Below are 144,179 nucleotides of genomic sequence, written 5' to 3'. Positions count from 1 at the left end.
CACCAATAAAACAACATATGAAAAAGTATTTTTCCAGCAATTTTCTACATCTTCTGTCAGCATACTTCTTTCTCAAGTGGAGCAAAACAGGGAGATAAGGTCTTACAATGATAAAGGTATCTATTATCTCTTGAATCTCTATACCTTCACTGCTTCTATACTGTCATTTAATTATCAACTGGTCTTCTAATCAAAATGCACCAACTTTTAATTTTGTCTGTATTACAACTTTCCAATATTTCCAAGTTTTTTCTAGAATGCACACCATTCAACTAACTTTATGCTAGATGCCTCCATACCACCATGCTGTCAGAGAAAAAGAGTTAGGAAAATAAATTAAAAACAGAGAGAGCTATAAGATAACATCTCTCAGCAACTCCTGTTACTTTACAAGAAGAGATTAATCAAAGCTGCACAATCAAAACAGAAACCTTAGAAAATAGCCCTGACACAGGCAGCAATGAGAGACCAGATTTTTTCATAATAATATATTATATGGGCAGGAGGGAAACTTCATCTGCCAGATTAGCCAAAGACATATGATCTGCCTAAGTATTAGATACTTCCTAAGAAAACACCAGCAGCCCACAATACTTTCTGAGGGGTGACAGACAATGTGACAGCAATTCCAGCTGTGGGTTGGTGTAGACTCCATTAAGTTGACAGAAATACTTCAAGTGTTTAGCTGGCTGGTCTAAGAGAAGGGTTAGTCATATTCTGGTTTACATATTTTTATTTTGTTCCTCCTTTTTGGTAAGGCTAGTACAGATGTGGGGACTGAGCTAGAATGTGTGCCTGACTGTGTGACATGAACAAAATTGGTACCTAAATACTCATTGCAAAGCCTTTTTCCTTTGTGGATTCTGGTACCATTAAAAACAGCTTTATGTTCACAAACCACCCAAGCTTGCAAGCAGTTGGAAAACCCAATTTATAACTTATAAAGAAGAGAGGATTTCATCCAAGAATCATTTCAAACAGTAAATGTGGAAACACAAAGTATATTTTATGAAAACCACTTTTCAGGGCAGTAACACATTTTAGTGTCAACTGAGTGCATGCTTTATATTGAAGAAAAAAACAGCTTAGTGTACCATCTGTTACTTTTAATAGCAAATGAACAACATGAGTTGTAGTTAATACTGGTGATGTAAAATATAAGAGGGATGTTACAAAACTGCTCAATGACAGATATAAACATGTTTTGAAATATGAATGAGCTCAAGCAAATCAATATGCAACTTTTACCAGCCAGCTGTTCTCAGAAGATAAGGCAACACCAGAGTTTAAACAAACCCTGTGCTGGGCGAGTGCAAGCTCATTTCACTGGCCCACAAGATGATGGGAGAGGCATTTCCTATCTAAAGCACACATAGGGTGACAGATTAATTCCATTAAAAAAACTCCAATCTTAGGGGAAATAATTATGTCTTGTACAGAACTGTCACATTCTCACAACCTGACAGGTGGTATGAATATGTCATCATGAATATATATATATATCTTTAGAAGACACTCTTGTGACAAATTAAAGATTTTTTTACAGAGGAGTCCAGAAAAATCCAAATAGCACTTCTTCATTTTTTTTTGTTTGATGTATGATGCTGCAATGAGATTAGTTATAACATAGGTCTTGGTCCTGTAAATACTTATGTAGTGGGACATGGCACATGGATAACAGCCCAGCCAATCTATATTACAGGTCCCTTTGACAAGCTCAATATTGAATTACAAAGGAGTGGATCTGTATTACTGTGGTGGGTTGACCCTGGCTGGATGCCAAGTGGCCACCAAACATGCTCTATCACTTCCCCTCCTCAGCTGGACAGGGGAGAGAAAATATAATGAAAAGCTCATGGGTCAAGATAAGGACAGGGAGAGATCACTCAGCAATTACCATCATGGGTGCAACAGACTTAACTTAAGGAAATTAGCTTAATTTATTACCAATCAAATCAGAGTAGGATAATGAGAAATAAAACCAAATCTTAAAAAGACCTTCCCCCCACCCCTCCTTTCTCCCTGGGCTCAAATTCACTCCCAATTTTCTCTACCTCCTCCCCCGAGCGGCACAGGGGCATGGAGAATGGGGGTTGCGGTCAGTTCATCACACCTTGTCTCTGCCGCTCCTTCCTCCTCAAGGGGACAGCTCCTCACACTCTTCCCCTGCTCCAGCACGGGGTCCCTCCCATGGGAGACAGCTTTCCATGAACTTCTCCAACGTGGGTCCTTCCCACGGGCTACAGTTCTTCATTAACTGCTCCAGTGTGTGTCTCTTCCATGGGGTGCAGCCCTTCAGGAGCAGACTGCTCCAGCGTGGGTCCCCCACGGGGTCACAAGTCCTGCCAGCAAACCTGCTCCAGCGTGGGCTCCTCTCTCCAGGGGTCTGCAGGTCCAGCCAGGAGCCTGATCCAGTGTGGGCTTCCCACAGGGTCACAGCCTCCTTTGGGCACATCCACCTGCTCTGGCATGGGGTCCTCCACGGGCTGCAGGTGGGTGGATATTTGGTCTACTGTTAACCTCCATGGGCTGCAGGGGCACAGCTGCTTCACCATGGTCTTCACCAGGGGCTGCAGGGGAATCTCTGCTCCGGTGCCTGGAGCACCTCCTCCCCCTCCTTCTTCACTGACCTTGGTGTCTGCAGGGTTGTTTCTCTGACATATTCTCACTCCTCCCTCTGGCTGCAATTGCACAGGTTTTTTTCCCCCCCTTCTTAAATATGTTGTCCTGAAGGCACTACCACCATCACTGATTGGCTTGACCTTGGCAAGCAGTGGGTCCATCTTGGAGCCAGCTAGCATTGGCTCTATCGGACATGGGGGAAGCTTCTAGCAGCTTCTCACAGAAGCCATCCCTGTAGCCCCCCAGCTACCAAAACCTTGTCATGCAAACCCAATACAATTACTTCTCCCTCATTTTAAAATTTAACATTATATACCCTCTGTATAATATGCATTTACAAATATTTGGATGATCAAGACTATGATTTAGGAAGTTTATTTAGCCTATTGTCATTAATAATTATCTTGTTTCCCATCTGCTAGATGATGTTTCATTGCTTTTATTTTCTGTGAAATGTTCTTTCTCATCTTGAATGGTTTAAGAAAACAGACAAAAGTGTTTCTTGACAGAGAACAAGCTGCTGAAATCTTTTTTATATTGTCTATTAATGTTTGGCCTTTTGGGTGAGGAATATTTGCTAGTTTTGTTGATCCATCTAGAACACAAGCTCATTGCTTTTTCTCTTCACTAATTTGAAATAATAAAACATAGAAAAGAACACTTATTAAGGCCAGTTATTTTTCAGACTCTTCAGATTTTGCTGAAAACATGCAAGTTATGAATCATCACAGGCTTACTTCTCAGCACCTACACTGAACATTGGTCAATAATAGGTGTAAACCACCTGTTCAAGTCAATTTAGATCACAATTACTACCAAAATTGTCAGAAACAAATTATGAGATCATCTCACAGAATTTTAGTCATCCAGAATGTGTGTAGTCTAACCTGGTCCCTCTGATTCCCTTTATAATATTTGCCTTGGTTTGTCTGGTTTTAGTTCTTTAAATTTGTTTGAAAGTGTGGGTGTAAATTAATAAATCAGATCAATGGTCATACTAATAAATTTTCATGTGGCACTTGAATTTATTCATCTGGGAGTAGGGTGGTAAGAGGTTTATGAGAGTGTAGGTGCACATAAAATTATCTAATTTCATCTACCTTACACATCCCCTTCATTTGACCAGCTGAATCTAAACTATAAAATTACATATATGAAGAGTTACATCTCAAGAGAATTGTTCTTGAAACTTCAGTTTTGTTTGTCTCATGTGCTAAGTGTGCTTTGTCCTGCTTTGCCTTATTTTCGTAGAGCTCTGAACTCCCTAAGTATTGCTCAAATTGGTATTTCCTTGAAGAATTTGAGGGAGCCCTTGGCAGTTCTGCCACTAATGAAATTGTTTCTTTTCAGATGGCAAGGGCTAACTTAAAATTCACAGTTACCAGTTACCAGTACCAGTATACACAAGCTTTTCTTGGTCTTCTTTCCAGGTCACAGTGCTGTACCCAGACATGTATCTCACTAAAGCAGTAACTATGACAAAGACAACAGAGAAATTCTGTAACTAGGCTAGCTTAAATATGTATGCACACACAAACGTACTAAATTCTGCTTCGAAGTGACTCCTTAAAAGAAGTGAAATCATCCTTCAGCTTTCAAAGAGGCTTTGGATTTAGTGAACAATACTGTAAAGTAAAATGATTTTTTTTTTCATTATATAAGACAGTAGCAGTTGCTTTTGATGCAAAACAAGGTCAGAAGTAAATGGTACTTGAATGAATAAATGGATTAGCCTGTGGTCTGCCTGTTGGTTAATTTACACACCAGCCATACCCTTTTATACTTCATATGGAGACATGGTTCTCTCTTAATTGTAGAAAAAATGTTACATTTTTCCACTGGTTAGCAGAAATTGCCAAAATTTAAACCAGATTGACTAATGAATAGGAAAAAATGATACTAAAAAAACAAGTTTGGGTAGGCTGACATAATAAAAATGAAATTAATAGATTCAGCTGATAACACTGCTCTTCTAGCTTGATTTGAAATAGCAAAATACTTCTAGTATTAATGAAAGTTGTAATTAAAGCTAAGATAACAGCCATTGTCTTCCATTAATTTGTGATTCATAAAATCATAGAATGGTTTGGGTTGGAAGAGACCTTAAAGATCATCTAGTTCCAACCCCACCTGCCATGGGCAGGGACACCTTCCACTAGACCAGGTTGCTCAAAGCCCCATTCAATCTGGCCTTGAACACTTCCAGGAAGGGGGTATCCACAACTTCTCTGGGCAACCTGTTCCAGTGCCTCATCACCTTCCTAGTGAAGAATTTATTCCTTATATCTAATCTAAATCCACCCCCTTTCAGTTTAAAGCCATTTCCCCTTGTCCTATCACTACATGCCCTTGTAAAAAGTCCCTCTCCGGCTTTCTTGTAGGCCCCCATCAGGTACTGGAAGGCTGCTATAAGGTCTCCCAGGAGCCTTCTCTTCTCCAGGCTGAACAACCCCAACTGTCTCAGCCTGTCTTCATAGGAGAGGCACTCCAACCTTCTGATCATCTTCGTGGCCCTCCTCTGGATTTGGTCCAACAGGTCCATGTGCTCCCTATGTTGGGGGCCCCAGAGCTGAATGCTGTTAATTTGTTAATTCTATGAATCACAAATTAATAGAAGAGAATGGCTGTTATCTCAGCTTTAATTACAACCTTTATTAATGACAGACAAAATAAAAGCTAAGGCTCATACATTCCTCATTATGGTCTACAAAAGACTACTTTTGATACCTTTATGTAGATTAATGTATCATACAGAAAAAATATTATAGAATATTAGTGTAGACTGTGATGAAAAGAACTAATACATACCAAACATTTTTGAGATATCAAATGTTTTTGAAATAATGTGATCTCCAGGTGGGGTCTCACAAGAGCAGAGTAGAGGGGGAGAATCACCTCCCTCAACCTGCTGGTCATGCTTCCTTTGATGCAGCCCAGGATATGCTTGGCCTTCCAGGCTGCAAGCGTACATTGCTGGGTCTTGTTGAGTTTCTCATCAACCAACACCCCCAAGTAGTACTTCTCCTCAAGGCTGCCCTCAAGCCATTCTCCATCCAGCCTGTATTTGTGCTTGGGATTGCCCTGACCTATGTGCAGGACCTTACACTTGGCCTTGTTGAACTTCATGAGGTTCACACGTTACGGTTCCTTTGGATGGCATCCCTTCCCTCCAGGGTGTCGACCACACCACAGAGCTTGATGTCATTGGCAAACTTGCTGAGGGTGCACTCAATCCCACTGTCTATGTAGCCAACAAAGATGTTAAACAACAACAGTCCCAATACTGACCCCTGAGGAGCGCCACTCGTCACTGGTCTCCACTTGGACATGGAGCCGTTGACCACAACTCTTTGAGTGTGACCATCCAGCCAATTCCTTATCCACTGAGTGGTCCATCCATTGAATCCATATCTCTCTTATTTAGAGACAAGGATGTCATGCGGGACAGTGTCAAATGCTTTGCACAAGTCCAGGTAGATGATACCAGTTACTCTTCCTTATCCACCAATGCTGGAACCCCATCATAGAAGGCCACCAAATTTGTCAGGCATGATTTACCCTTAGTGAAGCCATGTTGGTTGTCACCAGTCACCTCCTTATCTTCCATGTGCCTTAGCATAGTTTCCAGGAGGATCTGCTCCATGATCTCGCCAGGCACAGAGGTGAGGCTGACTGCCCTGTAGTTCCCTAGGTCTTCATTTTGCACCTTTTAAAAAACAAGGGTTATGTTTCCCCTTTTCCAGTCAGTGGGAACTTCACCAGACTGCTATGACTTCTCAAATATGATGGATAGTGGCTTAGCAACTTCATCTGCCAATTCCGTCAGGACCCACGGATGCATCTCATCAGGTCCCATGGACTTGTGCACCTTCAGGCTCCTTAGGTGGTCTCAAAGCTGATCTTCTCCTACAGTGGGTGGTTCTTCATTCTCCCAGTCCCTGCCTTTGCCTTCTGCAACTTGGGCAGTGTGACTTGAGCACTTGCCGGTGAAGACTGAGGCAAAAAAGTCGCTGACTACCTCAGCCTTCTCCATATCCCAGGTAACCAGGTCTCCCATTTCCTTCTGGAGAGGGCCCACATTTTTTGTAGTCTTCCTTTTATCACTGATGTACCTATAGAAGCTTTTATTGTTGCTCTGGCCAGATTTAATTCTATCAGGGCTTCCACAGGAACACCACACAGTGGCTTGCTCACTCCCCTCTGGTGGGATGGGGAAGAGAATTGGAAGAGTAAAAGTGAGAAAACTCGTGGGTTGAGATAAAGACAGTGTAATAGGTAAAGCAAAAGCTGCATGTACAAGCAAAGCAAAACAAGGAATTTATTCACTACTTCCCATCAGCAGGCAGGTGTTTAGGCAGCTCCAGGAAAACAGGGCAACATCATCTGTAATGCTTACTTGGGAAGATAAAATGCTATCACTCCAAACATGTCCCCCAGCTTCCTTCTTCTTCCCCCAGGTTTATATGCTGAGCATGAGATCATATGGCATGGAATATCCCTTTGGTCAGTTGGGGTCAGCTGTCTCAGCAGTGTCCCATCCCAGCTTCTTGTGTACCCCCAGCCTACTCACTGGTGGGGTGGTGCCAGAAGCAGAAAAGGCCTTGACTCTGTGTAAGCACTGCTCAGCAGTAAGTAAAACATCTCTGTATTACCAACACTGTTTTCAGCACAAATCCAAAACCTAACCCCATACTAGCTACTGTGAAGAAAATTAACTCTATCCCAGCCAAAACCAGCACATGTGTTGTCCCTCCAACAGATATTGGAGTGGTTGAAGTCCCCCATGAGGACCAGGGCTTATGAACATGAGGCTGCCCTCCTATCGAGGGCCTCACCTGCTTGGTCTTCCTGGTTGGGTGGCCTGTAGCAGACCTCCACTGTAATGAATGTCACCTGTCCCTGCCTGCCCTTTAATGCTGACCCATAAGCTCTCAATAGGCTCCTCATCCATCCCCAGGTGGAGCTCTATGCACTCCAGCTGGTTGTTGACATAGAAGGCAACACCCCCTCTTCATCTCCCCTGCCTGTCCTTCCTAAAGAGCCTGTATCCTTCCATTCAAAAATTCCAGTCATAGGAGCCATCACACCACGTCTCTGTAATGGCAATAAGATCACAGCCCTACAGGCATGTGTACATCTCTAACTCCTTTTATTTATTCCCCATGCTACGTGCATTTGCATAGAGGTATTTAAGTTGGGCCCCCAATGAAGATTACTTACTGGTTAGAGTGGCTGGAATACCTTTGTGCTGCTCTTCAGGTGCTCTCCTGTGGACCTGTGATCCTTCTCCAGGCTCTGGGCATCTATTGCTGGCACTGACAGCAAACTGGAAGGAGTGGGATGGATTGAGGTTCCCCTCCTCTGGCAAATTTAGTTTAAAGCCCTCTTCACCAGCTTGGCAAGCTTATGACTGAAGATGCTCTTCCCCTTCTCTGACAGAGGGACCCCATCAGCCCCTAGTAGACCAGGTTTTCTTTTAACCTTTAAAGACAAAATTATTTTTTATGTTGCTTGGCTTAAGCTAATTATTATTAAGCTAATAATTCCATGGAAGTTTTGTTAAGATTTAGTGTGTTGCTGTTCCTGACCGGTTAACTCTCAAAACTCTCCAAAATTTATAAATATTAAACTAATGGCTCAGGTAGTGTGGAATGCACTAATCATCTGGGAAAAAAAACCAAAAAAACCCCCAACAAAACCCACAAAAACCCCAAACAAAAGCAAGCAAGCAAAAACCCCTAAAATGGCAGTTTTCTGACTTGTCTATGCAACTCAGGCTTAAATAGTTCAAAACTTAGTTTTGGTAAAGATTTTTCAGAAGTTTGGGTTTTTTCCAGATATGCTTTATAGCTTTCAAAATTCAAAGCATACATGCCTAACTGGGGTGTTGTTTCAGGACTCTGTTGAATTCATATAACTTCTCTTTGGTCTGATGTGGCCATTAATAATAATCCAGAAGAAACCAAGAGGTGTTATACAGCTGAAAAATATAGAGACAAATGTTCCTCTATGAATTTTCAGATCATATCTCCATTGGAGAACAGGAAGCAAGTCTAATGTGTGGAAAGGATTGTTTCATTCTGCTTCTCTTTCAGCAGAACAACCTCAGTGAATGCTCTTTGCTGCAAGTTCCCAAGAGATGAGCTGCTCCACTCCTCTGAATGCCTCCTAAGCCCAGCCCTGCCAAGGGTACATGCAGATGAAAGGTATACACTGAGTTTGCATTGCTGGTCAGAGATACTTTCCTGATGTGGGACCTGGATCTGGGGTCTACAGTTCCCTTCCTTTTCTCTGTTTGCTCACCATAACATATTTAGTAACCACCAGAATGTCTTCTCCTTTCCCTAGGCAAGGGACTTTGCAACAGCAGTCATGCCAGAAACTGGACGTAACCTTTACAGATTATGACATTATTTATTCGAGTCAGGATCGATTTAAAATATTTTCTACTACAGCATTGCTACAGAAGTATATCTCCCTAAAGGAAGCCATCACAATACTGGTTTGAAAATTAGCTTTTTATTAGAACCAAACAAGTCAAACAGACATGTTGGGTAAACAATGTTTTTATGTAGATTCTAAGGTCTATTCACTTCTCAGACAACGGGGTGGGGGAGGGGATCATGCTTGCTTTTATATCCTTCTAGCAATATAGAGCATATGACTGTCCAGTTTGGCTGGCAGACACGAATGGAGTTTTGCCCTTGATGGTTCCTGTTTATACAGATGGCTTTAAAAATGCTACTGGAAAAGAAAACAGCCTGCACTGTAGGAAGCACCTTACATAGGAGACAAGACTTAACAAGGAAAAGTGTTTTCATCCTTCTCTCCTGCTCAGCTAGAAAACTTGAGCACAATTTGACTGTGGGTCTTGAAACTAAATTTAAACTTATTTTTGTCTGTTATATTTAGCCATGTCAAGATTTTCAACATGATACTCTGAAGATCCCATTTAGAAGCTTCATTAGTGATCTGGATATTTGACTTGCCTATATTAGTCATATTCAGGTGAATCACCTTCCAAATACTTCTTCACACTTGCCTTTGGATGGAGTCAATCACTCTCCAGAGTGATGCCTTCCCGGTGACTGCAAGGGGAACTGAGGAAAACAAGCAGTAGATAAACTATAGATAGGGCCAGCATTTCAATCCAGAACCATATTGAAGTCAGAGAAAAAGTTCCCATCACTGTCAGCTGTTACCAGGCCTTCATTCTTTGTCATGTGAACTGCCAGCTGTAGGATTACTGCCACCAGTTATAAAATAATAATGTGCCTCAGCAAATTATGTATTTCTTTCAAAGGTGTGGGTGGTAGAAATTCTAGCAGCTGGTTTTCCTGATCCAGAATAAGATTCATGCTCATTCACTCATAAAAACAATCCTGTCCCAACTGTCTGCATTCATATCTGGCTAATTCACACCCCAACCCCCAAAAGAAACAGAAGAATACAGAAGACCTGTCACTAACTTTTACCTTGGTCTACACTGAATGTAAATACCAGAGGTGAAATCTGGCCTGTTGGGCTCAGTGAGGTGTTTAACATTGACTTCAGCAGGACTGAAGTTTTGTTCCTTTTTTTTGTGGGCTAAAACCCTTAACTACAAAAAGTACATATAACAATACATTATATGTAAACAATTAACTGCCCATCTTACAATTCCTTTAACATGTACATGCTCACCTCATCTGACAGTTCACAAAAACTGTCTATAATACATGTCTTTCCATTAGGTTCAAGACAATAATAGTTTGACACTGCAGTTTGCTGACATTGCAGTTGTTAAGCAGCAACAATATGTAAGCCTGCTATAGTAATATAGGTAGATACATTGGTCTATCACTGAAACAGAAATTAAAAAGAAAGAGCTTGCAGAAATTAATAGTACATGCCATTAGCTGGGATAATGGAACTATAAGGAGTTGGTGTTTTTCTCATCTTTATGAATTCCAATGATAAAATTAAATACTTTACAGAATCTTATGGTAAATTTGCAAACAAATGAAACTGCTGTATATGAAAAAATATTAAGGATTGCCTTTGAATGAATATGATGGAGATAGAGTCACCTAATCACTTAATAGAAACCCTATCACCTTCATTAAATTATAGAAATGAAAAAAACAATTGTCTCTGAAAGTTTGATCCTAGAATAGTCAAATTCAGAAACATGAGCTTTGAAACAATATCAAAGAAAAGTTGCATGTCAGTGATCAGCAGTATAGAAGTTTGGGGATAATGTAGTTGTTGGCTAAATTTTTAAATATCTGTATTTTTATTTTACACATATTCTGCAAAAAAATTTCTGCCAACACAGGATTCACAAGCAACACAGCAAATTTGTTACCTTTGAAGCAAAGTACAGTTTTGTACAATCTATTCTATGAAGTTAATCTGCACTGACTAGAACTTATTTCTGAGCCAAAGTTCAGTCAAATTTAGATGAAATGTAATAATGACTCTGCATTGGCAGTGCTATTATGAAAGTTTTGCATTAAAAAAATGGATTTTTTTTTCTTTGTTCTAAGTAGAATGAAGATTTTTAGGCACAGTACCTGTAGTACTTGGAAGCAATTTACTTCATTACAGAAGACTGTATTGGCCCTGGGAAGATTATAACGAGAGATATAAGAGGTTGTCATGTTAAATATGGAAGTATGTTTATTAGGCGGGTGGCGGAGCCCTGTTCTGAAGAATGAAGGAAAAGGTAACTAGTCATCACACTAGAGCCACAGATATTTACCCCAATCCAAAATGTTCATTTTCTAGACAGGCAGCAGGCTAGTAGATACTTCAGTGAAGCTACTGTATAGAATTAGAGTGTACAATTGTGTCCCTACTGACAGCATATTGGGAAGCTATTAGGTACATCTAAGAGCCATTTAAATGCAAATAGGATGTGAGTTTGTCAGTGACTAAAAACAGTCTTCCAGGCAATGGCCTTTCTAATTAGAAACCATCTGGTGTCATGAAAGCATACAATAATTTCAATATTTCCACAGGCCAAAAGGATGCATTTTATCTCCTACAACAATAGAAACACCTATGTTTATATATTAGAGCTCTGACAATTAATATGCAAAATCAGATCCATCTTGCTATTTTTCCTCTGGATTACTCCTGGAAAATAAATAGATGAGAAGCCTGGAAGAGAGAGTGCCATAAACTACAAAAACAAAATTTAAGAAAGACTTACACAAACAGATGAGTACCTGAAGAAATGAAGGAGCCTTGTTGAAACCTTTACCTCCTTTTCACCTGGTAAGATTATGAAAGATGTACAGCAAAAGATAAGTTTGATAGATCACCTGTCAGATCTCCTTATAAAATTATGTTCTGTATGTGGTATGTAGAAGATGATTCAAAATAATTTATCTAAAACCTCTCTCTTCTTTGGCCCTTAGAAGCTCAGGGTTTAGGATTTTAAAGTTGCAGAGACTGATATGAAAATATTCTAGTCTGTCAGTCTAAATCTAAACTACCTTTAATCATTTTTGTTTCCAAGCTAATATACCCTGGAGAATATATGGACAGGTTATTCTCTATTAAAAAAAAAAAAACAACCAACCAACCAAAACACAGTTTCAGTGCTAGTTTGGGAGATTAAGAAATAGTTAAATATTGACAGCAGATAATTTGAAATTTAAATTAATAGTTACAGTAATTGTCTTTTTTAACATCATATTTACATGACATTTACAATTTTCAACTTCATTTCGCAGTTTGTAACAGTTGGCAACAATACAGAACTTCAGCTCCAGAATTTATTAGTCATAACAATTTATAAAGGGTATGGAAAAAAGTAATATTAAGATATTTCATTTTAGGAGTTTCAATAGTTAGAGGAGTAATAGGAGAGGCCCGCTGTAGTCACACAAAGGATGCTGTTTTTATGCACAGTGAAACTGTTGAAACATCCAGGTCCATGTGTCTACCAAAATAAAGAAGTACTGGTTGATCCACAGTAGTTCTGATCAGCTTGCATGGGAAAGATTTAGCAGACCCAACAATGCAGGTTGTCAGGCTGATAAACATCTTCTGCAGATCATCTCAGTGCCTGTACCATCACACAGCTGTGTTTCTGGGACTATATACTATAGAAACTGAAGCTATTCCTGCACCTTATTCTTACACATGCCAAAATCATATCCCTATTTGCTTTTCATACAATTCATGGAAGATCTTTCAAAAACTTCTCTCAAAAATAAAATACACCAAAAGTACTGAAACTGAGTCATCAAAACAGTGAATAGCAAAACTGTGTGTGAAGACAGAGTCTGAGTGTCTGTGTGTCTGTCTGTGACTGTGTGTAGCATATTTCCACAGCTCAGTTAAGGAACAGTATTTTTTCCTTGCATAGGTGACTATTGCAACTGAGACTTTCTTTCAAGCTCTCAAGACTCAGGATTCCCTACATATTAGTACTTTGGGATATACCAACTCTGAACAATGAAACTAATTTCTGATGACATAAATTTATTTTAGACTATCAACTGTGAATCAAAATGGTTACTCTGCTTTCTGCGTGTAAACTCAGGTTAAGATGCCTTGATATGGTTTCTCTTCTAACATGCATTGCTTCTATACAAAATCAACATTATCACTCTCCAGTACTCATAAAAGATGTATCTCCACATTAGTGAATTGTTTTATAGTCTTATTTTAATCATTATATGTAGTATAAAGAAATCAATACTGTTTGCCAACAACAAAGCTTCATTCAATATTCCTATGTGTAATAGCTAAGTAATTTTCATATCAGTGCACATTTGTTCTCTTTTTGTATATGAAAGGATGAATTATTTTTCTGTATGCTTTTGAATTATTGTCCTAAATGAACCTTAATCAATGAGAAAACAAACCTATAGACATTCAATTCCCCATAATTTTTGTTTAATTTTCTTTGCCAGCTTGCCTATCAGAATGGTTTTCTAATGTTCAGCCATTTCACCTCTATTCTCAGCTAATGCACACACACTAATTTGATATGAGAAACTAGCAATAAGATATTCTTGATGTATTTGATACAGTGGTAGTTTCATAGGTAGCTATGTAGCTAACATCACTTAAACGATTCTTAAAAATAAGACTGTGGCAACTCTTAGGTGGTCTGTAGATAACACAAAGTTCTAGAGATAACATGTAAGGTTTCTGCAGAACACTTTGTCTGAGCTGGGACAATAGACGAAAAGAAAAAAAAAAAAAGTGGTTTGTTTTAGGTAGACACCAGAAAAGGAAGTTTATTGACATCTCTGTAATTTGGTCACTTTGAATTATCACACTCTGTAAAACATATGCAGATTCTTTTCAAGCTGAAGATGTAAATCATGATCCATAATACTAAATAGAGTCCTCCTTTTATAACATTACTCATTCACACAGCTGATGCTCTAAATCCCCATTCATACTTGCACACGTATTTTCCTTGCATAACTTTTCTTGCCAGAGCTGTTGAAAGGTTTATAGGCTGTGCCCTTCATAGTTTGCTAGCTCACCTTTACTGAATTAAAATCTAATAACATAGAAGACAGAAATAATTTACACAGTATAAAAGAAAAAAAATCCAAAACTTTTTGGCAGTGTTGTTACAGTATTTTTTCAAGAATATAAAGAGGTATACTACCAACATTCTCTTGCAAATTAGGAAGAGATTCATTATAGCAGGCGATACATTAACAGTTTTAATTAGTGTTCTTGCATGAAGTCTAAGAACTAGCAATAAGAAAATGATAAACTGAAGTGAAGAGGCTATATCAAATAAAAGAACGAGTGTAACATTTATTAGGAAACTACAATATAAGAGCAGCCTTCAAAAACCAGTAGCCCGAAGTCAATCTCGAGACCATCTTTACAATTTACATATACAGTTGACCTATACAACACTGTCAACTGCACAAATGGGGTCAAATAGGGTCACATCAATCAAGGGAGATATGAACTATCACAAGAGTCACTTAGTAAGAAATGTAACTTTTTATAAGAAAACAAATTATCAAGTGAAATAACGATCCCAATTACAATACATATTGACTATAAAGTTTCCTGTACAATTTGTGCTGACAAGATTAATGCATTCAACTTGTAACAGGAAAAGAAATTTGGATTAGAGATAAAAGCAAGAATTCTTGAGAAGTTCCACTATATCATTCTATTTCCAAAACAGATTTTTCAAGCAGCTCCATTCCCATTTAAGTCCCATTGCAGTCAGCCAGGGGACTCTACCTTCATGGAATTATTGTAGAGGATGGAACTACCTCAGAAGCACCAACAACCCACCCCATACTATTTGTTCAGTAGAAATGATTAGTTTTGTCAAAGATTATGCTAATAATCTACTACACTCTCTACAAAGAACTCTCTTCAGAAGTGCCAGATTAAACAAAAATTTCAGAGACATATTATTTCTTTTTATGCATCTCATTATGCCTAGGAAAGCAAGATAGAACTCTCTGTTAAAAAATGACAAATTTTGGCTGAATTTTCTGCAAAGTACAAGAAAGTAATTCCTTCAGGCTGTTGGCCAGAAATGGAAGATATGAGCACCCTCACACTGAAGGAGGAAAAGGAGAAGAAGATATCAGGAGTTTCTGGACTTGAGATGTCTCTGAACATCTGTCAGAAATCTTTCAGGCTCTCTCTTCTTCCCTTTGCAAAACACTTGTTTTAGAGGTGTGGAAATAGCAATTGGCAGTGTCCAAGTCCTCTCACTGTTACAATAAAGATTGCTGGAAATCCAAAGGCTTTCTCAGCTGCTTCACTCTTGAACCTCTAGCCTTGATTACAAGTTTTTTCTTGGTCCTGATCACCAGGTTTAAAGGTTCTTATTTTGTATCAACTGAGGAGGGAGGCAGAAGCAAATCATGTGCTCAAATGTATACACACATTTTTGTTTTGTTGTCATATTTATTCCTTTCATGATCAGTGGAGAGACAGAGGTAGTTTTGGGGCACAGTTCATCGTATCAACTTTAAACAACTGCATGAGTATGATAACATTCTGCTACAAAAATGTTATCTGTAAAGGAAACCTTGATCAACTAGTTCATCCATAGACACAGTCCTGCAGACGTCTAAGTCAGACATCACGTCACTAATCAAGACTATGAAGCCATTGCTCAGTCTATGCTCTCAGGCATTCTGGCTTTCAGCCATTTACATGACTTCAAACAGAAATTTTTCCTCAGGAAGTACATGGGTTCAAGAGGTAGGGGAGGATTTAAATTTTTTCTACTTGCTCTTCAATTTAGGAAAATTCTTTAAACTTATTCAGGAAAAACAACAACAACAACCACCACAAAACAGGAACTTTGTAACCCCCTGCTATTTGTTCTTTTTAAAGAAACCTTTTAATTTCCTTCAATTTTCTGGCATATTTAGATCCCTTTTATAGAAACAGAAATTTTGAAAATGTTCACTCCTCAGAAAAACTGATGATTTTATGTTGGTACTATCAGTTTTTATTGCAGTCATTGTGACAAAAAGTAAAGTCTCTATGGTATCACTGTTTTTTATTTCTGAATGTCAAGGATTCTCATACTAGAATTCTGGGAGTTTTAAACTTAAATTCTCCCCTTTCCCTTGGGAACTATGAGATTCTCAGAAATTTTTCTGCATTGTTTCTCATAATTTACCCATTTATTATATGAACATAAATCCCTGCTTTCTAGATCAAGTATTCTGATAAATTCTGATCATTCTGAGCAATGCTTAGACTTTAAGGGTTTTCTTTACTTTTAAGATACACTGGGTGCTCCCCATGAGCAGTGACCCATACATATAACCATAGTCATGAGCGAAGAATGAGTTTACTATTGTCTTCAGCATCTTCTAAGATCTCGGGAAAGGATGCCACTTGCTTACAGCAGACTTTCTCTGGGAGTCTATCCATTTTAGGAAGTAAAGGCCTGATCCAAACCCCGCTGAAGTCAATGGAAAAAGACTTCCATTGACTACAATGGGCTCTGGATCATGCCCTAAGTCCAATCTCTTCATTAAGGCAGGATTAATAATAAGATGTCTTTCCAGTAGCCTGGAGTACCTAAGGTCCCAGCAATTTCAGCTGAACAATTTCACTTTAGATTGCCGTCCACTGGAATTTGAAAGGTGAAGCCAAAGTCTTTTTCAGTGACAAGAAAATCTTAACTGGGGGAATTTTCAGCTCCTAGTTATATTCAATCCCCCCAGTTCAGTCAAAATCCTTACTCATCTTAATGAGAAAACAGCAAGAACAAGTGAAGTCAAAGAAATATATGTTGTTCAGTGCATGCTTCAGAAACAGTGTAGGCTCTAATTTGATCAATGAACAGATGCATGTTGATGCTTTAGGAAAGATCAGCATAGAGCCTGACTACACAGGACAAATTAAAAGATTGTAGCACAGTTAACTATATAAGGTTTTGGTTGTATTTCTTTTTAAACAGACAAGGCAAGATACAAGCTTTCACAAAGTGTTTTCTCGGTTTGCACAACAAAGAACACAGTTTATAAATAACGAAAAGTGGCAGAAAGGTATTAACATTACAAATAGTAGTAACAGCCTTAAGTTCTTGGAACTTGCAGATGTGAATTGTGAATGTTACAGAGAGTAAATGGATAGAATTACTATAGTGTTATTAAATTGCATATTAAAATATATCTGTATTATGATTAGTTTCATATAAAATAAAAATCTGAAACAAACATAGTTCATGCTTTTACTGTTTAAAATTTATATTTCTGATAACCACTAGACAGATCAGCTATTCCAAAAGATCTCTAGAGTTATCCATTGCTCACATTTCATTAAATTGCCATTAGCAGTACTTATTTTACCTTGGTTATTCATACTGACCAGAATGGTTCAAAAGTTGAAGCATTTTCTTTTTGTAACCAATTACTAATATGCTCCACTAAAAATTATCATCCAAGCTGCCATGCACTTTATAAAAAAGATCTTTCTAAAGTTATATTCTAGTGCTTTAAAAAAAAGCAAAATCAATGTAAATTTACCAAAATTTCAATAGGACTTACTATTAACAGAGCAGCACATTCACTGCTCTATAAATGCTTGCAGACATCACCGTCCTCCTACTAAGCCTGTGAAATAGATCAATCCAAGCTAAGTTTTGAGCTGAAGAATTGTTTTTGCCTTCACTTTTACTTCAGATGTTTTACCAGAGCCATTTCTGCAATACTGTTTGACCAATCGGATTTAGCTTTAAGCAACTCAAAAAGCTGCTGGTAACATTTATACTAATTAATTTTACAGATAAAGGAAGCAGATCTTAAATCTCGACATCAAAATATGCCAGTTTTCCAGACAAATAAATGTATTTTTCATATGCATAAGTACCAACTTGCTCATCCAAGGACTCTCCCAAAATATGGAAAAACCTCAGGTTTGGATCCATGGTATGAATCATCTCAGACTCATGTATTTCTCTCCAAAACACCTGAATATTATAATAAAATGGTGTGGTCTAGATCTCTTTCTTTTTCTTGTTGAATTAAAAAAAAAAAAAGTTATTGTTTTGCTGTAAAATAAACTTATGTCATTTAACAAATCTTGCCAGTTTCTGGCAAAAGAAAATTTGCCTTGCTCTACAGCATAACTTTAATCAGGGAACACCTGATTTGAGATAAATGTCTGTGACATTTATTTCTTTTTCTTCTTCATCTAGCAAGTTCTGGCCAGATACACTATTTCAGCTTACAATCTAGTATTTAATAACACAAAAGCTAACCCAATTGCAAGCCTGTTGAACAAATGAAGTACAAGGCCTGTTTTCAGTTTGACTCAATACCTTTTTCCAACCCTTCATTCTTGTTTAAATTGATATCTAGTCAGTACTGTTTCATTCAAACAGAAGTCTCTTAAACTTGATGGAGAAAACGAAAGCCTCCCACCACCTGGATCAAGTGAAAAAAGAAGAAAATTCATGTAATTTATATAATTTTGGGTGGAGCCAATACAGACAAAATAAAGTTTCACAACAATTTGTTTAAATAAAAGGCATTAATTTGCTTTGATGTGGTTTTCAATTTATCCAAGGATGTCCATTTATCACTTTCCAGATGAAAGATATGGATATAATCAGCAATATCAATAGACATCAAAGCTCTTTAAGCAACTGCTTGCTCGAGGCATATATAGCTTGGCTACTAGAATTAGCCTGGATCATTGGATTATAAATAACACCTTGTTCTATGGTTCCCATCTCATTTAACTGAACATCTTGCTCTATGGGTCCCAATTCATTTAACTGAACAAATGTTAAATTCCTTCTCCTAGAGTCTTACAGTGACACTGGCCAAAATTCAAACCCTGGAAGCTGTCCAGGATGTACAGTGTATAGAAAACATTCCCCATTGATTTTCAGACAGAAGGAAAAAGTTTTAGTCAAGATAATATGCTTTGCTGGAGAGGATTTCACATCACAATGCCGTTTTGAGAAAAATTCTTTCTTGCCCTTACTACACCTACAGCGAGGAACTTAGGGCATGCAGGAGGATGTTCAAACACCCTCGTCAGAGGGAAAAGGTAATGCGACGATGACATCCAATACATTGTTTAAGCTAGTTTTAAAGTCAACACTTAGACAAAGGTATTTGTACATTAAATAGATTGTTTTCAGCAGTTCTAAGTCTTTCAATATACACCTGAGAAAGAAATTTCAGATCAGTCTGTAATGTTCCCTAGAGACCTAGCAAAATCGATGAACAAGGCCATAATGAATTCACAAGACAGTTTTGTCATTAGAAAACCTTGTAAGCAGCCAACAGTTTAATTCTTACAAGGAGCGGGAATCGCTATCATGCATCTAACATCCTAGACTGTGTAATTTAGGATTTTAGAATAAAAAAAGTTAGTAGACTTAATTACATTGCACACTGTTAGAAATAACTTCTTACTGACTTGTGGCAAGTCAGTAGATTGGGTGAGATTTTACTATCTCCTCTTCTATCCCCCTACAGTTATTAAATCCAAGTAAAAATTTAGTTTTTCATTAATTTCTTATGCCCTACAAAGCTCTTCAACTATCATCTTGCATATACCAATATGCTGTGTGTACCTGCACAGGAGAGAAATAACAGTATCTTTTTGGCCTTGCACATAAGGCCTAAGTCAGTAACTGTAGTGCAAAATCTTTGCTTAAGCCAAAGATATGATTTTCAAATACTTACCTGACTGGAGTGCAATATACATTTGTTCCAGTATTAACCAGGCTGTACTACTGGTACATACACTGCAACCCAACAAGTAAATGGTCACTAGAACAAATCTGAATGAAAATCAAACCAAATAATTCCCTTTCTCTTCTTCTCTCCAACACTCAAGTAAATATCTTCCTTCTTTATAGAAGAACATAGTAGCATTCAAGTGTGTTTTTAGAGGTGTCACTTTGCACACATATCTTCTTTCATGCTCTTATCTGAATCTGTAGTCCCTGGCATTGCATCCTTTCCACCTGTATTGTCAGGCATAGCAACCAATGCCACACACTGCATCAAAAGGCATTACTTTTAGTTGTCACTGATGTAAAATAATAAACACTGATCTGACAGGCTTAAAAAGAAGAATGAATAGATATGAATGTAATGAAGCTTCAGAAATGAAACCAACTATCAGTAATATTAATCTTGTTTTCACAATGGACATTCTGTGAAATAGAAAGGATTTTCTCTGGAGAGCCTTGATGGGAACCAGGATTCTTATTAATCAAATGCATTCTTTTTTTTTTAATTAAAAGAGTAGAGAAAGGATGCTTGCTTTCATAACCCTTATTTGTGATCTCATTTCCCAATACATGCTCAGGCAAGCATATTTGGTAGATTAATCTTCAACTAGAAAAAAATCATGTTCATATTTTTTTTCTCTTTAGAAACCATCAAAACTGAAGCATATCCTGAAGAGTTTTAAAATAAAACAGCCCTCCTTTATTTACACACAAAGGAACTCTTAATTAAAACTTAATGAAGGACAGAAAAAAAAGCAGTAACACAATATCAAGGTACAGGTAGACAAGAAAGAAGGACTCACCCTGAGTTACTTAATATTTTAATCAGTTGTCATGAAGAAATAAGAAACTGAGTGTTATGATTTTGATTCTAACCTTATTAAAGTCAGTGGCAAAAAGTCCAGGCAGTTCAATGGGGCCATGGTGAAGTTCTAATTGAATTAGGAACTGACTTCAGATAAAATATGTTACGTTCTTCCCTTCATGTTTCCATTTTAGCAGAAAGAAGTAAGAAAGATTTATAGAAATATGTCACAGGCAGGTAATTGTGTTTGTTTTGACCTGGATCAAAAGAAATAAACAGTCATGAGGAAAGTAGCTTTGACTATGAATTCATTGAAATAACAATGCTGGACACTGAGCTTTCCCGTAGGAACTGACTGCCTACTGAAGTGTGTAAAACCTGTCCTGCACTAAAACCTGAGGTGTCTAAACACCTTGCTGATAAGCTAGCTCTATTTAAACACAATAAATATTGAACCTTTCTCTGAAAAAAAAAAAAAAAGCAGAATTACTTGAGGGGAAAAAGGCACATCCCTTTGTGCTTGCAGTCCCCTCTGCCAGTCAGCACTTGCTGTAAGTTCACATAAAGTGTAAGTTCACATAAGGAGGAGCTGCCCAAAGAAACTTTCACTCCCTTTTACTGGATGCAAAATGACTTATCGGTTGTTACTGGTGAAAAAGCAGTAATAATAGATCAGGAAAAGACCTCTATTTCCCTTGCCAACAACACCATGTCAGGGTCTCATTCCTCCGGCTGTTACTGGTTGCTGCCACCTCTTTGACCTTGGTCATCTGGCAGAGTGACTGAGCTGAGAGGAAGGGAGACTCAGCTTTCTAAGGCATACGTTGGGGAGCAGCCCTTCTTCTGCAGGGATCTTCTGCCAGCCCTCAGAAGCAGGAGCTTCCAAATTCTACTGGAATAGCAGAACTGAAACATGGGAAGACGGACTATCAGAGCCTCCCTTCAACTGGAAGGTTTCAGATTGTGTTACCTAAAGCTTTGAATACAAGTAACTTAACTGAAGTAATTCTGAAACTAATCACCTGCAAGTGCAACACTCTAGCTGTTCTTGCATAGTTCTCTGTTAAATTACTCTTGTGAGAACTATTTATTTTCTGTTTAAAGACAACCATTCATTAGAACATTAGAACAAAAGGGAAACTGAAGGGAGAGGAGTAAGGAAGAGTCCAACCCTTTGGCCCAGTGGTCTTTCATATGGGAGACTAAGCTTGAAACCTCCCAGATCAGTTTCAGGAGAGACCAATTCTATTTCATGATATCTAATGCAGATGAACAGTCACCTAGTAATAAATTAGAAGAATGTCAGACGGCTTGAATCTGCCTCTCATATTCTTTTTGATGGCAGCAAAATAGTACTTTTATAGAAGAGGGACTTTATTTACAGTGCTTTGGTTTCTGAAGTACAATAGGGTTAAGGAGTCCAACAAACCTCTAGGTTTTTCAGACAAGGCTGTTTCCTCCCCTACTCTCCCTGCAGTGGCACAGGCTCGGAGAAATGCCAAATACCCATTGTTCCCTTTGGCTCCTGGTGTACTTATTCCAGTAAGGGTCCAACCCATCCAAGATCTTGAAGCAAGTTTCATCTTTGAGACATTATGTACTTTTGACTAGCAGCTTTTAACATTCATTAAGAGTAGTTGAAAGACATAACACCAAATTAAAAACCCACAAATAAAGTAAGCGTGGAGTTTCTTTAGTCATGATCTGGTAGAACAGATGTTTTTTAAGCATCATGACATTTTAACTGCGTCTTTTTTCCCCCCAGAATAAAACACTACCAGCATATTAAGAAAGCAAACTAATAAATCTTTTTAATTTATGTTCATCATCATAGCAACTGAAATACATTTTGTAATGCTAAGCATGAAATATTCTGAAAATGGATGAAAGCCTTCCTTTGTATTTCTCTGTCCAACTTCTTTGTGCAATATCAGTTCAAATATATTTGCAGCATTAGCTTGGCCACATTTGCAGTTTTTAGCAATCTGATGACTGCTTATTGCTGTCTGGGGACATATAAGCTCTTGTGTTCATAATGGAGTATCCACGTACCTGGGAGACACGCATACTAAGTGAGGGAAAGCATGACATATTAGAAAATTGATTGCAATGTCAGCATATGCACCACATTTTTACAAATTAGTCTGTGTTAAACTCCATTATGTGCAAGACTGGGGGGAGGGGAGAGATCCATGACTTTTGTTCAAACTTGAGCTTCCTGCAAATTTTTAATATAGAATGTATTTCCTGTTGAAAACAGCAAAGCCAAAATGCTGTCATAGTCTCATATAATGTTTATTGGATTTAAGAATTTTATGAAACTTCAATAACAAGCTTGGGGGACACTTGCATAAGCATCAGCATTACATGTTATGATCAAAAGCCTGTATCAGCCCAGAATTCTCCCCAAACAATACATCACCCAAGCAGTAGATGTAGAGATAAGCATTACTATCATCACGAAAGAAAAGAATCTGGATTGTGCTTTTGTTCTCCCTTTCTCCTTCACAATGCTTGTTATCATTTTAGACATCAGCATACAAAAAAAGGACAAATTCAAGCTCCTCAGAAATAGCTCTGCACTGCCTTTTCACTAAAAGGTGCTTTTCCAGGGTTCTGTGGATTGGGTCCTCGAATGTGGCCTTATATTACATCATTGCATTTTTCCCCATTTTTCAAACAATGCACTATGATTACAGTACTGGCTAGATGCCATAGCTATGCAATGTTTTGCTAGGTTCAACAGGAGTTCCATAGCACAGTTCCTGTTTCTAAATGATCTATAAAATATGTAGAGCAGAGGAAGGTGTTGGAACTGTTTGGCTAACAGTTTTCAAAACTATTTAGGAATATAGATTTCATAATTCATAGAACTAGATGAAGCAAACATAACTAAAATGTCAGCAGACAATGCCTGATCCATGTCTAAAAACAAACCCCATAAACTCATTAGAAGATTTGAAAATTGTCCAAAAGGAACAGAGGTGGCTCCACTCCATGATATGCTGTACATTAATTTTATGCACAAGGGTTCAATGATTTATTTACTTACCACAGCTGGGGTTTTGGATGTCTTTTTTTTCTTAGCAGCCTCCTTTGCTGTCCACTTTCTCTTGTATCTACTTTGAAACTGAAGATAATAAGGACTGTTTTCACATGGCAAAAATACAACTATGGCATAAACCTAACTAGTTGGAAATTTAAGTTTTGTTTCTCCCCTAACAGTAGAAGGATCCATGTGGCTATAGTACACAGATTGTTCTTCACATTGAGAAAATATATTAGCAATCTTCAGATGCAAAATTTTCTTCTTTCTTTTGACCCAGCTGGTACTCATCACTGACAGAAGTTAGCTCCAAACTGGATAACAGTTCCTGAGGGGCTTGGAGAGCTTTAAAAGGTTACTAAATGTCGGGGGGGTGGGGTGTGGGGTGACACGACAGGGTAGGATGGACACATGACACAGGATACAAAAATTTAGATCTTCAGAGCTTCATGCTCAACCTAAATGGCATTTGAGCCATGGTGTTCAACAAGAAATACTTCAGATAGGTGTTTAACAATGAATCAAGAATGCTAAAGAAAATCCAGAGTGATAGAATGTATTTTAAATTAAATTAGCTACCCTGTTATTTCTACTTTGAATGCTAAAATACAGAGAAAGCTACAGACAGTATAGACACATAGTTAAGGCTTAACTAGACCAAGTTCTTCATCACCCACTAACTTCTGTTATTACTATCATAGCTGGAGGTGGGATTTGCAGTGCTAACAGATATGACAACAGGTCTGTCACAAAGACCATCACCTCTGAATAATCAGCCCATTTAGTGTCATCAGCAACAGAAGGTGGTAAACCCACACTCACAGACTGGATGACAAGATCCTCATTCAGGAACTAGACAAGAATTTCAGTAAGAAAAAAAGTTTCCCAGTGACTTCATTAGATATTACCCCCTTGGTGTGTAGCAGCTTGAAACCATATGCCTTAAAATAAGGAATCCAAAGGGCGACGTTAAGTTTTGAAGTATTTCAGGGTAGTATTTACTAGGTTCAGAATCACACCATATTTCTAAACATTTTCACTACTATGATCTAATTCTGTTCCTTCTCAAAGATTGCATTTTATACCTCTTATTTAAATGTTTTTTTCACCATGATGCACAGATTCTACAGAAAGGAGCCTGTGCAAAGTCTGTTTAACTAATTCTGAGATAGAAAAACCACCCGTTTTCTCAAACCATTAAAAAAGTTCCTAAATGTTCCCTTTCTTTTCTCCATATACTCCAAACAGATGTGTGTTTAAAACTTTATGCTATATAAAGTTTATGTCCCTGTTGAGATTTCTGTCTTTTGATCAAAGCCAGCTGAATAATAAAATCTTAGAGAACTAAAATCATGCAGAGCTTCTAGAGTACTTTCCTATTTTTATTTTTATGCATCTAGGATCTAATCATTTTCCAGCAGCATATTAAGCAATTCAGCTAAACTCTAATGACATCTGATAGCCTTTTTTTAAAAAAGCTGTATATTATATGTTATCGCAGCAAATATTTTTTCCTTTTGAGTCCCCATCAAGATAAGCTACTGAATTGCAAAAAAGATGTTCATCGAATAGACATATACAGAGTACAAAGTTTGCATTATAAAGAGAAAGGAGGAGTAAAACTATGAATTCTAGCTCAATTTAAGGAGAAGAATCACAGATCTGAAAACCCTAGCATATATAATAATAATGTCACATTATCTTTGTTCCCTTCTGTTATGAACTGAAACTTTTCCATATTAATATCACTCTATTTTTCAATCACCAATGTGATGGCAATATTAACAAATGGAGAAGCCATATTCATATTACTTCTAATAATTTAAGGTTTAAGTTCTTACGAGCTAACTGACGCTCAAAATTTTCCTAGATTGGTGTAGACATTCCACCAACACACTAAAAGTTAACAAGATCCTTTATGTCACTAAAGTTACTCTCAAATGACAGCAGAAGTCTCTAGACCTGGATCTTTGCCATGCAACTTAGGTAACAGTTGAAGAAATTCCTCCTGCAGGCAAAGCTGTAATGTCCTCTTTCATTACTAAAGAACTGCCAGATATGCTCAGAATATAAAACACAACCACCCCATGTGTGTTTTCTACACCAAAACAGTCAGTAGAATATGGGAGTGAAAAAGTTGGAAAGGAAAATTTTCTTCCATTTGGCAAGGAACACTCAAAATGGAGAGACTTGGCTCTGAAAAAAAAAGAAGACAGAAATTCTTTCTGGCCAGCAAAATCAGTTGTATTTAAAATGTCTGTCCCAAAATAAAGGATATCAGCTCCTTGTTACAGATTTTTAAATGTTAGATTTATAATTTTAAACTGGTATACAAATAGAAATTTTTTTGTATTCCTCAGCTGAACTCCATTTTATGATAATATGAAATTTGTTGCAGAAATGGGGGTTAGGATTGGGTTTGTATAGTAACCAAGTGTTCAGCTGTTGGTCTTGTAACTGTTAAAAATATTATTGTTCCATTGATCATTTGGAAAATACGCTTAATTTAGATATTTGGCATTCTCTTTCATTGTTTTACTTCCTTTTCTAACTCACATGGGTCAGTTAAGTATAGAGCATTCAGTTTGCTTTGAATCACTGATTTGTCAAAGGGAAAGAGCAGCTCACCTATATTTTTACTGACTTTGAAAAGTCTAGCACTAAGCAAGAAATGAGGAATGAAGCTCTCCTTCCCCAATGTAAATTGCATTCTGTGCTTCACTAAAGACAGTGAAAGCTATTTGCTTTCAACAAACTGATTTTTCCTAAATAAAATTTTCACTGAACTCAGAAAAAAAGCAGGATCTTAGAGGACTGATGTGAACAGAGCATGAATCAGGCCCTGCAGTTTTATCAGCAAAACCTCAGGTGGAAGGTGTCTTCATTTACTGATGCAGTTGATGCAGCTGAATGGTTCATTTAACCAGATACATGTATCTAGGATCTGTGCAAAAAAAAAAAAACTTTTTTTTTTTTTTTTTTTTTACAATAGCTGCAGCAAGTGCCATGGATGCCTGTCACATCCAACAAAATTAAATGCCAAGTAATCACTTTCCAATGAAGCCACCATTTTAGAAATAATTGAGTCCGTTTACTATGTCTCTCACTGGAGCTGAGGATGACAGACTGAAGAATGGCAAACTTAAAAGGTCTAAGTGATTAGATATTGCAGAGCTGTCCACTGCATGTGGCAGCACAAGACTGCCCCTATAGGCCCAGTAAGTCCTTGTCTGCCTACATTCATGCAAGCAGCTGGTAAGTCCTTCCAGAGCCCTGAACAGAATCAGTACTCACAGTTGTGGTATCCTGCTCCCTGGAATAAAGAAGGATTGCACTTCAGTCTTCCCTTGTCTGAGAATGAAGAGAAGAAATGCTGCTGCACAGTGTTGGTCAGGTCTGTTAGCTTGGTAATGAAATCTGAACAATCTTGTTCTTTCCAGTTTTTATCATGGGCTGCTTAGACTCTCTCTACTCATAGTTACACTATGTTGCTTGAAGGGGATGGCAGTTTCCCTTTTTTCCCATAGTGACCTTGTTGGGACATTGTGGATCAGCACGACTCCTTTTCCTGGGAAAAAAAAATGGAGGGAAGCAGCAACTCCTGCTTCTTCTGGTGGCTGATGTTCTTACCTTGCTGATGATAGCTCTGCCACACCACTGGCAGGTGTTTGCCAGGCTATGCAGCTCAAATGTGTTTTAATAGGCGTGTGAAAGAGGCTAGGACAGGGATTTATGTTGTGTGGAGGGACATACTAAAACAAATACAGCACAGGAGAAAACATAAAAGCGCTTGAAACAAAACTTGGTTTGACAGTGGTGCAGGTATCACTGGGAGAAGAAAAGGAGTGGAGGTGAGCTTCTTTTTGCAGGACATTGAGGTATGACTATCACAGGAGCAGGCATGCCAACTCAGAGGTAGACAGCCCAGACAACACTGATGCACGGTCATTAAAATACAAATCCAGTATCCCTAATAAGGCCATACTCCAGTCCATTCCAATGCATCTTCATAGCTTTTGTTGTGCTGCATAAATGAAAAGTAATTAAGATATGCTGCGATCACATGTTTTCATTTTGCTGTTTATAGGCAAAGTAAGGTTAAGATGGCTCTGAAGTGATAGATGGGAAAGAGCCGGTGGATGCAAGGGTAGCACAAGGTCAGTGAGCTGATAGTATTTCAGCATTTTCAGTGAATTTGGAGGAGAGAAAGGAACAGAACTAAACTCACTGTGGACACAAATGGAAGGCAGCAGTGATAAAGATGTAAAATTGTCATCAAAGAGTAGAGAGGCATGATACTAAGGTAATGATGAGGTAGAGCAGTGGAATCATGAGTCCAGGACTTCACATCAAATGTTGAGTCAGGAACAAGGCTATAAGAGACTTCCAGATCAGATACAGACTTCTGTGTTAAAAAGAGTTTTGAAAGGTACAGTTTTCATCCTTTGTATCAGTTAGCTCTTCAGCTGTGCTCCTTCAGCTGAAATATCTTTGTGGTAGCAGGGAGATTGCATATAAAATAGAAGACAAGAAAACACAAGAGGCCAACTGCTTGTTTGCAGGACAGTGTTCTGTAAAGCACAGGTATTACATCTGTCTTTTGTTGTTTGACATGGACAGTAGGTTTTTATTTTGTGGCTAAGGAATTTATCTGTCCAAAATGTGTCTGTAAATTTGTGAATGGGTATGAGCAACAATCCTTCATACTATGCTTCTAATTAGTGTACCTTTCCCTGTTTCTTTTCTTTGTCTGCCTTCTTTTTTTAGTGCTAGCAATTTCTTTTGAGCAGGCAACCTTTCTACTTTCTCTTATTCCCTTCCATTGGTTATGTTGTTGCTAGGTTCAAGAGAATATCTCCAGCATAAAAATGGAAAAAATTAGAAATATAAGGTACTAATATTTATCAGAGCCTTTTTTTTTTTTTCTTCAAGGTGTTTTTAGAATTGGGAAGATAGAAAAGGTTTACACTGGGATAGTTTACAAAATGGACTTCCTGAGATTTTTAAATGATGCTGCAGAGAGGACTTCACAAACTGAAAAGGCCGTATTTCATGGAGCAGAGAAAAATGGTTGGGAGTGGTTGTTCACACTACCATCTAGAAAGAAAAGTATATACATAACACTACATGCATGGGAAAAAGAAAAAAAGGCAAAACTATGAACAATATGGCAATGGACTGTGATAATAAAAACTCATTTTTTAAAAATATATAAGAAATAAGCATACTGTCAATGTGTCTGTACATCACACACATTGTACCAGTCAAACCAAAATGGTCTAGTAACTACCATTCTTAGTTCTAGCTTAAGGCAAGCATGACGTAAAATGCATGAAGCTAACGCTACCAGCTCAGCTAATCCACAGTAATTTACTGAGTTGTTATATAAAATACATGTAGCTGTGTTAATTTAGCAAGCCAAACCTTCTTTCCATAAAATGGAAAAGGTGTAATAGAATAGGTTAAATTTCACTTACAGTATGTGGCTAAATACCAGTTTTGAGTATTCTCTTTACAGCTAATTGAACTTACATGAACTTGAAGTTGATTGAACTAGCTTGTCTGTTTGAACTATCTTGCTTGAACTGCTTTCCGTTTTTAAAAAGGTGGCTTCGTAATAATAAAAAATACTCATAGGAAAGGCAAACTGTTCACTTTCAGCCACAACCCCTTTTATTTTAATATTTTGAGTTTTATAGACCATGTTAAGGATAACCTACTATTGCGTGATACCAAAAAAAAGTTATCTTTACTGTTTGCAGTATACTGGACTAGGCTATTATTCACACTGACTATATATGGAATATGATTACAGAAAATTTATTATTTCAACTATAATATTTTAATTGGGTTTGAATTTATTGTTATTTTTTAATAGATAATTTTATAATTTGACCCCGTTCCCCCAGTATACACATATTTTGTCACTTACAGTGGTGTTTTTGTTTAAGAGTATACCTAGGTATTAAACAACATGTTTCTAAAGGAGTTTCCAAAATCAAGTAAGCATTACCATTCTCACTTTGTTTGACCTGCTCTATTTACACAGATTTTTATGTTTCTTACTCATTTTCCCTGATGCAGTTATGTTTTTTTTTAAGAAAGGAAGGATGTGTATGCAACATATTTATTAATACCCATGTCTTCTCCAGTTAAGTTCTCTCAGTCAACATTTCACTGGAAAAATCATAAAATGGATTGCATTGGGTGCTTGTCTAGGAAGGACTAGACCAACTCTATGTTTCAGTGGGATTTAGGCACTTAAATATATAGCAACTTTAAAATCCAAGGCTTGAATATTTTTCTAGGTGACCAATATAATTAATTCAAAGCTAAATTCACATATTTAGATCTCTCCTTATATATTTATTTATACACTATCTCCATTAACAAATATTTATAAATTTACATAAATATGTGTGCATGTATATGCATTTCTTTCAGCAAGTCTTTCATTCTTCCTTGAATTTATAATGGATGCATAGATGCATTCATTTTAAGCATGGATGTGGCAAATAACATAATATACGTTACGAAGAAATGATCATGAGATAGGACTTGGAAAAATTAAGAAAAAACACAGTGATAAAGTATATGAACTTGGAAAGAGAGAGATCTGGAAATGAACTATTAGTGCATGCTAAAAATCCATGCAGCCGAGAGATGACTCAATGACTCAATGACTGCAGAGGACGGAGGACTGTTTTTTGCAGCTAATACGTGATAAAAAACATGTTAGTCAAGCTAAAATCAAATTGCATAAAATAAATTGCAAATATAGTGTATAAAAAAGGAGGCAAATACCTAACCCCCTCTTTGTCTCCTGTCATTCCTAAATCATGTTTGTAGAATTTTTTTTTGTAGAAATCAGATTTCATGTATTTTTAATTATGTATATTATGTACTATATATTTAAATAGTTGATATAGATCACCCTTATTTTTTATGTCAGTCTTTCAGGTTTTCTCTTTTCCCATCTATTTATACTTTGGGAAAATCCATGGAATTCTTCCCACTTCTTCAATAAGACTAACAAAATTTTTATACAGGAAAACCTAACAACCATGAATGATACAATATGTTTATGAAGGAACTGGGATTTGTTTTGAAACAGAATTTGGAAGATAACACTTTGAAAAGATAATGAAACTATGATTTCATGCATAGTTATTCAGTTCTTTAATGAAGGGGGTTTCAACTTTAAATAATTGTGGCTTTTCAACCTACAATAATTCCTTAATAACTTAACCTCTCAGGTTTGATCTCAGTGTTGGTTACTAATGTTTATAGCTTCAATTATTAATATTATTTTATCTTGCATAATGAAGTGGTTTATATATGTATCTCTAAAATTGGAGCCCAGCCATAATATTTGTATAAGTGATAAAAATCTGCTACTCTGCTACACTGAAGAAAACTTCCTAATAATTGCCATGGAAATAAATTAGTTAAGAGTACAGAATTGAACACAAAGGTTATCACAAACCTTTAAACCAAAATTAAGTGATCAACTTTATGTATTATTAATTCATTTAAATCTTAAAAAATTAATGTATTTTGCTTTTCAATAAGTGAGGGATGAGAGACAGCTGATTCTCTGATGTATCTGGGTTTCAGGTTCCTAGAAGTTATATTTTGAGCTTAATTTTCTGAATTACACAAAATTTGTAAATTTTTTAAAAGAAAACATTGCCATTAAACTCAAGGTAAGAAATTATTATACATTGTTTTATGTATCTTTATATAAAAAGTTACAAGTAGCAAGCATATGACACAGAAATGGAACAGTAACAGCAATAATTGTGAATGCATGCTTTTTACAATGTATCTAATAAAGGGATTTTTGCCAACTCAAATATTCAGTAATATACATGCAGATTATTTTCTCAATGTCAAATTCAGTCATATTGCTAGATGCTTGTCCAACAAACATTTCTATTGAAGTGATTATGAATGGCTAAATACCTGATTTCAGTAAATTGTTCCTGAAATTGGGAATTAAACTTGCAACAAAAAGAGAGAAAAACAAAAAGAGAAATGACCGATAAGCATAATAAACAAAGTCTTATTGCCTTCTAGTAATTTTACTCAACACTGTTTGCTGAATTTTGTCATGATATGAGAATAGCTGGTCAGAGAGTCCATAAAACCTCTAGCTGGTGTTTCCAAGGACGATAGTTTCACATTTCATTGTAGCATGTTCAAAATCACCCAGGAGCGCACTATTCTCAAGCAGTCTATATAATGAAAATAATGTACATATAACAAAAGTTCAATGTAATTCTTCTTCCACATATCACACAACATACAAGTAAATAACAGACATAAGTAAATAACAGACATAAAACATACCAACTGAAATAAAACTAAGATTTTTTTTTTTTTTTTTTTAAAAAGGACAGTCTCAGTTAGGAACTAATTTCTTCTTCAAGTTTGCAGCAAATCTCCAAATGTATTTAAAAACTAAGGAGCACTTGGTGGCCAGCAACCAAATTACAAAAGAAACATATTATTGTGCAATGGGAATATCTTGCTAAGGAAGTAAGATACATCTGTACTTCTTGAGTTTGGATAAAGACAATGAAATGAAATTAGAAACATGTCCACTCTCTTTCAGACAGCTGCAATAATTCATTATAGATTTTCCATTGAGAGTTTTCATGACTGAATGAATAGTTGTCTGAAAGCAAAACAAAGTTAAAATATGTTCTCTCTCTGAGGAAAAATACAGAAAAATATTTACCTACACTATCTAGAAGCAATAAAACCATTAATGGATTCTTTCCCACTAAAGTCGGTGTGTATATATACACACATATAAACATGTATATACACATATCTGTGTTTTTATATATATACACACATATACATATATAAATTGACAGACTAGCAGCTATCTATAACTTCATTATAAACATCTGAGATTATGTTTATTGAGATTAAGTGTTGATAAATTATACAAAATGAAAAGCCTAGGAAAACACTCAAAAAAGGAAGTTTAATTTGCAAACATTCACATTAGTGCTACAGAATCTCTAAATTTATCAGTACTACCACATACACTTCCCCTGACATTTCACAAGGTTGAATGAATAAAATGAACTGAAAACAGATAGTTCCACATCTTCCTGTCTCGGGTTAGATTGCCAAGTTTTACATAACTATTTCACATGCTGGGACTCTAAATTTTATTTTCATAAATAAAAAAATAAATGAAATACCGGAGCCATGCAAAGCATCTGTCTTTATAATGTATTTGGAATGAAGATTATATTTAGCTAGGGGATGATTATAGTGCTGACAAGAATAGGGAATTAATAGACTTTGCTTAGTTTACAATGTTAAAGTAGTCATCTGTCTTTCAGTTTTCTCAGTATTCAAACCTGGCTCTCTCCATACAAGGTGATACATAACTTGAGAACTAACATGCACTTTAGCAATATAACAAATAAAATGGAAAGCAACAGGTGGTTCAATTGTTGTATAGTTATGTTTACTTACCTCAAGTTTGTCTCCTAGACCCTAGTTGTGTTGTACTCAGACTCATGTTTGCTTAGAGACCCAATGAGGCAGAACCTGGAATGTTATGGCTATTTCATTCAAAATAATAATGTTTGCATAGAAAAAAAAGAAATATATGCATATAGATACTTAATAAACAGTACATCTTGATAATCTGATCAATATTCATCAAGTAATTTACATTGGCATGCAATTAGATTAAAATAATCAATCAACTTATTTTTTTTAAGAGACAGAAATGCCTTAATGTGCAAAGAAAATATGGAGGGCATGTAAACAGTCAGAAGTGCATAAATAATGCATGCAAGAGAAAACACAAATATATATAAAAAGTTTCTGTGTTCTTTTTCAAACAAATCTTTCATAAATGTTTCTGCTTTTCTTTTTCTTTTACTTGTAAACTTTTAATCATTCATATTTACAGTCATTGAAAGTGCAATATACAGTAGGAAGAGCTCTTATTAAAAATATCATGCTTGACTTTACTTTTTATTGATTAGAAAGATTCCTTTTAACTACATTCTTATATGTAGATATATAAATATTCTGTATTCACTATGCCGTCTCATGTTCTAATCAAGATATATATGTGTTAATATGACAAGCCAAGATACTGTGATTAATAATGGAACAGATACAGTAAAGTGTTGCAAATATTGTCATTCATTATATAAAAGATAAAGTTTCATGAGAAAAGGGGTTTTCTTACCCCAGGATTGTGTTTCTCATTATTGCGCCATGCATCAAAATGGACACATGTGTTTTTTATTTATTGATATGTTGATTTAGAGATGTTAGACGAACAGTGGATGATACTCAAGGCCACCTCAGTTACAAGGAAACCACATGTATGTGGCCCTTTCAAAAACTGAATTCACACAAAATCTTCTTTGGTTTTTAAAAATTGTACCTGTTCTCTGTTGACTTGTGTGTGTATGCATGTGGGTATGTGTAAAATAGTAAAAGAAAAAGAAAGATATAAAGTAGAAAGGTAGAACTGAGATACAGGATCCTTCAGGAAACAGGAGCAGAGATGAGAGAAAGACAGGAAGAGAGAGGTAATAAAATGGTATGTGCTATCAGGAAACAGAAATTTAAACAATAAATAAAGAAGAAAGAAAATATGTCTCTACTGAATAAAGAGTGAATATGTTTGGGCAATCAAGTCCTTACACAATAGTCTTCATCAAAAATCTATTGATACTGACCGCTGAACAGCTTTATCATGTCTGGACAGCCTGTGACTTGTGGTTGGTACCTCTTCAATTTCGTCTATCTCACACGCATCTGCAGCATCTTGTGAGTAGCTATGCTTCATGACAAGGATATTTCTCCTGTTCATGGGCTGAATGAGTGGTTTTACAGGCTGGGGTTGTATTTCTGTCAAGACAGAAGCATCTCTTGTGCTGAGGTTACTACGGCTGCCCTTAATGCTAGACACCTGTGATCCACAGTGATGGTCATGAATGCATTTTGAAGATGATCTCCGCAGTTTATGATAATTTTCAAAGTCATCTGCAACATCAGCAAGGTCAGCTGTAGGCCCTGTCCCTCTGAGGGTGCATAACTCATAATGAGGAGGCTCAAACACCTCCTGGAACACTGTTTGATCAAAGTCTGTTTTCCTTTGGACGAATTTTTTACGCGGCTGCTTGATCTGTACTATAACAGAGATAACAATGAGGATGACCACAATGCAAGAAGTCACCCCAATTATAGTCCCACTGGTATTGGTAAGTTGGTCCAGTAGGTTAGCTTTTCTTTTTTCTGTGTGACAGGAGAAAAAAAAAAGCACAGCGTTAATCGCAGTTTAAGAATAAAAACAACCATGATGGGTTCACAGATTACTGACTGCAAAGCCGAGCCTAGTCTATGTCTGAGTTCACTTAATCAATCTCACTGACAAGAAAACCAGAAGAAATCAGGTATTTGTGAAAGCCAAATGAACAACACAGGGGTGCTCTGTGTGCCTACTCACTTGGAAAGTGATTTATTTGGAGTGTATTACAAGCTTAATTAAATGAAAGAATTATTTACATTTTTTAATGAAAAGCAACCACTATAACAAGCAGATGGCTTTAGTGTCACCTCTGAACCCCATTTGCCTGCTAAAGCCCCCAAGACTGTTACAGATGTTGTCTTCATTATTTTCTGTCTCTTCCAGTAAATATATGCAACTAGGACATTAGGACCAACGAAAGAGCAAGACTTTACAAGATTTAACAAGAAATTCTTCTTTGCATTGTGAACTTTGGTGAAGTCTTAATATTTATGAGCTGACTGGGACTGTTGACAGTATTCAATGAAAAAGCTAAATCAGGAGAAAATAGAAAAGTTATTCAAACTGAGGTTTCAGAAAGAAAAAAAAAAAAGTGTGCAAGCTATCTTTTTTGGTCCTGACCTATTAATTACCACAACTTTTCTAAACACCCATAAAAATCCAAAAGCTGATCCTACCTACTATCTTTTAGTCAGGGACCTCTAGGAAGTTAGCCAGCAAATTCTGCATTGTGAATGAAAAAAGAAGTGCAGTAAAATAATAAAAAGAAAAACAGTTTCACCCTACTGTTGTGTATATTTCTCTGTGATTTGCTTTCAGATGGCTGCAGACACATGAGATGGTGACTGAGCCTTGTAGAAATCCAAGCTGAAAGCGTTCGCATCAGTCTCACAGACATAGAAAGACTTGACAACTATGATTAAGTTTCAACACCCAGTTTAGTGTAATTTTTCCTGGCAACGTAAAACATACCAAAGGACTTAATAAAAAGCCTTTGAAATGAAAGTTATTGGCACCCAAACAATAACATCCATCTCTTCATAGTCTCCTAGATACAAAAAATGAACTTTTCAGCGCTCCCCATTGCCTACTCTTGTAGATTCACCTGGGATTTCTCTAACTGACTGACATAAACTCTGGGGAAGTAGCAGAGTTAGAAAAAGCAACACAGCAGCAAACCATCTTTTTGCTCAAATCAGCAAACCTCCTTTTTCTAGTCAGAAAAACAGGAGAGGATAAACGCACAAGAACCAATAAAAAGACATTTGGCAAATGAAAGATGAAAATCATTCTGGAAATTAAAGAGTGCGGAAAGTCTTCTGTTTTCCTCTGTGCTGAATAAGTAGAGAACAGATAATTATTTCCCAATCATATGTTTAGTTTCTTTGAAGAATATTATGCCATGCCACAGTTTTCCTGTGTTCTTCTGAAGTATGTTTTCATTTGTGTTTTACCCTATTGCACTGCTTGTCAGGATTTTACAGGCTTCAGCAGACTTATGGACTGACTGCTAATCCACCTCATTCTGAATTTTTTCTTGATTGGTTCCTAAATTTGGCATATTCCGTGTTTCCAGGAACAAATCTGCAGTAGCAGGGAGGGGTGGGAGGGAAGCAAACTGTCTCCCTAGCCTGCACTGTAAGTTAGTTAAGCTCTTTTCCCTGAAGACAACACAGATGCTGATTTTTTTTTCCAGAAACACAGAGTAATATTTAGAAACATTGTCAGCACCTGGTTAGGAACATTAGTCCCTACCTATAAAAGAGACATTATGCCTGATTTCCTGTGCTTGTTCCTTGGCCTTCAATTTCACTTGACTATAGGTAGATTTGGTTGCTTTCTTACAATGTTAATTCTTCTTCACCTTGGCTTTTTAGCCCACCTGGACTATTATGGGCACAGCATGCAGCTGAAAGACACCTCCTATCCATATATTACTCCCCTACAAAGGTAATTATGACAAAAGAACCAAAATACGACTTTTAGTTATATTTTAGATTGTGTGGGAAACAGAGACCAAGTGATCAGAAAGCCTGCCAGAAGGACATAACAAGCCAAAAAGACATAACCAACACAAATCAACACCAAGCAAAACAAAGGCAAACACTGAAAGTAAAATCCATCGGTATTTTTACCTCTTTTCATTTTCTCTATTGCTTGATGTATGATCTCCCTGAATTGCTCTTCCTGAGCTTTGACCCATCTGGCACATACTTAACAAGAAACTAAGGATAGTATGCTGTATCCGATGCAGTCTAAATGACTTGATATTTCCGATTCTACACATTACCTTTGCAGTGGTTTTCATCCCAAGGATACACACAATTCTGGAGTCCATTGCAGACCAATGTATTATTAATACACATATTACTGTGGCAAAAGAATGTGTTGGCTTCACAAGGGGCTAAAAAAAAAAAAGAAAGAAAAAGCTGATATTAAGTAGTAAATCATTCAGCTCTCTGCAACAAACACATCTAGAAGTGATCATGTAATCTGTAATAGGAAAAAGCTATACAACAGAGGGTCCTTGAGCATATTTAATATTCAACATGCAGTTTTGAGATCACTCAAGTCACACACTGTTTATTATTCTGTGGCAAGAGATTTTCAGTTCTAAGACAGATGGACTTTCCCATAGTCTGACTCTGATGGCTGTGGTGGGTTGGCCCCCCATATATTGGGGGGGGTGGGGGGGTGGGGAGTGTCATTGATGAGTTATCAACAGTTTTAGCCACAGATCCAAAACACAGCACCCTATGGACTACTATGAAAAAAGTTAACTCTACCCCAGCCAGATCCAGTATTGGGAAATAATTTGTTTTAAAGTTTGTTCCTGAAACTCCAGTTTTATAAGAAAACTTGTGTGACTCAAAGGAGATATGTACTTTAGTGTCCATATCAACAGTGCCTGAATACTCATACACAGAGAAAATAAAATTATATTTAAAACCTTTTGGTCATAAGAAAAGCTACAGTAAAAAAGTACCCCTTTGGTCACAAGTGTGAAGATTAAAAAAAGCAACAGTCTTCAGTGTCCCTAAAGCCCATGGTCTAGGAGAATCATGCAGATTAAAGCTGCAGGATGAAGGCTTTACTGAATGTCATATACTATTACTGTGAAGAAGCAACCTGGAAGCCATCAGAAGGAATTGAACAGGCTGCTAAACTGTGTTACTTACTCAAGTGTTGGGAGTTCCTTAAGTATTGGGGTTGTAAAGATACTACTCAAAAATTACATAACATAGTAAAGATAAATTACTCCTCATATTTCTTTTATTAAAACCAAACCAGAACATCTTCCTCCATTTAGAAAAAGAGCTACAAACCTTATCAGTGTTAAATCGGTAAAAATAAACTATTTATGTATTTTTTTAGGTCAAACAACCCAAAAGCATTATTATAATTGTTTTTAAAGGAAAGTTAAAAGATAACCTAAGACCCTTAACAAATCAGAAAGGAGTTATGATGCTCATATTATTAATACTTAGAATTTGATGCTTCATGGCAAATTTTCTCCTCTGCAATTTAAAAGCAGTTCCTATCACAACATATATGCATAGCACAGAGACTGACTCAGAGCAGATGACTGCTTCAGTGGTTTGCTAACTAAGGACAGTACAAAGGATTTATACTGTAGAACTTAATGACTCCATATATCATGTCAAGAAGTCCACTTTTCAATAAGTGCTGAAGTTCAGATATCCATAACTGACTATAATGGCTTCTTCAGAGCAGTTATGGTCTGTTAAACAAATAGTAAATACTGTGAAAACTTGTACACACCCCTAAATATACAACAACCCGCTCAGATATAACAGCATATGTATATTGTACCTCTTAGCCAATGCAGAATACTGATCAGCCAGACTGGTTCTGACCACTGTTCAATTTTTGGAAAAATCTGGTATACCATCTCCTAAGCTGCAGTGACCTTGGTCAGGTGTTAAGATTGTTGCAGGAAGGATTTTACTTTAAACTGGGCAGAAAAAGCAGAACAGCACACGTACTTATTAGCAAGGGAGGGTGCTTTGGGACAGTCCTTATCTATCTGTTGCTGTCATTTGGGGACAGTGAGGGCTGAGCCTGGAGGATACTGTGGCACATCATGATGCAATACATCATATAGGGAACCCACCAGAGGCACTATCCTCCTTTCACACTCTAACTGCAATCCCTGCTTCTGGGCAAGGCAAGGATCTTTTGGGACTCGTCTTTCCAACACACAGAAAGAGTCTCACTGCCTGCTCTGAGCAAAAAAGTGAAACAGAGAGGGAGAGAATTTATGAAAGGGAAACCTAAGAAGACCTAAGTAGCCACCCATTCAAAAATACATGGTAATAATGTACAAATGTAATAATGGACAAATGTACAAATAGAGAAAGCACAAGGAGTGACAGAGGAACAAGAAAAAAAAAAAAAAAGAAATGCAGGATTAGGAAAGTTGATGCTAATAAAGCTATAAAGAAAGAAAGAAACCCACCAAAACACCAAAAACATGCAGAGTGGCATGAAAGGCTTTAGAAGTAAAGTGGTGAGGACAGAGTGCTGTGTCTGAGCAGGCAGAATCTCCTAGATGTCTATGACTTGCTCTCGCCACTTTAAAACCAGTCTGATTTAATCCTAAATGCAACAGCAAAGAAACGTTTAATAGTGGAAAAACAACACCCAAAAGAATAGAGAACAATTTAAGGGCAGGAAGGACAGTTGTGTGAGGCAGAAATAAAGGAATTTAGAAGTATAGTGGTGGTAAGCAGAAAAGGAGAACTAGAGGAAGGTAACAAAGGAAGTGAAAGGAAGAGAAAGAAAGAGAGAACTGTATCGCAGAAACAGATGACACTCAAGGCATTCTGCACTGAAAAGAATTACAAGATATTTTATATCAAATGAAAAATATTAAGAAATGTTTCAGAAATAAGACAGAAAAAATAAGACCAGTACAAAAGATATTTTTTGCAGATTTAAGAGGAAGGGATAATTATGTGACGTGATGGCAAGGAGATCTGGAAATGAAAGTCAAGAGAAAGGAAGAAAAAAGAAAGAAAATTTCAGTTTCTCTAAATTGTGCTGATGAACTATGGAGGAAAGAGATGTTATGTGAATAAATGTCAAAACTAGATGAATAGCAAAGCAGAGCAATTTCAAAGTACAACTTTTATGTAAGTACAACTTAGCATGAGAGAAACCCAAATGTAAGACTCCCAAACCTAATGAGAAACAGCACCGTATTGTTTGTGTTTATAAAACTGGTATAGTCAAGTCCTCTCTGCAGTCCCTTGAACCTGGAATGATTAAGCTGGACAAGAAATCAATATATTTTTCCCACTCTAATGAAGCCCTTTTGTTGGAATGAATGAAAACATCAAGAGAAGCTGAAAACTTGTCAGTCCCATCGTACATTGGAGGAATTAGGGGGTTTTGCCCTTGAAGAGGCACAGCAAAGGGGTCTTAGGGTGTTGCATCAAGGACATACTAGTAACAGCAAAAAGATAAATGAACTGGTAGTAAATGGGATTCTTTTACAGCAAGATGGATCTGGTCCTAATGCTTTCCTGAAGCCGTTACAGAACCCAGGATGGGAGTGGAATTGAGCAGATAAGGTATGTGGCAGCAACACTTGATAGCTTAATCTAAATCTTGAACATCATCTATGGCAATGCCTCAATACGTAAATGTTCAAACCTGAGGAAAGGTTGTGGATGTTTTCACAAAAGGAACCTACTGCCGTCATTAGTTTCAACTAGATAAAGCAGCACAAACCTCTCCACCCAGAGGAAGCCCTACTCTATCAGTCTACTCCATGATTATATAAATGATATTTTTATATGTCTTTTATATGAGAGAGCAGCAGGGATGCAGAGTTCTGCCTTGGGTTGGGCAAGGAGACAAGTGAGAGTTTTTGAGTCAGGATTAGTGGGCAGCCTAGTGTCAGCCCACAGCTACCAATTTTGTGGTTGGTGTCTGTCTGTTACAGACTACCTGATCAGGGACAAGAAGTAGGTGAAACCTTCTTCAGACAGCTGGAAGAAGCCTCACATTCGCAGGCCCTGGTCCTTATGGGGGATTTTAATCACCTGATATCTGTGGAGGGCAACAAAGCAGGGCACAAGCAATCCAGGAGGTTTCCAGAGTGCATTGATGATAGCTTCCTGATATGGGTAATCAAGGAGGTAATGAGGGGAGCTCTGCTGGGCCCCCATCTTTGAGAAAGGTGAGAAGAGTCCTGAGAGCTACAGGTCAGTCAGCCTCATTTCAATCCCTAGGAAGGTGACAGAGCAAATAATCCTGAAAACCATTTCCAGACATATGAAAGACAAGAAGTGTTGTCTGCATGGACTTAGAGAAAACATGACAGCCTTCTATGATTGGATGACTGGCTTGGTGAGTGAGGAAATAGCAGTAGATGTTGTGTTTCTCTACTTAAGAAAAGCTTTCCACACTGTTTCCCATAACATCCTTATAGAAAAACTGATGAATACAGGGTAGATAAATAGTGAGTTGGACTGAAACTCTCTGGACTGCCAAGGTCAAAAAGTTGTGATCGGTAGCATGAAGTCCAGCTGGAGGCCAGTCACTAGTGATGTACCCCAGGGGTCAGTACTGAGGACAATACTCTTCAACCTTTTTATTATTATCCTGGATGATGGGACAGAGTGTATGCTCAGCAAGTTCACAGGCAATGCAAAACTGGGAGAACTGGTTGATAGACCAAGGGGTTGGGTGGCTGTGCAGATGGGCCTCAATAGGCTGGAGAAGCAGGAACTTCAAGCAGATCAACAAAAGGAAACGCAAAGTCCTGTGCCTGGGGAGGAATAACTTCATGCACCAGTACATGCTGGGGACTGACCATCTAGAAAGCAAGTTTGCAAAAAAGGTGCTGGTGTGCAATAAGCTGACCATGAGCCAGCAATGTGCCCTTGTGGCAAAGAAGACCACCAGTATCCTGGGCTGCATTAGAAAAAACATTGTCAGCACGTTGTTCACCACAATGAACAATTCATAATGATTATAACACAAGCGAGCAAATTAGAACTATACATATAATTCAACCTGATGTATTTTTAAAACTTTAAGTCTTTGATAAACTGTTGGATTTTTACAGCATGAAAATACTATAATTTAAATTAAATCACCAATTAAAGAAAAAAAAATTAAAGGTTCTTTTTCCAGTGTGGATTTGAACCAATAATTATTTTTATGTAAAATTATAGTTTAGACAAAATAATATATACAAAACAAAAAAACTTCAAACACTTTCATTCTACATTATTTTTAATGATAATTCTTTTTAGAAATTTGTGTGGTATGTGTAGGGATACCTTGTATCTAACATACAAACAGATTTTATAGTTATTGAATTAATTATAATGTAACATCTGCTTTGCAACAAGTATTTATAGTGAACACAAGATGGTGCACTTATCCTAGAAGATATATAAGCAAGTGAGTTAAGAGGAGTAGACATGATATCCCAGAGTCTTTTTCAGGTTTAGGAAACCTATACTTTAAAAAATCCTATAGTAATAACTCTGTTTCTGTTATCTGGCTTGTAAATATATTTTGTTCCTAGTACAAGTTAGGAGATTGTTATAATGATCATATTTCCAGATGGTTACCATCACAGTACTCAAAAAAGCCTGAGTGTAGTATTTGAAGATTACTGTTTTCAACATTTATAAAAATTGAGCCAATGGAGTTGTCTATATTTTCTTACTATTGGAAGGTTTGGGGAATGCCCATAGAGCCAATAATCTATACTTTTTCATCTATTAATGCAAAATGATAATAATTTCTTTTAATCCTGAATAACCCCAAGGCAGAGAAACATAAAGAGTATTAATAGTTCTTCCATATGCCATGTTTACAAAGTAACATGAAATAAAAGCAGTCATATTTTATATTAAAAACTGCTGCTTTCACTGAGACAATAAAATAAAAATCACAAGTAACACATGCACATTTATACTATAAAATAACAATATTTATAAAGCACTATAGAAGTTAAATATCTCTGTGTTATTAATAATTATTTATACTATTGTGATGTTTTTACATTAATAATAAAATACATTATCTGTGTGTGTTGAGCATCATTTTGTTGGGCATTACAGGATACTTTGGGTATAAAATGCAAACATGGCCTGGTCAAAATATTTTTATAAGAGGAAGTAAAAAACTGACTTGTTACAGACCTGGTGTGAAGCCTGGCTGTTCCACTTCAGTGCAGTGCTTTCCCCAGTGTATTTACACTGTTTCTCAGCACCATGCAGAGTTAGTGCAACCCCTTTGCTTCTTGGGCATGACCTAGCTCTGAGCAAGCTAGCTTCGGTGTCTACGTCATACTTCACTGAACCTTGTGGATTTACCCTTTGAGCCTGTTTCAAGACAGGGGTTTTAGTCCGGGACTCCCTAATCTTAGATGAATGCCCTACCCTACTTGTTATTTTTAGGCTTCTCTCTCTCCCCCCCTTCCCTTCTTGTCACAACATTTTTGAGAGGGCTTGCTTTCTCCTGAGGGTGAATAGGAAAATTCTGAAATATTAACAACGGTTAAGTAACACTGAATTCCTCAGACATTTCACACCTACTCCTCACATACTCAAGATAATCACGAATGAGTGCTCAGCAGTAAGGAGGCAATCCCAAGGTTTTCTCTTTGCTATGATAGTGTAGAAGCAGGGAGCAAAACCAGCAAAGCTGCAATCTATTTACACTCCTAAGTCCTTGCAAAGGGAAACCATCTCTTCACATGTGTTGCACTTATGTCTGTTGTTCCCTTTCTCAGTAGTTACTTTTGCATTACCACAGTAAACACAGTCATTAATACTGCATACCTGCAGTGCCTTTTCCCCATTAGAGAATTGTCCACGCTGGGGTGATCATCTTCAGGGATTCTGGCTGTAAACAAGGACTTGAGTGCTGTTACTCGATAAAGCTGTGCACTGCTTTTCTAAACATGGCCCTAGATTTCTATCCAAATACAGGTTTTAATAAAAAGAAAGTAAAAATTATAGAACTTGTGCTCCTTTAGGAAAGCTGCACATGACAGAGCTTTAAAAACAGGCTTAGAGCTCAAAGGGGCAACAAAATAGGAGAAGGAATGATATTTTTCTGGTCTGGGGTTTGTGGTGCAGGGTTACGGATGGAGAAGGGAGCATTGCTTCCAAATAGCAGTCAGAGTTGAGAGAACAAACATGTTGCCTGCTGTGCATACAAAGGGATTTTCTCTTATCCCATATGCCCTGTTTCTACGAATCTGCTTTTGGGTTAAAGCGTATGTATGTCTGCTCAGAAGCAGCTCTTTGAAGAAGCTGTAGGTGTAGCACGTCTGTCATTAATCAGGCTGGAGATTACTCTCACAGTCATGGAAAATGAAATGAACAGTTAATCAGTGGGTAAAAAACCAAAGACTCATTTTTCAAGTCTTCTTACCAGATGAACAGACACCTTTTGATGATACCAGCTTTCTTGTTTTCCTTTTTCTGATTCTTAAATTAATTTATTGGATATTTGAAATCTATTGCAGACAGCGACTACCATACACAAAAATATGATTCAATATATATGCTTAGAAGATATATTAGAGATTAAAAAGGTAAGGACATAAGCAGACAAAACCCATAATGACGGTTGGAACAGCTAATAATGTTGATCACGAAATTCCAGATCATCACTCTAAATTATCAACTATTAAGAATTAATTGGTTATTAAGTGTTACCTAGACCCCTACTATTATTTTGATGATGTGAGAATCATTACTGATTTTCTGGCATAGGAAATTTAACAACTTCTTGCATTGTATGCTTTTCCTTCAGACATATTTATAGCACTGCTACTCTGCAGAGCATCACTGCTAGAGGTTTGGAAACCTGTAAGACCACTTTTTAGATGCCAGCAAAAAAAGATATATATATTTCAAATGCAATTGGAGCACACTAATCAAACTATATGAAAATAATCATATAAGAAATCTCTTAAAGATTTCTCTGTTCTACACAAATGTCAAGTACCCAGCAAATGGCTCTATAACAAGAATTAATACTGAACAGACTTACACAGAAAGAAAACATTCCTCAGCGCCAGTAACCTGTTTCCACAAAAAACACTTCCAGTTCACGCAGCCTTGTCTAAGGGAAGACTCACAATCTCAACAACTTATCCCCATACTAAGGAGAGGAACTTGGGGAGCTACAGATCACAACACCTCCTGGTCATTCCCACAGCAACAGTAAATACAGAAATTTTACTTTGTCACTCTTTCCCATGCACATAACCGCCACATAAATGTCCTCTTCTATTTTGTTTCTTTCTCAGCTCTAGATGAACCAAATAGCTTTTTTCCTCTTTCTTTGTCCCTGAGTAGAGACACAGGTGTCTGTTCCCTGATGCACATCTCCCTGAATGAGGTCTGACATTCCTTCTCTTCCATGCAGATGATCTAATTATTCCCCCGCGCTGCTGAAAGACGTTGCAGTTTACATGCTATGAGCTGTGTCTCACAGTGCGCACACCGGACATCTGCTCTAGCTGACTCCTAACAACCAGCACCAGCCTGCAGCACAGGGCAGCACTTACGGACAGCTGACATGGCACAGAAAGTACAATCTGCATCACCCTTAAATCTTTAAAGTCAATTTCCAGCATTAAAAACACAGATGCAGTTTCTTCTACTATTTATGAGCAGGCTGTGTATACATATTTCAAAGCATAATTTAGTCCTTAATAAATTTTCAGCTTTTAGCATGCAATGACTGTTCAGAATAAATTTACAGAAAACATATCATGTTAATATTTTCAACTGCCCAGTATAAGCTATCATCTGTTTACAAGAACAGAGTAGCTCATAAGATGTAGTATGCCAGGTAAACATATTAGGAATACAATAACAGAAAAAAAAACACATTTTGCTTTGTTTTCCTTTAAAATACGAAAGCCTTGCAAACACACACTTATTCAAACCTTCATTTCAAGTTAGTCGTTATAGAGCTTCACTCTCCATTTCTTTATATGCTGTGAACCTCCAGTGTCTATGCAGTTGTTTCTAAGGTAACAGATCAGGATGCCTTGTGAAAAAAATGAATCAGATCTTGAATATTCAAGACATCTCCAGTTGCAGAAATGAGAAAAGGGCAGTATCATCTCAGCTGAGGGTTCTCAATATCTTTTAGACCCTGGCCTGATTTACAGACAAGAAAAATATAATCCACCCTAAGGCTGCTGTGTGAGAGTACAGTGGCGTATGCAGTTTCAGACATGTAGACTGTCAGAAATTTTTAATCAGAGCCATAATTAAGGAATTACGGAGGCTGTTCTCAACAGAGTCTCATTGCCTCATTGCAGGGAACACACACAGAATACAGATGAAGAATGTTTTTGGTAGGATTGTGCCTTCATTCCAACCACTGACAGCCGCACAGAAATCTTCTTGTCAGATATGTGATGCACAGACCAAAAGATACATTAAAAATGAACATGAATCAGCATGTGAAAATAAATGCCTATGCTCCTTCCTCAAAGGACCAAATATGCATTATTTCCATCAAAGAAAACAAATCAATATCTTTCACAGGTGATTACCTGAGTCAATCATTTTCAGTGAATGGGATTATTGGGTTTTGTTGTGGGGTTTTTGTGGTTTGTTTGCTTGTTTTTTTAAACTGGGTAGAACTACTTCTTGTTTCTTTTAAAGGCTGTTTTGCTTATTATCTGAGTCCAGAAAGCATAGAAACATGAATGCAGGCAAGGCGCATAGAGAGAATATTAATCAAATTATCATGAAAGACTTCTAGAAAACTTCTGTTACTGTAAAAAGTTAACTAAATACTTTCCTTAATATCTGACATATATGTTTATTGATATATGCATTCTGGAATACGCACAAACACACCCACCATCTGTGATAAAATAATCATAAGGTATTTTTCAAACATCCATCGTAATGAGATCTAAAAAATCAAATTCATAGAAAAGAATCAGGCTTGATTAAAACCTTCAGAGCTGTACTATTTTCCACATTGTGTAAGGGAAAACAGGCATAGCAGCCCGGTAGCTTGGGGATCAGAGAAAAGTCACAGTCATACAACTGGACAGGATGTGCCTACTCGTACCTGTCTTCCTGTCTCTGAACCCTGTGCTCTACCTACTGCATTACAAATTATTGCACACTATAAATGCTTGGAATAAAAATTGTTCTGAATATTTACATAGCTTGTTTGGGAACATTCTTCAGTGACTACTGTGCATGAAGAAAACAGTAACAGTTTTTGGGACTTGTATCATTTAACAAACTGAAAGGCGGACACAGTGATTAGGGTCTTACGTTCTTGGAAAGATGTGAAGAGCATCTGGAATCGGCTGCTTCGACTGCCTTCATCTGCCCACATGCGGATTACACCAAGACCTGTCCGCAGCATTACATCATTAGCAACAGTACTGCAAAACTTCGCTTTCAAATCCTCCACAGAACTGCTTCCATCATAGACAGCTACAAAATTCCTTTTGCATTCATTGGAATTCTGCATCTCATAGTCCAAGAATCGCAAATAGATCTATGAAACAAACAACAAAGGCAACATGTACAGACATTTGTGAATGGCTAAACAAACATAAAGCACTCTTGCTCTACCTTGTGGGAGAAAGACTACATAATACCACCATCAAAATAATTTTTCTGGAGCTGGTGATCCATAGACCACTTCCCTGGAAGGGCATTAATATGGAAACTGAGCACTGTTTATACTTCCTAGTATTTTGTTTTGCTTCAAAGTAGAATCTAGCAGAAGACCTAGATATTTTCATTCTTTGCAGTACGGTCCTAATTTCCAAATATATACCTGTCTTTGAGAAGTATGTACAACAGTCCTTCAAGCTGAAGGACAGACAAGCTAGAAATTTCTTCTTTTGCTGGCTGGCACAATATTGCTCTATTACTTGCCTGACATGGAAAATAATAAGGCAAATAATTGCTGCTCCCTCCCCAGAGTCAATATGTGTCATCTTTGTGATATGTCTCAGCTACACTGATTCACGAAGTGAGAATCTGGGAGCCAGACAGAACTCAATCATTAATCGTTTATGTTTCCTCAAGCAGTTTGGCCACCATCTCAGCTTTTCTAAACAAATCCTTATGGTATATATCTTCATAATTTAACAGGGTTGAAATCAAGTGTATTTCATGGAAACTGCTAGAAACCTAGAAAGTTTTTTAGGAAATGTCTCTTGCATACAAGCTAAGTTCTCTCATAAATGTAATAGATGTATTGCTCTTTGCAAAGAACTCTTTAAATCTACCCAAAAAGAAGCAGGGTGAGAAGAAAATGCTATTATTTAATATTGTACTCTATATGGACTTTAATAGGAAAAACCATTCATTTTAAAAGCAATTGATAATACAAGTAGCATCAAATATTTCAGTTACAGAGAAGGCAAGTAATATTTTCAATAGACAAATGATACATAATCAAACTGCCAAGCATACCCAGAAGACTTCTGGAGAATGATACAGAAAGGTGAAGTAGGGCAGAAATAGCATAAAAAGCCAGCAAACATATCCAATATCCAGCTATATGCCTCTTCACTTGAAAAAATAACCAAAAAGAAACTCCACTGTATTAGATATCAGATACACTTCTTTACAGTCTTATTAACTTCAGGTATTTTTTTACATGCACAGAACAATTGCTCAAAAAGCTTCTCTGGATTTGCATAAAGTACACAAACATAGCATATCCTACTTGCAACAGGACTCACCACTTCACCTCATTAACATACTAAAGCTTTTATGGTTTGAGAATTACATGCTACTAAGCAGTCTGCCACTGTTTAATAATAGCTCAGATTTTTAAATGACCCTTTTGAGGTAGTGTATTATGGTACATTTTCATTCCTTGTTATGCTTTGCAACTGGTCTCTCTGAAAAGAATATTTGTAAAACAATTTTTACTAGCATATGAAATTCGGTATACTAAGTTTCATTTTTCTTGCCTCACCTCTTTCTAGTTTGTTATTTCTTACAGTAATCCTAACCAATTCAATTGCAGTTAAGTGAATTCTACTTTCACCATGTATCCTGTTTTTTAAATACTATGTATCAAGGAAGCTGCTTGTATTGATCTCTACAAAATGGAACAGTTAACAGCAAAACACAAAGTAATATTCAGATGGCAATATATCAAGAAATACATATTTTAGTGTTTTTCATTTCATGTACTGATTGCTCCACCCCTGCAGTGGAAGGAAAAATTACTAGACTTCAGTCAGCTGGCATTGCTGAAATTTTCTTGCAGTATCCACCACTTTTTACAAATGTGTTGTCCTGAAAAGTCTTGACATTTCCTCTCCTACTGGGGGGCATGCAGTTTCCATTCCTGTTAAAACAGGTTGCCTACTTCCTTGGTGAAGTTATACATGCATTTCTGAAGTTCCTCTGCACTGGCTACATCCCTTTACAAGTCTCTCTTTTGTCCTCTACTCTCTTCCTCCCTTCCCCAGGTGCTCAGGCACCTGACCCTTCACTCCTTCTCGTGCTCCAAATCCTTGTTCTTGGTGTTATCCAGCTACTTAAAGCATTTCTGTCTTGCTGATACCTGACTACTTTAGTCCCTCAGGTAAACCTCAGCTTCAGTGTGGCTTCTGTTCTTTTCTATTTACATAGCATCAGCCACTTCCATGACCACCAGGCAGATGGCTGACCTTCACTGCCAGCTACTTCCTAGAAACTCCTACACCTCTGATAGAAAATGTGAGTTAACGTGTTGAAATTAACTGGAACCAAGCAAAAATGAGCAGCAAAAGGACAGTGAGAGAACTGCAGACAAGAATTTTGGACCAGTCTGTGAACGCAGCCATGCAGAACTGGGGTGGGCAATGTCAGATGGAGTCTTACTCCTCACTCTCATGGTTTGATAAGACCCTCTTGTATTAGCGGCTCCTGGGGTCCAGCTGGCACAGGCACACTATTGTCCTGCCAGACAAAGATTATGCATGAGGGAGGGAGGTATGGGAAGAGGCAGAGCCATTACACCCACAACCAGCAACTGGGAGTAGCTGGGAGACACCAGAGAGCTGATTCTGTGCTCTAGAGAGACCAGTAGCTCCTGCTCCAACAAGAGCGTAACAGGCACTGTGAAACCCTGGCACCCAGCCTCTCCTGTGAAGCTGCTGAGATAGCCCACAGTCCATCTCTGCATAACGTTTCACTTAGAACGGGAAGTTAATTGTGCACCTTGCTTTTCTTTCCTCCGCTAACAGAAGCAGCCTGCTTCAGATGGGAGCGTCAGTGCTTACCAGCTTTGTCATAGGTAATGCAACAAAAACCTTCTGCAGGTGATTATATGCAATATTGTATACACAGGACTGTTTTCCAGAAAACAAAGCATGTCAGATAAACGTCTCATAGGAAAGCACAGAAAGCTTCCAACATATTATTGTCATGAATCATTACTTTTATGACATATATACCTATCATATGTATACCATTTATATGTTACAATATACCATATATAGACATGATAGACCATACAGATATAATGCAATGTACATATATCACATTTATATCTTATTCCACTCTTCAGAAAAGCTTTTACCTACTCCAGAAAAAAAAATATTTTACTCTGACTGCAGAACAATCATAAAACTATACTTTATCTAATGGGGGAAAGACCTCTTATACTTGCTCACTTGTTCTTTATTTCTACCCTGCTGTCTTATATATATACATTTATATGTACATAGGTATGTGTGTATGCATATCTATAAGCACACATATATCTTGTATACAGTATCCTATTTCAGTACTGAGATGTAATTTATATCAGTTTTCATTCTTACAAGAAATGTGTGCTAATTTTCACTTGGTTATAAAATAACAGCTCTCAGAGCAATTTCCAGCATTCATCAATTATTCCTGATCTGTTTAAATACATTGTCCATGTAACAGTACAGCCAAAGTCTTATTTCTATGGGCTTATCGTTTGACATTCTCTAGTTTCTGGTGGCAAACTAGCCTTATAAAATGGTAAAATATTTCTTAGAGTAGCAGTTATAAATGTTGAGAAGAAATGAAGAGAAAAATAACTTAGCATTTAACTTTAAGTCTTTCAGTGAAGAAGCCAACACTTTCAGTTCCTTCCAAGTCTGAATTCTGCTGTTGGTCATACCCGTTCCTTCCTGTGTGTGATAAATTCAGCTAAGATCACAACATACATAGACTTGATAGGTACTGGAACCATCCTTCAGAAGAAAATTGATCTCCATCCTTCAGAAGAAAGATGGCACCTTCTCCAATGGCATGATCTTAAAGGTCTTTTCCAATCTAAAAGATTCTATGATGTTTTATAAATTAGAGAAAATAAATTCCTGATATTCTGAGGTGCGTTGGGGTTTCATTCTCATAGTCTCCTTTGGAGATAGCTATTCCCAGAACTTTATATAAAGTAATGAGGACTTGATACAAAGCTCACCAAAATGAGTGGGTATCTTTCCATTTACTTATTTGGATCAGACCTATGGATTAAGACTGCAGTGCATTTTTAAAAACTGGAAAGTGATTACACAGGCTGACAACCTGATATTGGATCAGATTTTATTTTAAAGAGTTGGAATAATTTAATTGCATCTGCACGCCTCTGCCAATTTTTATGGGTTTATGACTATATATTTGCCATTGTTCCTGTCACAGGCTGTAAGACCCGCACTGGCAGAAGAAAATGACTAATAAACTGAGTTCCCCAGGGAAAGAATAAAACTGATTATATGACAAACTGTTATCTAATGCAAAATGTTCCTGATACATAGTTTTCTGAAATCAGTGGCAATATTCTCATTACTTTCACTGGTATGTGGATCTCACTAAAAGAAATTCATCAGAAAGTGAGAGAAAAAATTTCAATATTTCTGGTTATTTTATTTACTGAGATCTTAGTCATTACTTCTACCAGCAGTGGATAAGAAACTTTGCTTCCCCAGAAGAAAACAAATGAACAACAAAGAGGTCACAAACTCAAATGCCACCATCTGCCTTCATTAAGCACTTTTTCATTGATGCCAATGGGAGCTCTTGGAATTATAACATTTCTGTAGATACTGGCACATTTTATTAGCATAATTGGGACATTCTTGTTGAAGAGAATATCTTATTTGAAAGAAACAGCATAACTGTCATATCTTCTTCTTTCACATTTTTGGTTTTTAGAGTTTTAGTAAGCCACTTTCCTCAAATCATCAGTTCTACATTACTTAGAAGAACAGGCTGCTAGTACACAAGTATTAGCTTTTACTGAGTTTCAAGGTGTCACTGCAAATGCCAATGCCATTAGCAACAAAACTGATAAAGCCTCACTGCAACTGTGGCATATATAATTTACACTTGGTCACATTATATTTTAAATAATTGTCTTGTCACTTTTAAGGTTTGTATTGTCATCATAATAATAAAAAAGGAAATGCTGGATAAGTTTTACTATTTTTTTATTTAAATTTGAAAACAACAGAAATCTCTGCTTATATTAAAAAAAAAAGAATGATTGTAAACTATGAATAATATATCAACTCAGTAAAATGGTCAGATTATAATCTCTTCATAGTGAATCACTTTTGATGAGTTCTGCTTTTTAATCAATCACTGAATGTTAGGGCTGACAACGTGATTGATCAGGCCTGTTAGGAAAAGCTTCAAACCATATCCCAGCATATCAGACTTAATATATGTGCACAGACATTCAGTCGCTTAAAACCAAACCAAACAAACAAAAAGCCATCGTTCAACTGACAAAAGTAATTTATATGTAAGACAAAAACCTCCTCTTCATCAGGGCCTAATGTCCAGATTTCACATATTCAGCTTCTACGTTCAGTCAATTCTCTTGCAAACACAGGACTGGGTTAAATGGTCCTATGTCTTTCCCCATTGCTCAGTCATCAGTTACAGTGCCTGCTTTATTCTGCATCTTGTTTAGCTCTACATGATTAACAAAGGACTTTCAAGATGATACCTCCAGTATTTACACCTGGGAAGCCCAGTTTTTTAAAGCAGATCGTGCAACACTAATTAACCTCCTTCAAGGCAAGATGATGACAAGTATACCAGCCTAAAAAGCATATCACTAATAATGCTTGAATTTGTCTTCTAAAGTAGCCTGTCCTGTTGCTTGGATCCTAAACCTTTTTTTTTTTTTAAATCAACATTACTTCAGCCCAAAAGTGTTAACAGTACATGTTCTGCTTGGGGTTTTTTTGTAATTTTTGGGCCTGCTGTTACTAGTCTGGGACCACACTGTGCAGACAGAGAACTCCATACCTTGTGCTTTCTTTGCTGCTGGGGCCTGGAGAATACTGTCTGTCGAATGTGACAACCTTATATAGTACACTTCTTCTAACACCCTGTGATTCACAGCCAGGCTCAGACATCAAAATACCATTTTCCTGGACAAGTGAAGTTCTTTGGATTTCTTTGCTTTGTCCTATATGTTTCTTCAGACTTCTTTGAGTCCCCAGTAACTGACATTTATTCTAACTGCCAAATCGTCCTCATTTTTCTCTCTTACAGTGGCAAAATGCTTGCAAGTGACAACCTTTACAGCTCCTTGGTGCTGTTCTGCTTTTTAACACTGAAAACTGTAGGTCACATCCTGATTCTGCTGTTCTCTTTGGCAGATGTTTTATTACTTTCATCAGTAGATTTTTTAATCACATTTCCTAACAATTATTTGGTTGGAGGATGCTGAAGTTGGTTATATTTCTATACCTGAATGGAATAGATTCATGCTAAATTAACAGTGGGTTTTTTTGTCAGTACTACTCTGGTATGTGTATTACCATTCCTGCTGGAAGAATTTCTTCATACATGACTCTACACACAAGCTTGTCTTGCATCTTCATTGAACAAAACTGTTTCAAAGAAGTGTTTTTAATAGTTTAACATAGTTAAACAATATTTTCTACTTGTTTAAACATAATTTGTTCACTTTGTTCCAGGGATGCCATATAAATGTGTTGGGTTTTTTTATTCATAATATTATGTGCCTTATCTATATGTTAGCAAGCTTCAGAGCTTCTTCAGAGATGGAGCTCATTTGAAGCCTGTAAAAGTGTCTCTGGCTATTAGGTTTTCCAGTCTCTAAATTTCATTTTCCTGTAATATTTCAGGAATCACTCTCAAATGGCTCCTATTAAATTTTAGTGCACTACTTAAAGCTTCTCTTCTACACCTGATTAAGAAGCCTCCAAAATTAGGGATATGTTAGTCTGGCAGTGCTGACAGCTTAAACTGTTTTTCTTGCAGGTCTCATCCAAGAGCACAAGTTTCCACTTCACATGTGAGAACAGAAAATGTTTTGGTTTAGTCAGATTGGTTTATACAGACTTGTAGGTCTGCAATTGCTTCACCACGTGTTTCCTCCTAACCGTCTAGGAAATGCATGTACAACAACCCAGTCTCTCTCCAGACTATATTCAATCCGAAGTCAGGCACCTGGAACTGAAAGCATCATAGAATCATAGAATGCTTTGGGTTGGAAGGGACCTTGAGAGATCATCGAGCCCAACCCCCCTGCAGTAAGCAGGGATTGAACCTGTGAACTTGGTGTTGTTAGCACCATGCTCTAACCAACTGAGCTAACCCGGCTGGTCATCTTCCTATTTGGTTAGGTACATGCATACAAGATCCACCATGAAAACAGTGACAAGTGATTTAGAGCCTCTGCCAGGTAGCAATACCTATCCTTTGTAATTATGTAAGTGTCTTGGTCCCACTTGGGCTTTTGGCCCATGGCTGGCCTCACACCTCACTGCCCCAGCCTCGTGCATCGCTGAGCTGCTGCCTGGCTTGAGCTGGGGCTGACCCCATTGCCATGGGCGAGCCCACCCGCCAGCACACCCTGGCTGCCCGGCTCTCCCTGTCAGCCATGTCCTGGCCCTGTGGCCACCCTTGCCCTGGCCCCCTCCCATGTGCTGCACATCCCCCTCCAACTGCGCCCCAACAGCTCTGCTTGAAACAAGCATCACTGATCATAGGCAGCTCAGGTTTAAGGGTACTGCAATAATATGTCAAAACTACTCATTAATTAATCCTTTCAGTTTGTTAAGCTTTTTGTTAAGTCTTACATGCTGTAACCTGTGAAGATACCTTCTTTGCCCAGTAGCATGCTCAGGTGGGGTGGGAGAATTAGGCAGCACTTTGCCTAACTAGCTTACAACTTCATTTTATTTCCTCTGGTGTACATACGGAGGGTAGCCTCACTATTTGCTCAGTCTAAACGTACCTCTTGCTTGTTCCTCCTGAATAGATGACTTCCACTGGACTGGATTCAAATTAATGCTTGTCTATCTGTATTTTGGATGCTCTTTCCCAAGCTGCCCAGAGCTTCTGAATGTAAGTACTGCTTACTGATTTTTCCCAGCATCAGAACATCATCTTTGTAAATGTTTTATTACTTTTACTGTCAAATTCTGCTGTCTTTTTTTTTTTTTTTCTTCTGAAAACATCTCAAGGAACAAGCATAATGCAATGGTACCCTTCTGGGAAAGTTACGCACCAAAGGTTACCTGAGCACAAACATATGTTCTGCCTTCCTGAGGGGCCTTGTCAAACTCTGCTGACACATCCAATCTAGAAAAATGTTTGTTGTTGGTATTATCCTCCAACATTTCACCCTTAACAGAAAGTGAGAAAATACTATCATTCTTTTCATTTTCTTATTTTATATTTGTAAATAAAGATTCTTTGCCTATCCACTGCTGTAGCCAATGATATCTCTGAAGTTTTTTTCAAATCCCAGTGCAATAAGCTTATCCACTTCCTCCTTTGGGTTTTGTCTTACTTTGTGAAGAATTCTAGGATGGGGAGGTTCCTCTTTACTGTTCTGGATGGATTGGAACATTCAGTCAGCAGCTCTCTCCTTCATTTTTCATTCTTGCTCTCATTACTGATTGAAGTCAGACGCTACATGAAGTGCAGACCCCTCAGTATTTCTGAACTCCAGATTCACAGCTATCTTACTCAGCAGGAACTGACTTCGAATGATTACAAGAAACACACACTGTGCAACCAATCACCATCAAATATAAGGCTCCAGGTCTGTGTATAGATTGAAGTCTGTTTAAACTGCCTTCTGCTGTTTTCTGCACTTCCAGAAAGTTTCAGTTCTTCATGCATTTTCAGCATGTTATTTTTTGTGGTATAAGGTAATCAGTGATGGCTCTATTTTAAGTGTGTGCAAGAAATTTGCTGTTCTCTGTCCCATTCCATCTTGCTGAGGATAGCAGCAATGTTACACCCAGACTGTCAGTTTGAAGCTCAGGTTTAGAGATGTCGGGTTCATACTCCCTGACTAATGTCATTGCTCATACGTTGAGCTCAGACTTGGCTTGAATATGGAACTGCAAACCACAGAAAGGACTTGCATCTTGCTTCTGCAGACAGTTTCAATTGGATGAGCTTAAGCCAAATGAAATTGCAAGCAGCCCACATTCTGCCACAGTTTAATTAACAAACTAAAGATGTAAAGATCCAACCCCAACTCTGTCTGAGAAACTCTGGCCTTTTAGGCATAGTTCCCAGTAACAAACTGTGCAGCCCAGAGTACAGGAACATGTGGATTTAAAGACGTCAGCTGAGTTCTTACTGTTCTTAGCAGGAGAGCCTGTTTTCATAGGTGCAAGCTGCCATAAATTAGAATGATGTCACTGAACTATTGTATTGGATATGTCATTAGTTCAAGGTTAGATAAGCACAAAGGAAGCTGACTGTAAAATATGGACAACAGAATCCAGTCCAATTGAATCAGTCCCATAAACAATCTTACCATAAATCTTACTTCGTACAAGGTTGTTAAAAATTTTATCCACTAATTCTTTCTTTAATACCTGAAAGTTTTTCAACCTGTCCCATTATGGCAACACCATAACCATACACGTGTCCATGTGTGTGTGTACATACATGTATATATTCGTACATATATATATATGTGAAAAACACACTAAGTTCAAGTGCTAGATTGGACTTAACCCTCTAAGATGAGGTTTGAAAACCTTTTTTTCCTAGATTGCTGAAAAAGCTTTCAACTCCATGTTAGGAAACACTGATTTATATGCTTTTACACTGCCTTATCTCTCTACCCAGAGAATTCTGTAAGATGGGAGCAGCAAGATTTGTCAAGAGATGACCTAGCTCACATCTCTGCCTAAAGGTAGGATTAGTAATGTTTCTATCATTTCTCATAGGTAGCTACCTAACCTGCACTTTAAGACCACTAGCAATACTGGCTGAACAAACTTCCTTAACCAATACTTCATAATTCCCTCCCTACTGTTTGAAATTTTCTTCCCTAGTATCTAACCTCAATCTTTCTTTTGGAGTGCAGGACCATGACTTATCCTATAGACATGGACATCAGAGCATTCCTTCCTCGTTGTAAATGCCTTTTATTATCTGGTATCATGCTCCTTCACAAAATCTTCTAGATGACATTAAATAACTTTCAGTGTTTCCTCAGTTTTTCTAGAACTCTCTCATCACCCTCCCTTCCAGATGCTCTTCAGCTGGTATACACTTTTTAAAATGCAACGCAACTAAATGCAGGTATAGAAGTTCATGAAGAACTAAACAATCTTTAATTCTCTATTAACTGTGGTAGTGTGGCATCCTTCTGTTATACACTGTGTTCATGGTTATGTAGCTACACAATTTGTATTTTTACATCAGGACTAAAGTGTGGATAAATCCTACAGAAAAGTAAATATGGGATTTCTAGCAGGACTTTGAATCATATAGAACTTTAGAGTTAGATCAAGTAAGAATATCACAGACATTGTATGACCAACCAAGCATAAACTAAAATTAAGACTATAGTACAATTTTATTGGCTTATTTAATTGTGCTGATTCTAATAAATACAATTCTAATTTTGTGTTTACCTGTTTTCTTTCTACTAATACCTAAGAATATAACATATGCAAGAATCTTTCATCAGTCCAGTAATTTCATGTCTATAGCTACTTACTGTAGCAAAATGGGAAGCTCATCTACTTAATTGAAAACCTCCATGAATATTGAATTTATCCAAAAGTAAAAAAAAAAGAAAAAGAAAAAGATTAAAGTGTATTCTGGAAATAATTTATCTGTAGTCTTTATGAGCCAACTATACAACTCCTCTTCTAAACTTTCACAATAGAAAAATGCTGATACTAATGCTTTTTTCTCTTCTGGAAACCCTTCCTCCTGCTTATTCAATACCAAATGCTGGAACAGTTAGATATATTCAGTACAGTCTGCTCTCAGATTATACAAAAAAACCCCACCTTATCTGTTTAAAGATGACAGAGATTAGTGGATATATCCATTCTACCTTGTAAAACCTTTTTTGTCCAATAAAAGACAGCTAGAAAAAATATGATGTGGAGCTGTCTTTAGCACAGTGAATGAAACTAGGTTGGAGGAACAAAGCTGTTCCAATTGCAAAGAGAGGAGAAATGGTAGCATAGCCAGAAACAATTAATCCATATAATAACTGATAAGCCATGGATAAGAGAGGAACTCAAACAGAATCCAAGAAAAGAATTGAATTCATTGCAACCCTCTCGTTTGTTACAAAGACATGGCTTGCTGACTGTGGTGGGAGAGAAATGAGAACACTATCTTTTTTTATCTGTGGCTCTAAACCACAGGAACTAAAGGTCTCATACAGAGGAATGTGAATTTACCTTGTCCCCATTTTCACAGTTCCCAGATGAGAAACAATGATGAACTTAGGGAGGCAGCAGTGTTCCCTTAGTAGTCTCTATATTAGGTATTTGAAATATATTGAAAGTTAAAGTGATAAGATTACCTCCCCCTTAATAAAACACATTGATTCTTTAAAAATATGAGCAAAATTAAAGATGAATTTAGGAAAATTACTTATGGCACAAAAAGCGCATTAACACTGCCCACATCATTATTTATAGAGAAAGAAGATTATTTTGGCTGAGGTGACAAATTACATTTCCACAGCAGAAGAAAAAAAATAGTTTACAACTTCAAGCTGTAAAGTTATTAAACAAGATCTGACTGTACTAAGAAATGCACAACATATTAGAAAAGTCAATTTCTTAAATTAAATGGCAAATCAGCAAGTGGATGAAGGACTGACCTTGGATCGGGGTGGTGCTCGGATGTACCATTTACAGTCTACTGCTTCAGTTTCAGAAGCTTTTCCTTCTTTGACAATTTGTACAGATTCAACAATTCCTTCAGGTCCTCCCATCTCAAACTCACAAACTGAATAACAAAATATCAGAAAAAATGAAACCTGAACAGCAAACAAAAATATTTTCTACAACAGGGTGCAAAGACCTCCAAGTTAAACAAAAAAACAAACAAAAAACCCCAACATACCAACCTGGCAATGGTTTCAAAACACCAAGGTCCTTAAAATCTGGATCTTAAAAATTAAGAAAGAGAAAATTAGTTTTGTTCAATATCTTGGTTAAAATGTCAATGTGTTAAAATTTGACAATGCACTTCAGTGATATAATTATACATATATTTCTTGGAAATGAGAAATGCTTCAAAACTATGGCAACACACTAATTATTAATGCAGAATTATTGATGCTATTATATGAAGTTCTTTTTTTTTTGGTTATGAAATCCTGTTTGTCTCCAAAGAGTGAGTTCAAAAATATTTCTGCATACACTAGCAAGCAAGAACATCACACAGCTAACCACATGATATTTTAATACATCAGTCTAATGAAAGAAGATATATTTACAGATCCATTCAGAATCCTTTTGCCTATTTTGCATTTTGCAGCATAACACTCAACTTAACTAGAGAAATCTAAATTTCGTTTTGTGTTTACAAAAACTCTGCCATCCCTTCTGACAAAGAGGAGACACTTTCTTTATCAGAAGCATCCATTTGGTCTTCCTGGAATAAATATCATAAGGATTTACCTTGGAATTCATTGTGCCAACAAGATAATAAGTCTAATACATGTGCCATTTTCAATCAGATAAACATTATTATATTTACTGTCTGAGATGCTTTGTATCATCCTATTACAGCCAGGTATAACACACAGATGAAATGAGCTTGGTCTTAAACTTATGCTTCAATAGACAACTATCCATAGACAAATCACCATTTCACAAAATTTTGCCCAGTTTGAAGATACCGTCCAAAACCAGAAATGTGAAAGAGGCTAAAGTATTTCAAGAGGAGATGACTTCAGAATAGGCTGGTCTTGTCTGGGAGACTTTTATCACTTGCACTGCTTTTCTACCTAAAATGAACTTTCTACACAGTTTTTCTCATTTTCAGGAGGGGAAAAAAAAAAAAAAAAAGCCAAGAAAGAAATCCACTGGCCTTTACTTTTTTTCTGGCAAGTTGATAGTAACTGGTCTTCTGAAATCAATGATAAACACTTATTTACAAACACTCTGCATTAAGCTTCTCCTGAGCCACATACATACTGCCCAGGCTTCAAAAGAATTGCACAAGAGGAAAACCAAGGTAGAGTTTGAGCCATGTAGTCTACTCATAGAACTGATCTTATTGTTTCAGGATAGGGTCAGTGTAGAAAAAGCTGTAAATAAAACAATGAAGAGAAAGTTTGGAAGTAGGAAATGTATCAAATTAAAAAAAATAAATACCCAAACAAAACGCACCACCTAAAGTGTTGTTTCGCTCTAGCCTTAGTTGAGTCAGGACAGTAAGAATCATAACCAAATAATATCCTGAAAAAGTCTAGTGCTCTGTAAGCAAGATCAGCCATTTTAACCTGAACAATCAGAATGTCAAAAATTTGAGTTGTAAAATCACTTTTTAAAACTGTCTCTCTATAACCAGGCTGCTGTTGTTCTTCTCAGTTATCTTTTACAGTTGTACAATATAAATCATGAGTAAATACTCATGAATTTAAGGGACTGCAAATATAACTGAGTAGGCATTTAGCATTAATTGTTAAGAAGTTTTATAGATCAGTAGATAGATATGATAGCCAACAATAAATGTAATTAAATATTTCAGTTCATGTACTCAGATGTTGATATCTAGTGCTGAAAGCAAGACACTTAACGGAAACCTACTTTGACTGCTGGTTCAAATTAACATCCAAACTGTGTCTAGTGTAACCATTACATTTCTTCTTTTTGCCAAGTTTACAAGGATCACTCTCATTTACTGAAAACACTCCACCACATTAGCAAAGTACAGAGGAGGAAAGAAGAAGAAAAAGGTACTTACAGGATTTCTCCCATGTGAAGGAGTTTTCATATAAAGGAGTGCTAGTAGCAAGAATCTAGGGTGAAGTGTAATCTAGACCATGTAATTTGACCCACAAAACAGTTCTGAAAGTATATCCTCATTTGTTAACAACACAGTAACATTTGTAACAATGCACGTAGAAGTGCACAATCTGTTAAAATTCTAGAAACATCACAGATCTTGCTCAGTTTTGAGAAATACTCCTTCTGCAACTTTTCAACATCTCAAGAGGGATAGTGAAATAAAATCTATGACACCTGAGGTGATACACTTCATTAAACATTAATAGTATACCAATATTTTTATAATTAAAAAAAATGTAAATAAGGTATTATCAGAGATGCTGGAAATTCAACGACGTTTAAGCATATTTACACAACAAATGTTTGGTTTTTAAATAGTCTGCCATTAAACAGATTATACTTTAGCAGCTCCTCTGTATGTAATTCAATGAAATTTTTATTATCAGTCTGGCTTAGTCAGAACCATTTTAATGATATCTAAACACTGACTGGCTAGACCTAACTGATAGTTACTGATGAAAATCTTGTTCCCATTAGGAAAACCTCCCAAGACAGGAAAATTTTACTGTGAAAAATAAGATTGATCACCTATAATAAGAGAGAAAAATAGGAGGCAATAGACCTTGAGGGGAATGCAATACATGTACATTTTTTGTGGGGATCTCCTTAATGGGGAAATGAAGTCTGTAAAAAGAAAACCAGGAATTTTCATAAGAATCGTGAAAATGTGTAAAGGTTATATAAATGGAAGACCTTGCATCCAAAAGAAGTTTTGTGGCTCTTTCCTGAAGCATTGAATGTCTCTTTTAAAACCAACCAAAACCAACAAAATAAAAGTTATCCAGAAATTTCCTTTGGTGATATATTACAACCTATTTCACAAATAAGAGATTCCTGCAATGTTTAGTTGCTATAAGCTTTTCTGTAAAGTCTCTGTGAAGCACAGAATTACATTTGAACCTTCTTATGAGATGGAAAAATTTGTGCCAGATTATTTAGAGTTACTGGCAAACAAGCAGAATGAGAAACTTTAGAGTGGCCTAAGGAGAAAATGGTGATAATCTGTAATTTCCTTAACCAGTAAAAAAATGCAGTGGATGAGCAGACAGTGAAGTAGACTGGAAACTGGCTGAACAACCAGGCCTGTGATGGTGCTGATCAGCAGCACAAAGTCTAGTTGGAGGCCAATAATGAGTGGTGTACCCAAAGGGTCAATACTGAGTCCTATCCCATTTAACATCTTCATTAATGATTTTGATGATGAGGCAGAGTGTACCCTCAGCAAGTTTGCTGATGGAACATAACTGGAAGGGGTAGCTGATACACCAGAGGGTCATGCTGCCATCCAGAGGGGCCTCAACAGGTTGGAGAAATTGGATTACAGGAACCTTATGAAGTTCAACAAGGGGAAATGCAAAGTGCTGCACCTGGGGAGGATCAACCCCATGCACCACTATATGCTGGGGGACACCCAGCTGGAAAGAAGCTTTACAGGAAAGGAGCTGGGGGTCCTGGTGGACACCAAGTTGAACATGAGTCAATAATGTACCCTTGTGGCAAATAAGGCCACCGGTACCCTGAGCTGCATTAGGAGGAGAGCTGGCAACATGTTGAGGGAGGTGATCCTTCCCCTATACTTGGCACTGGTAAGGCCACACCTGGAGAGCTGGGTCCAGTTCTGGTCTCCCCAGTGCAAAAGCAATACGGAGCTACTGGAGACAGTCCAGCAAAGGGTCATGAAGCTGATTAAGAGACTGAAGCATCTTGCCTATAAGGAAAGACTGAGAGAGCTGGGACTGTTCACCCTGGAGAAAAGAAGGGTCAGAGGCCATCCTACCAATGTATATAAACACCTGAATGAAGGGTGCAAAGCAGGTGGAACCGGGCTCTTTTCAGTGGTATCCAGTGACAGAAGAAGAAGCAATGGGCATACACTGAAACACAGGAGGTTCTGTCTGAACATCAGGGAACACTTTTCCACTGACAGTGACTAAGCACTGGCACAGGTTGCCCAGAGAAGTTGTGGAGTCTCCGTCCTTGGAGATATTCAAGAGCTATCTAGACATGGTCCTGTGCAAGTGGCTCTAAGTGGCCCTACTTGAAAAGGGGGTTGGACAAGATGACCTCCAGAGGCCCCTTCTAACCCCAGCCATTTTGTGATCCTGTGATTCTGTAATAACTAAACACCAGAACTAGCTAATATTGAAATAACTAGTCAAAAGACAAATCTAAGACAATAGCAGTCGTTAGACAAATCTCTATCACAGTGCAGACTTGTTTTTGTGGATCTTGTTTTAAGTCATGACAGCACATATATCCAACCTGGAGAAATCTGTAATATTTAGGACTGGTTTCAAATGGATCCACTAGGTCTTCATGGGAGCCTCTAAAGGTTTTAGATGTTGGCTCTGGGATCTATTCTATACCTGACCCATGGAAACCATGCTACATTTCTTTATTTTTAGTTTCACTGTTCATATGCAACAAGTCTGTTTTTTTTCTAAGCAGCTGGCAAGCATGGAATTTAAATGCAAAAACAAGAGGACAATTGTAATGAGTTAGGGCACCTGATTGCTCAAAAATCTTATGAAATAAAGAAAATTGTAAAGTAAAAAGGAATTGTAGGTTAACTGGATTAACTCTTCAAAAAGTATGTAAATGACTTTGTTTACAAGTAAACTGCAGTATCTTATGTGGCATATTGACATAGAAACATATTTACCCACCTATAGATACATGTATGCATGCACTCTCTCACTCTAAGTCACTTGCACAGAAAGTGAAATTGTATCAAATTCTATTACTTGAGTGATTTCTGTAAGAGACAGACAGATAGTACCTAACAGAAACAGGGAAAATGCATAAAGTTCACACTAATTACTAGCAAAAAGATATTCTGCTGGTAAGTATTATTACAAATCTATTTAAAAAGATCAAATTTTGAATAAAATATCCACAGTTATCAAAACTGTTCAACTTGTCTTCAAAGACAGATTCCACAAGACTTTTAAAAGTAATTTTAAGTCATACAGAAAAATTGCGGTATATTCTTTCTTACAAATGCACAAATTTGTGAGTAAACTTCTCACATTTCATTAATCAGTTTCTTTAGCTTTTCATATAAATTTCATTTTGACACTTTCTTACACTGTCAATGTCAAACCTGTTGCTTGTACTGATAAAAATAATAGATATCTCACTCCTGGAACTAAAATTATTTGAGTGAACAGATGTTTCAATATCTCTTTTTAAAAATGGAATAGTATGTTCCTTGGCATATCTAAACTAGAACTTACTTAATTACAAAGAATTTTTTTCTCTCTGAAGTACAGTATATACAGTGAAGAATATGAGCAATTACTGTATGGTCAGAAATCAAGATGAAGGAAATGTGTGCTGCAAAACCGTGGTGCAGATCAGAGACCTGATTGTGATTAAGTTTTGAGGTATTTTACTTTCTTTTCTTCTATAAATGAGAAATTAAGGAATTATTTGATCAAACTATACACTACAAAGGGTTGATGTTTGAAACATAAAGGAGTTTTTGCTGTTTGTGAATACCAAAACCTCCTTTTCTAATGGATATATACACAAAGTGGTCACAATAGAAAGAAACCATATTTCCTAATGATAAATAGGGAAACTGTTCATTTTTACTTACTGATCAGACAGCTGTAGATACATCGTTTCATTTTCCTGTCTTTGAATGACTAGAAATAGGCATTAAACTTCTATCTATCAATATTTAAGAAATTTTAACACATGCATGTGGTTCTTTGTCATAGAATTTTTTAGAGACCTGATTTTACATGTAAATGCTCGTGGAAAAGGAAAGAGAATTGCACTATTCAGCAAACCACCAGTTATTTATTTTCAAGTTTATGAAGTCAGGTTCTTTTACAATGATTTCTGGGAGCCTAAACCAGTCCTGCCTCTTGAGGGTTGAAATACAATTCTCTGTAAAAGCAGAGGTTGCAGAACTCAGTACAGAACAGCAGGATTATTCTAAGGTATTTTATGTGGTTGCCTCCTAGTATTTGATGATACAGTAAAAATATGGGAAGATGATGACCAAAAGATTTTAAAAGCATAAAAATCTGCTCAAAGAATCACTAAAGCAGTTCTAAAATAGCAAAACATTTCTATAACTATACATTTTTGTGAGATGTACAAACAAAGGCAACTTAGCTATTCTGCTGGGGAGAGAAAAGGAAAAGTACTAAGTAAAAAAAATACTAAGTGAAATAGATGTGCAAAAATACACAAATTATTGTCTTGTTAGCCAAAAATGAAATTTGTTCTGATGAATCTTTTCAGCTCTGTAGTCTTGTTGAGACTTCCATATATACATCTATAACAGTATTAAAGATACCAAAGGATCTTCAAAGAAAGCCTATGGTTTGATAAACACCATAAAAACCAGTTATAATTATAATTGGCAACAGTACATGCTGTATTTGCTCTTTGTTTTCTATGTTTTCTTTTAAGAACAACATTATGAGTAAAGGCAGTTATTTTTGAGGCTACATATTTATAATCTAAAACAATGCTTCTGAAATTCTTCAGTCCTTCACACAGTCATCAGAGAACTCAAAGGTGTGCAAATGTAGAAGGGAATATGACTTCTGGTATTTCACTTTGAAGTTCTATCTGCTATTACATCAGCAAGTCATATGAAGGCAAATAAGCCAAAAAAACCTTGTAGTCTGGAGAAGTTCGAGAAACTGTTTTTGAGGATGTAGTTCTACAAGGAGACACTACTTCGTCTTGCTTTTGGTGATCTGACTCATAGTGAATTACACTAAAGCTACTATTTGTCTTAGGAAGAAATTTTATAAATGAGTGCTGTGAGCAGTAGGTGAAGTAAAATCACATTTAGAAAAATACAGTCAACCTGCTCCAGTTACTTTAACCAGATTCCTTATATTGTTGAAATAACACAAACTGCTGCCCAGAAGTTTGATTTCTAAATTTTTTTTTAGTTTTTTCTTTTTTCACATTTACTATTCTCAGCTCATACTCACAATCAAAATATCTTTATAGTGTAATTAATATATTATACTGATTTACAGACTACACAGCTATAGTGTTCTCATTAAGATGAGATATACTGCAAGTGTTAGCAATAGCCGGACATTTGTATACCAAAAGTTAATGCTTGTTTCTTTAACATCTATTTGGAATGAAAAGGCAGTATCATCAGAAAAAGAAAATCCATGGTTTTGCACAACTTCTTGCTAAGATTGGTCAAACTGAACAGATAAGAAGTGCATGAATGAAATCCACTGGAACAGACCACACGATTACAGAGGTTACACCTAGATTTCTCTTTTCATGCACATAATGGCAGGCTTTGAGATCTTAGCCTGCTTGCCTCCCTTGTCTACTCTGTAAAATGTTTATAGCAGGTTCTTTCTCCAGTGTAACTTTTGTATCAGTGGGAACTATTTTAGAAGGTTTAGAGAAGAGGACTCATGACAGCCTGGGTCTCATCCTTAAATGATGTTTGGACTATGTGATATAAAAACGGGTAGATGTGACACTTCGGGACATGATTTAGTCTAGTCTACCCTTGATTGGTTTAGTGTGGATTTAGTAGTGTAGGTTAATGGTTGGACTGGATGATCTTAAAGGTCTTTTCCAACTTAAACGATTCTATGATTCTATGATTCTATGATATGTGCACCTAAATCCCAGAAGCGAGAAGTGCTTCTTGGAACGGACCTAGTGAGAAAGGAGAGCAAGAATGGGCAACAACGTCATACTCAGGCTGCTGAGTGGAAAGAGGAAGTCTGGCAGCCTTGATGATATGTGTGGGATTATTTGGCAGATCATTTTTATTGTGTTACATTTTTACTGCTTACTACTAAGGCTTGGGATTGGTCTCATTGGTTTGTTATAGAAGACTGTTGGCCAGCCCAAGGAAATAACACTTTAAGTTCATGGCAGAAGCATAGGGAAAAATGATCCAGAGGGTTTAGGCACAACTGGTTGCTAGCCATTACTTTTTCAGAGTGAATCAATTTATACATGGTTATTGCTTGCTACCATTGAGTGCTAAATCTGCATATCCTTTTCAGAGAGGTCATTCATGCTGTATCAGTCCATAGAGTGGATTTCCCAGGACAGAGGGAACTTATAGGAATAACTTGATGATATAAAGTAACCTTAGTTATTTTATCATAGGACAAATGCTTTCTCCTAGTTTTACCTCAGAACATTCAACAGAATGAATATATTCACTGCAATGTTCCCAACTCTTTTGAAGAGCTACATCTTTTTCAACTATTATAGTCAACAGAATATATTACTTGTGCTACTTCAAATAGTACTGAATAACCTGTAGTTGACTGCACATTTCCAGTACAAACAGAAACATCAGCATAATGTTTACACCTAACATTCCCCTGCTGTAGCTGGCCACCCCAGCTACGGCATGTATGCTATTGGCATCTTTTTGGAGGTAACTGCATCTCACATGAAAAACTCAAATATCTCCTCTAGTTTCCACATGTGAGTAGTTCACCATCCACTTTAACAAGAGATTTCTTGCGCTGTCTCCAAATATTTTTCTCTTACAGCCTAGCAAAACACCAGGGGGAATTTTGCTAAAGTGAATAACCGTGTCGGAGAACACTGGAAGGGAACTGAGTTGTGTTTGTAAAAACAACTGATTGCTTAATCATCTGGCCATATAAGATACCAGAAAGAGATGAACCAGACACAATACTCCAGAAAACATGATCCTTAGAGTGGAAACAAGTGAAATAGCCGTAGGCAAAAAGCTGTTCATTAGTTTACTGTCCAGCTGCTAGATTTTTGAAAGTTATTGGATGAATTATGTTATAGTGCTCTCCTATAACAAAGTCTTTGTATGATTCTGAAAGCTAATGTCACAGGATCTTTCTAAAATGTATTCTATATCCATAGTAGAAATCTGTTGTTGTTTAGGATGAAAGGGCGAATTCTACGTTTTCATCCCCACCAAAGCCCAAATGCGTTCTTTCTAAAGGAAAAACAAGAAAACCTAGAGTGTATCAAAGGAAGAGTGAAATTCATTCATTAAACCAAATTGTCAACTCTAATTGTAATTATATGTGTTCACCACAGACACGTTCAGTGAGCAAGAAGAAAAATTCTAAAAGCCACATAGCTCAATGAATTGCTCAGGAAGGTATATCAACATCAAGTCCCAGAAACAACTGCAGGAAAAATAAGTCTTCTGTCCTGTCTTTTTAGCATTCATAGCAGTACAGCTTTCAGTGACACCAAAGCTTTTTCTTCTTATTCTCGTACTTTTAAGAGGTTTCTTGACTAGAAATTGTCCTTTCAGGGAGCAGGGACCTATTGACCCAACAGTTTTCCCAAATGTACAAAGCCCTCTCTACAGAATGAGAAGATGGGTTGTCATCAGCTTTAGCTACAGAGTATACTGTGGAGCTTCCTTGGAGATATTCTTGCACTTTCTTTTGTTTCTTTATCTTTTTAACAGCATAGAGTAGCAGTTTTCTCTGAGGAAGAGTTTCAGTATAGTCCAGTTGTCAGAAAGAAGATAACTCTGCATGTTAAACTGTGAATTCCTACTTAAATTACCCACAAACTTATGAATTTTACATTTTATTATACAAGATAACATTCAGATCTTTTAAGGATATAAATAATGTATGGGAAGGGAGCAATAACCCTTCCACTCATTCCAGTATTATGAAATTCAGCTTCTCCTGAGATTATGGGAGGAAAATATTTTGATAAATTTTTGGTTAAGTAAGGCTTTACAGCTAGGTTTTTGCCTTTACATTTCATCTGCTTCCTGTTGGTTACAACTTCATAAGAGTAACATTCCCTTTTGTTCAAATAGATAGGTTTTCTCCAATTTCATGCAATTAAAAGTGCCAGAGAACTGTCCAAACCACAATTAATGACTAATACTGACCTAGCATATACCTAATCTCTTAGAAACAAGACACTATGTCAGCTGTGACTTTTATTATTTTGATGAGGAAAGCCCTACTGTATGCTTTACTATGTATTTGACTAAAACAAACATAATTCATACCAACCCTAACTCCAAATGGTTTCCACTTAAATTAATGAATAAAGATTGTTGCTCATCAGTAACAGTAAGACATGTTTTGCTATATGCCCACATGAAAAAATCAACACGATGATAAATTCTAAATCAAAGGGTATTGTTTTCAACCTTTTTAATTTTTTCTTTAAATAAGATCCTTCTAATGGATCCTCAGTCCTCTTTCAGTATCATTTATGCCACATGCTCTGTGTTCACTAACCAATTCTCAAACTGGTTTGTCATGAACATCAGCAAACAAATGGGTCTGTGGATAGCTGAAGATTTGTAATCTAGAGTTTGAATAGAGTCAGATTTGTGTCTATAAAAACTCAGCTACCACTGACTTTTCCTCACCCCAGAAACTCCAGATCCATCTGTCCCTAAACAGTGATTACATTCAGTATAGATTAGTGAATTTTTAATTCTATTATCATGACTTGGGAATTTAGATTAAAAAATTATAGTTTCCATTGAATTTAACACATTTGCACTTTTTCTCCTCTATTCAGAAGCTTCCAGTCTGAAGCAACAATCTGATTTCCACTGGATTTATTCACAGTTTTAATATTGATTCTAACAGAAGCAGGTTTAGACCCACAATCTGAGCTGAATTTAGCAATTGATTTATTGAGTGCTACACTGATTGACTGGCTTAGCCTCATACAGAGAATGAAAAAACTGGTCTTTTGCATCACATTCACCACGAAAAAGCTGTTGTAATTCATTGAATCACGCTTTGGGAAGGCAGTGTTCCTAAGTCCTTAAGTCTACTTTATACAATATCCAGTATTGTCACTAACTGGCTGAAGAGACTGGGAGAAGATCAGCAAAGTGAGTACTGATTAGAGATTGTCCAGTTCTTCCGCTGATGTGGTAACATTTAAAAGAAAGAAAGTATCTGGACAGTTTTCACTTTCAGCAGCAGCAGGTCAAACATGATGGTCAGTCACAGCACTCAGGATTTTTAAGTATGGGTCAGCTGCTTATCCAACAAGCAGGCAATAATTAAATTTCATTTGACCAGGTCAAGTTTTTGGCTGCCAAACAGCAGGATTTTTCCTAGCTTGATTTGAAAGAGTCATTTAAAACTCTAGTGATAAAAAAAAAAAAAAAAAAGTCATATATAAATAAAACCTTTCATTTAAGAGTACTTGGTAAATCATTTATCTATATGTGTATTGGAATATCACTGATATGCAGTATTCTGGAATACAAACAACTATATTAATGCCACAAATGATTCCTGTGGAGAGAGCACACGGAATTACAGGGATTCAAATTACTCAAATCTGATTTTTAAACTACTAAGCTAGTATACATTTTATTTAAAAAAAACCCTATGAGCTTATTTTATATAATTTCAGTATGGACTTTGTAGTTGGTAGCAGTTAATAATCAACTGTCTAATCCACATAATGAAATCAGCATTAAAGAACAACATATTTTTCATAATAACTTCCTGCATTTTCTTTTAATATTAATTTTCATATAGAATTGAGAAATGAACTACAGGAAAGAAAAGAAAAGAAAAAATCAAGAGAAAACAAGAAGTGGTATCATACAATCTTTTATTAACCCACATACTGCAACCAGCAGATTTGATAACATTGTCTCTTGAGCTTCAACTATCAGATAACATCTGGCAAATGATGTTTGTAAGTCCTGTTACACAACATCTTCTGGCTTCTCAGTGTCATCTAGGGGACTGATATGCGACTAGAATAACACATTTCACACTGCCTTCTTCTGTCATGCTAGTGCAAATTTTTAATAATGGATGTGCTACAGACATCAGTTCATTTGAATCTGAATTCTCAGAAAATATTTGGCAATTCTGTTATCATCTTACTCATGACTCAAGCAATCTTTTTAACACAAATTGCTGGATATTAGATGTAGTCTTTTGACATCAAAGTATTCAAAAAAACTTTCTGCATCTCTAATGTGTAATGATGTCTGAAGCAATATTTATAAAATGTTGATCAAAAGCATTTGCTTGCTTTCACAATTTGTAATGAATTTATTCCTTTTGATGGCATTCTCAATTGTTTGGTAGATCTCATCACCCTAAACATTAAAAAAAAAAAAAAAAACAACCTCAAAAGGTCCATTTTAGACTGTGTAGCACAGACCAAAACATTTTGTCTCACTGAAGCTAAATTCTCCTCTACAAATCTAGTTGAGGAAACACTGTCAGACACTCATTTACCTAGAGAATTGCAGACTATGCTGTGATCATGTAAACAATGTGCATTTGACATAATCAAGAAGAGTCTTCAGAACAAGAATAATTTGAGGGCACTGGATCTCTGAATTTCAAAAGATATTTGTGTACATGAATATTTGTGGTATTTATTATATCACACATTTTTAATACGAAAAAGAAAATCTCTGTCTTGAGAATTGCTCTCTAAAGGCAGAAGTAATTGTGCTAACAGTAATGTTACCTGATTTGATTATGAATGACTAGCATCTTTTTAGTGAAAGGTTCTCAGTTAGACTCTCTGTCCATATGATTGCAAAGCACTCTTAAATCAGATTGGATATATCATGGCAGACCAGAATACAAGACTAAATCCAACCTGCCTGACCATGCATCCAACTTCATTAGTATGAATAGGAGCCTTGTTCTTAAACCAGAGAAGAATTTGATCTTTGTAGCTGGAATCTTTTCTGTATTGTGTGAAGTTGTAGATAATGCTTTTATGTATCACATTATACTAGTTAAATAAACACTAGACAGCAGCAAAACCACTTTGGGAAAAAAATTAAAACTTTAGGAAGACAAGAGGTGTTAAGGAATGCTGTACTCTTCATTCAGTAATTATAAATGGAAGTTTTGAAAGTAGTTTTAAATATTTCCTTACAGCAATAAAATAAAAATATCACATTTTTATTAATAGAATGTAATTTCTAGCAAACAAGTTTTGGTTTTGTTTTTCTTTTTTTAGCTAAAGGGGAAAGAAAAGGCAGAAAATACAAATACAAAAAATGTAATTGAAAGATAAAAAAGTGCCAGGTCCACAAAGAAAATAAACTTCTTAAATTTGAATCTTCCTGAATCCAGTTCTTTTGCTTAAACAATTGTTTATTTCAACAGACATCTCACCACCTAAATGTCTTTATGCTTGGTCCTAAATGAATTGAGAAAATAAATTAACAGAGAATGCAGGTGCTTTTAAATGTCTGCAGATTGCTGAATAAATGAATGAGTAAAGAGTAAATAAATTAGTGATAAATAGTCATAGCTGCCAACAACATACAGCATGGAAGACAGACACCATTCTTTGAAAGATCTGCAGCTGAACTAGCTCAGGCCCAAAAGATCTGAGTTTCTTCCTTATTGGAAATGTGTGTGATAAAGCCAACTACTCCTCAGTCCTGACTTCTACTGAGTTCCAAAATCACCTAGAGTGAGGTGAAATTTTGCAGAAAGAGCAAGATACTAAAGATCATCTTGGCTTTCCTAGGTACCTCTTGTTTGTGGAGATTTTGTCTGTGGGCTTAAATTCCAGGTTTAGAGAAAGATCACATGATAACACAAAAAGTCACAGGCTTCTTTTCCTATCAATAAATAGTTGTCCCTTTCAAAAAATTATCCTTAAGTACTGCTCCATTTTTGTTTTAAAAAGCCCATTTGGCACTGGATGCACTACCACAAGTTTAAGTAGTGGAAATGTAGTAAAAATCTACTGGAAACTTTATTTTATGTTTACAATTTAAAATCAAGGAGTGAAACAAGTACTCACTGTAAATGCTTGCAGAACTAGCATCACTTAATTTTACAACTTGTAAACCTGATTGAAAAACTGGATTGGACCAAAAAACTTATCTGAATTAATTCAGTTCTAAGCATGGTTGAAGAAGATTATACATTTTTACATACAGAAAATAATTTCATTTCAGACAATTCTGAGGTGATTTTTTTAGGGACAAGGACATCTAGAGGAAGACTAGCACAGGAAGACAGACAAATCATAATGTTCTAACTCCAACAAAACCTCAACTTACTGTAACAGAATAGGAAAACAAGTGAAAATGGAGTTAGTGAAGAAGTTGAGCCTACTTAAAGTTATATCAGTGTGATTTGATCAAATAGACAAACACTGAATTGATATATGTCTGCCACATAATTTGTGTAAAGGTAGAAAAATAGTTTTTAATTAATAAAAAGAGTTGAGGAAATAGTAGTTCAGTTCTCCAAAATAAACATTTCAACTTAGTCCAATAGATGAAAAGGTAGAGGACAGTATTCAAAGATACTTACCTTTAAGTAAGTACCCAAGCTTAGATTACCCACATTTGAGCACATGCTTAAATGTCGGCTTCCTGAAGTTCTTTGCTAAATTGGGACTAAATTTAGTTGCTTGTCAGTGCAGCATTTGAGTATAGTAAGCTTAAGCAACTGTTCTTTAGAATTATCCTCGGGTATATCAGAAAGTAATTTCAGAGATTTTTGATGGATTACAGTGTTAAATTATAGTAGTTGTTATTCTTATGTGGCCTGAGGGCCTTAGTGAAATGAACAGGTTTTGCAGAGAAAAAGCATAAAGAAACCTAGCATTTGGACTTGCCACAATAAAAAATGTGCGCAAATTGAAAATATCTACACATTGAACATAAATTGAACAAAAATTACTTATTGGCTTTCCCAAAAAAAAGAAAAACATTAGCTGTGCTAGTGGCATTCTGCATGTAAATGTGATTTCAAAGATTTGCAAGAATGAAAATCATGTGACAATTTTTTTTTTATTTCAAAGCTAACTAATAAAGCAACTACAAGATACAGTGTAAATTACATTATTTGACATTATAGAAATGGAGACTAGCAAATTCTGAAACTTTAAATAAGGATGCCAGATACATGTGGCATCCTGTACTTGGTGACTGAACTTTTTGTCAACCTTACCTCGCTGACCAGAAGAATATGCTACTTATGAGATTTTAAAGGAATATCTCTACATAATGTGAATTAAAAAAACCTTTAATCTACTCAGCATTCACAGACATTAAACACTCACAATAAGCAGGTTACTCTTGCATGAACCCATTATTACCATTATATACCTCTTCATTATAGGTTTTCATATTTTAAAGTTTGGATTCTTTTAAGATTGGACTTAAAAATTCAGCTTAAAAATTCAACTTCTCACTTCCTCAATTTGTCATGATCATTTTTAGGATAGCACACCTGCATTTATTGTATACATAACATCACTTAATGTTACTGAGATGAGGTTTGTTCGTAACTCCTTAGTGTATGTATAAGGTAACGGTACGTATGGTAAAAAAAGCTTGTCAGTAGCTTGAGGTAGGTTATAATAGTAGAGAAAGAGTGAAAGAGAGAAAGGGAAAAAACAGATAGGAGTAAGTCTGGCTGTTCAGAGGCTTGATTCAAGCTCTTGATTTTCCACCAGGTCTAGCAATACATACATTGGCTAGAATTAGCCATACAGATGACTTCTACCTCTCACAGAAATATTTGTATTTCTGTTCCTCACATGGAAAGGACTATGCATGATAGTATTTCTGTATCCCCGCACGTAAAAGACTATGCTGGATAGTATTTCTCTACCCCATATGAGCAGTATGATATTAAAGATTGCAGATTCTTTGATATCACATAATACAAGAGAAAGACAAGACAGATCAAAGGCATAGATACTCTAACGGGCCAGCTAAAAGTTTATTTACAAAATAGTTAGGACACAATTTCTATCAAAGTTGAGGGAAGCACCATGTTACTTTTGGACCTGAGCACCAAAGAAGCTCAAATGTGATATCAGAGATGAAAGAATTACATAATCTGCATTTCTCAACAGACAGTAAACAAATCAGTATCGGTCATAGCCATCAATATCACAAAAGATATATTAAGGTGACAACATACACCTACTAGAACTACAAATATACAAAACAATATTCAGTAACATTCACCTTAGTATTGGTAAACAAAAGAGACTCTCTGGATTGACCTCTTCACAAAAAATATGAATACTACCCTCAGAAAATAAACCAATGCTAAATGGTTGATGAGTATACACAACTAAGGCTGAGAGAGGATATATTTTGAATGACACATTTACTAATTAATTAACCATTGCATACTGCAAAAATATTCAATTCTAGAAACAGAAGCCTGACTGACTTTTCCAAAGACTACAGTGTGTGAAATCAGAGCTACTAATTATTGGGCAAGAGCCCTTTTTATTAGCTATAGAGAAATGGCAACTTTCTAACAATGGTTTGTGTGCATTTTTTTAAGGAGAATTAGCTAGAAGCACTATTCAAAGAGTAAAAAATCTGTTAAGGAAAGCTAAATATGTCAATAAATGTCCTTCCTTATTGCTGTTAGAATTGAGAAATACTTCATTAAATGAACAGATGATTAAAAAAATGAACAATCACAGTTACTTGAACCTATGCAAATATCAAATTAACAAATATGCACGACTGAAAGCAAGTGATATAAACATGGTTTTGTATCTAACATAAAAGCATCATTTTCCATACAGACAGCTAAAGAATCAGACCATTTGCAACTTTGTGGCTAGAATAAAAAATAGTTTCTCTGCCTAACAGAAAGGCCACAGTCATGCCAATTAGACAAAAACACTGAGGTGATTGTCAAGATTTATTGGCTATACCTGTAACACCTCAGAAACCTGTAGGTACAATACATAAGGATGAAAATTCAACAACTTAAGGAATGGGTAAGTAAAGAAAAAGAATTGCTTCAATGTCAGCAGAATCTCTGCAGACATCCACATCACCATGGTCACTAAGACAAACTGTCACAGACAACAGTGTTGCCAGGATGAGGCCACAACACAATCAGCCAGAAGTGCATCCCAGTAAGAGCTATTAGAAAATCTGCCAGGTAAGGAAGTTAGATGATCTGGAATAACTTTGAAGTGTATTTGAAAACTCCTTACTCATTTACATATGAGGCACGAAGTTTCTCATTTTTTCCCTGAAGAAATAAGTGTTAAAATGTTTGAATGAGAACTACCAAGTAAGATACTTAACAACAGGTTTTGGAGGTACTATTCTGAATATGTGTATTAGTAGTGAAAATTCTCATTCTAAACAAGTTGTTTCAAACATTTGTGGAAGACAACTACCCAGGCTTTCTGTTCAGTACAAATTCCGTATTATCTTCCCTGCTCTGCTGTTTCCAAGTGCTTCACAAACATTACAGAGAAATCAAGAATTAATAGGGAAAACAAATACCCAGGGCTTACTGGCTGTTTCCACATTTTGCAAGTGTTTAAAGCAAAAGGTAATCACCTATATCAGACCTAAGGTTAAGCTAGCTCAGTATAATATTTGCATAAAGCCAAAAGTGTATCCTTAGGGGAAAGAGCATAAGAAAAGGACCATATTTAAGGAAAATCCTGTCCTGCCTCTGAGATTTAGTTTTAATCATTCTGTAACAAGTAATAATATGAACTATTTTGAGAATTATGACAATGGTGTTGCAAAAACACAGTTTAATCTAAAAATGTAGGTTCTCTAGTATTATTTTTGAGTGCACATCTAAGCTTGCTAAAAGCTCCTCCCAGGTGCTTCCAAAAAGACAGACTTTCTGTCAGAGAAATGTGGTTCCTTTCTAAATACTCTTCAACAATGCAACACCATAATCACCTTTATTAGTGAGATCACCTGCATATCAGGAAAGGATTTTCCTGTGGAGGTAGAAAAGAATTATTTGTACCTGTACTGCAGTACAATATCCTAGTAAACCTCTAGAAAGTCTGTGTTCAGCTTGTTGTGGAACAGATACAGAGAAGAGATTCTTAGAGAGAGGAGGGGATGGTACTAATGGCAGGGGGAACAAAGAGCCTATGGCATAAAAAGACAGTACAAGGATTTGGCTTGTGTAGACAAGCAAACTGACATCTTAAAAAAAAAAGTTTAATATCATCTCTAAGCTCATGACACAGGGGCATACAGTCCTGGTGAAAAAAGAGGTTTCACAGCTAACAAGTAACGTTGGTATAAGAAGACAAAAACATAAGCTGGCTATGAATAATTTTAGGTAAGAAATCAGAAGAACATTCCTAATAATTTGGCTCCTGGAACAGGTCTTCCATAACAGTGGTTGAAGCAGAAAATGCCCAAATAAAATTAACTCTGAAAGTCTTTAAAGGCCTTCAACAGAGGGATATGAATTTAAACATTTATGACATGAGTTCGAAACTTGCTGCTTGCAGTCCCAGTGTGAAGGACAACACTACATGACTTGGAAAAACTCTTCATTCCGATAATCATACAATCAATACAAATGCAACTCTAATGTCCCATATAAGGAATTATTTTTCACTTGAAATTTAAAATAAACATATTATCCTATTACATTCTCACATTTACGCTACTGAAATACTCTGGGCCTAATCCTACAGTTCCTGTAAGTTAATGGAATCTATAGAACAGCACAACACAAATCAAATTCCCTTAAAAAGACAATATTTATGTAGCTGATCATGATTTTCAATATAACATACAAATCATAGAATCATAGAATCATTTAGGTTGGAAAAGACCTTTAAGATCATCCAGTCCAAGCATTAAATGCATCATCCTAGATGTTACAGTGAAATTCTTTCTCATTTACAAGACCAGATGCCCTAATACACTGTAAAGAGCAATAAAGTGCCTGACTGTTGCCTACTTGTACAAACCTACTAAAAGTTCTTAAGGAAGCTGTTTATAACAATTTGAAGTGCTGAGTGCCAGAAATCTCAATAAATAAAATAAATTCACACTTTTTTTTTTTTTCTAAACATCAGAATGTTCTGGCTCAAAAGTTTAAACAAAGAGATATAATGAGTAATTTCTCATAATTCCAAACCAACCTTGATCCCAAAAGAAAAAGATTGACTCATTCAAAGTCCATTGGCTTTGACTTTTTTTATTGTTTCTCAAAAGATTGGACTGGATTACAAGTTGGTTAAAAGTTGTTGCTACTGCTGATGTTAACTTTGAAGCAATGAGACCAAGTTCAGAAGACAACAGAAAAATAAATAAATAAATAATAAAAGCAAGTGAGCAAGCTCCCACAAGTATTCCAGTTGTCCCACATGCCTGGGAAATACACTTTCCTTAAATACACACAAGCCAGGGCACGGACATGAGATAGCAAAATGATTTGACAATATCTTATCTAAGTTCTGTAGAACTGTGATTAAATTTAATGAATTCACATTAAAACTTTTCATCAGTCCTAAAATATGGAAATTCCCCAGTCAGGAAGAATTTGTGTTAGTGGGTTTTTTTTTTCCCCTCAAGATAGTTGATATCATTATCCTACTACTCTGACATTCTACAGCTACTTGTAGCACTGCAGTGGGGATGTAAAAGTACTATTATTCTGATTAGGCAGTGTTTCACACTCCACTTTTGGGACATAAGAGTATAAAGCTTTTTTTCTTTTTCCACTGTTGGGCAATTGAACAGAAAACGTTACTGACTGACCTTTATATTAATGAGGCTAAATAAAAACACAGATGGCTTCTACTAAGTGAAGGAACTGAAAGTAATGATGCGCTGTCTTAAGCCACTGTCCTGCAAAATCAGGGACCAAGATAAACAGAAATCTGATTATTCTAGCTGAGTAAGAAAGCTCAAATAAACATATCCTCTCTGTCTGAATCCTTGTCTACACTAAAAAATTTATTCATTTTAAAGAATGGTTGTCACAAATAAGTCCCCTTGAAGTAATACTTGATTTTTTTCTACACAAAACAGTGATTCAACACCAATTTGGAAAATGCTCTTTAGACATAACTTTCTAGGAAAAATGAGGGTAACAGATTGAGTCCAAGGCCCCAGAGATGTGAAATGAAATTTCAGGTGTAGGCCTTTCAATGGCCCAAAGAATGACAAAACAAGAGCAAGAAAGAATTATCATGTGACTTGTCTCCTGTGTCTTTCCCTAGCCAATCATATTTGCATTCAAAATGAACCAGAGCAGCCTGAAAATAGTGTAGTCTGATATGTTAATACTTTTATACATGAGATTTGAAAAAAAACCCAACAAAATATTTGTATATATTTATGAAGCTTTCATAAGTTCAGATAGTTCCATTTAGAAATGATCAGAGTTAATGAGCATTTAACAATAAAAAATAGAATTAAAATAGTACATAAAGAGTAAATATGTTTTGTTTTGCTTATAAACTCTCATGTATACAAAATGGTTGAAAATTTACTTTACATCCAAGTTGCATCTGGTTATTACTGGTACTCAGCTGTAACAATACATAAGAAAAAGATAACTTCTTCCCTTAACCCAGAGTTTTGACATTTAAAATAGTCGATCTTTATACCATACATACAGCTTCATTCAAAAACATCTTGCTTAACCCTATAATTTACAAAATCACAAAAATGAAAGCCTAAATTATCCTTTTAATAGGGAAATTTTCTGCAGAACTTTTAGTAGTTTTACCACTTACTGGGTGTGTTTGTGTTGGTTTTGTGTGTAGTTCTGGATTTGTCATTAAAGTTGTTTCTTCTGCTAGACCTCACTAGAGTGCTAGTGCTAAGTGCTGAAAAGATAAGAGTGCTGAAAAGTGCTCTGAAAAAAAAATCTATTTAAATGGAAAAGAATTTATGGCAAGTGAATCATGCCTATTTCAAGATACCTGAAACCCCAGCCTGTTGAGAGACTGTTGAAACTCCACTGGGCTTTTGCATCAGTGGCTGGAGTTCCAACAATTTCAATACCAAGGAGTCAAAGAAATTATTAAACAGAAAAGTTCTAATAATTGCAAAATATTAGTCTATTCCTTAGGATTGTTCTATATAACTTCTTTTTTTAGGACTTAGTCCAAACTAGTTTTAAAGTGCCTCAGGTGACAAGGCTCTTTCCATTTGCAGACTAATAGATCTTAATTGGAACATTTTTCCTGATACCCTAATTGATCATTTTTTCAACTTCATCCAGTTAGCTGGTTTTGTACACCCTGGAGACTTAGTAAATAATTTCTTTCCCTGCTTCTCCAGGTACCATTCCAATAATAATAAATGGTTGCAGCTTCAATTTAGTCAAATTTGCTTGCTTAATTTTTTTAAATCTTGCCACACACCCACATTCAACATCACATTTCTTGTCTTCATCAACAAAACAGAACTTCCATCAAGATATCGAATACAAAAGTGGCATCTGAGGAATATTTCAGGGGTGGGTGGGGACCAGACAGATGGGGAAAATCAAAGATTACTGGTACTAAAGAAATAGCTCTGTTCCACTTGTCCTATGCAGGCTGCAGTTAGGCAGTGTGCTGCTTGTGACCTGTGAGATGGATGCAGCAAACTGCATCCCCCTTGAGTGTTCAGCTGCTCTAGACACCAATAATTTTCAAATGAGCCTTTGCCTTGGATCATTCTCTTGACATTCTTTAAAGAGAGGTTAGCTGAAAATTTTCTTACAATATCTCCTTTGTTCATAATTTAATTTCATAAGTTGTCACTACCCAAGATAGATCTAGACAGTTTAGGTGATAATTTCTGGAGGCAATTCCTCTCTATGCTACCCTTTTATACGTTCTTTTTGATGAGTTGACAGTGACCCCTCCCACTGCACACATTTGGACAAGAGATCTCAAAATGTCAAGCCTTATCCATGCCTACATAATAAAGGACTGGTCAAGTAATCATGCGGAATGAGAACTGCTTCCTGTTACTGGTCATCAAGAAGGCAGCAGTGCTGTTTTGCACTTGTCAGGTTAATCACATTCTCATTTTGGCCAATATTCCTAGAAACCCTCTATCACTTGCAGAGCTTCCTATTGAAATGTATGGAGGGAAAAAAAAAGAAAGAAAAAAGACATAGCTGTTCCATCTGAAGTCTGGAATAATTTATGCTGCTATAGCAATTTACCAGCATTGATCTCTGCGTAGAAAGCCACCTTACATCAGTAGAAAAGTAACAAGGATAAAACATCATCCACGAAATTTTTCTCACTTGAGAGCTTTTTAGACTTAATAAGCTGCAGATTGTGCTATGAACTTCTTTTCAACCATAAAACACAACTTTTTGAAACAAGAAGGACATGAAATCTAAAGCAAAGAAGTTTGGGCAGAGGTGGGGAGAAAAATGGCAAAAGCCCACAGAGCCATGGAAATGAGAGATAAAAATTTAACTCACTTTTCAGAGACAAGTATGTGTGGAGATACTAAAACTTCGTCCATTGTCTTTGCATTTACAATAGATACATATATTTGGCTATCAGGTTATTTGCTACAGAAATTCTGTGTTCCGTTGCCATTTGAACCTTCTAAATGTTTACCCTCTGGAAGACCATATCATAGTATCTTTGACTTAAAAGAAGATTGAACTATGCTGGGTAATTTTATAACTATTTTCCTTGCATTAGGGAAAGAAACCGCATAGAGGAACATTCAAGTAACCCAGCTATCTTCTATGATGCTACTGGAATAATTAAGCAAGCAGAATTTGGTGCCTGTTAATTTTAGCAGATATTCTACAGAATATTGTTCCACCTGATACAACAATTTAGCTGAAACAATAGTGACATAATTGATGAAATTATACAATAATTACAGTACTTTAGAATGAGCTATATTAAGGTATGACTCATCACTCAGTACATAAGAAGGTACAGAACTACATCAAATCCAGCAGTGCAGTGCAGTATAGTATCGATGCAGCCAAAAATGAAATTTAAAATCAGCAATCTTTTGTTAATAAGTGGGGGGAGGAGGCGAATTAATGGAAAGTATGACTATGAGTTTTGTTTTACTTTAGTGAATTAAATTTAAATAGTGACAAGGAATAATTGTACAATTACAATTAAGATTTACACCTTTTTTAGAAAAATATCTAATACATTTTATTATTTGAACCTCACACTTCCTTTGGCAATACTTGTAATAGTTTACTTTATTAAAAAGGGAGAACTATTCCACTCCTCAGTTGGGGAAATGATTGGTGAAGTGGAAAAGCAATGATGGAGTTTTCTGAGATAATTACGGGTTTTTTTATTAGAATACTTTATCAATGATCATTTTGAAAGAAAAGCTGCACAGTGTAACAATCAAGCATAAAACACATAACTTCCCATGAAACATTTTGAATTATTTTCTATAATAGAATTCAATTGAAAACAATTATTTTAAAAACCAAAGATGCTGAATATAAGTACCTTGGACAAAACTGTATTGAAAATTTCTTCCTTGAATAAGCCTTACTTATTATGCAAAAAATATATATACCTTCTATCATTTTCCTGTCTGTTAATACTTTCCTTGATAATATACATAATCCCAGTTTAAAATATTATTAAACAGCACAATTATACATCATTAACAAAGTTACTATGCTAAGCTTTTCCTATCAAAGAATGTGACAGTTTGTACTCACCAGGTGTAAAATTATATCGAGCAGAAAACCCGATAGATTCCAGCTCACCATCAGCAAAAAATTTAATCCACAGGAATCTGCCACTGGATTTTATCAGAGGTGGATTTTGCTGTCCACAGAAACGTCCAATAATTGGGGAAAAGCCAAAAGGTCCATCTCGTACTTCAATATGGTCAAATTTACACTCCCAAGAAGGCTCTATGGAATATTTTTCATCGAAGTGTAGTTCAATGCATTGTCTAGGGGCAGCTAGAGATGAAAAGAAGATTATCTTATTATTTTCTAAGCCAAGACCCTTCAAACTTAAAAAAAAAAATCAAATATAACAATTCTGTATACATCTTAACGTTTTGCTTAGAAACTTGTTTGAAAATTAGTACATCTATATTTTTATAGATTTTACACCATCAGCTTACTTGTCTATTCTTTTCCTTTAAAAAAGTGCTCACGACAGCAGTTCTTAACAAAACTAAGAGAGTTATCTATGATGTAAAACAAAATACAGTTTAGGAACAACTGGTTCAAACACAAAATCTTTCTAAGAAACTTATGTGCCTGGAAAACCAGTGTTTTCTTATCTTTGGAGGGGAAATGTTAATCAGAATAATTTTTACCTAATGCTCACAAAGTTGAAGAAAAAACTGATCATAGCTGGACTATAATAAGAAGGACAAATTCTGTTCCTGTATGTATTGCAGTCAATGACAAGCTTGAGTGTAAATGTTATACTCAGAATTACTTATCATCTCATTTGAAACATAAGGACAGGTGTAGGGAATTCTCACTTAAGCAACTAGATAAGGATGAAGCAAAATTAACATCTAGCTAAAGACCAAACAACTTTCTACTGAAAACCTTGAAGTAACTTTATAGTGGTCACTTAGTTAGACATAAAAAACATCTTTATTTGCAGATACTAAGGCTAGTGGCAGTCAGAGTGATCTCTAAAACAAATATTCCCTGGCATCTCCTGTATAAAGCAAAATAGTTACTGGTTGAACTAGAATATTTTCTTAGAAGGAAAAAAAAAAAAAAAATCATGGTTTTGTCTGCAAATTTTAACAGATGCAACATCCCTGGGCTGCACTGTTCCTATGCTTAATTCTGTCCATAGCAAAAAATGTATGCCTTCAGTGTCTGGTTCGTGATGCAATATAGCCTTTTGCTGACAAAGCCTCTGCTAACGCAAGGGTTTCTTTTGTCACTGTCTGCTGTGCCTCCCATGGGATCATGTTCCACACTTTACACATATTAGAAGAGGTTGAAATTGCTATGAGCTTTGCCTGAATCACCATTCTTTTCACATGAAAACATGCAAGATCAAACTCCACACTGAGTACATAAGCTTAACATGGAAACTGCTGCCACTCCAGCAGTCAGTATCCTTCAATTTCTTTCCTCAGGAATAATAGGAAAACTGTTGGTGTAACCAGAACCTAGATATTGTATGTATTTTTAAATGTTTTAAATTGAAGATTTGGGATGAGATCATTGCTCACATAAGAAGGCAGATTATTTTAAATTAACTAAATAAGAAGACATTAGGTAAATCTTATAATCTTCCCATAAGAGCACACAGTCAGATCCCATTTACAGTTATTTCATGTAAATAAACACAGCCTTATTTTATAAGAAGCATTGAAGAAGTAAGTTAATAAAACCTGCTATTTGAGAAGAAAGATTATTTTTATAGCTTTAATTTCAAAGTTAATATAATTGGGTGATTGATATTTATTAAAATATTTAATTTAATATCAGAAAGGAACCTTATCTACTGTTCTCAATTTGAAGAAATTCACATTTAAGGAAGTAGTTACTATTGGGTTGTTATTTATAGCAGTTTACAGGAAATTTGCAATCTTTGTGCCCATACACATTCAATAGCACAATCAAAACCTAAAACGTTACATATAATTGCACCAAATTCACAGTCCATGGAAACAGAACTACTTTGAAAGTATGAAAAAAACTTACAATATTAAAATCAGATAATAAAGCTTGTAAAGAAGATCTTATTAATGCCGCCCTTGGTGAGGTTTGAAGACCAAAGTAGATCTTTTAGATTATAGTAAAAGACTGAATAACTGGAATATATCACCGATTAATTTTATTCAGATGTTTCTACCCTTGACTTCACATATTTATGACAAATATTGATTTAAACTTAACTAAGCAATACTAGAGAAGAAGAGAGCAATCAGCACCTTTTGATCTGGCATCGTATTTTGTATGCTCTTATTCCATTTAAGGAGATTTGTTGAGAACTTATCATTCACCTAGGGGCTGCAGAGACAGGTACCAGAAACTCCATCCTGGCAATGCTTTAGGTAATCTTAAGAATGCTCAATAAGGCGTGAAAATCTTATATACTCATTTTTCAAATATTATGCTATTAACGTACCTAAAGATTTGTTGTAATGTTCTAGTGGTGCAAAGTAGATATGAAGGTGAATTCTGCTAGTATTTTTAGTGTCAGACAGCATCATACCAGTGTATAGCTGCTCTGCTTTCCACGGCAACAGATACCTGCTTCAAAAATGGCTTATGCCATTAACGTAACACATTTGTCCTTTATAAACTTCCTGTGTTAAGCCTTCATTACTCTATTTCATGCCAAGACAAGGCTTACAAGTGCTGGCCGAGAGTTAAACCCTTAACAGGTCTTCTCTGAATCCAAGACTTATGTAACATATGATAAAAATGGGCATGAGGCCCCCTCTGAGTTATATCTCAGTCATTTGATATGATTTTTGGTGTTGAAAAAGGGCCCTAAAGCAAATTATAGCCTCGGTATGATATAAAAGGAGTCTTTGTGGGTAAAACAGAATCAGGCCTACAGAGTTACGTGTGAGATATATTGAACTGATAAAAACACAGCCTGAGAAAAAACTGCACAATTTCCACAACCTCCATGTACCTCTCTGAATCTCACATTGCAAACTAGTTTTACGATCAGAATATATTGCTATAGTTTACTCTTCTTTGATTTTATTTATTTTTCAACAAAGTCAAGACCAGGCTTTTCCTAGTGAAGTTCAGTTCTTGCTAGAGGATCAGGGAGAATCACATCAGCTCAAGCAGTGGTCAAGAAAGAGTTTCTACTTTCCTCCAAGGCTCCCATGTATAGAGGCTGCTCTACTTTAAGAATGGAACATTGACTATTCATTAACAACATTTCTCCACCACTAAATAAAACAAGGCTGGGGAATGAGTTTGGGGGCTGGGCCACTGACCGTTCACACTCCCTAAATGTTAAAATCACCTCCTGTCATCATTTTGGCCATGCCAGTCAGAACTGCCAAAACCCATTCTTAGGCGTGATGCGGTGGTTCGCATCAGTCAAGCACCATTCACAGCAAGCAGTTTGTATCTGTACTCTTGACTGGGATGGTGAAAGGAGTTAATCTGTACACGTGTGATTGTGCCTATCAGCCTTAAGGCCAGTCAGTGAACATTTCCTGACCTGTTTTAGGTATCAGTATAGGTACTGCCTGTGTCCCAGCCTGCTCTGCAAGCTAGTCCAAACAGGACGAGATCCTTTCTCTTAACTGTCCCGAGAAATGCAACACTTTATGTCTCTGTAACTGTGAGGACTGTGGTGCTCACAAAAGATTAGGCGAACGGAGAAAGAGGTGCTATACACGCATCCATGCACCTTTTCATCATGTGCTTTTAAATGCACCTCTGTGCTTCATCTTGTACAGCATTTAGTTAAAGGTTAAATGCATTTGCAATAATCTACCTAAGAAACAAAATTATTCAAATCTTCCTGGAAATGACCATAAGGAATGAAAACACACAATTCAAACTCCCAACTTTAACTTCCTTTTGGTGAAAAAGGTATTGTTTTGGACTTATACTCTGGCATTAGCAAAGGGTTTCTTTGCCAAATGCAAGCTAAAACATGCAGAAACTGTACAAATACACATCTTGTGCCACAGTTTTTGCAACAAAGTGTGTGCAAATCTGGTCGCAGTAAAACTTACAGAAATACAGTGGGAATGAGTCCAGAATAATGACTAATAACTATGTATGTATAGCCACAGAAAAACAAAACAAAACAACCAAACAAAAACCCCAGAATATTCATTTCTTCCAGACTAGATGGGAATCTGGCCATCTAATCAGAAAAGGAGGGATGGAGTGGTCATTTCTGGTATCCTTATTCACACATAAAGCCCATTCACATCTTCAGAACTTTTTCGGTGGCTACAATGTCAGGAAAAGCTGTTGTCAAGTCCAAATGAAATATACTGAAGCTGTTTCATAAAATTATTTTACTTCAAAACTTAAAAATCTTCCATATTTAGCTTCCAATTATCTTTCTTCAAAAATGTTTAATACCATGGAAAGACTACTTAATGCCTGCAAGTCTTGTCATATTTTTCATCTAATTACCTTACACAAGTGCTGTCTTGAGATTTTGTATTCAATGAGGCATTGGGTTCCAACTTGTGGTAGAACAGTTGCAGCAAAAACACACAATTAAGGTTTTAATTCTGATCAGCCTCTAAGTCTGTGTAACTGACAGCTGAAGTTAAGCAAAAAATCTGTTTCAATTTACCAGACTGCATGGAAATGAGGCATTGAACTCAACACCTACCCCCATCTATCTGAGCTGCTACAGTACTAATAGTTTTCAATAATCCTCGGTCTTTCTGGTTGTCCAGCTATTATTGATAAGAAAGCCACCTATATCCTCCTTTTAAAAGAAGATTCTTTCCTTATTTTGATGAAAACTTTTTGAACACAAAAATCACTGTGAAATACAAAAGGACTTTGAGCAGAGATTTTTCATACTGTGATACGTGACCATTTTCCAACACCTGTGAAATATCTGGGATTAAAGAGTTTAATGGTCTTTAGTGAAAACATGGAAGACCTTCAAGAGAGCTAACTCTAAATGTACACAAACATATAAAGTGGAAGATTTATTCCATATCTCTGTAAAGCAATTCTAGTCCATACCTATACTTATAAATAAGTATTTAATTATAAAAAAAATGAAGAACGGATAAAATCTTACAAGTACTTCACTTAGAGGATTTCCAAACCAATTCTTAAGATATATTGTGTAAATCATGACTATCCCACTCCCCAGATATTTTTAACACAAAAAAAAAGCCTTTACTCCTACAAAATCTCCTGTGCAATCTTTCCTTTGGAGCACACATGCCAAGTTTTCTGCAGTCTGGCAAAGGCTAATGCTGCTGCTGCTGCGGTTGTTCTGGACAGCTGTGAATTTTGCCAGGTTAGAGTCATGAATATGCAAAACAAGGGTGAAATTGGGCCCAGCATGGAATTTAATGTGTACACTCAGCTATTTCCTATGTTTTCTATATGCCCAATAAGACTGAAAGAAAAAAATAAAAAAACAAATTCTCAGTGCATTTTGAAAGACAGATGGGATTCACCAGAAGCTCCTTTATAGCATAGTAATTTTTGTACTGAGTCCATGACTTCTGGACGACCTAAAGGATTTCTTTTAGAAAGGTGTCCAATCTGGACTTTAAAATTCCTGGTTGTTCCAATAGTCAATTAACGTTACTACTAAAATAGAACAAAAGAAAAAAAAAGGAAAAGAAAAAGAAACTTCTAGCTGTTTGATCTGCTTATGCCTTTGACTGCTAGGATAGAAGCCTCGGCAGTCAGAAATCCTCTTGTCTTTTAGAAACTCACAGTCTATGATCATGCCAATTTTTGCCAGCTCCTTTACTTCACCGAAGTAATTTTGAAATGATAAGAGGCTTGCATACATTTAAGATGAGATACAATGTGGGGGGAAAAATTGTATCGTGAGATGAAATTCAATTTTATTACAACACACTACATATTGGAGTCCTCACTCAAGTCCACTAAAGTTGGTAGGAGTTGTGTTTGAGGGAAGCCATCAGAATTTGCCCTAGATTGTGTTTGATAGCAAAAGGAACAAAAGCAAGCAGGCAGGAAGGAACCTGGTGATTCATATATGTATTTAAACTCACATCGTACAGCTGTCAGCATGGTATATACAGTCCTGGTATGCTGAACTCTCTAAGACATACAAAGGTGAGATAGTAATGTAGGAATGCTTTTACGGATCATATCAACAGTCCCCCTAATTTGGTACTTGGTATTCAACAGCAGCCAGAAACTATTTGAATAAGATGCATATGGAGATGTTTCTATCTTACTCTAACATTGAATGGAGGTTTATGTCCTGGATTAGCAAAGATTATCCACTCCATAGATTGTTATCTGACCTCAGAGATATTGCTATTAGTAAAATAATTAATCTTTTTTTCTTTTTGCAATCCTTTAATTTCAGTATCTTATGCCAATGAGTTCCACAGAATATAAAAGATATGGTGAAAAGTTTTCACTTGCTAGCCTTCTTTATATATTTATTCTTTTTCTGCCAATTTTATATGTTGCAAAAAGAATAAATATGGACAAATAATTGACTGTAATTACAAAATAATTTTTGTTGTCCTTCAGTGTTTCTCCTTTTGCCTTTTTGGAAAACTGCCACTTTTCAAAATATGATTGCTCAGACATCTTACTACATCTCTGTTTATTTTTGTGACATTTTTCAGACATGATTCTTCCTGACCTTTTCAGAAGGTAGAAATAGATACAAGGAGATCACAGCTGAAAAAGTTGTGCAATATGCATGGTTCTCATCAAGTTATATACTGATAGAGCTGCTATCATCATGGGTTTTAAAATACCCAGTTGCAATCCAACTGTTGATTATGGCTGGACAGGAAACAGAAAATATCTGTGTCATAAGAAATTAAGTGCAACTGGTCTTTGCCAGGTTGATTTTTCCCATAAAATATGACAAGATGTCCGTTGAGTTCAGATTACTCTTTTTACTACATATTGCTTCAAACTTGTCAATGTGGAATTTCATCTTCATCATAGAAGTTGGTTGATTAAATCTTTCCTTCCTAAATTGCTCTTAGACATTTCCAATTTGAGCTATTTTAAATCAGGTTATTTCAACAGTGTATTTTGCCAATTTTCAGCTTATGAACTGTATTTTTATAAGTACCTAATTACCATAATAAAGACAAAGGTCTTTACAATAAAGAGCTTTCAGACACCTTCTTACTAAGAGGAGGAACACCTTATGGCCTGAGATACTGGGCTAGGGTTTACAAAAATGGTCATATTTTATTTTTTTCCACACCTCTTTAATGATAAAACACATCTCTGTGTTTCAGATCCTTGAACTTACTTCTTCCAAGCCCCACAGAAATGTTAGAAAGATAATTTGATCAATATATGCAAAAAGTCCTGGGTCTAGAAACATAAGTGTAACAAAAAATATAATGCTAAGTAGTACATATCGAACCTATAAATTTATCTTTTTTTAAAATTTAATTTTTATTTTAAATCAATTACTAAACTATGAAAGAACTTAAATGTTTAGCAAATATCTGCTTAAATTTTGGACTCAAGTGGGAAGACTGGACAAGCATAAATTTTCTTTGGAGGGCTTGTTTGACTCCATGGTTTATAATCACCTCTTTACTTCTCACTTCAGTCCGGTTACTTAGCACTAAAGTGGAATTCAGAGATCCTGGTCATTTTGCTGTGATTTTGTTTCCTAAACAATACATACAACATCTACTATCCATCGTTTCCCTGGAAGGTTTTTATGAAATGTATTTCTTTTAGTAACTCAGCACTAGATTTGGAAAGACAGACTAGTTTCTAAAAGGGCCTAGTGGGGGGTTCTAAAGCAGCTAATTCAGTTTGAATCAGCTATACACCTTTGGAAATCTCTCTTGGTAGTACCTGCATCTTTAGTAAAACAAATATTTCTATAATTCTTGGATCCATCATTTGTAGTTAATAATTCTGTCCAACCAAGCATGGATAGAACAAATATCAGTGTTGTATTCTGCATGTATTCACAACTCGTGAATGAATCTTCTTGGTTCCAGTGACTTACCATTCTGTACCTGATTCATCTTTTCTGCTACTAAGCTCTGACAGTATCTAATGTCTATTATTTTCCACAGATTCATTTTTACAACAATCCCTTCAACATCTGTTGTGCTAAGACGGATGAAAAGAAATGGCGTAACTTGTTTTTAATACACTTCTAGCCTTTCTTACATCACTTCCATGCCTGCAACTGTCCACTTTTTAAAAACTGTGTCTTACAGCTGTTTGGTGTTAATGTTTATTCTTCTCTGGTTCATTTTTTTTCCATTCATTTTCATTTCTCATAAACAATTGGATGGAAAATAATTTTTAAACTCACTATATGGATATTTTCTGTATGACTTTCTTTACTGTACTTCACCTGGCTATGCTTGTCATCCCTGATTCAGTTATGATAAGTTAAAATATCTATATAAAGTCAAAAGCATTTTTGTTTCCTGTGTTCACTTTTTTTTACTCATTTTAAAATAGTCTTTCTTCTGTCATGTTACAGCATTTTAGGTTTTATTTGTTCTCTGAATATCCTGAAATAAATTATACAGTGTTTATTACTAAGTGACTCATGCATACTTACCACCTGAACTAATTTATGAGTGATGTCAGGAAATAAATCAAGTATTTTCCAGTATTTCTTGGTAAGCTCTGCAAAATTTTTTAATTTTTTACAAAAAAAAAAAAAAAAAAAAGAAAAAGGAACAGTGCAGAAATAGGTCTTCTCTAAATCTTCTCTGAATCTTGTGCCTTGGAAAGATTTATCACAATCATATAGGCTTTACCTACTCTTCACATATAATTAAATAAAACACTTTTTTATATATAGTTGATGATAGAATATAAAGATTCTTCAGCTGGTCACCTTCTATAATGTAGACGCACTCTCTGTCAGGAGGATACTTGTTGGGGTAATTGGGAGAAGTGAAGATGCCTCCTTCCGCATATTTTGTCCAAGTTCCACACTGCACTGGTTTCTGTCCTTCGGAAGTAGTTTGCTTTTCTGTGAAATGATCACATTAAGCATTGTATAATTAGCTCACAAATTATTCTGTCCCTATGACACTTAGAACTCTTTTACAAAATAAAATAGTCCCTTCTGTCAATGATCTCAGCTTTTTTCTGTTGAGACTAAGTGTATGATCATTGACTTGGGGGAAAATGAGGATGTTCTTTAGGGGTACAAACATATAATTCTTACTCAAAACATTTTTTCCAAGCAGAAAAGAGACTTGGATGTCTAGGAGAAGACATTTATGTTGCTTTTTAAATAATAAACTTGTAGGGAAAGCATGTGCTCAAGAAATGGGAGACATGAGTTTCCCACTTGTATATCTCAAAAGGCTCAAGCATGTGCTCTATCAGCAAGCTATATGCCTTAATACAGGAATATATCAGTAGTAAAATCAAGAAAAAAACCACAGAATTTTGACAGAATATGCAAATTGTTTTAAATTCACAGCAACTTGACTCTATATTCACTGGGCAGAGATAGACGGGGGAATTCCTGGATTCTGGTTCCTAGATTATTTTTATCTTCTTGTTTGCTGTAAAATTAATAAATAGCTCTGAGGCCAGGAATCACAGCCCAGAACCCTCCTCCTTTTAGGTGAATCATCAGAGAGCAGAGTCAGACCTTCTTGTTTGCATTCTTCCTAGCCCTGAAACGCTTGCACTCCTTTCTGCACGTTGGCAGAGAGCCTAGAGACAGAGATTTGAGTCTGTTCAGGCTGGAGAAGATGAAGAATCACTTCCTGGGCATCATGCTTTAAAAAGTAGGCTAAAATAAGATGGATTCTTCAGAGGGAAAAATACCTAGACTGGTATTAAAAGGAAGGATAGTAGGTTCTGGACCTCACACAGGTGTCCACAGAGGACTCCTGTGTTTTGCTCCAAATGAGGTATCTATATTCAAGGAGTGTCCCATTTAACTTAAGCCTCTGATTTGTAGAGCCGAGTTGTTGAGGATCCCTCTTTTGATCAATGGAGGGAGACAGGGACCTTCCAAGGCTGGTTTTAATGACTTGAGATCTGCCTTATGCTCTGCAACCATTTCTCTTTCTTCCTGGTCTATATCCAAGATAAATATGACATGGATCCTAATATCCTGGAATGAATTCGGGTCTGCAGGGACTGAGCATTCAGACACAAGTTCAGACACACACTGTGCTTAGCAACTCTCTGCTTGGCTCTCACCACACTTAGCATCCAGGGCTTTTAAGAACCTTTTTCTATCGCCACCCTGCACAAATGTACCCATAATAGCGAATTTCAGATTTTGAATTCCACTTCAACAAGCAAAAAGATCTTAAGTGTAGATAGATCAGTGCCCAAGCTGGACTTCACAATTTGAAAGCGAGGGCACTTTACAATCTTTAGTTAGAGTCAGGCTGAGTCTTTAGTTAGATCTAGCTGTAGATCAGGTCACTAACTTGTTAAAAAAAGTACCACTGGATTTTTGTGTGTGTACAGGTGCACTAATACTCAGAACAAACTAAGGTCAGATACTGCAAGTAGGTGTACTACCAAAAATTTCAAGAACTAAACTAACAACTCAAATCCGTACTTCGGACTCTAATATAATGTCTGAAAAAAATATCTGAAGTTTACATACCTGTTCCTTTTTTGGTTGCCCCAGACAAATGTAGGATGATTAGACTTGCTACAACTGAAAAAGAAATATGCATTAGATATTACAGTGTGATAGTGCCTGCAATCAAATCAAACAACTATCTTAGAAGAATACAAATTAAATAAAATTACTGTAAAAAAAAGTTTCATGTTTACTTGCATCTTTAAGTTGTACTTCTTGTATAAGCAAGTTTGTGATCTGTCCTGGTAAGTATTTTTCTTTGTAAGTGTATCCAAAGAAAGAGGAGATCTTTTGGGTTTAAAGCAAAATCCCCAGGCACTGATGTTTCCCTCATTTTTTTTTTCTTTTTTTTAATATTAGAGAAAAATGTTTTACCAATATTTATTTATATAATCATAGCTTGGTCCAGTAATAGAAAAGTGTCTGTTTTTGACAAAGGTAGACAAAGGCCTGCTAAGTTTCAGTGCCAGTGGACTCACTGATGTCTCTCGCTATGGCATAATAAAATTTGAAAATGAGTACTAGTAGTATGAAAGAAGTGAGGGGTTGGGTTCTTCACATCCATCAAAGCATTTGCAAATCCCCAGTGAAGTAACTTATTGTGTGTCCTTAACAGCCTCATTAATCTAGTTTGTTTGACTTGTCGAGAGGGTGTTGCTTTGTGCTGCAGTGAATCTGCAGCCCATTTTACAAATAGAAATCTCCTATCCCCAACCATGATAGGACAGCTATGCCTCTTGGGAGCAAATGTGACCTTTCAGAGATGAACTTCAACCTGGAGATAATTCCTGAGTTTCTGGGAGTTTCCAAATATGACATTTTAACTAGAAAAGGCTAAGAGGCAAACACTTAGGCCAGTTATAATGAGACCGCTTTGGAAGATCAAAGTGACTAGCTAGCTACCTGAAGAAGAAATCATGCACTGATGATAGTGTTTTCTTGTCATCATCCATATCTTCTTTGTCTATTGGGGAAAGTGGGATAGCAAGAGCATAAGAGAACAGATCCGTCAGTTCTTGGAGTGCTCAGGGTTTTGACGCAAGCTGGCTTGGTGTTGAGCCTGGAAATAGTCCCCAGATTCCACTGAAGTTAAAGTGGAGATGAAGTTGCATGTTTATTCTGAGCATTTATTCTGATCAGCTGCCATTTGTATTGCTGACTATGATGAGGAATTGATGGACCTGTGATCTTTAACAAATGTAATTGAATGGCATACTTTCCTCTTCTTATCCCCAAAAGACACCAAAAGTCATCATGGGCTAGTAACTAGCTACCTGAATGATCCTTTCAAAGATGGTGCTTTCATCATTTTCAGCTTTTATTGTGTCCAATTTTTACCCCAAAGGAAGCCAGTCTCCATATTTCTGGTATTCTGGTGGCATTGAGATCTCTATTTCTATGCCTTTGACCCTTTCCATGTGACAGAGGGTTTGAGGCATGGATGATGGCTACCTTATTAAGCAGGGAAAGGCTGAAGTTCTGGGAAAATGAAGGCTTGGCAGCATATTCGCTATTTCTTGGTCAGGCTCACAGCCCCTGTGTCTTTTTTAATCCCTCAGCTAACAGAGACGGATGTTGGCAGAGCTGGTAGTTAAAAACTCTTCTGTGTCATGGGCATTCAGTGAGAACATTACATCTTCTGCTCGTATCTGAATGCTACCCAACCATTCATGCCCTTACTCTCCTCAGGGATGGATTCTGGAAATACATGCTAGCTGGGACTCTGCCCGCAGGCTGTGTCAGGATCTGAAGGCAATGCAGGATTTGCCCATTTACTAAGTTGCTCATTTACTTTAGCTGTGTTTTATGCAGTGAACATACTGCGTCTATGTCTGTAATCCTCACCAGTCAAAACCTAATTTTTCAATAGTGTAAGGTGGATTGGTGTTAGAATATGGAGCCAGCTGTTGGCGTTCTTTCTGCCCACAACTTTATGGAAGATAGACTAGGACACACAACAGCCAAACAAACTCCATGTGAGAAATGTTTCTTCTTAGGCAATTAATAACAATTCATATCTGATTCTTACAGGTTCATTTCAAACACCTGTATCTTTTAGCTCTCCCCTCCTTTTCTATATACAAAAAAATGAAGTTCAGAGAAGTAGAGAGACTTGATCCAAGTCACAGAGATATTATTACCAAGATGATAGAAAAAAACACAGGTCTCTTCAATTCCAGCTGTAACTGCTAGAAATTATGCTTCCAAGTTGCAGAGCTACGTTATTCCGAAGCAGGGAGCTATACTTACGTATCATCATGTCACTATTGATTATTAATAAGGAGTCAAAATAATCTTGATAATAAAAGGTAATAGACAAGAAGAGACTAAGAGACTAAGTTTTTTCTGGACATATAATTTCTAACATTTGGACATTTGAAATGAAATACTTCTCCCATATTTTAAAAAAAGCAAAAGCCTCTTGATTTAGTGGTATTGACACCAGCATCACCAAAATATGTGTATTGCCAGAAAGTAATTAAAATTATGGGCTTTATGGGAAAAGATAACACAGTATTTTTTACTTAAGCAGTCAAGGCAGTCCATTTTATTCTATGACCCCCTTGCTTTTTTCTTTCTCAAGCCACAGGAAAAGAACAGTGCCTCCCAAAGAGGAAAACAAAAAAGGACAGACCCCAAAGAGACCAGTCATGCAATCTTCACTCATCGAAAACTGTCATTTGGGAAGCTTTGACAGTACGGCAACAATACTGTGATTATCTGGGTTTGGGAATTATTTTAAAGAAGTTTCCACCAAATTTCTTGTTGCATTGTCTCTGTCTTCCTCCTCCCCCTTTCCCTCCTAATCACGGGTGTAATTATAATCATGCTTTCTAGTGCCACTCTGATTACGCATCTTTGCATCTTTTTTGGATCTGTGCATTTTTCCATTACAAGCTGTACATTAAGAGATTTCTCTCTTGGCCAGGCAGCTCTTTGGAGGCTGTGATTTGGCATAGACATGGCTTAGCCTGGCAAAGAGTTGTTGGACAAGCAATACCTGTCCATAGCGCTGCTATTTGACAGGTGTGGGCGTAGAGAGAGGTGCTGGAAGGAACTATGGCCGGTCAAGCCCCTTCGGTAGAGTGGACCCTCTGCAAAACCGAGGCGGGAGAGGGGGTCCCATCCACGCAGCCTGAGGCCCCTGGGGGTCTTCGACAAATAATTGTTACATTTCGGTGCCTCCCTGCTGCTCCTGGAGGATTTCGCCCGAGGGGGCCGCCCCCACCCCGCAGCCCTCCGGGATCCGCGCCCGCCGTGGCCGGCCCCCCGCGGCTCCGGGCGCTGCTCCGCGCCCCCCGGCCCCTCGCCCGCCGGTTCGAGCCCTGGCTGGGGCTGCACGGCACCGCCGCGGACGGCGGGGGCCGTTCCCCCCTCTCTCCCCCGTCTCGCCGAAAGCCATCAGCCGCGTCGCGGCCAGGTGGAAGCCTCCAGCCCGCAGGAAGGTGCCCCCCCGCCCCACAGCGCTGGCTGACACCGGCTCCCCTCCGCTGCACCGCAGAGTGGTGGGGAAGGGGGTGTTGTGTCTGCGTGGGGGGAGCTCACCCCCACGCCGCGGAGGTCTGGGCGTCCCGTCACGCTAGCTGTGGAGGCGGCGGAGAGCAGGAGCCCGTTCGCGGCGGCGGAGCTCAGCCGGGGGGGGGGCGGGAAGGGGGAGATACTCACTGTGAAAGAAGCTGCGCCCATGGGTCATGTCTGTTCCTTACACAAGGGGCTTCGGTCTCCACTAATTCCATTTAGATACGGGAGGACTTCCAGTGGCGGGGAGAGGATGGAAGTAGGAAAAGAAGAAGAAGGGGGAAAAAAAAAAAAAAAAAAATCCCGAAGCCCACACACAGCAGAGCGGAGCAGCCCTTCCTCTCACTCGCTCTCCCTCACCGCCTTCAAATAATCACCGCCGGCTCAATCCCATCACAGCCGAGCTATCATCAGCACCACCATGAGCGTTGCACCGCGGCGGCGGGCAAGGCGGCGGCGGCGGCGGCCCGCGCATCCAGGGGCCGGCGGGCGGCGGCGGCGGGGCGAGCCGAGCCCCTAGTCACCAGTTTCATACAAAACCAAAAGCAGATCGAAGCATTTCCTGCAGGACTCCGAGCCCAGCGACTTCCAGCCCTTCGGCTTCTTTTGATGCATTGAAGAAGGGATTAATGGGTCCGTCATCAGCTCCCTGTGCTTGCTCCTCTGAAGGGGTGGGGGCGGGCGGGAGGGAACCCAAGGGTGGGGGGGGGGGGAAGAAAGATTTACCAAATAGGGGATTTAGTCATATTTGTGTGCAATGCGATCCTTATTAGAGAAGAAATCCTCTAAAATCGAACAAATCCATTTTTGCAAAACCCTCTCCCTGCGCGTAGCATAGTATCAAGTGGTAGCAGCGGCAAGAGCCTGAAAACACATTGCACCGTCTGAAATCCTCTCGGGAATGGATGGAGCGAGATAGAGATGGATGAGGACAGAGAGATGTCCCCTCACTTCTCCAGTCCAGGGCGAGAAGCAGAAGAAAACCCTGGAGACTCCTCTATTCATTCAGTGCAGGGGAAAGGGAAGGGGAGGGGAAGGGCGGGAGGGTGGCGGGTGGTGGGGAAAGAGTGATTTCAAAACTGGGAAAGGAAGAGTAAGAGGAGAGGGATCGTTTCCCCTCCCCTAATCAGTTCATGGATAAGACAAAATGCTTATGAGTTCCTCCTTGAACTGCACCTGCCCACACAGGGAAATTGAAAAGATTTTCCCCCTTGAGAGGCGATTTCTCCATTTACACCCCCCACACACACACAGACACGCACACGCACACGCACACGCACACACACGCACAAAAGGGAGCAATAAAAGTTTAGCTGCTAATCCTCCGGCGGCAGATACAACGATTGCCTCTTCCAATGAGCCCAGAGGCGACAGCAAAATCTCTCCCTTTCGCTGCCGCCTCCCTTTCTCAGGCTCATCTTCCTCCCCAGCTACGTCCCACCGCAAACACCCATCCCTTTGACAAGGCTGCGGAGGGCTAGCGGCCAGGGCGGGAAGGGAGCGGGGGAGAGTAGAGTAGGGAAAACATATTAATAATAAGAGTACTGAGAGAAACTGAAATGATCTCAGCGAGAAACAGGAGAGGAGGAGAAGTGGATGGACAGAGCGGGCAGTGTCCCCCCTTGGCCCCGGAGCCGGCCCTGCAGGGCCGCGGCAGCCCGCAGCTGCCTCCCGCAGCGCCCCCGGCGCCCCCGGCCCCAGCAAGGGGACGGAGAGCGCACCGCCGGGACGACGGGGAGGGCCGAGGAAAACGCAAAATTTGTGCCACAGAAGTGCGAGGGGAGCAAAATGGGATCCCCCGGCCCCTCTGCACCGCTGCTGCGGCGGCGAGGCTGGGGAAGAGCCGGCGCGGGAGAGCCGCCGCCGCCCTCTGCGGGAATGGGGGGCAGAGCCGGGGCACCCGGGCCCCGGGGAACACCCAGCCCCTTCCCCGGGCTGCCCCGGAGGCGCCGCGCTCCTCCCTGCCCGCACCTGATGCTCACGCCGTTTGCAACCAGAAAAGTGTGGCTGGAAGCGCGCAGCCGGGGCGGGGAGTTGCTGGTGGTGATGGTGGTTGGGGGGGGGGGGGGGGTCGGGAGGGTGTTGGGCAGGAAGCTGTAAATGGATTAAAAATAACATACAGCCCGGCATCCCCCTTTGCGCGGATGACGGAAGGCAAAGGGGGGGCCAGCGCAGGTGCGACGGAGCCGATCGCCGTTTGCAGGCGGTCCCCGCGGCCGGGCGCGGAGGGGCGGTGCGCACCCGCGGAGCCGGGCTGCCCGCCGGCGTCGGGTCTCCCAGCCCGGGGTCTGCCGGCTGCCTGCTGGGTAGTAACAACGTAGTCGGGCGACCTGTTGTCTTTAGGGCAGTTTTTTAATCAGGCGGGTACCTTTTACTCCCTTTGGGACAGCACTGAAGAGCACAACTGCTGTTCTGGAAGGTGAATGATGAGGAAGCCTCGATTTTTTTTTTTTTTCAGTAAACCGCCGTGTTTTAACAAAGAACCTCAGGGTTTTTTTCAGCCTGTGGATTGTCTGCTCTGTACTCTGAAATCAAGAATATATCTGCCATGGATGCTTACCAATGCAGACAGTCAGCGATAGCAGCATGCACATTAGGATATATCTGAGGTGATCTTGGCTAGCAGAATTCGTCCATTCAACCAGCCAGCCAGCCATCACCCCAGCCAGCCTGACTGAGCATTTAAAAATCCTGCTGGGTGAGAAGGGCACAGGATTCAGCTACAAGGCTCTGCAGTAAGGTCCTTGTAATAAGGAAGATAGAAGACATAGGACTTCATGACAGGATTCACCTATGTTTTGTGTAATCTTTCTTGCTATTAGCAACATCAAGTCTGCAGCTGTTAATCTTAATAAACTGTCCTACTCTGCTTTCTAACCCTCTCAGCACTTTCTCTGACCTTCCCTACTCTCTCCCGCCTCAAGTTAAAGAACTTTATTTGTGCAGTAATTGAAAGTCACCTGATTTATCCATAGGATAAACTTTTATAATACAGATGTGCAGTCTGCCTTAGTCAAGAAACAGCAGAGTAACTGAAAAAGGATAGTGTTGAAAACAGTCATAGGAGTGTTTATAGGCAGTCAGATGTTTTTTCTGCAGGATGATGCAGACATCCATATGGCTAAGTTTCAAGTTATAGTTACTTAAAAAAAAAGGTTATAGAACAAGTAGGCACAAAACAGCTGATTTTGCTGTTCTGGAAAAATGTGCTGTATCACATCATATAACAGCAAGCTTCAACATTTTTCCATTTCTGAAGCAGAGTGTTTTCATCTGCAAAGATCTTAGATCTCTTTTGACTGGCATTCTTAATTTTAAGGACACCGTTGCAATAGTGTTGACAAATAGCATGCGGTACATACCAGGTATGTTTAAAATACACCAAAATGTAATCAGTCACCATCATTATGAAGAGAGACATCCACAAAATAGCTGAGGAATGGCCACAGCGGCCATTGCGTATTCTGCTAGTGAGACCTTAAAAGGATGTCTCAGGATCTACATAGCTGGATGCTAAAAGCTTGTTCAGATGTGTTTATAAGCAAGCACAGAGCATTTGTAAGTTAGATACTGGTCAAAATTGCTTTCTACCTCAATAGATCTCCCTCCTGTAGAGATCTTGAAATTCTGAACTTTATACAGCAACTAAAGTCTTCACGACCACCGTTTTTTGTTTTATGTCTCATTTCATTGCAAAATCTTTTTATGAGAGTTTTGGTAAATACTGTTTCTAAAAAGGTAGTAGCTCATCAGCCAGCATACACCTTTCACTATCCTGGTTTTCTATGGGTAAATATTTATATACTTAGTGTGCATTTTTTGCATCCTTAATTAACCAATAACCATACCCTTACGTTTCTACTAGGCAGTAAACTAAGAAAGGGAGAAAGGGAGTCACATTTAATAAAACATGAAATGTTAAAAAAATTAATGGAAAAGAATAGTGACCATAAACAATTGTCTCAAATGACATTTTAGTATTGTTTGGAATGCTTTGGTTTTTACTTGGTAAGAGTCTTATTGATTTTTAAATGGGTTTAAGTTTTTTTGAAGTTTGAAGTTTTGCATTTTCCTTAGAGTAAGAACATTGCCTTATTTTATTACATGGAATGACAGCTACACTTTTAGATTAGAAATGTACTTTTATTAGTTCTTTATTAGACGTCAGCTGAAATCTTATTTTTAAAAATAAGCAAGACAACCAAACACAATTATGTTCCTTTATTTAGTACATACAATGTTATTCTTTGTAGTTTTAAACCATTCATTACATGGTAATCTCTTCATATAGTGCATTCTGTCAACCTCTCTCTTTGACTTTCACAACTGAGCTTTTCTATTGATTTTTATGGGAGTTTGTTTGAACTCAGAATATTTTATTCAGCAAGATATGAAGCACTTCCTTCCTGTGGTCTAACATCTTTTGGCTAACCTGAGACACTGATCAGCCTGAGGATGGTTAGCATGGCAGAGATCAACTATTTGGAGACCAATCTAAGCCCTATGGAACATTTTAAAATTGGGATGACAAAATGAAAAAAGGCAAACAAGTACAAAAATATTTCTAACAGTTTTGTCAGAAACAGTAGTGTACAGTCTCCTATTCAGAGCTAAGTGAAAGACTGGATACATGTCTTTAACAGACAGAAGAAAAGCTTTTGCCTCTGAACTGTGTTATGCTGGTGTTTCAATCACAAGAAAAGAAAAAAAAATTCTGCCTTGCTTCTCCCCTTCTGTGGTTAATCTATGTGTTTATATGACAAATAGCAGAAGTAAGTCCTGGGCAATTGGCTGTAGGTGGCCCTGCCTGAGCAGGGGAGTTGGACCAGATGACCTCCAGGCGTTCCTTCCCACCTCAACCATTCCATGGTTCTGTGATTCTGTAAGCAATGGGGGACAATGGAGCATAAAGGAAGAGACTAGTTTTGGTTTTATGGTCAGTAAGAAAAAGAAAACCCTTAACATTAAGAACTGAATTAGCTTGTTTTCATTTGTAACATAAAATAGAATTAGACAATATATCTGGATTATTTTCTCCTTGAACCACAGGAGATTATTCAGTCTCAGTTAAAACGCAAAATTATTCAGTCTCAGTTAAAAATTCCCCAACATGGAGGCATCCTAAGTAAATTGTCCCTGTACCTTTCTCTGTTAATTTTTTTTTTATGAAAAGAGAATCTGTCCAGCATTTATACCTTTTCTTGGCCGTTTCGGATAGTCTTGTCCTATCCCTGCTCTGCCATTGACTACTGTTCTAACTACACCCCTTAATAACTAAGGGAAGTAATTCCTCATTGTGTAGATAAAAGGCTCAAAGGATTCAAAGTAGCCCCAAGTTACTCTCACATTCCTACCAAAAGACTCCTTGAACTGCAAGAAGCAGCAAAGTTGTGAAACGGAGGAGACATTGGCTTCCTGATTTATGGAGAGCAATCTACCCTTCTGAGGGTGGGAAAGGAGAAATAAGAGAGTGATATTTCACTTCTCTACACTTTCTTTAAAAACAGTGTGGATTCTGTGCTGACATGTGTAATCGCAGATACACTTTTTGTCACGATCTCTTTGTGAATGGTTTTTGTTGCTAGAATCTAGCAAATCCAAAGTACAGGCTCAGAATAATACAGCTATACACAGTGTGACATTTGGAAATGCTAAAATGAATCACCAAGCAGACCAGCACATCTATGTTTGTGTTTTAGTTCAGATTAGGAGTGTGGTTTTGAAGTGAATCTCCCAATTGCCCCCACTTACCACATTTTGGATTGCAAATTAGAGCAGTGTTTGAGTGTGTGAGCTGTTTTACTTATGGATGAAACTAAGCTGAGAGATGTGTTCCAGGAGCAGAATCTGTTTTCCAACTTCTAAAGGGCATGCAGTCCACAGGAACAGAGTAAAACTAATGCTAAATAAATACCCCTTAAAACAGATACAGAGAAGGCATGGAGATCTCAGTTCCAACCATTTCACCTTTCAGATAAGCTCCTTTTGCACTGACTGACTTATTAATGTGGACTTATCCAATATTTCTTTCAACTAGGATAGAAGCTGAAACAAAAAAACCTGAAATATACTCCATTCTTTTTGTGATGAAACACCTACCGAGAAGCATAATATATATATACCTGTTTGATATCAGGATAATGGCACCTTTTGGTCCCTTAAAATAAAACCTATTCTTTCATTATCTATTTTCTGGTCATTCGCAGACATGTCTCTTGTATGTGCAGGACTCTGGGTCTGCACCCTTCCAACAAAGGCTTTCCTGAACACAGCAGGGTTAGAACATCTCTTCTTACAAAGTTTTCTTGGAAATTGAAGTGTGTTTCCCTTCTACAAGCCAGTGTGGTTGATAATACTTAAATATGAGAAGAAAGCAGTTTAAACAAGGAAAGAAGAAAAATCTGATACTTTTTTATCTGCAGTTACTTATAATTAGCTTAGGATTTACTAAGTGCAATTTGGATTTACATGATACCCCACAATTTCAATGAGCTAATAGACTTGAGGGAGCTGGCGGAGGAGCTCGCCAAGCCACTCTCCATCATCTATCAGCAGTCCTGGTTAACAGGGGAGGTCCCTGATGACTGGAGGCTTGCCAATGTGACGCCCATCTACAAGAAGGGCTGGAAGGAGGATCCGGGGAACTACAAGCCTGTCAGCCGGACCTCGGTGCTGGGGAAGATTATGGAGAGGTTCATCTTGAGCGAACTCCACAGGCAAGTACAGGTCAGCCAGGGGATCAGGCCCAGCCAGCACGGGTTCACGAAAGGCAGGTCCTGCTTGACCAACCTGATCTCCTTCTATGACCTGGTGACCCACCTGGTAGATGATGGAAAGGCTGTGGATGTCATCTACCTGGACTTTAGCAAAGCTTTTGACACCGTCTCGCATAATATCCTCCTCGGGAAGCTGGCAGCTCACGGCTTAGACAGGCATACTCTTCGCTGGGTAAAGAACTGGTTGGGTGGCCGAGCCCAGAGAGTTGTGGTAAATGGTGTTAAGTCCAGTTGGCAGCCGGTCATGAGCGGTGTTCCCCAGGGCTCTGTTTTAGGGCCAGTCTTGTTCAATATCTTTATCAATGATCTGGATGAGGGGATCGAGTGTGCCCTCAGTAAGTTTGCAGACGACACCAAGTTGGGTGGGAGTGTCGATCTGCTCGAGGGTAGGATGGCCCTGCAGAGGGACCTGGACAGGCTGGATCGATGGGCCGAGGCCAACTGGATGAGGTTCAACAAGGCCAAGTGCCAGGTCCTGCACTTGGGTCACAACAACCCCATGCAACGCTACAGGCTTGGGGAGGAGTGGCTGCAAAGCTGCCTGGCCGAAAAGGACCTGGGGGTGTTGGTAGATAGCCAGCTGAACATGAGCCAGCAGTGTGCCCAGGTGGCCAAGAAGGACAACAGCATCCTGGCTTGTACCAGAAACAGTGTGGCCAGCAGGAGCAGGGAGGTGATTGTTCCCCTGTACTCGTTGCTGGTGAGGCTGCACCTCGAATACTGTGTCCAGTTTTGGGCCCCTCAATACAAGAAAGACATTGAGGTGCTGGAGCATGTTCAGAGACGGGCAACAAGGCTGGTGAAGGGTCTGGAGAACAAGTCTTATGAGGAGCGGCTGAGGGAACTGGGGTTGTTTAGCCTGGAAAAGAGGAGGCTGAGGGGAGACCTTATCGCTCTCTACAACTCCCTGAAAGGAGGTTGTAGTGAGGTGGGTGTTGGTCTCTTCTCCCAAGTAGCTAGCGATAGGACGAGAGGAAATGGGCTCAAGCTGCGCCAGGGGAGGTTTAGGCTGGAAATTAGGAAAAATTTCTTTACGGAAAGGGTGGTCAAGCATTGGAACAGGCTGCCCAGAGAGGTGGTGGAGTCCCCATCCCTGGAAGTGTTCAAAAAGCAGGTAGATGTGGCACTTCGGGATATGGTTTAGTCTAGTCTACCCTTGATTGGTTTAGGTGGGCTTGGTAGTGTAGGTTAATGGTTGGACTGGATGATCTTAAAGGTCTTTTCCAACCTAGACAATTCTATGATTCTATGATTCTATGATTCTCTTCTACAGGATACTTACTTTTTTTCCCTTCCCATTTGATTAGTCTTACCCTGAAATGGAATGAATTTAAAAATATTTGTTGCGTGATACAGGAATTGGCAAGGTTGCCTACTGTACTCAGTTTTCTTTGCTTTATCTGTAACGGTGGTCTCCAAAAATGGGGGAGATTGTGCAGTCACGGGGTGTACAATACAACTCCTTGGGGTGCGGGAAGAAAATATTTTTTGCACCATTAATAAATGAAATAAAAATATTTTTTTAATAGTGTTTATTTCAACTTTATCTCATCCTTTTTAATCTCTGGTTCTGTATATGTTTTATAATGTACAAAATAAATTAGTACAGTACTACATGTATATAATTTATAAATAAATAAATAAATAAATATACATATACTGGGGGTGCATGCTCAAAAATCTTTTAATGATAGGGGTTCATGATCAAAAATTTTGGAGATGACTGACCTAGAAAACTATGGCCAACTATCCTCTCTGGAGCAAATGAACTTGCAAAAGTGCTAGCCAGGATTCCAATTTTTAGGCTGAGATATATTTTGCACTTAAATTAAGAGTTTCAAGAACCTTTGATTTTACTATTTCAAGAATAAGGGTAATTTCTAATGAATTTTCTTAGTATGGAATATGGGAATTTCTTTTGTAATTCACGTGTTGGTGAGTTGGTTTATGAATTAAACATAGACACATTGCTATCTGAAAGAGCTCAAGAAATTCCATGCCTATTATTGGCAAAATCTGGAAGAAAACCATTAAACAGGAAAATTTGAAAATATTTTCTCCCTTCCATCTCATCCAGTAGGAATTTTGTGATTACTACTCTCTGGCCAAAATAACTAATGCAAAAAAAAAAAAAACCACAAAACAAATGCTTCCCCCCCAAAGACCAAAAAAACAAACAAAAAAAAGAACAAGAAAAAATTACAAATAGTCAGCTTTCAAAGAAACAACTGTAAGAGTACATGAATGTCATGGTAGACCTTTCCCAAGGTTATAGTCTGAATCATCAATCACAGGCTAAGAATTTGAAGACAACTGTGGAAGATAAACCATGGGAATATGCTTAATTGAAAATTGAAAACTGAAATGACAGAAGTTAAATTAATTTTAAAATAGCTAACTTACTCCTTACAAAACTTCTATAACTTACCACACAATGAAAACTTATTTGAAAATTGTTACTTGCATTTTTCTAAAGAATAGCTTCCAGCTAGTTTCCACACAATGGGCATGTTGTGTGAAAGTAAAAATCTCTTTTACATAGATCAGTCTAATCCAAATCATTAATATTGCAGTAAGAAAGTGCTACTAAATTTGGATACCACATAACATTAACTGGCCCACGTTTGAGATGGAAGACTCAGATGGTTATATCACAGTTAAGGGTGACCCTTTAAAGCTGATAACCACTATGTAATCAATAACTGGTAAACTAAATTAAGATCTATTGCAAAATCAAATGCAACAATTTTCAGCAGAATGTTATGCTGGGCAAATGCATTAAAATGCATTAAAATTAATTAAAAAATTAAAACAATCTGGTATTTATTATGAAGTAGTAAATTACAAATACATCATTATATATTAATTGTAAATATTTTAACAGTCCTTCTGTAATTACTTTATTATTAAACCTGCTATTTAATACTAAGAAAGACTATGTTAGACTCAAGAAAATTATGATATTAAAGGAATCAAAGAATTATTAAGAATGCTTCAAAATGTTGATGTACCTACCTATTTTTAAATCTTGGAAGTATTCCCTTGGATGGGAAAATATGCTCTTCTGTGATTCATATTTACCAAACAAAAGTTTGTGAATTTTTCAGATGTTTAAAATATCTAGGCTACCTTTCACTTTTATATCCTGAACTATATTTCACATTTTTAAATCTTCCTGAAATCAAATGCTACATACATGCATAAACATGCATATGCAGAATTCTGGAATTAGGTATTCATAATAGCACTGCTTCATCTTGTGCAATGAAGACTAGAAATAAGCCAGCTCTGAGGTTTCTAACTTCATCTTTTTTGAACTATGCCAATCCAAGTATGAATACTCATACAAGACAGAGCATTCATTTCTGTATTTACTGGAATTAAAAGAAGTCCTTGCAGAGATTTTGCTCAATCCTAAAAAAGAGGGAAAAAAAGAATCCTCCCCATATGATGTCAGCTGTAGAAAGTGTTAATCCAGAATGAAAGTATCTGATAAAACTACAAGGCTCCAAAGTGGACAGGTGAAATGTAAATTGTAGGATGGATTCCTCAATAAAATCAAGTGACTACACTCTCCATAGGAGGACTCCAGTGTCCGCAGATAGCCAATAGAAGCTTCTGATGAACTGCAGGAACTTTCTGCTCACGCAAGTAAGACAGCTTTGGGCCTTGCTTCTGTTGCTCTTCTGAAGGAGAACTTTCTCTTTTGAGTCACGGGGGAATAGAAAATTCGTCCTGTATTGTTTTTAACTAGTTATATGCAAATACGATAACAGAGCATTCATTTGCTTATTGGTCTGCCACGTGTGAATAGAAAATGTCTGGAAATAAGGCAGATAACTATTGTGCTAATATATTATAGCTTAATGATTGATGCCATTGGGACCTCAGCACAATATGCAGATAAAGTAGACTGAATAGCCTTATTCTGATGATATCAACTATTAGCTGCACTTACCTCTGAGCCATCCCTTTGCAGCTTTCCCTGCATTTCTTTTCCTATAATTGTATTTAGGGTAAGTATAGCCAAATACCAAATGGGAGTCGCACCTGAAAACTGAATTTAAAAATTATGTGGGATATGTGGGGACTGTATGTACTTGTTCTTCATTGCATCTTAAGGCAAAGTTTAATTTAGTTTTAAAGACACTTGCATGTTTTCCTGAAGCTTATTAAGTATTCTCTTTGGCATTGGCAAAAGAAATTACCTCCTTATTAAGACAAAACAGCACAATTTCTCCTACTTAATAGTATGGAATCTTAAAAAAGATTAATTGGAAATTTCAACTAATTTTTATTTCATTAGTGTTCCAGCAGAACACTCTGATTAAATGCATTTTTCCAGGGGATTGTTAATAGGACTCAATTTACATTTTAAGACAAATACTCTTTTTTACACTAGGGAGGCAGGCTAGGTCATCTTTATTATTTCAGTGGAATGTTGGTAATATCATGCCATGGAAAGAAGAGCGTGAATAGTGTTGTCTTACCAGAATTTTCATCCTTGTGAGAGAGTAACAGAGGCAGTGGCAGGTCACACATTTTGGACTCAAATTAGTTATTGTTAGATACCATGAAAATATTCATTACTGTAGACCTGGTTCAAAAAGGGCACTTATTTATAATCTCTTAGAGAAAAGGAATTGGAATGCTACATGCAATTTGCTGACTGTCAAGTCAGCATCTTTGCTATATCTAGCACACGAGTTATATATGTAACATATACAGCAAAGCTACAAGTAAATAAATGATGTACTGAAAACTAGATTGAGATGACAGTAAAAGAGGAAGAGTTATACGAGAACACTGAATTAGAAGCAGAAGCCTAGCTTGGTCAGCAGGTGTAAATCAACAAAATTTCACTGAAGATGTTGGGTGCACATTTATCAGTCCAAATGCAGTCCTTTTTTAATTACTAGCTTCTGGTTTAACACATAGTTTAGACTTTCACTGTACTGTTCTGTTCTTAATCTTGAGGTGGGGAGAAAAGGGAAGGTTGGCATGGGATGAAAAGAGTACATATATGAAGGCAAGTGTGACATAATGGAGATACTTGGATATTAAAGGATACCATTGCAGACTTAACTATTCTCAGGTAAAACTGTTTCATTACAAATACTTAAAAATCCAGGAAGCTCCATTATTAAATATCAGATCAACATCTGGCAGTAGAAATCCAAATACTTCTGAGGACCTGAATTCATATGTCAGAAGTACAGAGTAGGATTCAATCAGGATCATACCACCCAGCTTACACCCTCCAGGAGGTGTTTGAGTTTTAAACACAGTGACCACAGTGAAAAAAGAATCACACTGAGTTTCTCAGCAATACAAGCAAATTCAAATGGTAGCATCCCCAAAATGGGGGCAGTTGACCTGGGCAGAACATGAAAAGCACTTCAAAGAGTCACTGCCCCAGCAGCACCTACACAAGTGGGGCTGCCAACTGCTGCTGCAAGGAGTGTTCATTGACACCCCAAATGTCTGGAAGAGACGGTTGCCTGTGTATCTGTACAGGTGTTTGGTGAGATAGAGTTAATTTTCTTCATAATATCTTGTATGGTGCTGTGTTTTGGGTTTGTGACTAAAACAGTGTTGATAACACAGGGGTGTTTTCATTACTGCTGAGCAGCGCTTACACACTGTCAAGGCCTTTTCTGCTTCTCACCCCACCCCACCAGCGAGTAGCCTGGCGGTGCACAAGAAGCTGGGAGGGGACACAGCCAGGACAGCTGACCCCAACTGACCAAAGCAGTATCCCATATCATATGATGTCATGCTCAGCAATAAAAACTGTGGGGAATAAGAAAGAGGAAGGGAAGGATGTTGAGTCATGGCATTTGTCTTCCCACATAACCGTTACGTGCGATGGAGCCCTGTATTCCTGGAGATGGCTGAACATCTGCCTGCTGATGGGAAGTAGTGAATGAATTCCTTGTTTTGCTTTGCTTGTATGAGCAGCTTTTGCTTTACCTATTAGACTGTCTTTATCTCAGCCCACAGGTTTTCTCACTTTTATCTTTCCAATTCTCTCCCTAGTCCCTCTGGGGGGCAATGAGCGAGCAGCTGTGTGGGGCTGAGCTGCCTACTGGGGACAAACCACCACCATATCACATGTGGTTCACACAGCCAGTACCTGTCTATGATGGCACAGGACACACTGATGCCCCATCTGTCCTTACATGGGTCTTTTTTCTGCTTCCAGAAGTCAGTTGTATTATGTAGGAGCTTACTTTATTAATGTCTTAAGTTATCTGGGGTGTTTTTCTTGTTTTGCATACATGGGGGTTTTATTTTCAAGAGACTGGCACCAAAATATTCTAAATGAGGCAAAATGATTGTATTGCACTTTGGGACAAAGTGTTGGTTGGTAGGTATTATGGTTGTAATTTCTATAAGAAGATAACTATATATACAGAGTCCTTCCTTGGCTATTATTTACACGAGTAAGTTGTTACCAGGTGAAAACTTTTCTCAATTTCTCATTTAAAATGCATGTCCTGTCATTTAAGTCCTGTAACATTTCTTCATAGTTAAGAAAAATATGTTAAAATCCAGCAGTTTTAGTACACATTTCCTGTAAAATGCAAACTAGTTCTTTCCAAGGGCTGGGCTCATGGAAAAATAATCATCTGTCTTTAAAGTCATAACTAGGTCAAAATTTAGTATCATTAGGTCAATAATGTTAAATTAGCTTTGATTTCCACCTTTTGAATGGCCTTTCATTCACAGTGCACATATGCAAATTTTCACAGAGGTCTTCATGGTTAAATGAATAGTATGCACTTGCACGTGACAGTTTTTTTAAATTACAGTTCAGCTTAGTGTATTCTGCATCAGCTTGCTAAAATGAATAGCCTCAAGTTTAGCTATTCTGTTTTAAAACTGCCAAACATTATCAGTAAAACTGAGAAGCAGTTCAAAAAGTAATTAATTCCAGGGCTTAGAGTAAACTGCTGTTTTAATTAAAAGAACATTAAATACTAATGTCCTGCTTATTTGTATTTAGAACATGAAATTAAAAGAACGTCTAAATCAGTTACATTTCAAACATTCTAAATGTAAGTTGAAATATAATAAAGGCATATGTCCTGTTCCTGCTATTTATACACTGCTCAAAAGAAAAAAAGTCAAAAGTTAGAGAGCTTATATGCCATATTTCTTGGTCATGCTGTGCCTTTTTTCTTATTGATTCTCTTCCAACTTATGCTGAGTAGGAAAATCAACTGGTACATAATAGGTCTTTTCACCATATTCATATCGCATAAGATGCCAGACCTCAATTGTGCAGTTATGACAATTACCACCTATAGGTCCACAGATGATGTAAGGTCCAAACCACTTCCCATCTGAAGCTGTGGAGTAGTGCTTTCTATGCTTTGTAAATTTACAACTTCTCCAGGTTGTCCAAAATTTAGGTTATACAAAAGGAAGGCATTCTACATGTGAAGAAACATGAGTTTTAGGCAGTTTGATTTCTACTACAATTTTACAGTCTCCTGTTTGGCTATTCTGTCTCCCCATGGAGCAGTGAAAGTCTCAGCAGGTATGTCTGCAGTGTGCCAGGGAGCGTAGATAGCATGACTGCTCCCAAACTAACACTCATCCCACTCACTGCCAAACAGGAATCTCCAACAGGCTAATTACCATGGCCTGAAGAAGTTTGAGCTACAGGGCACCCATGGGAAACAATGGTTTATTTTCTAGAAGAGGACACTGTGTGCCACATGATTGTATCAGCACTGCTTGGGGTAGCTCAGGTATGTATATACATAGGTCCTTTGCACAACATATGTCTTATTACTTATGCCTGTCATGCTTATCTCACCTTGTAGTTGAACTGCAGTAATGCAATGTGTCACCACAAAACTTCCCATGTGGAGAAAATTCCAGCATGTGCAAGAAAATTTAAATGGAGCATATTTTTGGCAAGAAAATCTGACTAGGCTTGTCCTTCCCTCTCCAAGATACTTGACTTTCCCTATATTTTCTAATTCAAGTGCCACTTTATGGCCAGGGCCCAGGGAAACTAAAAGATCAGCTCAAATTTTGGGGAGGAAGACACAGACAACAGGCTTACTCTTCTAGTAAAAAAAAAAAATCACAACTTTTGTTGTAGATTATAGGCCTAGCCTGTAAGAGCAACAGATGAAGTTTAAGAAACTGACACAAGGTTTTGTCATCACTATGAAGCAGAAGACAGAAAAATACTCCCCTTTCTTCCCAGCTACAAGGTTTATCTCTTTGACCTTGTCCTCTCTAATACACTTTTAAAGAGCTGGACAGGCAACCTGCACCTGGAATCTGAGAAACCTTTGTTCAAGCGGGTTTTTTTCCCGATTCAGACTACAGATTTAATCTAGGGGTGCTGCACCCTAAGTAATTTTCAAGATGTTGACCATGGCCTTTTGTTTTACTTATTTACTTTTCCTGGAAAATCCAATGCTGGACAGAAGAAACTTTTCCCAAAAGATGTTTTCTTGAAACTAGCTCATTGCCACAATGTTTCATTTCAACAAGTCATTGGGTTTTAATAAAACAAACAAACAAAAAAGCAATCCTCTTCTGTCAAACTGCTGCATTGAAAAATTCTTAGCCCTTCCAAAATATAATATGTTTGCAAGCTAGAAAAACCAAGCAAATCATTCCACTGCATACTCAAGACAATGAGGTATCAAATACTCAAATGGTGTTAGTGGCACTAATCAGTGCAACACAAAAGCTATGTCAGACAGTCCATGAGGCTTCTTCAGCTCAAGTGTCAGGTAGGGTCAACCACAGAATTAGAAACTGCAACTCCAAATGTAAAGCATAAATATCCATACCAAGAGCATTATTGAATTTGGCTCCTAAATTTACATTACCAGCAGAGATACCCAGAGAGGGAAGTTTAATCATGCATTCTCTGCTGAGAGAATGAGATTAACCATTCAATGAATTGGCCATTCACTAGTCCAGGATCAGTGAAACTTGCTTTTGATGTACTGCACACTTGAGTAACTGTTCTTTGCCTACAGATAAAATCTTATATCATAATCTTTTTTATGAGAGAAAATTTTATCAGGATTTTTGTGGTATTATATGAGACAGAACTTTTTGCAAGCTACACTATTGTCATGTGACATGTTAATATTGGCCCAGTGTTACTGATATGAGTACATATCCTGGATGGTATATCAAGGCTTATCTCAAGTTTTTCAGCATTTTCAATTTTAAGGTCCATTTTCAGTTTCTCATACTTTTCTAAGCTTTATCCATTTGTGTAGGCATTTTCTGCCAAGTATCTGATTCTATCTTCATACTTTGGAAAAATGTCAAGAATGGTTCAGCCATTTCTCAGTCTGATGTAAAGGAAAAAAAATCTGCTAATTAATTCTTTAACTTTAGGACAATTATTTCACTCAGAAATTTTATAGACATCTTCTTTTAAATAGAGGGATATGAATTTAAGTTAAATTTCTAATGCCTTATACAAATAATAAAAGTAATAAAAGCCTACCCAAATTTGACCAAATTAGGAGACTGAGAAACACATTAGGGCTATCTTCTGCCCAGTAGGAAGGAAAGAGAAAAAAGATAGATATGAAAAGACTAACACATAACTGAAAGTATACTTCTTCTAGATGGTGCTATTGCTTCGCTCTTGTGGAAAAAAACGTCTTTTTAGGAAAAAACCAGATTATGATAAATTAATTAGGGCCTATACTACTGTTATACAAACAAGGGATATTAGTAGGATCTCAAATAATCTCACATATAGCATTACCTAACTTCTGATTATATGTTATATTTATGTTTTCAGGTACTTTTTAAGGTAATTTTCAATTTCATACATATTGTCATAACTAAATTACATTGCAGTAATTAACATGTATTTAAAATTTGTACCAAAATGAGCCTTTGACCACAGAAAACTCGCCTTTTTCCAGTGACAATATTGATTCTTGAAAGCCAGAAAAGACTCATGCAGCCATCTGAGATCTGCACGTACATGTTACTAATCAGATGACCTGCACAGTGGAATGGAAAGAGGTCTCCAAAGGTCAAAAAGAAAATGGACTAAGTCAGAGAAATGTTCTTTACAGAGGTATTTTTATTTTTTAGCATTTATAGCATACTAATCAATTCCTAATGATCGGAATGTGTTCCCTTCTGTTCAGATGCCTAATTTATTTATATGGATTTAAGAATAAAGAGTTCACTGGAAATAAATTGAGGGATTCAGTAGTGTAAGTGTTCACAAAAGCTGTAGCTCAAAATCACTTACCTGGCAAAAGTCCCAGGATGGTGTCATCTGTTCAAACATTATATGGCTCCATTACTGCAGTCTGTGAGCATCTCAAAGCTTTTATTATATTTATTTTCAAATCTTCACAGAATCATAGGAAAATAAAGCTGAGAGTGACTTTAAGAGGTCACTGAGTTCTCTGGCACAAGGCAAGATGAACTATGTCTTTGTCATTCCTGATACATGTTTATGTAACCGCTCCTTAGAAATCTCTAGTGAAGGAGATAACCAAGTCTAGATGGGCAATTTTTTTTCCATGCTTCAGTAACCCTATTATTACAAACAGTTATGTTAATATGCAGCCTGAATCTTTCTAGATGCAAATCCCCCATATACCGACAAAGCGCCATGGGCCAGCTGAGCGTGTTTAGGCATTGCGAGGCTCTGTGCTTACACTACTCTGGGTGCAGTGGTGCTGCTCAGTTGAAACTTATTCCCCCAAGTAAGGGAACTAGATTTCGCACTTAAATGTTATGACCAGTCTAGTCTTTGGTTCAAACAGAGATCACAAGAATTCAAAAAATAGATATCCCAAAACATGAACTGCAGGTTTAACGCTCATGGTCCTTCTCTCCAAACTGCAGAGGAACTTTTTGCCAAACTACTGCCCCTGCAAGCTTAGATATGATACTTTACGTGTTTTCTCAGTGGTTTATGGAAACCATTGCAGTTTTAGTTCAGTTACACCATTTGCACTCTTTGTGGCATAGGATCTAGTTGTAACACCTCACACTTGAGACGTTTGGCATGCCAAGTATTCCTTCCACGTTTCCCTCCTGGCTGCCTACTACAGCATATGAGACAATGCCCCTCACTATTGATCACCTTTTTGCTCAGCTTTTGGCTGCTGCTTCTAATCAGAGTTTGATTCTCATAGCCCACTTCTGCATACAGCTTTAATAAGCAAGAAAAAAGTTAAATTATGAAGTTCAAAGGTCTTTATGCTTTATCCACAGCGTATAATATTAAGGCACAGTCTAGCACAAGGGCCTGTGATCAGAACATGCTTGCTTGGATCTAAATAATTCCCAGATAATACCTAAATTTTCTCATAAATCTCAGGAACAGTCAGATGATGGCATTTGTGAAAATAAAGCAATAACCCTCATAAATCATACCAGTTCACTTTCAAAATATTTAGAAACTCACCTGCCATACAGAAAGGGAGAAATTACAGGTGATAATATTTCTGAGATCATTCAAAAGTTAATTCAAGAATGCTCTGAGAGTTTTAGTCTGCTCATCCTTTTGTATGATGACTACTGTGTTACAAAATTTATACTGTCCTTAACTTTTCTTTGAAATGCACTTTAAAAAATGGACCCAAATTCATCAGTAAGTTGTCTTCACCCTTGCAAAATAAATTATTTCAATTTAAAAAATCCTATTGATTAGGTTTAATTTCCACAGTAGATCTAAACGGAATAAACATATCACTCATTTAATGAAATGCTGTATTTGCAAAAAAAGTCCACCACAAGCCACATTCACATTCTGAGTTACAAGATGAAAATTTTAATAGGATTAGCACTGGATTTTGTACTACTTTCAGAATCAGAAATATATGATGTAGTGGAAAATGGAATATGTTAATTTAGTTTCCATTGCTTCATAGTTTAATGAAAACCTCACAGGGCAGATATATAAGGCATATATATAAGGCAGTTAAAGGCAATATATAGAGAATATGCAAGAAAACAAAAGTTTTATCAGAAAAAGAAGTAGATAAATTCTATGTATTGGTTTTCATCACAGAGGAGGTGAAAGTGTTCCTTCTCTGGAACTATGCTTTATGGGTGACTTTAAAGTACTGCTTAAATGGAATTGGTGCTAGAGGAATAAAAGGTGACAGTAGCAGTGCCAGCTTGTGAAAGAAAGCTGGATAATGATCTGGATAACTAGAGATCAGCCTGAGCTTCACAGTGGGGAAAAATGGTAGAAACAAGAAGAAAAGGTGAACTAAGGATAAATACTGCATGCTACAAAGAGTCAACACAGCTTTTGTAGAAGAAAGCCATATCTGATATATCCACCAGAGTTCTCCAAGACAGCCATAAACTTGTGAGAAAATAAAAGGCAATTTGGTTAATAGACCACTCTTGGCTTTTCAGTATATTGTACACAAAATTTCCTAAATAAACTAAGACATCAGAGATACCAGGTAAGATTTTCCCATGGTAAGAAACAGAACACAGGAATTAACAGGCAGTTTTCACAATCACAGGGACTTCACAGAGGAACCTTTTTGGGTCTCTGTTGTTAAATATGTTCACAAATAAATCTGAAAATTATATGAGCAATGATGTTATATAGCTTGCTGAGAATACAAAATCATGCAGAAGGGTCAAAGCTGAATGTGAAGTATTACAAAAGGACCTTATAATATTTGGATGAAGCCTCAAGAAACTGGAAGATAAAGTGGCAGATTAACTCAAACGAGATAATACAAGGTAATTAATTTAAAAAAAATCACCCAGTGACATACTCACAATAACAGACTCTACTTTATTATGATGAATGAAAGAGCTCTTGAAGTTTTTGTGGGTAGCTATTTGAAAATATCAGATAGAATTTTCAGCAGGCAAAAAGGCAAAATGCGTGTTAGCCATGATCAGGAATAGAAAAAAGAACAAAATAGGCAACTTGGCTAGCATGCACATTCTTACATGCTGCCTACAGTCCTGTTCATCTCATCTCAAAAAACTTACATTAAAATGAAAAATATAGACCAAAAGATAAGAAGTGTGTTCAGTAGCTTCTATAGGTTTGGAGAGAGACTATGGACAACAGATATGATGGAGGCCCCAGAGAATTGTTAATGACGTGAAGTGGGTGAATTGGGAAAGCTGGAGGACAAATACCTTATTTCTTTTCTTTTCCTTTAAGAATCTGCTTTTGTTGATTGTAAGGCACAGGACACTGAACAAGATTTTGGTTTGATGCAATGCATAATTTTTTAAAATATTCTTATTAGCATGCTTTTCAGGCTCTGTTTCAAAAAAAATGCATGTCAAAATATTATTTGTATGCAATATGTATGATAAGTCTAAAAAGAAGGAAATTTTTACCTGGACTTGGTCATACCACATGAAATGCTGGCCAAGAATTAGTATCACAAAAATTGCTGGCCAAGTTACTAGTATGTGCCGGTACAGACTTCCATTGGGTGATGATTCTGTGATTCTATATTGGTTCTTTCAAAGCCAGCTGTTTCCCCGTCAGGCATCTAGTTAAACCAACTGCTACAAAAGACGTGAAAGATTCTTTGGTTTTGCCCTGTGTATTCTCAAGCAGGTCACAGGGACTTGAACATATTCAGATTCTCAAGCTCCAAGGCAGTCCTGTCGAGCAGTCTGCCTTGGTGACCACAGAGCTCTTGCAGTATTTGAGGGTCCCTGAGGTGTTTTGGAAGTCCCAAGGGCTCTTAGTCTTCCTAAATGTCCTTGCATGAGATTATGAGTCTGGAGTTTTCAGGTTCTTTCCACTCCAGGGGTGAGCAAGAAGGTCCTCTCTTGGCCAAACATCCTTCCTGGGGTTTCTGGAGTCCCTGATTTAACACTGAGCAGCTACAGAGTCCAGAAATCCTGGCTTCCAGACTCACTGTCAGTACACCGGTAATGTCTCACAGCCTGTGTTTATTCTGCAGTTTGTGTAAAAACCTGTAGCTGATCACACAGCTTTAGTGCTTGAAATATACACTCAATTATTTGATCTTGTTCATTTACATTCCTAGAGCCAAAATCTCTGCTTAAATTTAATCAATATAGTGATTGAACTGTTAATTCTACAACTCAGGTCTGCTACAGACTCCTATGAAGAGTGCAAAGAAACCTTACCCAACCAGACAACCCCCCTCCCCAAACCAACAGATCAACACTCATTTTACAGAAGTTTGCAGAAAAGTTAGAATTTTGGCTATAATAAAAAATGCATTTTGAGTCAAATCTTTTCTCTGTTTCACAATCCTGAGAGAAATAGAGCTTGTTTAATTTTTGTCCCTTTTCATAATGCCACATTAAAAGGACATATTTAAAAGAGAAAGAATGAAATTCACTTTCATTGTATGACTCAAGGTGCAAAAGAAAAAAATGCAATCCATTCAGAATTTTTGCTGTTACTTAGTCCACAATTTACTCTGTGTTTGCATGTGTTTTGAATGCACTGAATGAATGATATTCGCAAAACCTTGCTATAACTACGATATATAATGCAGTATTCTTAGCTATACATCAGGAAAAAAGCTATTTAAATTCTTGGTTTCCAAGCCAGTCTCTCATCTGTAATCACAGCCTGAATTTCCTTTCTTTTCTTGATTTAACATGGACCCATAACTGGTATTCAGATTTTCCCCTGTGCTTAATTACAGACTTACTGGATTCTTCTTTTAAACTAATTTAGGTTTAGACACTGCATTTTGGATGGGAGCAAATGTTCTATTTGTGTGACTTACTAAATTAAGAGAGAACAGAATAGAAACAAAAATAAAAGCATGATGAAGATGCCACCTAGTAGATTTATTTTGTCATGTGCCTTACCGATGTCATAGATGAAAGGGAGTGTTTGTTCCATGGTGAATCTAACATTTTGAGAACTGCAATATAAGGTTTGGCCATATTCCAGAATAAGCAGAACTCTTTCTGGACCGTCTGTCACAACTTTGCTTTCATTCTCCTACAGCACAAGAGGAAGCCCTTTCTCTCTTGAAAACCTAACATACCCATCCCATCTACCCTTCTTAAAGTACAATATGGTTGTGGACCATCTGAGTGGAATCACATGGCCAAGCTTGAAGAGTTGTCATACTTTCACAGGTAAAATAAACCCATTTAAACAAGAATATGTGCTTCTATGTTGTAGTTGTGTGTTATCAATTACAGGAGTACAGTGGGATTTCTTTTAATTATTAAATTGTGAAATTTTTACTCGAGCAATAGTTGTAGCTAGATAAATAACGAATGGTGCAAAATGTGACTGTTACAAGATGCTTTAAAAAAATAGTTTTGACTGGAAAAAAGCTTACACTGGTGAAATTTTAAACAGCTGTGAATGAACAGACATCACACAGTGCATTAGAAATGATAATGAACTTATTTTCAGCATCAATGTAGCATTAAGGTATTTCAAAGGCATCATAAGAGGAAAGCTTGAATGAGGATGGACAATAATTTACCACACATGCACATTAAACACGTAGAAGTACAAGATGGCTTTAGCCTTCAAAGTTGCAGAATCCTAACATACATCAAAAAGATCCAAAACACATGACAATGCATGTGAAGATAAACAGACTTCAGTAGCAGACTACCTACTTACCAAAATACAACCAAGATGACTGCATGATCAATTGACTCCATGAAGAAAATAAATTATTATACAAAGACTTGATGATGATCAAAGCACTTTGCAAAAATAGGACTTCAGTATCACAGTCTTTTCCTCATGGCTGCCCATACTGATAGTATGGGGGGAAAAATGGAGAGGGACTTTCTGACTATGAGAGAACGTAGATGATCACTTCATGCAAGCTACAAAAACTCCTGTTCCTCTGACCTTGAGGCAGTGAAAGGTGACTAATTAGTCTTCTCTGCTTTGACACCTACAGTTCACTGTCCTTGGGGCAAGCAATGTGTGGCAGTTTTTCTCTGCATTCTTTAGTAGCTTGAAAAATGAGATGATAAGACATATCTAGGTTTGTGACTAATGTTCATGTGGTCACAAGAGTGTCTTACATTGTCAGATATATTAGCATAATGTTAGAGTTTCAAAATCATTAGGGTATTCCATAATGTAAAAACACTCTGTGCAGAAAATGCCTTTCTCTCCGCAACATACCCTTGAGCAGTATATTCTACCATTTCTACAGGATAGCCATTGCAAAAAGAGACTGTAGCTCTTCCAGGAGGTAATGAAAAGTCAGACAAGATTTCATTTAGCAATTACACCTGCAGACGCTCATTTTGAAATCTTTCACATGGTGTCAAATGCTGGTGGTGTCAAGAATAATATGACAGTTCTGAATATATTGAAAAAGGTCATGCAGGCAAACATACGTTGCTAATGGTATAGTCACATGTCTGGGGATATGAAACTTTTGATAGTAATTTATTTTTGAGGGAGACACATATTATACAAGCTATTCAAGTACAAGTTTGTGGGTAAATACCACTCTAGAATGTTGTTAAAGGCAGCCATGACATGAATGATAAAGTGATATTAATAGCAGGCCCTTGGGCCTTTTTTGTTACAAGTTGAAAATAAGTGACCACTTCAATTTCCGCTGTCTTATGAACTACCAAGTGACTGCTGCAATCCTCTGTAAAGCTGATACAGGTCATTGCCTTAAGCTGAAAGATCTGTGAATAGAAGACAGCAGAAAATAATAATTGCATTCTTCTTATGATTTATTTTCATTTTTGATTCAAAATAAAATAGAAACCTTTGAATTCTTTAACTGTGTGCCTTTTAAGTGTAAAGGTCAGGGTATTCCCTTGGATGATAAGATTCAAAACAGGTTTTGCTCTACACTGAAAAAAACTCACTCAGAATATCTAGTATCTGCAGGTCAGGACCTTGAGCAATCAGCCTGAGATAACATTTTCACCAGCATAGGAAAACAATGCAATACAACAAAAAAAATTCTGACATAAAATGAGGTCACAATTACTTCTTTATGAGCACATTTTTGTCTCAGTGTCCACTCTGATCTATTTTTATCAAAACACTTTCAGAAGACCTCTAAAAGTTACAGCCAGTATATGTTTCCTGGCAAGAACTTTTTTTGCTTCAAATGCAGAAAACAAGAGTTCTCTATCATATGGTTTAAAGGTCCAGAGAGAAACAGGTCTGATCATATATACTGTCAGTAGGGGATTATACTTCCATTCATTCCAATTTTAGTTAATCAAGACACCGAATTGTAAAAGTACATAAATGAGATTTGTTAGGGTCCAAGAAACAGTCTGCTTCTATTCATTTTCTCAAAATACTTCCTGAAACATTTATGATCATATGTGCTTATGACTAGGAAACTATCCTGCATGTGCAGATGATGTGAGAACAAATTTAATCTCAAAAGTTCTCCTCAGGAGCTCAGAGCTGCCAAACAATATCAACACATCCAGCTTGCATTACTCCATGCACCATAACTTGCATTTCACTCATATGTGAATTATTAGCCATGCATGCAGTTCTTTTTTGAAACACATTGAGAAATGACAGGTGGAAGTATTAAGAGCTATCTTCTCCCTGATCTTCCAAAGCAGCTTCACATTTCAGTTGCTAGACTCAGTTTGGATGAATGTCTATAAATTTAAGCTGAGGAATAACTAAGGAGACCATTCTGTGTTTGCCAGCTGTATAATTGCAGTCTTAAGGGAAAATCAACATTAAATCAAGGCAGATGAAGGTGTTTATTCTATTGAAGAAACACATCTGTAGAAATTGTTTAAAACTTCATGGCAGTTTTGCTACTTTCAGAAGGGTACAAGGTTGTACAGGTACTTGACTTAAGGTACTTACATGAACTATTGAGCCATCTTACTTTCTCTGTCCAATGACAGTCGGGAAGAATGAATGATGATTATGGCCAAGACAATGCCCAGTAATTTTTCAGTGACAATTAAAGCAAGTTTCTGAACTTACCAACAGGTCTTAACAGCATAATTAAAAAGATACGAATGAATGAAGTGCTTACACGAACAAAAAAATATACAAAAATGCACTAACAAAAGTCTTTTCTTCACTTTGTTGTCCTAATTTTTACAGCTTATGCATTGTAAGCATCCTAACCTTTTCTTCAAAATTATAAAAATTTTGTGACCTTACTGTCTACCAGTTAGGGATGACCAACTTATCTCTGAATGGTTTTAGAAAAGCAGAAGTAGTATTTTTCCATTAACAAATCCCTGTAGAGTGGTCACGTGAAAAATGAGTCACAAACCATCAAACATTATAGAAAGAATAAACTATATGTTAAGGTTTTCCAGAGACTGTGCTCAAATAGACAAATCAGACAAGTCAATGCCTAAAACTGTAGGCAGACAGAAACTTCTTGACTGGAAAGAGGAATGAGAAAACTTGTCTCAGTGCTATGTGACACAGGTTTCTAATATCTAGAGAAATCATCTGTGATGCACATTCAAAATTCAGTTACCCAAATATACATTGAATTTATTGCTTAGTTTCACTGCATTTGGTTTCAGCAGATTTTCAGTCAGTAAAAATTCAGTACCCTATTTCCAGCTGCGTTGCAGTAATTGCAAAAGCCATTTCATTATATTGTACAGGGTGAGGTGAAATACACCAGAACTACTTTAACTTCTGCTGTTCATGAACTACGGTATAGTCACTTTGTCATCTAAATGTCCTCCTCTTTCCATGACTGACATAGTGGCTCAGTTCGTACTGACAGTGAGGAGTCTGTCTCAAGGCTTCTACATCTTTTGGGGTTTAGATCATTAGGCTTATTTCAGTGCAAAGTGGTAGCCTTTTGCTGCAAAAATCTCACCACATCTTACCATAATCTGATTTCAGGAAAGGGATTTATCAAACCAATCAAATTTAAATCTAACAAAGAGACATACTGGCAGACAATGTTTCAGCTGTCATTGATCTTATTTCTCTTCAGGCCTTTGGCAATGAGTGTAAACTTACAGTGGTATTTTTGTGCCTTGATTATTACAGGCAAATCAAACTAAAATTTAATTCACTCTGGTTTGTATTTCCAAAAAATATTTGCTTATATTTCTTTTTCTCAATAATGTTTTGATGATTATCTTGTCAGATTGTTCAATATGCCAAAGAAAGATTTTTTGGTAGTATAATGTATAATCACATGATACGCAATATAAGTTCTACACCATGTCAAGCATACATATTTTTTCCTCTCATACTTTGCTGCTCTTAGATGAGCTGCAATAGCACTTTGCTAGAGCTACAACAGGTATATGGGATATGAGAGATTTGCCATTTTTCAGTCTGATACAAAAGAAACCAGGAAGCTTTAGAAAAAGGAAAAATAAATATAAAAAGTGAGTGGAAAAGTGTACTTTAAAATATAACCATTGTCTTTTTTAAGATTGCTAAGATAATAACAATTAATGGGTTCTTAATTTATTTCCTCAAGTTGCTACTACTACTTACTACTTTTCTAGAATCCTAAAATTCTTCAGCCTTTGCAATCTTTCCTATCATCTTGATCATTTGATCAAGAGATTTCTTAACCTCAGACAATTAGTGTTACATTACACAGCAGATCCCTGGAAGCTCCTCTGTCTACAGTGAGGACTGCAGTAGACATATACTGTGACAAATGAAATATTAAAACTGCATGGCTTGATTAAAATCTTTATTATATTGGAATAGTAGGAAAAACACAATTTTCCTGTTTACTTTTCTTTCCAATCAACTATCATACAATGTATTTTAAAGGTAAATTGTTTAACTTGTCATGCAAATTTTGTTCTTTTATAGTTGATGATAAATTCATAATTATTCTTTCAATCTAAGATTTCTGTTTACTCTCCATTTATTTAAATATGTGTGTGTGTGTTCATAAATATACAGAGTTTGTTATTGACATCAGAAAGTCTAATTTCCTCTTGCACAGGAAAACTGCTTTTAGACACAGGTAGACACAGACCACTGCCAAGAGGAAAAATTACTTAACCGCAAGTGATTTTCTTTGTCTAGCATTGTGTCTCCATATGCAGACTCTATGGCCAACTTCTTCTGAATTGCTGTACTTACAACTGTAGGGTAGCAAGGAAAGAAATTGACATGAAAATTCTCGGTTCAGTGCGAGTTTGAAAGAATATGACAAGATGGGTTTAAGGATACTCTTTGTTCCTGTTAACTAGATACATTTCAGATGAGGCTGAAATCAGACAAGATGAAAAGAGATGTCAGTCAGTTACACTTAAAAAGTTTTTCACAATGGCTAAATGGTCCCTTCTGACTGTTAGTGTCACACATAATGATTGTGCATGATTTAATGTGCCTTTGCAAAATACATATAAAAGCTGGTCTTTGCTTTCTTCTCAGGAGCACTATGGTAGGACCTGGGGATTGGGCAGTGAAGAGAGGGAAGGAGAATGGACTCCTTATTTGTTTGGAAAATTATATAGTGGCCTTGAGGCTTTGTGTACGGAAGGGTTAAAAGATGGAATTTTTGTCCGTGGATGGACACTGGGTGAGAAGTAGGTAGCTGAGGAATGCAGTTAGCACAGGAGACAGATAATTTATTGTTTGAAATGCTGATCATGGAGTCAAGGGGGCTGAGAAATGTTAGGGAGGATCGTTTCTCAGCTTTCTTATCTCTGTGGTCAGCAAGGAGGTGCAACTGTGAAGATACAAGGCACAGCTCATGATTTTGCTTGCTTTGTAAGCATCTTGTTATTGGCTTGAGCAAGGTTGATACGTGACTGCTGGATTACGGTAATACATCACATGAACAAAGCCCATGAACCAATAGATGGGATGACTATGTCGCGTGCAGCACGCCCAGCCAGCGGGCACACGCGCCATAGTCTCCCTTTGTTACAACCGAGGCGTGTTTTCGGCACTCGCTGGTCACGTGTGTCGAAACTTGTTCCTCCTTCAATACAAATACCGGGATTTCCTGAAGAGGGGTGGGCTGGTGTACGGCGAGGTCACCATTGCCTCTGTGGGGACGCCCACATAAAGCTGGCACCTACCGACCGCTGGGCTGAGCTTGCAGTGCAAGACGGCACAAGACTGTACGGATGGACCATCTTCCTCATGGTCCTCTGGTCGGTATGACTATTGCTTTGCTAAACTCTTTTAGTGTAGTTCATAAAGCCTTTTGTGCTGTTAGATAGTCCGTGTGTGCTTGCCATTCTTTCCCCGGGAATCCTCGAAACCACTCTAAAACAAGCTTTAAAGAATGTAAGAGCTGGTATTCACGCCATAAATGGCATTACTTCTAATTCAAACATCTTGGTATTCTAGTTAAAAAAAAAAAAAAAAAGTTATAATTCAGCAAGAGCAAGTAAGAAGATAGCTACCTGCAATAAATGTCCTTGCTTTCCTCTTCAAGAATAACAAGAGATCTCAGTGAAAATACTAAGATTCACAATTTTTCATTATGTTAAGATTTAGGTAAATATGAGCAGCCATCCCATTCCTTAAAATAGTTAATGGCTGTTCAGTCTCAATGAAAATAGGAAGAGGATTTTGAAAAAGGACTTAAGTTTTTGTCATCTGCTAACACTGCACAGAGAGGTAATTCAATGTTTAAAGGAATTACCTACTGCCTTAAATCAAACTCCAGCCTGGCTGTACTTGGCAATAATAAATGTGATTTTTAATGTATCCTGTGACAAGCTGATTCCATGGTGGTTGCGTACAACTACCATAAGTGTTCTTAACAGGGCCAAGGTCTTGCTTTGCTCCAAAATGAGGGAGTACAAACCTTAAAGCCTATCATCATAAGAAAAATGCAGTTTTATTATTTCAGTCAGTCATAAGTGGCCCACAACTGTTTTTAAAATCAGAATTTAGGAAACAGACGGGTGTAGAAGATGGTGATGGAGATGAAAGGTAAGGAAGAGAAGGGAAGTGCAGGAGAAGGCAAGACAAGTCTTGGGTCTCATACATTCCAGGTGAGCTCTTAAGTGGATTGTAGGTGGATTGTAGTTTGTAAGAAAAGCATGCATCCTGTCAAATTTTGGCTAAAAAGGTAGAGAGGTCAAGCCTTTTAAACCAGGAAACACATCTAGATTGCTAAGCTGTGACTGTCACTGGACCCTCAGCGTAAACTAAGCATCAAACAGGGGTCAAATTTAGTTGGATAGAAATATGCCCTATTTAAAAAATGTTGGCTTATAAGGGTCCTTTCGGCATTAAAATTTGGCACTTTGGAAATTCTGGAACCTCTGCAGCTATGAAGAGATTTTAGGGATCTAAACTTTGGATTTAGAAATTTAAAATGGTAACTACAAGTAAAAAATCTTTGTCTCAGCAGTCTTATCCCTGTCTTATTTTAAGACATCAAAAACTGTGCAAGATAAATAAATTCTAGCACTCTTCTTTAGGGTGCTGTGATCTTTGAAAATATGTTTACATATTCATTTGAATTGATTTCACCATCTGTTCAGATATGAGTGTCTGCTAAATGATGATCTGCATAATGATACTTAAAGTTTCCTTCACACGTTGGAAGCTTTTGTCACAAAACCATGTTTGCCTGCTGCCCTACAAACCAGTATAGTCATTCTCTGAGAAGGGCAGGAAAACTTTAAAACTGGTTTTGTAAAGGTCTTTAAAAGCTGTGAAAAACCTGAATACATAGTGCAGTTAGTCTAGCTTTTATTATATTGGATGTATTTGCAAGTAATGAAGTAAAAAAATTACCTAAATTAAGAATACATGTTCCTTAATTTGAAATAAAATGTTCATGATTACGCAGCTATGTGAACTATTATAGAAAACATCAAAAAGGTGTTTATATAGTGATTATGTAAGTGTAGAAAAGATATTTGGAGATGCTGGAATTGTTTCACTTGAAAAAAATAGTGACCTAGGATGTCCTGCATTGTTTTTATCAACTAATAGCCACAGTAAGTTACTGACCTGTCATATTTTAGAAGATTTGTCAAGTAGTGACATGCAAAGATTGAGCTATGTTGCCCTGGCATTTCATTCAGATATTCTGTGACTAGTGGGTCAAAATTTAATTTTATAATCCTCTACCTTTTAATTAGAAAATGCTAATTTCAGGTGAGTTAATTTAAGGATGAGATGCAAAAGCTAATTCTGGATCCAAGCTCCACTAGACAGTTGTAAGTGGTTCAGCTCTGGCTGCATAGTCCTAATCTTACATCCAGTCACACACAGAACTAGTTTTCACTTCTGAGGTTTTGAACTATGCTGAAACCCTCTGAGTTTCATTTTTCCCAATGCATCTTTTCTCTCCTTTTACTTCAACTATTGTCGTGGTTTAACCCCAGATGGCAAGTAAGCACCACACAGCCACTCACTCACTCCTCCCTGGTGGGATGGGGAGAGAATCAGAAGAGTAGAAGTGAGAAAACCTGTGGGTTGAGGTAAAGACAGTTTAATAAGTAAAGCAAAAGCCATGCATGTAAGCAAAGAGAAAAAAGGAATTCATTCACTACTACCCATCGGCAGGCGGGTGTTCAGCCGTCTCCAGGAAAGCAGGTCTCCACCATGCATAACGGTTACTTGGGAAGACAAACGCCATCACTCCAAATGTCCCCCCTTCCTTCTTCTTCCCCCAGCTTTATATGCTGAGCATGATGTCATATGGTATGGAATATCTCTTTGGCCACTTGGGGTCAGCTGTCCCAGCTGTGTTCCCTCCCAATTTCTTGTGCACCCCCAGCCTCCTCGCCGGTGGGGTGGGGTGAGGAGCAGAAAAGGCCTTGACTCTGCATAAACACTGCCCAGCAATGATGAAAACATCTCTGTATTATCAACACCATTTCCAGCACAAGTCCAAAACATAGCCTGTACTAGCTACTATGAAGAAAATTAACTCTATCCCACCTAAAACCAGCACCTATGACTTGCTCTAGATTGATGACCAGATTTTGTTAGCAGAGCTATTGTTTCTAACTTCTTAACCTGCAAGAAAATATTCTGGTCTTTGGTGATGAGTAGACAGGGCAGGCATACATTTCCCACTGAAAACGTTGAACTAAATAGTGTCCTGCTGTAGTAAGTGGACTGCTTTGAAGACCCTTACAGAATTTGAAGGGATTGTTGGGAATGCAACCAAAAAAAAAATGAAAATGTGCCAGGGAGAACCAACAGGAAGATTTAGCTAAAAATTTCATGAAAGCATTAGACAGCATGACGTATTACTGTCTCCGTAAGAAGAAACCTTGCCTTTCCTTTGGCCTATCAACTCATTTCTGCCTTTGTGGACACTGAGTCACATGTAGAAACTGATCTGGCTTTATTTTTTATTTTTCTTCTTGATTTAGTTCACCAGTTAACTGTTAACTCATGGGGAAAGTCTGATGTGGGCAATGCCCATCCTCTCAGGAAACCTTTGTTGGTTTTGTTTAGGGAGGGACTGCCAAGGTGTAAGAGAAACACAAAACTGAAAAAAATCTGAATTGATTTCTGTATTGAAATTGATGAAAGTTTCACTCTTAACAGATTGGGTTTTCCCAGCAGATACCATTTTTGCAAGAAAATGTCTCAAACACGGTGAGGCCTTTATTGTTTGTTTATAAGGAGTCACTTCCATGTCACTTTGGAAGCATCAGCTTGCTAGCAGCCAAGAAAGTTTTATCTGGATGAAGACTATAAAAAATTGTCAATGGGTTATTAAACTGGTCACTGACAGAAGCAAAATAGCCTCAGGAATACAAGGGTGCAGAATAAGATCAAGAAATCTGTTATTTACAGTGTACACCTTTTGGCTCTCTAACGGTCTTTCACAGGAAAAGTCTTGACAAGTTTATTGTCTGAGTCTAACCAAAGAAGAAATTTAGGAGCCTGTTACTGTATTGGACATAACTGTCAGGGTTTTGGTAGTGAAGGGGGAGCAGGGGGAACCTGTGTTGGAGGGGGCCAGCTGCTGCCCTGTGCCAGACACAGCCGCTTCCAGCCATCTCCACAACAGAGAGCATAGATGCACTGCGTATCAAAACTGAAACAGTGTGACGAGTTTATGGTGCCTCTGTGAAGACATTTAAGTAATGATGACAAGTAATGATGACACCAAGAAAACAATGCCAAAGGCAGGACACTGGACAATGGAGGAGGCAGAAGAGAGAAGCAATAAATATGCCAGGGCAAGAGGGGTAGTGAAGCAGGAAAAATTTCACAGCAAAGCTAACTGCCCCAAGCAGGGCAGAAGCAAGAGACAAGGACAGAGAGGAGACCCAGGCAGAGGCATGGCCACAAAGGCACTGCAGCCAGTGGAGGAACCCACACTGGAGCAGCTGAGTAGGAATCACAATGCTCTGACCCCCATCTCCTGTGCCACCCATCGCCTCCCTGAAGGGATTGAGTGTAACCTGCAGTGAGGGAACAGGAGATGAGGAAGAAGGGAGGAGATGTGTCCACATGGAAGCTGAGATGTTTTCCCTAAATATTTGTTTGTTTTCATTTTTCAATGCAAGAATCAGTAATGAAAAGTTTGCTAATTGACAATATATTAAATTGATTTAATTTCTCTGACTCAAAACTGGTTTTGGCTAAGGGAGAATTACTAAGAGAGAAGATTCTACACTTAACTTTTCTGCAAAGAGAAAAAAAAATATTAAGAAAGGGTTTTTTTCCTTGAGTATCAACTTTGGTGAATGCTACTTACCTAAGTTAGAAATATATTTCTTTAGTTATTTTAAGACCAAGCACCTTAGACACCATTACCATAATTCTTAATATGTGAAATACGTGAAATTTGTGAAATCTTTCATCTGATTTAATGAAGCAGTCAGAAGGAAAACATATTTTCAGAAAAAAAAAAAATTCCTACCTTCTCTCTAGTCATTCTAAAATACTGGCCTGAAAAAAGGTAAAAGAATGGGGACGAAATTTCCTTGTGCCTGTATAAACGCTGAAATTGACTGAAGCTACATGGGCATGGTCAAAAAGTTAATTACATTAGCTAAATGTGTGAGTTTAAAGTAGATTACTTAACTCCTTCTACTACTCATATGAGCATGTTCATTCAAAATTTAAATGGAACAATTGATTTAGAATATAGAATCATAGAATCACAGAATGGTTTGGGTTGGAAGGGACCCTTAGAGGTCATCGAACCCAACCCCCCTGCAGGGAGCAGGGACAGCTTTAACCAGATCAGATTGCTCAGAGCCCCAGCCAACCTGACCTTGAATGTTGCCAGGGATGGGGCCTCCACAACCTCTCTGGGCAACCTGTGCTTGACCACCCTCATTGTAAAAAATTTCTTTCTTATGTCTAGTCTAAATCTATTCTTCTTAAGTTTAAATCCATTACTCCTTGTCCTGTCACAACAGGCCTTGCTAAAGATTGTCCCCGTCCCTCCTATAGGCCCCCTTTAAGTACTGAAAGGCCGCAATAAGGTCTCCCCACAGCCTTCTCTTCTCCAGGCTGAACAATCCCAACTCCCTCAGCCTGGCCTCACAGCAGAGGTGCTCCAGCCCTCAGATCATCTTTGTGACCTTCCTCTGGACCTGCTCCAACAGGTCCACGTCCTTCTTGTGCTGAGGGCCCCAGAGCTGGATGCAGGACTCCAGGTGAGGTCTCACCAGAGCAGAGTAGAGGGGCAGAATCACCTCCCTCAACCTGCTGGCCATCCTTCTTTTGATGCAGCCCAGGACATGGTTGGCTTTCTGGGCTGCAAGTGCACATTGCCAGCTCATGTCCAGCTTTTCACCCACCAGTACCCCCAAGTCCTTCTCCACAGGGCTGCTCTCAATCCCTTCATCCCCCAGCCTGTATTGATATTGGGAGTTGCCCCATCCCACGTACAGAACCTTGCATTTGGCCTTGTTGAACCTCATGAGGTTCACACAGGCCCACCTCTCCAGCTTGTCCAGGTCCCTTTGGATGACATCTCATCCTCCTGGTGTGTCAACTGCACCATTCAGCTTGGTGTCGTCTGCAAACCTGCTGAGGGTGCACTCGATCCCACTGTCTATGTCATTGATGAAGATGTTAAACAGCACTGGTCCCAGTATGGACCCCTGAGGGACCCCACTTGTCACTGGTCTCCATGTGGACACTGAGCCATTGACCGCGACCCCCTGGATGCAACCATCCAGCCAATTCCTTATCCACCAAACAGTCCACCCATCAAATCCATATCTCTCCAATTTAGAGAGAAGGATGTTGTGGGAGACTGTGTTGAAGGCTTTACAGAAGTCCAAGTAGATGACATCCATTGCTTTTCCCTTGTCCATTGATGCAGTCACTCCTTCATAGAAAGCCACTAGGTTGGTCAGGCAGGACTTGCTCTTGGTGAAGTCATGCTGGCTGTCTCAAATCACCTCCCTGTCTTCCATGTGCTTCAGCATAGCTTGTAGGAGGACCTGTTCCATGATCTTCCTAGGCACAGAGGTGAGGCTGACAGGTTGGTAGTTCCCAGGGTCCTCCTTTCTTCCCTTTTTAAATATGGGCACAACATTCCCCTTCTTCCAGTCAGCAGGGACTTCACCGGACTGCCATGACTTTTCAAATATAATGGAGAGAGGCTTGGCAACTACATCAGCCAGTTCCCTCAGGACTCTGGGATGCATCTCATCAGGTCCCATAGACTTGTGTACGCTGAGGTTCCTCAGGTGGTCTTGGACCTGATCTTCCCTTACAGTGGGAGGGGCTTTACCTCCCTGGTCCCCATCTCCTGATCATCACCACACAGAGGTTTAATGTAATTTAATTAGTCCACTTGAAAGACTAATCTACAGTAACTTTGGAACATCTTTGGATACCCTTTGTGAAGAGACTAGATGGCTCACAAAGTAACAACTGTTTATTATCTTTTTCAAGAACCTGGTTCAAAGTTTATCCAGACTGATTATAAATAGAAGTCATTCAGTGAAAATATGTTCAGCAATGTGAGTGTTTCACTGATCTACCCAGAGGGTAAATCAAGGCTGAAAAAATTATTACCATGGTTGATATTAAGTATCTTGTGAGCTCACTTAGGAAAGGTCAACAGTATAGTTAACAGGAGAATAAATTGTTCTTTCATGTACTTCCAGGACAGAATTAAGGATAGCTGACAAGGCAAGACCCAGAAATGGTGTATTCGCTGATTCATTAAAGTGAATACATTTGACTGGGAGATGTGACTCTCACCCATTTGTTAGGACTAATAATTTACACATATTCAAGCAGAATAATCCCAACAGAAGTTAGAGCACTTGTTGGAATTTGGGAGAACAGATTTGAAGTTCTGTGTGTGACTCAGGTAGAACGGAAATTTGAGCATGAGAACACCACAATGAATCTCTATTTCCTTCTTTGTGGGAAAAGATAAATAAATAAATAAATATTTTTTAAAGGACTTACTGAAAACTCAGACAAAACCATTTCCCTCGTAGTCATCACTGTGTGTGTATCTGTTTGCCTGTTTTAACTAATGAGATTTCTTTCTTCATTATATTTGATTTTGTCCCTTGATAACCAGTGGCCTAAACAATTTCATAGAATCATAGAATCGTTTAGGTTGGAAAAGACCTTTAAGATCATCCAGTCCAACCATTAACCTACACTACCAAGTCTACTTTAAGCCAATCAAGGGTAGACTAGACTAAAATTTGACAGGTAGATAAGCCACCTTCTTATGTGTGTGTATGCATGTGTGTTGCACTTTCAGAAATATTACCGAATCAGTGAAAATGAAACAGTGGTAGTGATTATTCAGATCAATCACTATAACTCGACAGAGTGCTGTGATCCACACCTCTTTGTTTTGATTTTCTTTAATTCCAGTTTAGTTTGCTGAAAAGCACTCAAGTTAATTCTGGAAATCAAGGTTATTTATCTGCAGTTGTATTTGTCATACACAACAAAACTGTCAGCACCAAGTTTCCTGTATGAACAGATGTCAACTGACTAATTTCCATTTGTGTTCAAAGCACTAGTTAAATGCTTTGTAATTCTCTGATCTTATCTCAAAGGTAATTTCTCTTAATGATCAAATTTAATTCTTTATGAAGATTTCAGTTGCGGCAATACAGCAGGACACACCAGCTTTTCTCTCGCTCCCTTAACCACAAGCATTGAGTATTGTTGCTTTATCAGGGTACTGCCCTGTTAATACTGAGTCTTGTGAGGAAATAAAATACTTTTTCTCCTATGGAACTCGCTGGAGATCAGTAGTGAGTATCACATCATGAAGCAGACTACATGCTCATAGAACTGTAAATAATTTTGCCATATTTCTTCCTGTTTGTAATGTAGTATTTCACTGCAGTTCCTATTTCACATAGATTTCTGTTTAGGATTGTGATCACTCGTCATCTACAAGCTTGAACTGTGCAAAACCCCATCAAATACAGGTACTAACAAGTATGTTGTCTTATTTTTCTACATTCCTTCTTTCTACTTCCACTGGGAGAGGTGGATGAAAAAGAGAGGAAGTAGGAAGAAAATGCAAGAGAAAAAGAAGTTAAATACTTCTACTAGTTCACAAATTCCAGTGCCATAGAAATCAGCCCAAGAGCTCTAATTATGCAAAAGATTGAAATTCAGAATGCCTGGATATAGACTTAGTTGCCTATATCTGTACTCAGTTAGATTTTAGGCCATTAAAAAAAGGAAACAACAGCGCCCTCCACCCCCCCAAAAAAAAACCCAACCCAAACCACAAGAAAAAACCCCAAAACCAAACCAAACAAAAAACCACAAAAAGCAATGCCAAACCTACACAACCCCCCCCACTACCATGAATTATAGACAGAATATTGTAGCAATGCTACAATTCATGTTCATTTCTAAAATTTAATGCTAATAATCAGGGAGTAGAGTAGTAAAGGTTTACACCGTGCTGTCAGTGAGCTTGAATCTTTGAATTAACTTGTGTGTACTCAAGAACCAGAATTCTATTTTAAATTTTCATTAACATAGGGATGGTGGTTTTTTTTAATTTTGTATAACTTCTTCAGTGATTTCTGTTGCTAATGGAAACCTGAAGGCAGATGTGTGTTTTTTCAGAAACTGGCAGCATACACCCTATGGATTTTCTACATAAATATTTTACAGAAATCGATTGTATGAACCAATAAGAAAAGATGTAAGATATTACTAGATTAACATTTTGGAATGCTAGTGTTCAAAGAACATCAAAGAAAATGACAGGAATGAGGGTTTATTTCTTGGGGCTGGAAGAGAAAATAAATCTCTTGGTAACCCAGTTGATGACATCATGAATGAACTAAGAATTAGGAGCATAAGGACTTTTGGAATTCCTGAAAAATTTACAATAAGTATTTTGTCCAATTCTCTTTGTTCAGGTTGCTTACCTGAAATTCTCAGGCCAGAAACAAAATGAAGATGACACTTTATATCAAAATTTGCACTTCTATACCTAATGAGGTTTGACCTTGAATCAAGAAAGCTCTTCAAACATGTTCTTAAGCTATATGAAGAGCACTCTCTTCTATTCCATCACACTGCTTATTTATTATCAGGAGTCCCTTCATTTTTGGTGACTTGTATCTGCTTTGCTTGCTCTCTCCAGCAGTCTTTGTAGCACTGGGAGTTCTTTTCATTTTTGTAAAGAATTTGAGGATATTATCCCTGTCTAGTAGTGTGGACAGATGGGAAAGAATGAGTTACATCAATTTAAGCCCAACAGGTCCTTCAGGTAATAACACTGACAAAACAGTAAGGAAACTACTTTGTAAAATCTCTCCAAATTTAACAGCCCATGACTAGCCCTAGGGAACAGAGCATTTCCTTTCAATACTCCCTTTAAAGCCTGTATAAAAATTCAGAAACATTGATCTACAGTTAAGGACTCTACTGAGACCATTTGAGAGAAAGAGCATCCTGGGTATCTGTTCAGGCTCAAAGTGATTCCGATTTTAACAGTAAATGAATCTCATGACAGACAGCTGTGTTTAAAAGCTTTAAGGAAGGACAGCTTTTTTTTTTTTTTTTTTTTTTTTTTTTTTAATACAAGGATTTGGACTTTGTACTGAACAAAGTATTCAGAGAAAATGGCTTGGCACCTTTTCACAGCAAGACATCAAGTCTCCAACTTTTACGGCCCTTTAGGATACACTCCTATCTAAAGGATTCACTCTAAGTTACTACTTTCCCCTCCTACAGGTAACTGAGCCTTTTGGTAACCGAAAAATGAAAAAGAGAATTATTCAATTTTATACCATTCTGGCTAGAAAAGGATATGAACAATTGGTGTCCAAAAATATGAGTTCTATTTGGCACTCTTAAATTACAAGAGAAGCAAAAGAAGTGAGAAACTGCAGTTAGTTCTGCCCATCCCATATGCACAAGTCTATATATATTGCAGTGCTTTGAACAAGTTTGCTCTCCATAGAAGTTGAATATGGGAGTACCTACACAATACAGGTATGAACACTTTGTTAATTTTTTTAGATTTTTTTCTGTAACTTAGAAGACTGGTAAGTAAAGGAATAAGAAAAATATTTAACAGGAAGACACAGGCTGCTGTGAAGCAAAAGAGTAGACCTACTGCCACAATTTCACAAGGAACAAGAGGTTTTTTACTATTGCTTATCATGCTTTGTACTTTGAAAGGACTTAGGCACATGACCAAATTTCTCCAGGAATAGCAAACAATGTACATCAGCTGATCTCTGCTGAAATTAGCATCCTTCACCCCATCATGCTCAGATAAGCTAGCAAAGCTGAACAAAATATATCTAAATGTTTCCATGCTTCATGTGATTTTGATAAAGATATTATTTAGGAAATAAACAAGTTATATACATATATTATACAAAATTCAGACTCAGAAAGGAGTAGCCATGTTAACAGGCAGAGGATTTTTTTTTCAGAATACCACAAATGGAAGCTATTTCCATTTTGACAGCTGCTGTCTATTATCTTGTAAAAATCATACTTCTCCATAGAGATTATTGCAATATTTTCACAGTTAAAAGTAGGACAGATATGAGAAGGTAAATACTAAGGAAAAAAACAAATCAGAAACTGACAAAAGAGATTAAGTAGTTCAAGAAATACATGTGCTACCCATTGCAAATACAGAGTGATGCACGCTTATGCTTGTGCTCGTTCCTCTAACTCTAGCATGCACTAGTTACTCATTCCAGGGATGGTAGGTGGGAAGGGAAATAGTCGATTATTTGTTCAGCTTGTTTAAAGCATGTACTCCTACAAACTCATGTCTTCAGTTTACAAGTTAAGTAGGAGAGTTCAGTGCCAGCCTGTCAATGAATGGAGTTCTAGCCTAGAGGGGCTTGACCCCAAGGTGAAGGAGGAATATCTGTATTCTTTGCCCACTTGCTGTGTTTCTCCTAACAAGGACATTTTCAAAGGAGGGCCAAACTACAGTGAGGGATCACACAGCCCAGATGGCAGGTCCTTGCCATTATCTCTCGTTAACATTTGAAGAGAAATGTGCTAAATATAGCCTACGTGGAAACAGAGAAACTATCTGAGTTTTGTTTTGCCTCTGACCCAAAACCTTCCTGTAACCAAGACACTGAGCTGTGAGTTAAATGTGTAAAAAACCTCTGAGGAGATGACAGGTTCTTCATAGACTCACAAGGCCCGATAACCGAAATTGCTGAAGTGCTGTTGCTCTGGATTTGCGCTTTCAAATCTTTTCCCAAGTGAGCTGGCAAGCAGGAGCTGGCAAAGGATTGCTTAACGTGCCTGACAGCAGCTGCTGTGTCTGGACTAGGAGTCTGGGCTCCTAAGGTCAGTCATGTCTCAGACCCTTAGAAAAGAGCTTCTCACTTTATAGGAAATGCAATCCAGTTGTATAGTGAAGGTTTGATGAGAGAAGCAGAGATTTATATGTCATCTTTACTATACCTTAAATAAAACAAGGCATTTCATCCACTGCTTATAAAAATTCACAAAATTGAAAGACAAATACAAACTATATAGACAAGACTAATTTAACTGAAAATACGTAGATCCCTGCAATAGCTACTAGTGCAGTCTCCTTATCTTCTGCTGTGGTTCTCGTGGTGTGGCTGCACTATTCACTCAGCAATGATTGTGATGACACATTAATTCAGTTTGTTAAAAACCCTGCAAAAGAAAAATACTTAAAGAAAGCAAGACAAAAGCTAAAACTCAGCAGGCATTGGCAAGTCTGACAGGAAATTATACAGGTCCAGTTGCACACTAGAAATACTCAAAGAATAAGGTGCACAGGCCATTTTTCTGAAAGAACTTTTTAATTGAATATTTCCGCTATGTTTCTCTAATCAAAGCCAGCCTGACAGGCCAAGAAAAACAATTGCTTTTCCTATGCAGTATTAATACTCATTAGCAGCTGCTGTATCCCAGATTGTATCATATCTGTCATTACTTGAAGGTTATGGTTGAGCACTAAAGCACCTGCAGAATACTAAATGCATCCCAAATAGTTACTGTGTCTTGTACAGTATAGTTGAATACTGTATGACTAAATTGTGTCAAACAGTTGGAATTATCTAGTCTTCTGTCTGTATCTTGTCTTCCATAAACTGCATGAGGCTTGTGAGTTTGGAAGTCACATTGGCAGCTTGCCAAGCTTCAAGAATTCTTTGGGATTTTAAAGCTCCTAATGATCTTAGCCAATATCACTGCCAAATATTTGTACAAGTGACTGTTTTTTTGTTCTTCAAATGAAAAGATAATCAGAGGAGAGATTCTCCTAGGCTTTTTAAAGTCCTTTTTCCTAAAATTAACCAGCAAGTACAACTATCTCACACCTTTGAACCATTATTTCTCAAGGAGAACATATCGAAATTCTGATTCAATACCTATATAAATTTGTGGAAATGGAGGAAATTCTTATCCTTGTTCAACCTTCATATCCTCAGCACTACATTGGAGAACAGGAGTTCTCCAGACATCTGCATGCAGTGCTAGCGACAGAAACTCTAAGCCACTGTTTCGTATTAGCATAAATGGCATTTCCTACTAAGTAGTCTGTTTTACCCCCGGCGCTACTGTGGTATGTAATGACAAAAATTCAAGTGGCAAATGAAAGAATTCAGTCTGCCAATGTCTAATCTGAAGATTAGATTCCAAGATATTTACACATTTTTTTACACGTTTTAAATAGAAATTAGATAAAAACTTAACTGATACTCTAATCAAATTACAGTTCGGTTTAGCAATTCTTGCTTACTGCATAATATATAAAGAGTCTGGTATATGTAAAACAAGACTGGAATAGTATAGCTGACATACTTCAGACCTCTGCATATTTGTAGTCACTGGTTCATTTCAATTCAAGGAGATGGTTCATCCTTAAGGAGGTTAAGCTAGTTGGTATGGCTCCAAGACCTTGCAAAGATTTTCTTTAAGTTGACTCCTCTACCTCTGTGTAAGTATGTTTTACATATTTAAATGGTTACATTTAAATATTTCTATGCCTTTTCAGCTCAATTTGAGCAACTGCTTCTCAAAGAGATATTTAAACCTTTGTGCACTCTACTCACAGAAATAATTGTTCCTCATCTGTTTGACATCTACTGCCAAGGATGGTGCTAGCCACAATTAAAAAGGATGTTTCTCTGAGCTGGGATTGCAGCATCAGGCTCTCAAAGAGATGGAGTGAGATGAAGTGCTAAGGACAGTATGATCTTACTTGCACTGTAGTTATGTATTAGCTACTTTTTACTCACAATAAATGAAAACTTGTGAAGCTTGGCAAACTACCTCAACTGTAGGGTACAAACACAGTTTTGTGATAGCAACCTCACAGCTCTGTAGCTTACTGTTCATTATGGAGGCTATACTTGACTTTTCCTGCTCTCATTAAAGTCAGATTGTGATTTCCTGGACTGAATTTCATTGAGTATTCACACCCTGGAATTTTACCTCTTTTTCCAGCATCCTTTCCCAGAAGAAACTGAAGAGGAATAGTTTGGTTCCTCAGTAGCTCTTTTCACACTCATGGTACTCAGATGCATTTTACCAAGTATGGGTTAAATACTGAAGGGGCACCAACTGTATGGAAAAATAAAGCAGTCACTATGCTTTCAGCAAAGGCTGGACAACATCCAAAGACATAGGCTTATTTTAGCGAAAAGGGATGTTGGCTAGAATCCTGCAGTTACTTGGTGGAAAAAGAACAAATCCAGAAATCAAATCAGATTCTCTCAGGCAGACAGTGAAGAGTATTACTCATAGCACTTCACTGGCATTGACTTTCTATAGTTTTGTCATTTATTATATTTCAGGTCCTCAGTTCACTGGAAAGTTTTTTATTTTTTCATCAGTCCTTCAGCACTTTCACTGATATGAATGAATGAATTCTTATTTACCAATATAAGAAGGTTCCCTACTCATTCTTTTACTTCATATCATAAAATCATAGAATCATAGAATAGTTCTAGTTGGAAGACACCTTTAAAGGTCATCTAGTCCAACCCCCCTAAAATGAGCAGGGACATCTCCAACTAGATCATGTTGCTCAGAGCTCCATACAGCCTGACCTTGAATGTTTCCAGGGATGAGGCCTCTACCACCTCTCTGGGCAACCTGTTCCAGTGTTTTACCACCCTCATTGTAAAAAATTTCTTCCGTATATATATCTAGTCTAAACCTACCCTTTTTTAGTTTGAAACCATTACCCCTTGTCCTATCGCAACAGGCCCTACTACCAGTCTGTCCCCATCTTTCTTATAAACCCCCTTTAAGTATTGCAAGGCAGCAATCAGGTCTCCCTGGAGCCTTCTCTTCTCCAGGCTGAACAACCCCAACTCTCTCAGCCTGTGTCCATAGGTGTTCCAGCCCTCTGATCATTTTTGTGGCCCTCCTCTGGACCCACTCCAACAGGTTGAGGACTCCAGAGGTGGACACAGTACTCTAGGTGGGGTCTCACCAGAGCGGGGTAGAGGGGCAGAATCACCTCCCTCGACCTGCTGGCCACGCTTCTTTTGATGCAGCCCAGGACATGGCTGCCTTTCTGAGCTCCAAGCGCACATTGCCAGCTCATGTCCAGCTTTTCATCCACCAGTATCCTAAGCCCTCTCCACAGGGCTGCTCTCAATCCCTTCATCCCCCAGCCTGTACTGATACCAGGAGTTGCCCTGACCCAGGTTGCACTTGGCCTTGTTGAACCTCATGAGGTGCACATGGGCCCACTTCTCGAGCTTGTCCAGGTCCCTCTGAATGGCATCCCATCCCTCAGGTGTGTCAACTGCACCACTCAGTTTGGTGTCATCTGCAAACTTGCTGAGGGTGCACTCAATCCCAATGCCTATGTCATTAATGAAGATATTAAACAGTACTGGTCCCAGTACAGACCCCTGAGGGACATCACTTGTCTCTGATCTCTATCTGGACATTGAGCCATTGACCACTACCCTCTAGATGTAACCATCCAACCAATTCCTCATCCATATGGTTGTTCCCTCTAAAAAATATCCTTTTTCAAATTTGATACTTATCACTCTGAATGGACAGTCCTTCATTTACATATTCATATTTTCAGATTTCTTTAACTGTTTGTTATCCTATACATTTTTCAAGGATTGTGTTAATTTGAGGCAAAGGGTAGTTTATGGCTCATGAGTAGAATGAACTATATGTGTTTAACATTACATATAGTTTTCCATTAACAAATAATTATTCCTTTTAGTTCAATACACTAGAAAGTTTTACTGAAAGAGCAAAAAGTACTAGCATTCAACAACAATGCTAGGATTATGAAGTAGGATTTATTTCAAATATTAATTAGTTTTGATTTTTTTAATTTTAGGTACTATAGAGTTCATATTTCATTGCAGTCACTCAAACACAATAAAGAAATGTCAAGCAGTACAGAAAGGTACAAAAGGTATCTGGCATGACCAAGACACACTGTGTGAGTGCTATCGTCTACTGCAGTTTAATGAGTCCCAATAACTGTATCTAATAGGTCATATTGTGCAATGCAAAAGAGCATAATTAAATGCTATTTCTATGTAATTACACCATCCATTATTCATTACTAAAAATAAAACAATGTTTAAAGCTTTCTATCACAATAAATTATTAGAGAAAAATAAAGATCCTTTGAGATGAAACCTTGTTTTTATGCTTTGCTATATCACATATCTAAGTGAGTGTCTGCAGTCTATCCTGGAAAAGGAACTCATTAACTTCCTGAGAAGAGAAAGTCACAAGAGCACACCAAGCCATCATTATCCAACAGTGTCACCTACACATGGAAAAGGATGTAAAAGAGACATAAATGACCCTCATATAAGAAAAACACAAGGTGTCATGCACACATTTGGTAGTATATAATAGCTGTACATATAAGAGGAGGTGTTGAAAGCTAGGGGCATACTTGATATGCTATGGGATAAAATTGAATAGCTTATTTTTTGCCAATGCTAAGCAGCAAGCTCATCCAGGGGAAGAAATTACCAGGTGGCTTGAAAAATCCTTGAATAGTCACCTCAGTGCTCCTATTTATTCTTCTTTTCCCTTCCCATGGGTTTCTGGGAATCAAAATCATAGAAATTGAAGCCAATCAAAATTGCATTATCAATCAAAATATGGAACATATATCATCAGTAACAAAGTTTCCTATGAAACTCAGTAGCATACAAGACAAATCACTCAAGTGTGTTAAAAGCATTTTTCAACAACGAAAATAAACAAATACCCTTTCCTTTTTCTCTCCCTATGCCCCCTACTGAAAAAAACCCCAGAACATTGCTGAAGTGCCACAAAAATGCCAGAGAAATACTCTCAAACTTCAAGCATAGGGGCATTCTACTTGTCTGTTATTACATTGTTTAAATGCTATAGCTCAAGACGTGAGTAGTAGTGATAGAATCCCAGAATTAAATTCTAAAGTTTAATATTACAGAAGGTCAACAGTACCCACAAGATAAACCAGCTGAAGAAACCCTCTAAGAACAAGTTTGTCAGCAAATCTTCTATGCTTCTAAGAAGAATGCATTTTGAACACTGAGATCTGGTGAGATAAACTTAAAGCATTCACACTGGAAACTTTCAAAGAGATTTAGTTCCACCTCAGCAATTAGGCATATAAGCAATGAGATCCAAGTTTCTTTAATATTTTATGTTTCAAACACCTAATTATTCAGATGGTGAAGACAGGAGGAATGATGCTCTCTGCCATCCTGGACACTAGCTGGCAGTGAAGGAATAAGCAAATCAAGCTGTTCAAGATATTCTTGGGAAAAATTTCTACTGTCCTATTTATTGATCTACTGTTATAGTGCAGCTGCCTACAAAAATCTCAGCACTTGAAAGACAGACTCCAGAAAAGGAACCAAGAAGCGACTCTTAAGACAGGGTAGACAACACACAGGCAGTGCAAACACGGTGGCATATTTTCTTCCACAGTATTACTGAGAAGACTATTTTGAGTCTTAGAATAACTTGAATATAAAAGGTAATGGAATTAGAGTATCAAAGCATTTTTCAGCAAGTGCCAGCAAAGAGACACTGAACCCAATTACACTGATACCAGAAGAAGAAACAAGCATTTATAAAAACAAATAATGTGGAACAGGTAAAATTAGAGAACCATGTCAAGTCAGTTACAAATGGGAAGATGGATTACATCTAGAGAGAAACAAAATGAGCCACAGTCATAAACTGAAGAGGATACAATGGGATGTATAAATTCTGTGGTCAGACTTGTTTCACATGGTTGATATTAGATTTGCTAGAAAATAGGTAAACTCCTGCCAAAATAAGCTGGACAACTATTCAATGATAATGATGTTTTGCAGGCTGATAAACAAAAAATTCCCCCAAACTTAAAGTGAACGTAAGAGAGTAATAATTTTCTCAAAGGGAAAAATAGTAATAAACCATGTAACATTTTAGAAGATGTTAAAAATAGAAGACATTCTAAGGACAGGAAAAGCAATCAAGAGAGAGAAATATTGTTCTTTACATCATAGATTAAATGGACTTAGATCTTGGTTTTAATATTAGTCTGAGGTTAATAAGCCAGAAGCTTGAGTAAGACAGAAACTGCCTCACTGTAACATTACATGGAATTGTGATTTGCATCCAGTGTGACTGATTTATACTAGTAGTTCAGATTTTTAGAGTAAATATTTTTAATTTTCCAGGTACATAAGGAAATTTTGAAAACTCAGTATTCTAGAGAATTAAATTTTTGCCAAGAAAAAATTGCTGCACCTTGTAAAACACTGTTAGCAACTGTGAATTTAAATAATAGTGAATGTGTGAAACATATTTCAATCTGTTGTTGAGGTATCTTCTGCTGATTTGTCTTTTTCATTGATCACTTTTTTTGCACATAGATTGCTAATATTTGAGCTCAGAAAAAAAATTCCACAGTGTTGTTATATCAAACGATCCCATTTTACTGGCTAACATAAAGAAATGCTACCATAGGAAAAAGAAATGGCACAGAAAGTTACACAGAGTGGCACATTTGGAATATATTGACTTGATTAATATTGTATTAAAGGTCCAGAAAATTCTGCAGAAAATACAGAAAAATAAAAAGTAAACTTTAGTTAACCTCTACAGTATAGTTCACAAGTAACGATAAAATCAAGAGAGACTATTAGCTGCAGTCATGGTCAGGTGTGCTCTGTGCTGTCTGACTGGAACCAAAACAAGGCATGGGACATTACAATAAGGGAAAGAGATCTTTCCTCTCACCTTACGTAGCATTACCTAGCATTACCCAGAAACATAAGCGTGCCACCGCCTGGCCTTAAATGAGACTTTTACTAAAAAGTAGTTTAATTGCCAGTGGAAGTCAAGATATAATATCAATCCTGTGTGGCAAATGCCCCTTATGCACTGGTTAAAATGCCATCTTTCCCACTGAACACCAAACAAGCTTTCTCATTATCTGCTTTACAGTTCCTGCAACCTAAGCCTCTTGCTGTGGTATTTCCTAAATGCTTCCAAAACGTGATGCTCACAAGTGATCTGAGTAAACTCTTGAAAAGCTGCAAAGCACTGCAAGGGCTGACAGAGAGCAAAAAGAACCCAAATAGTAACTACAGGGTTTTTAAAGCTCCATTGGTCTAGACAAAAGTTTGCTGCTGCTGCTACTTGACTGCAGACGTGAAGAGCTTGATAATCAAAACGAGAATTCGTTCTCTGGGTAATCTCAATTAAGCAGCTTCTAGTGTTCAGCAAATTCTTCTTAAATGTATTTTCCTTCACAGAAGTGGACAAAGAGCAACGTAACATTGTTTTAACCTTGTAGGAAAATGTCAGGCTTCATTAGTAGTATTATGAAGATTTACGTCTTCAGTTAATGACACCATCTGCTTAAGTATATTTTTCCCAAATCATCAGTAAAAAAACACTGGTTAAAAGGTTAGGTAGTTAAGGGTGGCTTAAATTATTTTCATTCTAATCTACTTATGTCTGTCTTTTATTATTTTCATTTTTTGTATAAATGTTTTCTAGGTTTCTCCATTTGACTCAAATGACAGCCTTCTAGAGGAGTATCAGAAAAACTGTCAGATGTATTTATAGAGTAAAAGCAAACTGTCTTCTCAATATTTTTTGCTGTGTGCTAGAAATATTGCAGTCCATTTTAAAACTTCCATTTTAAAGCAATATTTTCAATTCTTGATTTGCGCTTGAAAATTTAGCTAGACTATATAAAATTGTTATGTTAGATGAGACTGAAAACAAATTATGTAAGTCCAAACAAAATTATCCAAATCTGATGTAAGTTGCAAGTAACTTAATGTATTACTGAAGTTTGAAGCATGTAGGGCTAATGTC

At 37.4% G+C, this 144,179-nt stretch overlaps 1 protein-coding gene across 1 annotated transcript; it reads right to left on the bottom strand.

The window, feature by feature from the left end:
- Positions 1 to 33,203: 33,203 nt before the first annotated feature.
- NETO1 (neuropilin and tolloid like 1) lies at positions 33,204 to 96,930 on the bottom strand. The gene is made up of 10 exons (XM_075705622.1): positions 96,903 to 96,930; positions 93,258 to 93,311; positions 91,509 to 91,646; positions 82,715 to 82,963; positions 59,363 to 59,404; positions 59,114 to 59,241; positions 47,308 to 47,536; positions 37,281 to 37,394; positions 34,419 to 34,977; positions 33,204 to 33,264 (listed from the first exon to the last, which is right to left on the bottom strand). Exons 1-10 carry the CDS (start codon positions 96,928 to 96,930, stop codon positions 33,204 to 33,206), a joined length of 1,602 nt encoding a protein of 533 aa, XP_075561737.1.
- Positions 96,931 to 144,179: the final 47,249 nt, after the last annotated feature.

The sequence above is a fragment of the Pelecanus crispus genome, chromosome 2 (genome assembly GCF_030463565.1).
Source record: "Pelecanus crispus isolate bPelCri1 chromosome 2, bPelCri1.pri, whole genome shotgun sequence".
Taxonomy (NCBI): domain Eukaryota; kingdom Metazoa; phylum Chordata; class Aves; order Pelecaniformes; family Pelecanidae; genus Pelecanus; species Pelecanus crispus.
The sequence above is the reverse complement of the archived record's forward strand: the minus strand, read 5'-3'. Positions and strand labels throughout refer to the sequence as shown.

Bases quoted from the DNA above. Each gene is read 5' to 3' on its own strand.
- NETO1 (XM_075705622.1), bottom strand. From the start codon at position 96,930: ATGACCCATGGGCGCAGCTTCTTTCACA. The intron at 91,647-93,257 runs GTATGTAAACTT...ATCATTTCACAG, and splicing joins GGCAACCAAAAAAGGAACAG to AAAAGCAAACTACTTCCGAA. The intron at 33,265-34,418 runs GTCAGTATCAAT...ATAACATTCCAG, and splicing joins CATGATAAAGCTGTTCAGCG to GTTCTGCCTCATTGGGTCTC.